Source organism: Malania oleifera, chromosome 9 (genome assembly GCF_029873635.1).
Source record: "Malania oleifera isolate guangnan ecotype guangnan chromosome 9, ASM2987363v1, whole genome shotgun sequence".
NCBI lineage: Eukaryota > Viridiplantae > Streptophyta > Magnoliopsida > Santalales > Ximeniaceae > Malania > Malania oleifera.
Window position 1 is genome coordinate 7,183,550 of NC_080425.1, and position 144,179 is coordinate 7,327,728.

General features: G+C 36.0%; 3 protein-coding genes across 4 annotated transcripts; 1 reads left to right on the plus strand and 2 right to left on the minus strand.

Moving 5' to 3' along the window:
• Positions 1-7,919: 7,919 nt before the first annotated feature.
• Positions 7,920-9,095, minus strand: LOC131164471 (uncharacterized). The gene has a single exon (XM_058121681.1). It carries the CDS (start codon positions 9,093-9,095, stop codon positions 7,920-7,922), a length of 1,176 nt encoding a protein of 391 aa, XP_057977664.1.
• Positions 9,096-37,920: 28,825 nt separating this feature from the next.
• On the plus strand, positions 37,921-80,949 carry LOC131163890 (pyruvate kinase isozyme G, chloroplastic). 2 transcript variants are annotated; one of them, XM_058120703.1, is made up of 12 exons: positions 37,921-38,376; positions 41,499-41,750; positions 61,655-61,820; positions 62,474-62,608; positions 62,736-62,846; positions 63,000-63,088; positions 63,969-64,031; positions 71,842-72,017; positions 73,066-73,168; positions 73,390-73,538; positions 80,370-80,478; positions 80,600-80,949. In XM_058120703.1, exons 1-12 carry the CDS (start codon positions 38,152-38,154, stop codon positions 80,711-80,713), a joined length of 1,692 nt encoding a protein of 563 aa, XP_057976686.1. In that variant the 5' UTR covers positions 37,921-38,151; the 3' UTR covers positions 80,714-80,949. The 2 variants fall into 2 exon arrangements, with proteins under 2 accessions (XP_057976686.1, XP_057976685.1); XM_058120702.1 differs by having other exon boundaries at positions 80,370-80,949.
• A 1,657-nt stretch (positions 80,950-82,606) lies between these two features.
• LOC131163891 (protein NRT1/ PTR FAMILY 7.3) lies at positions 82,607-88,738 on the minus strand. The gene is made up of 5 exons (XM_058120705.1): positions 88,450-88,738; positions 88,028-88,142; positions 84,750-84,967; positions 84,071-84,633; positions 82,607-83,902 (listed from the first exon to the last, which is right to left on the minus strand). Exons 1-5 carry the CDS (start codon positions 88,645-88,647, stop codon positions 83,023-83,025), a joined length of 1,974 nt encoding a protein of 657 aa, XP_057976688.1. The 5' UTR covers positions 88,648-88,738; the 3' UTR covers positions 82,607-83,022.
• Between the last annotated feature and the right edge of the window lie 55,441 nt (positions 88,739-144,179).

The following is a 144,179-nucleotide window of genomic DNA, read 5'->3' on the forward strand; positions in this document are numbered from 1 at the left end:
TTGGATCGTTATAACTAGTAAGAAAAGCATAAGACACTAACTCTTCAAATTCATACCTTGGCGGAGGCCTGATAGTGTGTTTGGATCTCCGTATAGGAAGATTGACGACTTACTGGCTTCTCGAGCTAGAACTCCCTGCAACCAAAGGACCATGATCATTGTCGTTGCCCTGAGTTTCCAACTCTACTTGTGCAACATGTTCATCACTGCCTCAACTTCCTAGCTCCTGTTTCTGTTCATCACAATCTTGAGTACGTTTCACCATAGCCTTCTCATCAAAGACTACATCCCTACTAATCACCACCAAGTTTGCCGCTGGATCTCACAGCTTGTATCCCTTCACACCCTTTTGATATACCAAAAAAATGCAACATCGAGATTTTAGGTCAAGCTTTGATCTCTCCTCACTAGATGCGTGAACATAGGCTGGTCACCCGAATACCTTCAATTCGGAGTAGTCTACTGCATTTCCCGTTCATACCTTTTCTACCACTTTACCCTCTAGTGATGCCCTTGGTGATCGGTTTATCAGAAAACAAGTCAAACTAACTGCCTCAGCCCAAAAGTTCTTCAGTAGCCCTGCATTAAGCCTGAGACACCGAACACTTTCAGCCAAAGTTCGGTTCATCCTTTCAGTCGCACTGTTTTGCTAAGGTGTCCGGCAAACAGTAAAATGTCTCTTAATGCCCTGCTGCTCACAAAACTTCATAAACAGAGAATCAGCGTTCTCGGTCCCATTGTCCAACCTTAGATATTTGATTCTCCTCTCCGTCTATCCACTTCAAACTTCCACAACTTGAACCTGACAAACGTATCAAACTTGTGCCGTATGAAGCATACCCAGACTTTCCGTGAGTAATCGTCAACAAAACTCACATAATACACAAGTCGACCTCTTGATGTTACTCTAACTGAGCCCCAAACATCGGAATGCACATAATCAAGAATACCTTTCATCTTGTGAATGACTGACTTGAATTTTGCCCTTTTTTGGTTTCCAAGAACACAAATCTTGCAAAAGTCCAGCTAACATGATTTTATACCTTTCAAGAGTTTCTTCTTGTGTAGTTCTTTCATACCATGTAACCCCATATGCCCAAGGCGCATATGCCACAAGATGGTTTCATCAAATTCAGCATCTATGGTTGCAGCTCCACCTACAACGGTAGTTCCTTACAATGTATAAATATTCTCATCTAGCTTTTGCCCTTTCATCACCGTCAGATTACCTTTCCATACTTTCATAACCTTACCTTTGAACCTGTAATTGAAACCATTACAATCCCAGGAGCCAAGTGAAATCAAACTCTTTCTAACTTCTATATGTGTCTCACATTACTTAAGGTTCTCACAGCACCGTCAAACATTTTTATCTTAACGTTTCCTATGCCAATGATCTTACAAGAAACATCATTACCCATTAGAACTGAACCTGAGTTTACCACCTTGTAGGTGTTGAACCACTCCTTGTTTGGAGTCATATGGTAAGAACATGCAGAGTCAAGTATCCATGAATCCGTAAGGTTATCCGACCACGACAAAACTAAAAGAACATCACCATCACTGCAAACTGAATCTCCTTCTTGAACCACATTCGCGGATTTTGAAGTAAACCTCATGCTTTTCAGCATTTCCTTTCTTCTAATCTGAACACACCAATTTCACATGCCCCTTTTTACCGCATTTATGACACCAGATATACTTTTTTTTCTTGGATTGAGTACGGGATTTTTGACTTGACCCACTTTTGAACTTTCCTTTGTCACACTCATTGTTACCTTTCACCACAAGGTCTTCTCTTTCATCACATATTTTCAGCCTTTGATGAAAATTCAGTAAGGCACTTGTCACCTCTTCTAAATTAAGAGACTATTTTCCCCAAGTAAGAATGGTAACTAAATTTTCATAAGTGTGAGTCGTTGGCAAAGAATTTAGTAATATCAAAGCCTTATCATCTTCATCAAACCTAACATCAACACGCATCAAATCACTTATGATTTGATTAAATGTATTAATATGTTGATTTAATTTTGATCCTTCAACCATCTTAAGTCAGTAAAGGCGCTGCTTAAGAAATAGTTTATTTGAGAGTAATTTGGACATGTACAGACTTTCTAAATTTCGCCATACAGCCACTGGAGAATCCTCTTCCATCACATAATAGAACACTTCGTCGGCTAAACACAAGCGTATTGTTGAAACGGCCTTTGCCTCCAATTCTGCCCAAGTTGACCCATCCATATTATCCGGTTGTACACTATGTAGAGCCTTCACCATCCCTTGTTGCACAAGTATATCCTTAAGACTTTGGGAATTTCAACTTTTTTCATGACTCTAAAACCCTCCCACCCCTCCACTCAAGTTCACCCACAAACCTTTGACACATTCTCAATAGCAAGGATGCATTAACCACGTATTCTTGATTTGAAAAGGGGTAGACCCCTGCTGCATAGGATTAAACTCTAAAAGGAGAGGGCAGAGTCCAAGGAGGATTTGCTTAACAAAATGTGGAAACTCCCATGCACTAGTAAACAAAAATCTACCAATGCAGGAGCAAGCCCGTCTATCACTAGAAGCCCCACCCCCCACCCCCCAAAAGTGAAATGACCATTAGCAATGGAGATCCCTCCGTCCACAATCCTGGATGAAGAAATCGAACTTCCCAAGAATCTCTTTTTCTGTATCCGATGATGCTAGCACAGTCAAAAGAAAGAATGGGTCAAGTGAACAGTGTTCCCTAGAATGTCTCTAGAGTTGCAAGTCATGTTGAACACCGCCCCCCCCCCCCCCCTCTCTTCCGGGCCCAAAAAAAAAAAATAAGCAACCCTTCCACAACCCAAAAACATCTACAAACTCCTCAAAGAAGTAGCTCCTCAAAGGGAAAGCATTTGCACCATACACAAAAGTGAACCACCACTCCTTTACACCTCTAATATCTAAGAGGACTAATAAAATAAAAAGACCCCACAAGGACTTAAAGGATGCCACTCTCATCTCCCAAACAATAATTTGACCCCTTGATGTCCCAAACGAAGGAAAACATACCCAGTTTTGTTTCTATTGTCCTAGATACTTTTGATTAGGAATGAAACAACTTTCTTCAACATAGTCTCTTGGAGAAACAAAATTTCATGCACCACTTTGAATATTAGCTCCTTAACCACACTCCTTTGCCCCGACTACCTAAACCTCTCACGTTTCAAAATAGGAGATTCATTTTACACAATTAAGAGCCCTCAAGGACTTGCCTCCCTTATCATATTTAAGCCAATATCTCCAACTCCCTCCTTAGTTTCTTGGCCTTTTTTCTATCCCCTAAATCCCCTTTCCTAAGCCTAATCATCTCCCCCTCAAATTAACCAGAGCTAGATCTAGCTCATCTAGGAGATCCTAGATTCCAAGACATCCCTCTCAACTTCTAATAGGTCCAAGAATAAGGAAGAGCCCTCCAATTTTGTGCACACATCAATCTCCAAGAGCTCACTCTACTTGCGAAGGATGTCAATAAGGAGCCCTTCATTCTCTGAAAAAATAGGACTAAGAGCATCAACTTTATTCTCCCAAGAGCTTGCGTTTACATCAAAGTCTTCTCCCTTCAAAAGGTTCGTTTTCCCTTGTTCTTGTGAAAACACTACTCAAGTGGGATCTAGTCTTCCTACAACAACCTAAAAGCTTCTTCAAATCTCCTCTCTCAATTTGGTATTAGCTAATTACGAAGAAGCTTCATTCCCCTCCCTATATTTTCAAAGGTCGGCCATCGGAGGCGTCCCTATTGTTTTCTAGCATGGAAACTCTGGATCCGCTTCACAAGAGAGCATCTTTCTAGGAATGAAAACCCTCTTTGCCTAAACCATCCTTGGGCCTTTGAGTAAACAATTGTGACCTTATCTTGAGATGCACAAAATAAGGATGTTTGTTAGCAAAGCCCAAGGTTAAGCCCGACCATGAGTTCTTCACTCCAACTTGACTGGGCTAATTAGTAATTACGCAGCCCAAAGTAAGGCCCAACCATTGACTAAGGGTAACTCCCCACCTAGTTCTGCCACTTCCAACTCAATGGTAGCTCAATCCTATAGACATAGGTTTTCTAGTGGTGTGGTTGAAATTGTTGTAAATCTTAACACTAACATTTGTAGACCCACAATCTATGCATCTCAATGACTAGTTCCTCGTTGGCTCCCCTTTTTATTTGATCCTATCTTTCAAAAGTTCCCAGAAAGCTATCCAAAGGCCTCCACGCCATTTGCAATGCAACCTAAGCTTAAAGGCCCCCTATAAGATATCTTCTCCAATGATATAAACCCCCCAAAGTCATTCACCCTCAAACAAAGCATGACAATGTGATATGAAGCCCTAAGAATTCTCGACCAAGGATTATGCATCTTTGTGAAGAGAAAAAGACGCATTTCCTTCTCCAATCATCTTCGTCCCTCCCCTGAAGGGATGCTGAGAAAAAACGACATCTGATTCTCTTGACAATGCACCATATTTGCCTCCCTTTGAAGAAAAAGCAATTGTTATCCATTAAATGAACAAGGTTAAGTGATGAGAAATCTAAGTGGGAAAGACATAATATGAGCGTCAAAACAGTGATATCAGATGAATGGATTAGAAGGAGATGTAAAAGCAACAAACTAGGGGGCTAGGGTTCAAAAGATGGGTTTTTGGGTTTACTCATGGAGAAGTATGGATCAAGGCCTCACATCCGAAAACAAAAGATAAGCGACGGAAGAAAGGAGTTGGTGTGTGTTCTAGTGAAACAATTCATCATGCATGGGAGAGAGAGAAAGAGCGATTTTGCTACTCAAATCTTTATAATATAAGGTGCTAAATTTTTTTGTGAGAAGCATGCACATGCTTCTTCTTTTTTTCCCTTTTTGACTGGAATTTACTTTATCTGTGAGGGCAAGCCTTGACTCAATGAAAAGGGTGTTTCATCTAAGCTACAAGGTTAGAGGTTCAAATTAACGCATGGAAGCAAGAATGTGTATGTTATGCCCTCTCTAGACCCTCAATGGTGCAAAAGCCATATGGACAAAGTGTAGCATTTTTCATTTATTTTATTTGTCCTATAAATGTCGATGCTCGCCTGTTAATGAACTTCATTCAATTCCTATTTTATGTTTGGTTTGCAAAAAAAGAATAGAGTGGGAATGAATAGCTATTACACAAGGATATAATGCTTACCAAAAAATATGGCATTGTCATACAAAGGTAAATTACTATGCAAAAGTTGTTAGCCCAAACAACATGGAATAGCATAATAAATACGCATTCCCCTAAAGGGGATTGGGACTAGCCATTCATTGCATATTCTAGGTTAGTTGAAGTAAGACTTTTCGATGATCATTTACCTTGAAATGGCGCCATATGTTTAATGAGCTATCATATCCCTATATAAACCAAACGCAACCTTAGTCTTTTGTGTTATTAGCTGTACCATACATATGTAGAGAGTTAACATGGGATGACCAAAGTGGAATGAGCCCCCATCACTAGTTACCTATTAAAAAGGGAAAATGATATTTGGAAACCTCAAGCGGACATTTAGCTATGCAACATTGTACCTTGTGGATTGTACAAACCCTTGACAAGTAAATGTCTACTTGAGGTGCCCAAGTATCATTGTCCACTAAGATATAAATGGGTGAAAAGTAAATGAACCAAGCCCCTATACAATCCTATTGCTTCTTTTTATTCTTGAAGAGTGATTCTCATTAACCAAATTTCCATCTTCTTTGCAATCTTAATAAGAGGAAAGTACATGAACGAGTATGGAAATTCTTGATGCTTTTGCCCCTAATCCTAGGGGTGATACTTATACTTTGTATAGGATTAGCTCCGGTTGAGTATAGGATTGGCTCCGGTTGTTCTCTTCTAATTTTTTTTTTTTTGTTTTATGCATTTGTTGAAATCCTTAGCTACTTTGCCTTCCCCTCTAGAGAAAGAAATCAGGAAAGCTAAGGTATCCTACAAGATTAAGGCATTCACTAGGAATCTGGTTCTCAAAAGAAGTCATCCTAATGACTTGTGCTTCTTTTTATTCTTGGACAAGTGATTCTCTTTCACTGGAGTTCTATTTCTTTTTTGGAATCTTGAGAGAGAAGCATGGAAATTTTCAATGCTTTTGTCCCTCCTCCTAGGAACCACACTCATACTTGGCATAGAGATAGGTCGAATACCTTCTCTTCTAAATCTTTCTTGATGCATTTGTTGCAATCTTCAGCCCCTTCTTCTCTCCCTCCACAGAATTAAATGTTGAAGGCCAAGGTCCCCTACAATAGTAAGGCATTCAACTGGATTTTGGTTCTTAACAGAAATTATACCAATGACTTGTTGCAGGGGAGGAGACTTAATAAAATATTTGTGTGATGTGCTTACTTTCTAATAGACAAATGAGCCCTTGTTCCTTCACCGTTTGGAAGCTACGCAGTTGTAGTGCCAGCTCCTTTCTTTTGCCAATAAGATGTCAGCGACTCAAGCAGTGTATTATCTTTTTCTTGGCTAAGTTTTAGGAGTTCCATAAAAGCAACCCTATGTTTGGAGAGGCCTTGTATTTGGATAAAATTTAATATAAAATTATATTAAATTTGTGCAAATCCACCCAAATCCAAATCCAAGGTCCAAATTCATGCTCTCAAACACAACATAAGGGAAACTGCCATGGCATTGTGCTTGGTATGCTATTCTTTGGACGTTGTGGATAAAGAAGGAATACTAGAATCTTCAAAGATCAAGTCACGCCTATTTATTCGTTACAGTATACAGTGGTTTTTCTTACTTCCTTTTGGTCTTTAGCTTGTAGGATGTTTCAGCAGCGTTTCTTGAACTGATTTGCAAAGAAATTGGTGGCAGCTCTCCCGTAATTTTTACTTCCTCTAACTTTTGTAATTTCTCCTTTCTTAGTAAATTTTTTGTTCTATTGAGAGAGAGAAAGAGAATCTGACAGTGCAACCCATTCTCTTACTTGTCATGATTCCATAGCAAACAGAAATATAATGCATGCTACCATGATTCTAAAAGATAATATCCCTAAATTAGACGTGCTAATGAAACACAAACCCCATAATTTAATGTCTGCGTTGTGCCTCATGCATTAATGAAACATAATGCATTCTGGTGAACTATGAATTGAAGCAATTTTTCATTCCTTTCCCTTTCAAATCTTAATTTTCCTTTTTTTTTTTTTAACTAAAACATGTAAGACAGATTCTCTTAGTAAAGTTAAGCATTCTCAAACTACTAATAGGCTCTATTATATCATCTTGGTCATCTTTTAACAATATAAGTTGGTCAAATAGTTTTAGGCGGCATTAATGACAAATATCTACATGTCATCACTTTTGTTGTTTGTTTCGAGCAATTTTTTTGCACTTGATATATTTTCCAAAAAAGGGACAGAGCTCGACTCTTTTTCATAACAACAAACTTCTCTTCATGCGACAGGGGGTACTAGGGTCTTTAACTTTTTCAATGGGCCTGCTACAAGGATATCAAGTTTCATCTGTCTAGAGATATATAGAAGATACACCCATTGAACACCTAGCAAAAAGTCAGTCCAATGAACCACAGTTTGCCAATAAAAATTATATATAATTCACCATCAAAGTTGAAAGGAAAAGGTCAAAAAACCACTCAACCACATAACCTGAAATTTTCATTAATATTTCCAAACACTGGGGCACTGGAAGTAAAGATAACAGTCTACTGCCGTAGATTTCATAATAAATCTAAGAAGTTCCATAACAAAGGTTACAACTAGACACCAAGTCCCCTACCTAAAGGAACCAATGGATTTCCAGTCCCAACCCAACACCCATACTAATTCTGTCACTGCAATAGTAGGTACTTAAACAAGATTAATTCATATATACAAGCATCCAAAAAATGCAATATAAAGCATAGTTTTCCCAACCTTGTCAAGAGGAAGCGACCTTAATAGCTTTCTGCAGTTCAGATTCCACATCGCTTGCTCTATTCACAGCCTTGTCAGTTTCTCTTCGACCATTGTCTTCTCTACCATTCTTCCTGCCCCTCCATTGCTCAAACTGGCTGGGATTCTCAAATGATGATGGCATTAACTTCTTTCCTATGCCATCCAGTTCCCTGCTATGATTCCTCACAAGAAACCCCGATCTCAACTCCTCTAGCTTTTGCTTCATCTCCCCATTTTCCTTCTGTAAAGCCTCCAAATCTCTGCTCATCCAAAAACACATACCCTTCAACAACTCAACATCACCCCTGTCGCCGTCACTTCTCTTCACCTTCACCTCCTTCGCATCCTCAAGCCTCTCTATCCCAAACTTATCAACCGTCAAAAAAGGCATACTTTTGCCAAACTCAGCCGGAAAATTCACACCCCACCTGAAATTCATCACTACCCCCTTCATCACCGGCAACACCGTCCTCGCCCTGAGAGCAAATCCAGACAAAATCCCATCTTTCCCACAGCAAGAATCCATTCTCAAATCCCTCCACGCCAGCGGCCTCTCTGGAAAAAACCCAATTCCACTTCCACCATTTGAGAAAACTCCGGCATTCTCCTTCGGCTTCAGGTCAGGACCCAGACGAAATGGCACAAACCCATCTCCACAACCCGAGTGCATCCCAGAATTCTCACTAGAATTAGGATTTGGGACAACTACTGGCCTCTCCAGCGGCACGAACCCAACTCCTGCACCATTAGCGCTAGGGTTGGCATTTGGGAAAGGAGGCGAGAAAGTAGATTTCTTGAGGGAGAAATCGCCGAATTGGGGTTTGATTTGGAGAGAGAAGGTAGGACGGTGAGCATTTGGGAAAAGAGAGAAATGGGCGGCGATGCGGAGAGGTGAGTTGTTGGGGGAGCCGAAGAGACCGACGCCGGAGTTGAGGGAGAGAGTGAAGGGAGCGGTGGAGGTGGATGGACAAGGAGTGTAGGAGAGCTTAAGGGAGGGGCCGGAGGGAAAGTTGGATCGGAGGGAAAAGGAGAGATCGGAGGGGTCACCGGCGACAATGCCGGAGACGAAGGGTAAACCCAGCACGCTTATTGGTATCTTTGCTCGGACAAGTGGGTTATTGTGCTGCTGCTGATCTCTGGTCTTCAGTGATAGCTTCATCTCTCCGTCTCCTCCACCGAACAGGCCACAGGACAGGAGTATACTATTTCATTCTACTTATAAAAAGAAAATAAAAGATTTTTTTTTTCTTTTTTGTTTATTGGAAATCTATCATCTAGTCTATATTATTTTTTGAAACTTTATACGAGAACAAAAATCATTAATGTTACGTTTTATATTCATTTTTACTCTCAATAATTTGAGCCTAAAACCCTAATCATTAAGTTTTAAAAATTTAATTACGACAATATTCCTTATGAGACACAAAGAGAAAATAATTAACTTATCGGGAATGTTTCTTTGTCAAAGAAAATTCTTTGAATTTGCATAAAATGCCACACAAAATTATATTAAGTTTCTCTCGAATTCATATAAATCTCAATTCAAAACTTGAAATTTATGTTATTAATCACTACATTAGCTAAGTCTCGTGACTCTTAATGGTGGCTTACTTTTTTATTTTTGATGCATTATATGTTTATGAAATCATATCATCTACCATGTTTACTTGATTTTTTTCTATTTTTAAAATTCAACATAATCATATTAAGGATCGCTCTATTCTTCGTTTGCATTTATATGGTTGCTAAATTTGGTTTGCTTTTTTTCTTTTATTGTTATGTTTTTTTTTTATTATTTAAGAATATTAAGGATATGATAGATGCTCGTTCTGCTCTTTCCTTGACCTTTTTAAATTCATAATTCACAATTAATTACATGTATAATGCTATAAAAAATGCCATGTTAATTATATGTTTGATAAATTTGATATGGTTTGTTCACTTCTTGTTTTTATTTTATTCTTTTAATTGCAATGTAACTGATTTGATTACATGTAACTTGATTTGATTACGTAGTACAAATTGTGCAATTCATGTATTAAACTCATACAAATATGATACATCGGGAAAATAATAAAACATTTTTGTGTGTAAAACAATAATAGAAGGAATATCAATTTTTGGATGAATTTTTATGATTATAAAGAGTACATATGTTTCTTTTAAAACAATATTATGCCAATGTTGAAAAAATATTTGATCTGAAAGTTTAAATATGTACTCGAGAATTCAATTGTCGGTTTTTATTATCTAATATGTTCTCTTTATACATGAGTTAATTAGGTTTGAATGTAAGTTTAAATATAATAAACATTATTCATACATTATAATTTTAAGATCTTCGAAACTCATAATTTTACAATCATTAATGTTAAAATAAAGCACACCTTCATCAATAGCTTACAAATATATACATATTTCATACTATGTTTTTATCTCACAACCCTTACTCTTCCTTATGCTTCAACTTAATTTGATGGATATATTTAGCATAAACATCATAGGTTGGGATAGGACCAGCCCCTAACCTCTCTTTTATAAACACTTTCATCAAGTGATTAACAATGTATCATAATTATATCATAATTATAGACTTCTCATATTTCGATTCTGAGATCATTAATGAGAAAACATAATTACAATTATGATAACAATATTTTATTTAAAAACCTTTTATATTATCTCAACAAATATGATTATAATTTCATTTGAGGCAATTATTGTCTTACATTCTCCCACTTGGCTCAAGTGAAATTACTTAATGTAGTTGATCATAATGCGCATACATTAGTTATCATTAATATGTAGAAAACTTGTAGGAGTCATGACAGTTCCATATCATCTTTATTAATATAGTTCCTTCCATGCACTACAATACAAGTTCCACTACACATAATGATCTTTTAGTTAAGAGGCATTATAAGAACCCGAATCTAGAAAATAAATAAAGAAAAGATAAGGGAAATTAAAAAAGATGAAATAGTAGAGCTCATCAACGAGGATCCATTTCTCGTCAACTAAGTCTCTTTTGTTGCTCGGCAACGAGATGCAAAGGCAAAGGCCCGTCGACGAGGAGATACCGAGGGATTTTTAAAGATTCTGTAATCTCAGGCTCGTCGACGAGGTCACCCTCTCGGCCACGAGCGACCTTCTTCGGCTCGTCGACGAGAACTCCAACTCGTCGACGAGCCTTGCCGGGTCAACCTTGTTTATAAATATCATTTAGTTACTTAATGAGGAAGAAACTCAATTTCTCTCTCTCTCTCTCTCTCTAAAACACGAATCAACCCTCTCTCTCTGTAGGATTTTGTGTGATAATGTGCAACTATTTTTTTTTTTAAATTGGACTAAACTCATGTAGTCACGTGCTGATGTAATATCTTTCACCTTACTAAGAAGTGTCTCACCTCAATCTTACAACCTTTATTTCAGGTCCTACAAGACGTCGATCCTAGTCTCCTAGAGGGACTTTGGCGCGTAGAGTCTTGTTAGTAGATGTAAGTTTCTATATCGGTACTAGGTGGTTAGCCTGGTTGAACGTAAAGAGGATGTAATATAGTTTAAGTTTTAAGCATGAATCTTATATACTGAAAAATACAGATAGAATTATGGTAGATGTTTAATAGAACCACGTAGAATGTTTATGTTTTCCGCTATGCATGAATATAAATATGTATGAGATACACTTGTTTGTCCCTGTTTAGGGCGAGTTGTTTATGTATGCTTATCAGATACAGGTATAACGTATGTGTAGTAGCACTCTGGGTTTTTATAAAAGATCGGGGCATTACAGGCATACATTAGGTCCAAATTTAATCATGTTATCATTATTCCATAACAATTATGTATACAAAATGGAAAACAAAAATAACAGAAACATTTTGATTATCAAGCTCAAATCTTAATTGAACAACACACATTAAGATTCAATAATGCCCATCTTTTCAACACGACCAATAAATGTTTTGGGTGACAATCCTTTCATCAAAGGATTAACTACCATACAATCAATGCTAATGTGTTCAATTGACACTTTTTGTTTCTATACGTCTTCTTTAACAACAAAGTATTTCAATTCCTTATGCTTAGCACCCTTGGAATACTTATCATTCTTAAAGAAGAGGATAGCTGCGAAATTATCACAATAAATTTTCAGTGGCTTGGCGATACTGTCGACTATTCCAAGTCCTGAAATAAAGTTCCACAACCAATTAACCTGAAATGTAGCCTGAAAGCAAGTTACAAATTCAGCTTCCATAGTGGATGCAGCAATTATTGATTGCTTCGCACTCTTCCATGAAATTGCTCCTCTAGCTAGCAAGTATACATAGCCAAATGTGGACTTTCTTGTATCCACACATCCAGCAAAATCAGAATCCGAATATCCAACCACCTCAAGATGATTAGACCTTCGATACATAAGCTTGTAACCTTTCGTTCCTTGCAAGTATCTTAGAACTTTCTTTTAAGCCTTCCAGTGAATCATTCCTCGATTTCTTTGATATCTACCAAGCATTCCAACTGCACATCTAATGTCAGACCTTGTGCACATTTGAGCATACATCAAGCTCCCAACAACAGATGCATAAGGAACATCCTTCATTTGCCTCCGTTATAGATCATTTTTAGGACATTGCATGAGACTGAATTTGTCTCCTTTTTGAATTGGAACGGGTGAAGCTAAGCATTTGTCCATGTTAAATTTCTCTAAAACTTTATTTATATAACCTTTTAAGACAAACCAACCAGTCCTTGGGACCAATCTCGAAATATTTCTATTCCGACCACATACTTTGCCTGTAAAGATCCGAAAAATTAAAATGATTAAAATAATTAGGAATAATAATAATAATAAGAATAATAAAATAATTAATTAATTTTTAAATTAAAGATTATTAAATTGGATTTATTAAATAAAAATATAATGGATATACAAATATATATATTAATACATATATATATATTTATAATATTAATATATTAGTATATGAAAGCTTATGCATTAAGCTTTCCTGAAGAAACAGAAGGCCGCCCCCCCTGAATCTCTCTCTTTGGCCCACCTTCGTCTCTCTCCCACTTCCTTTAATTTCTCGACGGATATTCGGCTGATCAAGAAATGGAATGTGTCGTTCGATTCCTAAGTTCGCCACCGACATTTCTACAAACGGATTTGTCGCGGGAGCAGCGTAGGTATCTTTCCTGGGTTAAGGTTATATTTCCCTATTTTTTCGATTTCTCCTTAGATTTTCAGCCAAATCGATGATCAAGAACCACCACGAGGTCCTAGTCGCGATTGTCGTCATTTTGACTGGAGTAAATTTTCAATTTGGGTTTTTTAGGCACCATTCCAAAGCGAGAGTGGATTTAAGGAATTAAGTAAATTGGTTATATTTGAGGGTATAATTATTTATTTAAAATTTATGGGTAAAGGAAATATTAAAATAATATTTTATTTAGGATTGATTTAATGGAGTTAGGACTTTTGATTCAGGGTCCGAGAGAGCACCGCAGGCATCAGTTTGGGATTCCTATTGGCGTAGTTCAAGAAACCAGGTAAGGGGATAAACTAAGTTAGTCTTTTATGAAAATATATTTATTATTTTATAGCATTTAATTTCAGGTAAATATGTATATCGTAGAATTATGTTTAGGAAATTTACTCTTATTAACAGGAGATTGTTTTAATACATTTAATTAGGAAAAATAATTTCAATGCAGATTTTATGAGTTAAACATGATTTACTTTTGTAAGACATGGGTATAGAATTTTATAAATTTATGTAATAGCAAAATGCTATGTTTTCAGAATAAGCATGCTATCACTGTTTCAGGAAATTGTTAAAAACAGTATAGAAATATGTTTAAAATATATTATAATGCAACGGCTCAAGGGTCGTAATTTATATGAAATGTAGCAAGGGCAATAATTTATATGATATGATATGCCGGCGCAAGGGTCGTGATGTACGATATGCTATTTTCATGAAATTATTATTATGTCAGATATATTATGATGAAATAGTTATGTTCAACATACGAAATATAGTATATGATATTAGAACCCGGATGACTTAATTTAGTTCCGTTTTCAAGTAACCAGTACCGTAGCTATATATATTCAGATTATGATAGTGCAACCACACGATTAGAGTGTGGTAAGATGGAAGTCGATGTGACTTCAGTGTAATTTGGAGATGTTCCCCTGACAGTCCGCACCAAGTGGGGCAGGCCCATCATACTTACAGATAAGAGTTTTTGATAGCATAATCGGCCAGCCATTGCTAGGTCCCGCCTTCGGGTTGCACAACCCAGTCGTGTGAGGGTAATACAAAACACCAGCTAGATATCCATCCTGAGATTTATTTCACGTATTATACAGTTGTATAATATGATTTATACGTATAGAGATATAGCATGACATGTATGTTACTTTTAAATATATTTATTCAATAAATTATCAGATAGTTTTCACAGATATGATTTATATACAGTATATGCTTATGGTGCATGAAAATACCCATTTTGCCACACACTACTATTAGTTTATTTCTCTTACGGAGAGGTGTCTCACCTCAGTTCTAAAACATTTCAGGGAATCCAGGTAGAGGAGCGGATTGAGCTCCGCGGTGTTAGTGGTCACCCGATCTACCATGCCTAAAGGGTAAGTTGCTATGCTAGGGTTATATAGGTTTTTGGGTAGTGACCCTAAGGAACTTTATGATCATTTTGGGATGTGTGTATATTTATATGACTAGTTGTAAAACTCTGGTATTGTATTTGGACGGTTGGTTTGTTATGTATATGATGTATGTTTTCCACTGCTAGGGTGTCAGTGATATATGACAAGTTTTTTTTCCCCCAGTACCCACGGGTGTGGATGGATTATGTTTATGGGTATTATGATTATTGGCATGCTATTATGTGAAAAAAAAAATTGGTAAATTAGGCAGGTCATTAAAGTTTGGTATCAGAGCCTAGGTTGATAGGTTCTGTAGACTTTAGGGCATAGCGGAAACAATACCAAAGTTTTGAAAGGAATTTGAGGTTTTGTTCTACAGGCTGGAGGCAGGACTTCCGTGGTGGTTTCTATGTCTTTCCTAGGGTGACGATTTCATGAAAGTTATAGTCAACTATTGACGGGTTTTGTTTCTAAAATGTAGGACTTAACCTTGAATAAAGATAAGAATGGCAATATAGTGGGGTTTTGGTTAGATATGTAGATTACAAGGACAAGGTCCCTGAGTCATATTCATGTTTTTTTTTTTTCATGATGGACCCAGGAAACAGTGGTATGAATGTTGGGGATGATGGAGCTGGACCCTCAGGTGCAGGCGGAGGTGATTCAAATGTTGTACTACGCAGTGTGGCTCAACAAGTTATAGTTGAGATCGCCAAGAGCTCTAGGGAGCAGGGAGGCCCGTCTACAATCCCTAGGTGTACAATTGAGAAATTCACTAAGATGAATCCTCCAGCATTCTCAAGAGGGATTGATCCTGCAGTTGCCGAGAACTGGATGTAAGAAATAAAGAAGGTTTTGGCGATGTTACAGTGTAACGACCTGCTCAACCTACTACATAATTAATCACATATCACAAAGTCAACCTGAACCCAAGGGTAACGGGGACACACACCTGTCATACACAGTGAAAACTTAAGCAGTAGTAAATATACATTACATCCACCAAACCATAAAATGCATAATACCAGAGTTATCTACAATCCACCATAACACTGTATTTATATACAATTCCCAAAACATCAAAAATATACCTAGGATCTCACAAAAAAAACCTCCTGAACCTAGTCCAAAAACTTACCCTCCTAGCAGGGTAACAATATTGCTTCAACGGTGACCTCGGTCCACCGGTCTATCTGGGTTTCCTGAAATTTATTTAAGTTGGGAGTGAGATACCTCTCAGTAAGGTAAAATAAACTAAATATAGTTGTGTGCCAACATGAATATTTAATGCTATAGTAGATATACAGTACATTTTACATACTAGAGAACACTGATCATAACATAGCTAAATAAACATATAGTTTCATAATTCTAATAAATCATACTATTCATGAATTGTTTGATATAATTAGTAATACTGTAATTTACCCAGGATTTATAGCTAACTGATGTCATGTATTACCCCCCATGACAGGTTGTGTGGCCCGAAGGCAGGACGCGACAATGGCTGGCCTACCACTATCAAGTCAAAAATGTCTGTAAGTATGATGGGTTTGCCACACTCTGGTCCGGACTATCAGGTAGACGTCTACAGCTCTACACTGAAAGCCACATCGACTATCCATCTCTCATTCCCTCTACTTGCAGGGGCGATTAGCACAAGTCTGAACTGTAATAATTTGATCTGTATAGCTACGGTACCGTGCTCCTGAAACTAAATTGAACTATCATTTGGGTTATGATAACATATAATACATGATAATATACTGTTTAACATAAATAGATTAATAGCATTTTCAATAATAACATAAATACATGCGGCCTTGCACCAATTACTTTCATATCTGCGGCCTTGCGCCGAAATCATTCATAAATACGGCCTTGCGTCGAAATCATACATAAATACCGTCATGCTCCGAACCCAGTAATGGGACCCGAGGGTGAATAAGTAACCTAATCCTATCCCTGTACCATACAAATCACCAATGACACAGTACAACGAATGAGGATCCATCCCCGTGGGGTTCCCATGCACCCTATACACATTCACATATACCACGGAAAAACAGTGAAAGATAAGTCTTTCTATACATGTACAGTACCATACCAGAGTCTATACAAAGGAGTCTAACTCCACAAAAAAAACAACACAAATTTAGGTGGCAATCAAAACCCCCAAAAGATCACCCAGCATAAGCTTAAGACTTACCCAGGTACTTCTCGCAGTACACCAACACTACGCTCCTACACCAGGTAGCTAGCTCCAGTTACCCGAAGGACCTGAAAAATATGTACGTATAGCAGGGGTAAGACACCTCTCAATAAGGCAGATATAGGTTATATCGGTGTGTGGCATTTGAGTGTTATCATGACAGAAAAACATACATAGTTAAATGCAATTCCAATACTTTCACAAAACAATTTCAAAACAGTGCATACACGCACACACACATGATCAAGTAACCCGATATTGTCACACCCTTCGGCCTGAAGCCGGCCAGCGATACCCAGTGTCGGCCCGTAGTCAGCCCGCGATACACGGCGTCCCCGGCACATGGCGAATCCCAAGCTCCCATAGCATCGTATCGGTACAAACTGGTGGATCCACGCCCTTCGGTGATCAGCCGATAAGGCTCGCACCTTCGGACATAAAGCTGGACACTCTTGCCAAACATGGCAGGCGATAAACACACCCTCTCGGATATAGAGTCGGACACTCTTCAATACCTGGAATAACTTAGAACCCAGTTCCTATTGCATTTCATAAAAAAACACAATCATGTATGCTCATATAACCAAATAAACCACACCCATTTAGTAATCTATAAATCATGATTTTCCAAACGTACATAGTTTAATAAAGTCAAGGCACGACCATCCCTATCACAATACATAACACAGTATACCAAAAGGTTTTCCAACAAAAACTAGGGAATGCAGCCCAGTACCCCCTTTTTCCTAAAAACTGTTACATGAAAAACCCATAATTTTTCCCGTTAGATTTCCCCAAATGAGTAACCAAAACACACACAAGACTGTGAACCACAGTTCTATCAAGTTCGATTTCAAAAATAACCGACATAAACTGAATCCTCTTACCTTTTCCTAAATGACAAATCCCGAACTCCAAGGCCCCTAAACCGCGAACTGAGTTCCAAAACCTACAACCCACAGTATAAAACTCGCTCACAACCCTGTTACCGACAAGTCTACCGAATCAAAACTGAAAACCGAGCCTTACCTCTATTTTGGGCCAAAACCTAAGAATGCCCGAAATGAAAACCCAAACCGTAGAACTTGTAGAGAATCCTTCCTTGATCCTCATGGTAAAATTGGATCTACGATTCCCGCTACATACGGCGAAGAAATCTAGAGAGATAGAGAGTAGGTTGAGTTTCTAAAGAGATAAAGAGAGAATTTGAGTTTTCTTAGTTGAGAAGTAATGAAAATATCTATTTATAACCCTTTGACCTGGCCACTCCTCGTCGACGAGACTCTGCACTTCGTCGCTAAGAACTATAAAGACTTTGTTAACAAACTTTGACTTCATCGACGAAGCTTGCTTAATTACCAATTTTCCCCCTTTCTTAATTAATTAATTCCCTATATCACAGTTCAGATTCTTACAAATATGGCCTTGCTCCAAAATCATACATAATACACTACCATGCACCGGCTATCAATCACGACCTTGCGTTGAACATTTCATACATATTGATCTTAATAAATAATTTATTTATCATATATTCTAAAATCAAAATGTACTGCATTATTCCATAATTTTTGAAAATCACTAAAATATACTTTATTTGCAAAATTGTTTTAACATAATATAATTTGCGTAAAAATAATATTCATGCCACACAATGCTGAATAAAACCATACATTCTATTCTGAAATCATATTTTCTAGCATTTTATACTAAAAACATACATTCTAGTGTAATAGTAGTATTATTTTCCCAAATATGCATTTTCTCAGTAATACTCAGATATAATAAATGCTTTCTAAACATAAATCTACTACTAATTTCATAATAATTTTCATGGAAAAATTACTACTTTAGTTTATTCCCTTACCTGACTTCTAAAAAACCCCCCTAAAATATACTTGTCCTGCACCCGCAGGGTTCCCCGTTCAATACCCTGAAATCAACATCTTTCAGAACAAAACTTCAGTATTTCTCCATGTACAACATTTCTTATAACTATGGAAAAGTCAAATTTCGAATAAAAAGTCTTACCTTGAATTTGGGATGAATTTCAAGATAGCTCCATCGATGATCCACTCCAACAGATTTGTAGATAATCTTCCCAGGAGTGTCGTGGTGGCTTCAGATCGTCAAACCGGCGAGAATCCGGCCCGAAATCTTAGAGAGAAAGAGGAGGGACGAATTGAAGAGAGAGAGAGAGGGATTTGCGCATGATTTTTGGCCAAAAAATGAGGTTTAGGTCTATTTATAGACTGACCTTCGTCAATGAGTCACGTCACTTTGTCGATGAAGTCAAGAAGGAAATTCGTCGATGAATGCTTACTCCTCGTCAACGAAATTCAGAATTGCAACATACCCTCTCGGTATCTTCTCGTCGACGAGACACGTCTTCGTCGATGAGTCTCTCATGTGTTCTCATCGACAAATTCCCTATGTTCGTCAATGAGACCTTGTATAATTTCCTTTCCTCCTTCTGTTATTAATTTATGATAATTATTCGGGTCTCTACATACAGTGTACTGAGGAGCAGTGGGTTCTATTCGCTACTTATAAATTAACAGGAGAGGCAGAGCGCTAGTGGACTGCTGTGAAACTCCTAAAACAGCAGAGGATGACACCGATAGCTATGACGTGGGATCGATTTAGAGAATTGTTCTTTGATAGATGTTAGATAAGCCAAAGTGGAGGAGTTCCTAAATCTGAAGTAAGGACAGCAGTCATTCCAGCAATATGCGACGAGGTTTATAAAATTGTCTCATTTCACCCCATTTATTATACCTGATGAAGCAAGGAAGGCAAGACAGTTTGAAAGGGGGTTGAGGCATGAGATCTACAGACAGGTTATGGTATTGAAAATACAGGATTTTGCTGAACTAGTAGATAAAGCTGCTTTGGCTGAGGCTAGTGAGCAGTTGGGTGCTGAGGAGCAAGGACAAAAGAAGAGATCTGCACCTTCAAGTTTCCAACAGGGGTGCAGGCAGGGTCATTGAAGGAAAGGAAACTATGGTAGAGGATAGAGACATGAGGCTGGGGATCGTGGGGTTCACACAGTGCAGACTTACCCTGTTTGTTAGACTTGTGGAAAGAGACACTTGGGAGAGTGTCGAGTGGGGAGTGTTGTTTGCTATCACTGCGGTGGTTCAGGGCATGTGGCACGAGATTGTCCTACACCACCTGGTACTGCTCCTGCTCCCAGGCAATTCAAGGGAGGTTACCAGGCGCCCTGTAGAGGCTAGTAGAGGAACGTAGCCTTGGTGAAGGTTTATACTCTCACACGAGGATACACTGAGGCTGTAGTAGACGTAGTGGCAGGTACCCTTCCTGTATTATCATGCCATATTATTGTTTTATTTGATTCAAGTGCTACCTATTCTTTTGTGTCTGCAAATTATATTAAATTGTCTAGTGGTGAGACCCAGTCATTGGAGGTAGAATTGTTTGTAGCTACATCGTCAGGGTCAGTGGTGATGTGTCGTAGAGTGCTCAGGGGTTATCCGGTATAAATTTAGGGAAGAGTGTTACCAACTGACCTGATTATGTTAGATATGCATGAGTTCGATATAATACTCGGTATAGATTGGTTGGTAGCTAACTATGCTAATATTAACTGTCATTTGAAAGAGGTGATCTTCAAACCACCAGGCAAGCAAGAATTTAGATTTGTGAGGTCACAGGTGCATTCCCCACCTTAGTTAGTATCAGCTATGCAGGCGAGGAGATTACTCCTGGTGGGATGTTAGGGGTTTATAGCCTATGTAAAGGAGGTGTCAAAAAATGAAATGAAGCTTGACAATACACCAGTGGTTAAGGAGTTTCCAGATGTTTTCCCTAAAGAATTATTAGGATTGCCTCCCAATCGCGAGGTAGATTTTGCTATCGATCTACTTCACGGGACAACACCGATCTCTAAAGCTCCTTACCGTATGGCTCCAGCAGAGTTGGAAAAATTAGAGGACCAGCTACAAGACCTATTGAATAAAGGATTTATGAGACCTAGTGTTTCACCTTAGGGAGCTCCAGTGTTATTTGTAAAGAAGAAAGACAGGTGTATGAGAACGTGTATAGACTATAGGGAAATAAACAAGGTAACCATTAAGAACAGATATCATCTACCCTGTATAGATGACTTATTTGATCAGCTCTAGGGTGCACAGGTTTATTATAAGATTGACCTCAAATCAGGTTATCATCAGGTGAAGGTAAAAGCAAAAGACGTCTCAAAGACAACTTTTAGGATCAGGTGTGGGCATTATGAATTTCTTGTTGTGCCTTTTGATCTGACGAATGCTCCTGCAATATTCATGGATTTGATAAATAGAATCTTTCATCAGTATTTAGATCAGTTTTTCGTGGTTTTCATTGATGATATATTGGTCTACTCGAGGATTTTTCAAGAGCATGAGACACACTTACGTCTAGTACTCCAAATGCTTAGGGAAAAGAGTTTGTATGCTAAATTCAGTAAATGCGACTTCTGGTTAGAGAAGGTGGCGTTTCTGGGGCATGTTATCTCAGGTGATGGAATTTCAGTGGATCCCAGTAAGATTGATGCAATTGTGAAGTGGGTCAGGCTAAAGAACGTTCAGGAGATCAAGAGTTTCTTAGGCTTGACAGGTTATTACCGTCGATTTGTTGAGGGGTTCTCAGCATTATCAGGGCCTCTGACGCATCTGACTAGAAAGAATGTCAAGTTTGAATGGGATGACAACTGTGAGCAGAGTTTCTAGGAATTGAAGCAGAGGCTCGTCACTCGTCACTGCACCAATGTTGATCATCCCATCAGGCGGTGATGGTTATGTTATCTATAGTGATGTGTCATTGAAAGGATTTGGTTGTGATGCAGCGAGGCAGGGTAGTAGCGTATGCTTCCAGGCAGTTGAAAGAGTATGAAAAGAACTACCCTACCCACAATATTGAATTAGATGGAGTGGTACACGCGGTAAAGATTTGGAGGCATTACTTGTATGGTGAAAATGCGAGATATTCTCAGACCACAAAAGTCTAAAGTACTTCTTTACATAGAAAGAATTGAATATGCGGCAAAGAAGATGGTTGGAACTTATCAAGGACTATGATTGCACCATCAACTACCATCCAGGTAAAGCAAATGTGGTAGCTGATGCACTGAGTCATAAATCAGGGGGTGCAACACAGTTAGCAGCAGTAATTCAGCATCCGATCCTGATGGATCTGGAGAGATTTGACATGGAGTTGGTTGAATGCGATCACCAGGCTTTTGTTGCCAACCTGGTGGTGCAGCCTACGTTATATGAAAGGATTAAGGCAGCCTAAAAGAATGACACAGAGTTGGTGGAATTTATCAAGAAAGTGTAAGGCGGACAAGGAGAGGAGTTCAGTATTTTAGATGGCGGAGCTTTGTGATTCCGTTCTAGAATATGCGTGCCTACAGACGTTGATATTAGGAGGACGATCCTTTAGGAGGCTTCTGGTCCCTGTATACAGTTCATCCCGGTAGCACTAAAATGTATCAGGATCTACGAGAGTCCTTCTGGTAGAGCGGTATGAAGAGAGAAACTGCCAAGTTTGTGCAGTAGTGCCTAACGTGCCAGCAGATTAAGGCTGAGTACCAGAGGCTGGATGGCCAGTTACAGCCACTTTTCATCTCAGAGTGGAAATTGGACCATATTTCTATAGACTTGGTGATGGGTTTACCGCCGACACGATAGGGGCAAAATGCTATTTGGGTGGTCGTTGATGGATTGACAAAGACCACTCATTTCATTCCCATTAAAGTCAACTACTCCATGGACAGACTGGAAAAGTTATATATTTAGGAGATCATGCGATCACATGGAGTGCCAATATCTATTGTATCAGACCGAGACCCATGTTTCGCGTCACTTTTTTGGAGGAGCTTGCAGGCGGCTCTGGGGTCTCGGTTATCTTTTAGCACGACGTTTCATCCTCATATGGACAGCAATACTGAGAGGGTGATTCAAATATTAGAAGGCATGTTGCAGGCGTGCGTGCTGGATTTTAGGGGTAGTTAGACCCAGTATATGCCGTTGGTAGAGTTTGCATACAATAACAGCTATCAGACCAACATTTGTATGACACCATATAAGGCGCTCTATGGTAGGAGGTGTCGTTCTCCTCTATACTGGGATGAAATAGGTGAGAGGCGAGTTTTGGGACCGGAAATAGTGCAATAGGCGTACGATAAAGTCTGGCTCATTGAAGAAACAATCAGTGCAACTTAGAGTCAACAGAAGAGCTACGCCGATACTTGCCACCGAAAGTTAGAATTTGAAGTTGGAGATCATGTGTTTTTGAAGATAGCGCCACTGAAGGGGATTTTGAGGTTTGGGAGGAAGGGTAAGTTGAGCCTTAGGTTTATTGGCCCTTTCGAGATTCTTGAAAGAGTAGGGTCAGTTGCCTACCGACTAGCTTTACCACCAGTTTTGTTTAGAATTCACGACGTATTTCATGTTTCCATGTTAAGGAAATACGTCCCAGATCCTTCTCATGTCATCAATTATGTAAAGTTAAGACTTAGTAATGCTTTGGCTTATGAGGAAGCCCTAGTGTAGATTCTGTATAGGAAGGAACATAAATTACACAATAAGAGAATTCAATTAGTAAAGATCCTGTGGAGGAATCACGCAGTTGAAGAAGCTTCTTTGGAGTTTGAGGAAGAGATACGACATAAATACCCATATCTCTTCAGTGGAGATCAACAGTAATCAAAGAAAAATGCAGGTAATTATGTAAATTTTTTTTGTATAGGTTAGTTAGTAAATGTAATAATTTTCTATCTTGTAGGTAGTGTTTTGGTTGTGGGAAAATTTTATTTTATATGTATTTGTAATCTCTCAGAACCCTAAATGTAATCACGGTATTCCTTCGCCACAAGTAAGGGTAAGTAATAAAATAAGTAGCCTATTTTTTTTTTCCTTAAGGGATAGTGTATAGTACAAATAACAAATTTCGATGACGAAATTTCTTAAGGAGGGGAGAATATAAGGATCTGAAAATTTAAAATGATTAAAATAATTAGGAATAATAATAATAATAATAATAATTTAATTAATTAAATTAATTAGTTTTAAATTAAATATTATTAAATTGGATTTATTAAATAAAAATATAATGGATATATATATATATATTAATATATTAGTATATGAAAGCTTATGCATTAAGCTTTCTTGAAGGAAAAGAATTTCCTGAAGAAACATAAGGCCGCCCCCCCTGAATCTCTCTCTATCTGGCTCACCTCATCTCTCTCCCACTTCTTTCAATTTTTCGACGGATATTCGGCTGATCAGGAAATGGAAGGTGTCGTTGGATTCCTAACTCCGCCACCGACATTTCTATTAGAACGGATTTGTCGTGGAAGTGGCATATGCACCATTCCTGGAGTAAGGTTATCTTTCCATATTTTCTCAATTTCTCTTTAAATTTTCAGCCAAATCAACGATCGGGCACCACCACGGGGTCCTAGTCGCGATTGTCGTCATATTGGTTAGAGTAAATTTTCAATTTTGGTTTCCGAGGCACAATTCCAAAGCGAGAGTGAGATTTGGGGAATTAAGTAAATTGGTTATATTTGAGAGTATAATTATTTATTTAGAATTTATAGGTTTAGGAAATATTAAAATAGTATTTTATTTAGGAATGATTTAATGAAATTAGGATTTTTGATTCAGGGTCCGGGTGAGCGCTGCATGCATCAGTTTGGGATTCCTGTCGGCGTAGTTCAAGAAACCAGGTAAGGGGATAAACTAAGTCAGTCTTTTTATGAAAATATATTTATTATTTTACAGCATTTAATTTCAGGTAAATATGTAAATCGTAAAATTATGTTTGAAAAATTTATTGCTATTAACAGGAGATTGTTTTAATACATTTAATCGGGGAAAAGGATTTCAGTGTAGATTTTATGAGTAGAACATGATTTACTTTTGTGTGGCATGGGTATAGAATTTTATGATTTTATGTAATAGCAAGATGTTATGTTTTCAGAATAAGCATGCTATCACTATTTCAGGACATTGTTAAAAACAATACAGAAATATGTTTAAAAAATATTATAATGCAACGGCGCAAGGGTCGTAATTTATGATATGACGGTGCAAGGGCCGTAATTTATATGAAATGGCGCAAGGGCCATAATTTATATGATATGATATGCCGGCGCAAGGGTCGTGATATATGATATGTTATTTTCATGAAATTATTATTATGTCAGATATTATGATGAAATGATATCAAAACCCGGATGACTTAGTTTAGTTCAGTTTTCAAGAGCACGGTACCATAGCTATATATATTCAGATTATGATAGTGCAACCACACGATCAGAGTGTGGTAAGGTGGCAGTCGATGTGGCTTCAGTGTAGTTTGGAGATGTTCCCCTGGCAGTCCGCACCAGGTGGGGTAGGCCCATCATACTTACAGATCAGAGTTTTTGATCTAGAATTGTCGGCCAACTATTGCTAGGTTTCGCCTTAGGGCTGCACAACCTAGTCATATGGGGGTAATACATGATATCAGCTAGCTATCCATCCTGAGATTTATTTCACGTATTATATAGTTGTATAATATGATTTACACTTACAGAGATATAGCATGACTTGTATGTTACTTTTAAATATGTTTATTCTATAAATTATTAGAAAATTTTCACAGATACGATTTATATACAGTATATGCTTATGACGCATGAAAATACCCATGTTGTCATACACTGATATTAATTTATTTTCTTTACTGAGAGGTGTCTCACCCCAGCTCTAAAAAATTTTAGGGAATCCAGGTAGAGGAGCGGATAGAGCTCCGTGGCGTTAGTGGTCGCCCGATCTACCTTGCCAGAAGGGTAAGTCGCTATGTTAGGGTCATATGAGTTTTTGGGTAGTGACCTTAGGGAACTTTATGATCATTTTGGGATGTGTATATATTTATATGACTGGTTGTAAAACTCTGGTATTGTATTTGGACAATTGGTTTGTTATGTATATGATGTATGTTTTCCTCTACTAGGGTGTTAGTGATATATGACAGGTTTTTTTTCTCCCAGTACCCACAGGTTTGGGTGGATTATGTTTATGGTTATCATGATTATTGGCATGCTATGTGAAAAATAAATATATATGGTAAATTAGGCAGGTCGTTACATTGCCTCTCCTATATCTTTCATTTCAAAGTTTTTAAAGAGAATTTCTTTAGTCTCATGTAACAGACCAAGATCATTAGTTGCAAGCAAAATATTATCAACATATAGAATCAGGAATATAAAGTTACTCCCACTAATCTTTAGATATATACACCAATCAACAGTGTTTTCTTTAAATCCAAAGGAACTAATGATATTATTAAACTTAAGATACCATTGTTGTGAAGTTTGTTTAAGTTCGTATATTGACTTCTTAAGTTTACACACCAAATTTTCTTTCCCTTCAATTGTAAAACCCAATGGTTGATCCATATAAACATCTTCATCTAAATTTCCATTTAGAAAGACAGGTTTCACATCCATTTGATGTAACTCTAAATCATAATGAGTTACTAAAGCCATAATAATTCTAAAAGAATCTTTCTTAGAGATCGGTGAAAAAGTCTCTTTATAATCAATACCATTTTTATGAGTAAAGTCTTTAGCAACAAGTCTGGCCTTGTAACATTCAAGGTTACCACGAGAGTCTCATTTAGCTTTAAAAACCCATTTACATCCAACTCTCTTGAAACCTTATGACAATTCTACAAGATCCCAGACTTCATTTTGTTCCATAGACTTTAACTCTTATTTCATGGCATCCATCCATTTATTAGAATTATCACAGCTAATGGCTTATGAAAACAAAAAGTCAAAATCTGATTTTTAAGATAAACCACATAATCATCCGAGATAGCAGATCTCTTTTCTCTTTGAGATTGTCTTAACGCAACCTCTTGTGGTTTTTCTATAATAGGTTTACTTTGAATAGCGGGAGTTGTAAGTTCCTTAATTTCCACATTTAATGAAACCATACTCCCACTAGTTTCATCATTCTCAATGAACCTAGCATTTCCAGTTTCAACTATTCTTGTGACATGATTAGGACAATAAAATATATACCCTTTCGATTATTCTAGATAACCAATGAAATTACCACTGATTGTTCTTGCATCCAACTGCTTTTCTTGTGGATTATAAACTTTAATTTCTCTCTGACAACCCCAAACATGCAAGTGTCGTAAACTTGGTCTCCTGCCAGTCCAAAGCTCAAATGGTGTCTTTGGAACTGCCTTACTAGGAACACAATTTAATATGTACATGACAATTTTTAAAACATACATCCACAATGAATTGGATAAAGACTTTCTACTTATCATGCTCCTAACCATATCCATTAAAGTCCTATTACACCTTTCTGATACACCATTCTGTTCTGGTGTACCCGGCATTGTGTATTGAGCACAAATACCGCGTTTGTCAAGGAATTTAGAAAATGGACCAGGTAGTTGTCTAGTTTCGTTATACCTTCCATAATATTCACCTCCTTTATCAGATCTAACAATTTTCCCCTTTCTGTCTAATTGTCTTTCAACTTCATTTACATAAATCTCCAAAGCATTTACCACTTGAGATTTATCATGTAGCAAGTAGACATATCCGTAACGTGAAAAATAATCGATAAAGGTGGTGAAATATCTATCATTACTGAAGGTATTTACGTCAAAGGGTCCACATATATCAGTGTGTATAATTTCTAGAAGCTGAGTGCTCCTTGTGGCTCCTTTCTTTGTGTGTCTTGTTTGCTTTCCTTTAATACAATCAACAAAAATGTCAAGGTCAGTGAAATCCAAATCTGAAAGTATTTCACTCTTTACTAATCTTTCCAGTCTTTCTTTGGAAATATGACCTAACCGTTTATGCCACAAGTAAGCAGATCGTTCATTCACTAAACTTCGATTAGTGCCAATACTAAGATGTGAGGTTAAAAGTGTTTCAGCATAATGATTATCAAGTTTTAACTTATATAATCCATCACAAAGCATACCACAACCAACCATACAGGTATCCTTAAATAAACTGAAACATCATTTATTAAAATTACAAGTGTATCCAAAAACATCCAATTTAGATAATGAAACTAAATTTCTATAAATACTAGGAACATAAAAAGTCTCATATAAATCCAAACAATGACCAGTGTCTAGGATTAAACGATAAGTCCCGACAGCTTTAACTGGCACTTTTATTCTGTTCCCCGTGAAGATAAACTTCTCATTTGGGTTTATGTTCCAGATTGTGAGAAATCCCTACATCATATTAGAAACATGAGTTGTACATCCAGAATCAATCTACCAAGTATTATAAGGAACTTCAGTTAAATTTGATTTGAAACATATATAAGCACTAGAATTACCCTTCCTTTCGAATCAAACTTTTCGTTTCAAAGAGTACTTCTGGTAATGTCCAAGTTTTCCACAGAAATGACACTTGTCCTTACTTGATACCTTCTTCTGGATATGAGAAGAAGATTCATTATCCTTTAAAGATCCTTTTCCCTTTCCATGCTTCTTTACTTTCTTTTTAGCTCCTTGATTGTTCACATAATGAATAGAGCGAATTCCTTTATTGTTAAGTCGTGTTTCCTCTTGAACTAGCATACTGTTCAACTCATGCATATTATGTTGACCTTATAGGTCATATCCGGTCTTGATAATGACAAATACTCTTGGTATTTGATGACTTTCAAGTTTGTATGCATGATAATACTAGCAAGATCATATTGATGGCAAGTGGCAACTTGAAGAAGAATGAAGACCTCGATGTGTTTATTTGTTGCAATTTATATTTATATTCTTTTGGGTCTATAATAGTAATTGTAGACACCCATTTTTTTCCCAGACCCAATATAACAAAAGTTGTTATTATTATTATTATTATTATTATTATTATTATTATTATTATTATTTCTATTATTTTTACTATTATTATAATTATTTTTATTATCTTACTTTATTATTATTATTATTATTATTATTATTATTTTTATTATTATTATTATTATTATTTTATTATCATTGACCTTATTATCATGGTTTTTATTTTACATTATTATCCTTATTATTATTTTTATTTTTAAATATTACTTTATTATTATTATTATGGTACTATTATTATATTATTATAATTTTCAAATCTTGTCATTATTACATTACTTATATTATTATGATTATTATTATTAGGAATTACTATTAGTTGCCATATTCATTATTACTATAAAAGTATAAAAAGAAAAAAGAAGAAGAAAAAGAAAATAAAAGAGGGAGCTTTAGGGTTTTGATTTTTTATAAATAGGAAGGAAAAGAACCCTCTGAGGGGAAGGGGGCGCACACACAACCAAAGGGGGCACAGAGACATGCAAGTAACCCTAAAAATAAAAAACCCCATCTTTCACTTCTCTCCCTCGGGATATCTGTTCCTCCCTCACGCTTCTCTCCCTGATCCTCATGCTGTTCTCTTTTCTTCATACTAGCAACCACCGCTGACAGACAGCAGCTCCATATTCACCCATACCAACAGCCCTTACGTCCTGCCGCTGCTCTCTCAGTCCCCACGGCCTGCTGCTACTCTTTCTCCCTTGACCAACTTCCGACCAGCAGACTTGAAGGCCCCTAGTACGCACAGCACCACGGCAACGTGTTCCCACGACCCCTGCTGCAACCAACTCCAAGTCCATACGCAGACCAGCCGTGGCGTTGCTGTTCTTCGACAGATCTCCCGGATCCTCCTTCCCCACCAACATCTAGCAACCAGTCCCGCCGCCACTTCCAGTCACCGTTGCACTAGCAGCTCCACCTTCCGGCGGCCATCTCCATCTGCATCCATCCCCACTCTACAATCGCCGGAGTTCCCCTGCTACCGAGGGCCACACACCAGCCACAGGCAGCCACAATAACAGATTCCCGAGGCCTCCTTCTTCGCTGGCTGCTCCAGCTGAACACTGCAACCCAACTCCGGTGAGCTTCTCTCCATGCCGGCCACATGCACACACACACACATGCACTTGGAGTTTTTTTTTTTATTCCTTTCTTTCTGTTTCCTATTTTGATTATTTTCCTATTTTGATTTAATGTTGAGTCTTCATTGTATATGTAGGTAAGATATCCAGGTTGTATTTATTATACATACATAGTATGTGTGTGTGCGTATTAATTAATTACCTTTCGTCTTACAGTTTTCTTTGTATTTATTTTAATATTTAATATTCATGCAAGTTTTTTTATCGTATTTGTTATATAGCTTAATTGTTTTATTACCATTTTTGAGTGTGTTTAGGGTTTTTGGTTATTATTGCACTCATTTTATGTTTAATATTTGTATAGTTATGGTTGTGTATTAATTTTGGTGGTCATATTGAATAGGTACATATTAATTTTAGAAATTAACTTGTTTCCATAAGTTCATTACCTTCTTGCCATTTTTATTGGTTTCCATATTTTAATTATTTTTGTTTATGCATATTAAATACTAATTAATTTATTCTTCTTGGTTGCAGGATTTTTGTTCATATTTAAAGTTTAATTATTTTTTTTTATGTATATTAACTACTAATTAATTTATTCTTCTTGGGTGTAGGATTTTTGTTCATATTTAAATCTTTGTTGTTTTTGTTTATGCATATCAAATACTAATTGATTTATTTTTCTTGGGTGCAGGATTTTTGTTCATATTAAATATTTGCTTTATGTTTAAATATTATTATTGAATTTGTGTTATTTAAGTCATAGCTCTTTAGGGTATGTTGTAATATTGTGGTTTATTATTATTTTTATCATGTATGTATTTAGGTAATATGGTAATATATTATTTCATATTATTTTTATTATTATGGTTTATTAGGTTATAAGGTTGTTATGCATATATAATTTCGGTATATTAGGGTTTATTATATTGTTTCCATTATCATGTATATGATATAATTCATTATTTGGTATTGTACGTAATATAATGATTGACCATGTAATATTGTATTATTATCCTGTTAACTGTTTATGATTGTATATCTAATTTGATTTGATTTATTACTATAAGTCTAGAAGTTACCATACTGATTGTTTACATATTAGTAATAGCTTGAATAGGTTTCCATAAGTTCATTATTTGTTTGCCTTTAATTTGATTTATTTCATTAATTAATTGCTTATGTATGTGTGTATTGAATCTTTAATTGGGTGTCAATATTAAGGTAAATAAAATATGTATATTATTATTACCATAATTATTGTTATTATTCCTATCATTATTTATTATTATCCTTATCATTTATTACTTACTATTATTATTTATTCGTTGTTATTACTATTATATTTACTACGTATATTAGTATGGTATTATTATGATATTATATACTACTATTATGGTGTAGCGTTGCAATATTAATATGATATTATAAGTATAGAACTATCGTTATAGTAATATGTTTTTATTATTGTTAATATTGTCATCACTTTTAATTATTACTAATGTTAAATATTTTTAGTACTTTTGTTCCTTGGGTATATTTATATTTTGTATCATGTATTATGATATTTATTATTTTATAGTATTATTTTATTTTCGTATATGTTTATCCCTCTGATTTTAATGCTGGGGTATGAGCCTTCGGGTTTTACATACCTTTAGTTCTGAGGGAATATGTAAATATTTAGATTTTACATATGTTTTCGTATTATTTATTTACTTATTTATTTATTTATTCCCTTTGCACGTGTATTAATAAATTTACTAGAGGAGTAATTTTAAAGACTTTTTAGATTAACTTAGGGATAATTCTAAATTAATTAGGTACCGTTTGTAAGAACGTGCGCGTAGGGGGTGCTCGTACCTTCCTCTCGCGTAACCAAACTCCCGACCCCAGTTCTGGTAACGTAGACCCATTCTACCCCTAACGGGGTCGTAATCATGTGTTCTAACCACACTTAAGGTTAGTGGCGACTCCGACACTCCTTGTTTTCCCTGAACATTTAAAATTGATTTTTATTTCGCCTCCCAGGGCACACGCTCTCCAGGGATGTCGCGACAATAATATAGGAAATGGTCTGTAATAATTGATATGCATCATGCATGTGGGAACTATAAAGCTCAAATAACCATAGACAGACTTCGGTCGACTGACGCTTGGTTTTTGGGACTAACTCAGAGACCTTAGAAAGACCATAGGTCCATGCACAAGCATATAAGTTGTCCCCAAAATCACTTATAATATCAAGGGAATAAATTAAAGTGAAAATGAACTTATAGGTAAAAATTGTGAGGGTTCGGGCTACCGAACCCCTAGTGTTCAAAACACTTCGGGCGACCCAACCCTTGACGAGTCAACTTGTTGACTTTGGTTTCGGGCGACCGAATCATTTTGAACGTCGCGTCCACGGGCAACCGAACCTTGTTTTTAACTTTTCCCACCAACTCGGTAGCCCTAACTTCACAATCAAAATTGCTTCGGGCTACTGAACACATGGTTTCAAAAAACCGAACTTAGGACCGGGCACCCGAATTGCAGACAGTGTGGAAATCGCCTTGGTTCAGCAAACAGAACCCATACTTAGGCGAACGAACTTTAAAAATGAACTATTTTTATTGTCTTTGTTCGGGTGACCGACCCGTGGTTCAGCCACCCGAAACTCTCGGGTTGGTAAATTTTTAACTGAGGTAATTTGGAGTAAAAGGGGGGTTAATTTCATAAACATAATTAAAATTTTTTTTTAAAATTACCCTTGAGTCCCCAACGGTAATAATTTGCCCCTTCTCTGTATATATGCTTTCATTTGCACAAATTATGGGTGATTAGCAAATAGGATTAAGCCAAAACTCTCTCAAATTTTCAAATGCTATTTTGCTCATACTACTTCTATACACTCTAAAATTTCGATTTTATTGATTAACCAAGTGTAGTGAGAGTGCTTAGAGTGTTTATGCATCATTCCATATTGCTTATAACTCTCATAGTGATTGTTTATTGATTTTGTTATTGAGAGTTAAACATAAAGTTCTCCACTAATTTAACTTGATAAATCCGGTGTGTGGAGAACTTTGAGGTTTGTGGGTCTTTGCATTGATATTGCAAGATTCCTTAGCCAATATTTTTTTTGTGTGCAAAATATTTTTATAAGCTTGCATTCAAACATCTCTTGTGCTAAGTACACAGAGAAAATATTTTTGAGTTTGTTTGAATCATCTTGCTAGCATCTTTGAAACCCTAAATTGATATTGAGATTATTTCATACATTATTTCAAAGAAAAGGTTACTAATACACTCTTATGCTTGACTGAGTATATTCTTTATCTTAAGTGTTGATTGTACACAGTTACATCACTGAGCTTATTGATCCTATATTATTGATGTGCATTGATTATATTGTGCACAGTGGTACATAGTCTGCTTAATTGAGAAGCACTTTATTTGTACGCCAAATTTTATATTCGTTATATTCCAAGCGTGGGTTTGAAGAGGGAGACTAGCTTTGTGGAATTCACGAATTGACTTAGACCTAGTTAGGAAAATTAGATGCACCATCCTAGTAAAGTGCGATTGTAGGTTGAGGTTAGTCCCGTGAATTGACTTAGTTGTATTAGGTGCCACTCCACCTATGAAGTGAGTCTTATAGTGGAATTCTCGGATTGACTTAGACACGGTTAGGAAAATTATGTGCACCATTCTGGTAAGGTGCGGTTGTAGGTTGACGTCAGCCTCGTTAATTAACTTGGTTGTAACCGGTGCCGCTCCACCCATTAAGTGAGCATTAGTGGAATCCTCGGGTTTGCGAGTTAGAGGCGGGGACGTAGGCAGTATTGGTCGAACCTCGATAACATATTATGTGTGCATTCTATTTTTTTATAATTTATTTACCGCACGTGTAGGATATATTATGAATGTCGTGCATGATTTAATTTCCACACATTTTATTTATCTGCGCATTTGGAACTATATAGACAAACCCTAAATTGCGAATATATTGCTGCTATTTAGTTTAACCTAGGAAGAAAGTTTAAAATTCCAATTCACCCCCCCTCTTGGGAATACACCAAATTTAACACATTCCATTTATCTTTCATGGCGTTATAGTTCATTTGAAACGGTCCATACTTAGTTAGTAATAAGTTTAAAATGAACTGAACAAGGAAATTTTCATTCACATCCATTCCCAAAGTTTTAATTTTGTTGCAATATTTGTCATTTCAACAACATGCTCATGCATAATACATGAACCATCAAACTTCACGGTGGTTGACATACCTATTAATGTCCCAGCAAGAGACTTATTTGTTGTTTGGAAACGCTCCCCCCACAAACTTTAAATACTTTTTAGCACTTTCAGTTTTGGGAATAGCTGTCTTGATGTTATTTGCAACACTCATTCGCATAAACATCAAACTTAACCTATTTGATCTTTCCCAATTATTATAATAGGCTATTTCTTCAGCACTACTGTAATAAGTAATAGCAGCAGACTGATCACTTAAGAGTGCCAAATCAAGATTCAATACATCGAGGTGAAATTGATCTTGTTTACTCCAATCTGCGAAATTCAACCTATTAAACATTGGAACAGATGAAACAGGCAAGTGTAACGATCCAAGAACAGATACTGCAAGAATTAACCATATTTAATGTTTTGAATGAAACATTTATAAGATCACAAACATAAATATATTAATGTTTTCCTTTGGGAAAAATACTAATGTAAAGAGCTTTAAAATGATGCTAATTAAATTTTAAATTTTAACATTATATGTACTCATTATAAGCATCTATTATCTTTGAATAAATAGATAAAATAATACTACATAATAATATTACCAAAATATTATCCTTATATTATAAGAACAATTAATCGACCTTTGGGTGATTCTTGATGTCTTATAATAATTTTATATCATTCTAACATCAAATATATGAGTACTTTACTTAATGATTTAGTCACTTTGGTGATTAAAATCAAAATGCTTTATAGCATCACAATGTTAAAATATTGTAAGTAACGTAAACTTGTTGGCAAAATACTTGTAGATTCATATTAGTATACATTAACATTATATATATTTACTATCACATCAGACATTTTGTACCATCATTATTATTACATAGATTTTAAGAAGTATCATGACATAACGGAATTAAACACAGTGCACGTAAAATAAGTTTGGAGACGTGTTGCATTGTCATATTTTATTAACTAATACGTACCATACTTATACCATTATGTCTTAGAAAAATAGAAGGTTACTATGCCTTGATTCATAAACTAAAATTTAACGAAACATGAACCTTTAATCATAATCGAAAATCATGAGTTTCTACAACTTCGCTTTGATACCACATATGATAAACCTTATTTATATATCATAATTTTAAGACCTTTGAAACTCATAATTTTACAATCATTAACGGTAAAATAAAACATACCTTGATCCATAGCCTCCAAATATATATATATATATATATATTTTAGACTATGTTTCTATTTTACAGCCTTTACTCTTCCTTATGTTTCAACTTAATTTGATGGATATATTTAACATAAATATCATAGGTTGAGATAGGACCAACCCCTAACCTTTCTTTTATAAACACTTCCATCAAGTAATTAATAATGTATCATAATTATAAACTTCTCATATTCCGAGATGTCATTATAGTTTTACAAAATTCTAAGATCATTAATCAGAAAACATAATTACAATTATGATAACAATATTTTATTTAAAGACCTTTCATATTACCTTAACAAATATGATTGTAATTTCATTTGAGACAATTAATGTCTTATAGTGAAATCGTGAATAGAGTATAGAATTATCATTTTACCATGGATTTGACTTAAATTTAATACATGACCTAATAGAGACATCTTAATTATAAAAGAAATTGTGTAGTTTTCTAGCAAATTGTTGACGGTTTCTATATACCATTCGATGGTTGTTTCGACAGTTTCAGATAAAAAGTTTTCCAGGAGAAAACCGTCAGATAAAAAGTTTTCCAGGAAAAAACCGTCGACGGTTTGCTAGAAAACTACACAATTTCATTTATATTAATCATACAAGATTGGGAATGCCTAGAGTTTGATCTTCTAATCATTACATGAAAGAAGACTCCAAAACTATATTGAAAAAATAGTTTATACTATTTCTAGTAATAGCACAACACGTAGATCGAAACAATGATCGAGTTCATTTGATAAATTTGTGTTAGTTACTTGTTGTCCTCTTGATCATATGTTAAATTATCTTATTTTGTTTAAATTGATAATATAAATATCTATTGAAATTTCACTAATCTATATTTAAGTTTATTTAAATTTTAATAACATATATAGCATGCATTTAGAAAACAAAAGGTTTTTGATAAAGTAAATAACTATGTACAATTTTTATTAATACATTACATATAGTAGACATTGCATAATAAATCCCATATTTTTTCTATGATAGTGCCTATCATTATCATAATTTGTGTTGGATGAAATAATTTTTACATAAATGACTTCCTTGTAAATTAGTAAAAGTAACTTTAAGTCAACTTTATGGACCATCATATTATTGTGATTCACCAATTTTCTATGGGCCAACATTAGTTTTTTTTTTTATTATTATCAAAAACTATTTAATGACAAACGAACATTTGTTTGTTCGGGTAAATTCATATTATCTATTGTAATTTATTAATTCACCAGTGATGCATTCATTTGTCAAGATGATGCCAACCTAATACTTTTAATTACAAGTTAGTTTAAGCCTATACCTCAGAATTCCATTGCTGGTTTTTATTTATCTAATATATTTTCCTTTTTTTTTTTTTTTTATTACATAAGAATTTCAGCTACCAACGAACCCTTTGGACCCCCTGATACGATACCAAACCTACGGATCAGCGTCCTCCGCCCCTAGGTCTCGCTGATAAGGACAAAGTCAGGAATGCGGACACGACTTCTGTGCATCAGTTGGACGTTCGTTCAACCCGACTTCCGAGACACATTTCCATTACTATTCACGGTCCCTGCTGGCTCACAGAGCGAACTCTCACTATCTACGGTTCCCGCTGGTTCAAAGAGTAAACTCTCACTATCCATAGGTACCGCTGGTTTCGTGAGTGTATCTACTTGAAATTGAACCCCTGATACTCCTTCTTACTTACCGATGCCTTTCCACTGCACCATACCCATGGGGGCCTAATATGTTTTCTTTATACATAAGTTGATTAGGTTTGAAATCATGAATAGAGTATAGAATTATTATTTTACCATGAATCTAACTTAAATTTAATACAAGAACTAAGAGAGACACCTTAATCATACAACATTGGGAATGCCTCGAGTTTTATACTATTTCTAGCGATAGCACAACACTTAGATTGAAAAAATGATCGAGATTCATTTGATGAATTAGTTACTTGTTGTACTCTTAATCATATGTTGAATTACCTTATTTTATTTAATTTGATGATATAAATATCTATTGAAATTTCACTAATCTATGACATATATTTAAGTTTATTAGAATTTTAATTACATATATAGCATGCATTTAGAAAAATGGTCGTTGCAATTTTAGAGGTGGTTGCTGATTAATTAGTGGAATGTAACATTAAAATTATATTAATTTCAAATAACATTTATTGAATTTATAAATAAACTGAATTAAATAAAAAGAAATTGTATTTAAAAAGATCCAAGGACAAATTTTATTGATTGATTGGAGGTCAAGGCTTAACCTAGACAACAAAGATATTGTATCTTTCATTTTATATTCCTCCGTATTCCTACTAAGATTTAAACCTAAAACTTTTAATATAGAGATGTATAAATAATAATTGTGTACATAGAATATATGTTTTAATACGAGCTCGAATAATATAATGTTTAGGTTTATGTCATGAGTCTAAATTTAAAATTTAAAATTTAAAATTAATTATATAAAACGTGACTTAACCGGACAATCTATTCAAAAAAGTACACTTATATATATATATATATATATATATTTAAATATTAATATAAAATATTATTAACAAAATATTGTGATTGATGAATTCTAATGCAGTAGTATATTTGTTCCTAAATAAATTAAATTAAATTATGGGAGCCACACTTGTGCATGAGCGTAGGAAAATACGGAAGAAGGGGCGGAGGGAAGAAGTCCAACTGTCTGGAGGCGGACACTACCTCCCTCTCTCTCTCGACACGCACTCTCCTCCTTTTGTTCCCTATTTGAATGCGCCACACAGGTTTCACACGCTGCCCGCCCTTTCTCTGTCTCTCGCTCGCTCGCTCTGTGTTTGCTTTTCTCGCTCTGTGATTGCTTTCGCTTTCTCAATGGCAACTGTTAATCTTTCGACGAAGATGTCTTTGACGAAATCCGATACGGCCAGAGGCTTCGATCGCCTCTCGTCGGCGAAAAGTTTGAATGGCGTCCTGTTCCATCCGCGAATCGCGAGAAGATGTGGTTTTCAGAAGCGGAGTTTCGGTGTTAGAGCGATGAGGATCACCGAGTCTGGCCAAAGGCTTGGACTTTCCTCGCAAAACGGCGCCTTCAGTGCTGTAAGTGTTTGCTTTTGTGTTCTTCGGTGGTTCAAGAGATTACCTGATTGGCTTGCCTTTTGTATTGCGAGAATGTTTAGTCGTTGTTTTTGAATTTGTTTATTTTCATTTGCACTTTTAGTTTGGTTCCTGGGAGAAACTGGGGAACGAAAAAAGAAATAAAAATCGTTGAATTCCCCACCCCCCTCACTTTGTAGAACAGGGCAACCTTGACATTTAAAGCCTATCTTAAAAGCTGGACTGACGGGGGAAAAATATTATTTTCTTGTCGTTCCCTCTGTTTTTGGCAACATAAGAGAGGATTAATGCGCGTTAGTGAGCTTCAGGGTCTAAACTTTAAAGCTTTAGTATATGGTGAGAACCTGTTGTTTTAGATGCATATTGTGTTTGAGAAGCTCCTTGGGTTATCTGGCTATTGCGGGAGATATGGCATGGTAGCCATGCCACGCATCAAATTATCATATGTTCTCCATCTGTTGTTTTGTGTGACTTGTGTTTGGACGGTGCGAATCACGCTGAACAAATTTTATGGGTTATCACTGCTATCAGCATTGAAATTGAAAACAAAATTGACATTACCTCTACCATATTCCTTTCATGGTTCAGGAGGTCAGCACCATAAATTATACCACCACAATCAACTCTATTATCTTCAACATACTAATGCTAGGCACGCAGCACCTCTGGTGGAGACACCTGTGTAGTTTGGACGAAGTTGCCTGCATGTTCTTTCATTCTTGCTCTTACAATGGCTAAGAGTTCAGATCTGAGCTCATGCTGGTGCATCCACTCAACTTGAATGCTGTTCTTATCAAGGCGTGCCTGAGATTAATATGACTTCTAATGCTATTAGCTCACGAGATGTGTTTTTTCAGTAATAAGTGCACAATATATTGTATTGCTGAAATACTAGTATATTGTACAACTTTCAATTTTATGTTATATACATTTGATGAATCCAATTTATTTTTTCTTTTATCTTTTTGTTTTGTTCTATTTGTTTCTTCAGTGGGTGGGTAGCCTGAGTATCTAGACACAGCAATCTGGATTATATGCATTAAAGTTTTTTGATTCACAATTGATCAGTGGGTGCTGCTGAAATTGTTTTACTATAAAACTTGACTTGAATGGAAAAATAACACTTACCTTTTGTGTCTCAATGGAAAAGGATTTGCTCTCTCTCTCTCTCTCTCCCACACACACACACACACACACACACACACACACACACACACACACACACATAATGTAGTTGTTGTCTCTTGGTGATGGAGGCTTGGGTATGGGGTGTCCAAGTATACTCAGCCTAACAAATCCTTTGTTGCAACTTCCTAGCCCTATTAGGAATTTGGATGATATTAGGGAAAGGAAAGGAAAATATGAAGGATTTCACTCTTTTATGTTTGGTTATCAAGGAAAGTGAAAAAGAAAATATAAAATATAAAAAATCAATGAACAAAAGTTTGATTTTACACATCGTCAACATTTAATTTTTCTTAATTTTTAATCATATTAAATAATTCTTAATTTTTGACAATATTTGATATAGAGAGGAAATACTATGGAAAGTGAATGTCCTCCTTATTTTGCTTTCTTTTCCTTTCCCCAAACAAAATTCCTTGATTTAAACAGATGCTGTGGGTTGCAGTTATGCTCTTATCAGCCCTGCTTGATAAATTGTGTGTAGTATGCTCTTTCTCAGAATCTCAAACCACACCTGTTTTAGTTTTTTCCCTCATCTCTATGGTGTTTCTAATCTTAACCAATGTCACTTATTTTCTCTGTTTTAGTTATTAGTCTTTGTTGCACATAACTACCATAATCAATTTTCTTTTCTGCTAACTCCAATTGGTGCTGCATCTCACTTTCCACAAATGTACTGGTTTTGTTTTCCCTGGTCATTAATCAGTATATGTCCAGGTGTATCTGTGTTGACACGACACTAAATGGGGGTTAGACATGGCACTTGATTCCTTGGTCATACCACATGCTGAAGAGTCCCTCCTCATCCTGGATAGTGTGACTGGCATGGCATCATAGTTGGCATCTGTCCTGTCTCTCTTTCCCCTCTCCTCGTGCTATCTTCTATTTCGATCCATGGTTGTTTTGGAAAAGAATTTGTTTAACGGTAAAATATATTGGGTGGTCTTGGGCCTTTTCAACCCTAAAAGTTAGCTCATGGGGTGAGACTTTCCTTTACACTTAATAATTGACCACTTGCCCATTCCACAAAGGATGTGGGATAACCCAACAATCTCCCCCTCACACATCGGGCTCTAATTCATCTGCCATCGATTTTCTTTTCCCTGCACTCTAGGGAGAATGTTGTAAACAGGGCTCTGATACCAGTGGTTGGTGGTCTTGGCCTTTTCAACTCCAAAAGTTAGCTCATGGGGTGAGACTTTCCCTCATACTTAATAACTGACCACTTGTCCCTTCCACAACCAATGTGGGATAACCCAACAAAATAGACCCATGATTTGCTATAATTAAAATATATAGAGCATATATTTGCATTTTATATGCCCTAAATCAATACATTTCTTTTTAGATACCTCTTCTGATTTTATTTTATTTTATTTTTCCAAGTAAACCCTAAAATTGGACCCAAAATGTTTCCTAATATGGAGTATCCTCATACCTTTCTCATCCTTCCATAAATTGTGCAGTCTGTACTCTCTGTTTGGTCCAGCTGTCCTGATATTTGCATGTTTAAATAATTCATATCCTAGGCATACACCTGCACTTACATTCAAGACTTGTACTCAAATCCTTGTAAAACATGTCACTATTAACACATCCATGGTAGATTCAAGCTTCTAGTGATTTTTTGAAGGCTTGAGAATTTTGTATATAGAGAACAACTAATCTTGATATTCATAAATCCCATCTCAAAATTTTTTGAAAAGCACACTTACCTCCAGCAACATAATTTCTCATTTTTGAAGGAAGATATGCTTGCCGCTGCTGTTATAAGTTATATTCTTCTTTTTATATGTTTAGAATATTTTCTTTTCTTTTTTTAATAGGTTATAGTCAGAATATTTTTTCTCTTGGTACAATATGATATCCCACAATATTTATTTGATTGGGATCAATTGAATTCTCCTTTTGAGCTTCAGACAGGTGAGTACACTCTTGGTCAGGAAAGGGTGAATTCAAATGCTAGAAGAAAAACGAAGATAGTGTGTACAATTGGGCCCTCCACAAGCTCACGTGAAATGATATGGAAGCTGGCAAATGTTGGAATGAATGTGGCACGGTTAAATATGTCACATGGGGACCATGCATCGCATCAGAAAACCATAGATTTGGTCAGAGAATACAATGCACAATTTGAAGACAATGTCGTAGCCATAATGCTGGACACTAAGGTATGCTGGATGTTGATAAATATACACAATCACCAATTCTTTACTATGTTATGATGGGTGATTAAATTTGACGTTTAACATGATTTGGCATTGTAAATTCCGTGGGGGTTGAGTTATTACAATATTGTTTTGTTCATTATTTTCTGATTGGGAGTACTTAAAGGGAATTTCTTATGAATGCTCTTCTAATAGCTAGTAAATTTGTCACATTATTGTGTGTGATTGCAAGTAAGTAATTAAGTAATGTGCATTGAACGTGGTTTCAAGTAAATAATATTAAATAAATTTATTTAGATTGTCTTCAGGAACATCAATTTGTGTTTAAAATCTGGATTTCAAATTCTTGTATTTGAAATACATGCATTTAAAAATTCATAGTTTGGATAATATTTAAAAGTTATGAATTTGCTATACATTTATTTAAAATTCATTGTTTGGAAACCCATAAAGACTATGGATTTTAATTTGAATTTAAAATTAAAATCATAAAAAATGGCCTCAAATTTTAAAGAATAAAGATATCGAGAATCAATATATCAAATTAAATTGTGTGTGAGAGAGAGAGATTAAAACTGTACTTTTCCCAGGTCAATTATGCTATTAAATTGTTGGAACTGTAGGACTCTTCTGCAAACGCAAACTCATGTGATGGTTGTAGATTCTTTATTTTTATTTTTAATTTTATTGGGGAGGGGGGATGGGTTGAGAAAATAACAAATGCAAGGATGAAGGTTTACTAAAAATCATTTTCTTAAGTACAAATTGTTAATTTATTGTGACAACAGTCTTGGTAAAAATAAAATATACTACAATCAATATACAAATAAATAAAATTCGTCCCTAGGAGAGAACTTTAGCACTCCCAGCCAGCCTTTTCATCGGGATTTTGCAATCAGTAGATCCAAACATTGATTTACAGATGTTAATAGACCGACACTCTTTGCCAATGCGTGCCTATGGCCATTAACTTTAGCAATTAATAATTTATAAATACCCTATGTAATGAACAACCCAAACATAATCAATAGAGGAAGCAGAAAAAGAGGCCATCAAACAAGTTGGTATTTCAACCAAGTGACCATCATTCATCAAAGATGTTTTGGTTTTGAACAATGATGACGAGATAAACTTGTTGAAAGCCAACCTAGAAGGGAAAGAAAAGAAAATGGATTTGCTGCATTGAGAGAATTGAAAGATGAAAAAGCAGTTAACTTAGAAGAGTGAGGTTGGGTTGAATGGAGGAAGAGATGGAAGCAAGTGAAGCAAATGACGGTCAGTTGAAAGAGAAGTGGGAAGCTGTGGAAGGAGTGGAGGAAGTGTTGGAATCAAAATGAAGAAGCAGAGGTTACAGACACAATGGAAGAAAGCAGCTGATGCTGCAGCAACGGTGCTTGCTAGGGAGTGGAGATGAATGGGAGGATTGCAGAGAGATTTGGTCCCATGGATACTTTGGTGGTGCATTTGAGGTGTGCACTGGTGGTGGCTTGCGGGTATGCTGGTTTTGTGTGACCACCTGGTAATTCGGTTGATGATTTTGATGATGTATTTGGAAGTGGAAAGAGGAAGATTCTGGGATTAGAATTTTTCCTCTGGGATTTGAATGTTTCTATTCATTTATAAATATGCATGTGGAGTCTTAGCCTTCATTTCTCTAACAACACCAAATTCAATTGTTAGTTACAAAGTAATAGAAAAGTGATTAAACTGAATAATTTCTGGCACTTACTCAAATTAGGGGCATTCATCTGCCCAATGTGTGCGCATCAAATTGAATCAGATTCAACATCTTGTAAATAATGCCTGGTTCTCTCCTCGGACAATCCAAACAGACAGTTTGTTAGAAAATTAAGGCATAAAGAGAACCCTGAACCCAATAATATATGATTATTAGGTGGACAACATTATCAAATGAATGGCCAATTGTGCATATTTATAGAAGGCATTTTGGGTTTATAAAATCAATATATTTCAAATTGCGTCTTTACCTGTCTTTTGATCAGTAGGTCTACCTGTTTGAATGGTCACTGTCTTGTGCCCAGTCTGATCTGTTATGGCCCTGGAAGCCCCTTATATATGCTGTCACTTGATGTTCTGCTCCCAAGTATCCTAATTGGGGGTCTTGTTCTTGAAGGCATTAATGTACAATATATAACTTCAAAGATTTCACTTTTAACAAAAATTTCAATTTCAAATCATATAAACTCACCTAATTGCACTTAAAAAATAAAGGTAATTTAGTCCAGTTAACAAGCTTGATGTGACTTCTGAGCCAAATAATTGTGAAAGTAATATGTTTTCCAATTTGTTGGTGGATGTTCATAAATTATAGACCATATGCCCTTCCAGACTGTCTAGTTATTATATTAAATGCCACAATCCCTTGTGTATGTAGACACATAGTGTGAGCTTTAAGATGTTTCCTAATGCTTGTTTCTTCAATGGTTCTGATTATCTCTTTCAAGGGGATCTAGTTGCATGAAAGTTATGAAAGATTTAAAACACGGTGCTTGGCAAAGCTGAAGAAAAGAAGCAAGCCCATCCATGAAAAAAAAGTTCCGCATGAACAGTTCCTAAATGGTTTCTGTGTACTGGACATGCAATATACTTGCATTTATTTCAGAAAGTGTGTTAATAATTCTTTTGCAATACTTAATTTGATGCTGTATAATGTTATTAATCACTAGCTTTCTTCAATCCATGGTTGCTGTCCTAGACGAAGGGTGAATATCCCTGCTTTCTCGGAGGGATAAATGAGCTATAGCCACTAAGAATATTATAGGTTAGGCTATCCAGGGGTATCTTTATCACTGATTAGTGACGAGTAATAGTGCAAGAAAAAGTTGTAACTATATATGGGGACATTTTCTTCTTTAATTTACTCTATAGTAGTCCTGAAAACTGGTCAGAATATGTGCACTATATTTGGACAATAAAAAAAATTTTACCTCAAAAAAATTCAAAACTAACTCAAGTGATTAGAAGTTGGAATTCACTAATTGGAATTAAATAAGAATATAGAAAACTGCATGCTGAGATTAATAAAGGGCATTTTTGCAGTTACTAGTGGTGAATGGAAAAATAATTTAGGTCAGAATGTATACACTGCCAGACCACTTTTTCCCTCCTTTTTGGGTGAAAGCCTTTAGCCTCAATCAAATCATTAAGAAATCATGTCGTATTTGGGTCCAAAGATCAAACACCTTGCAGGCATTTTTACAAGTAAGTGAGTCTAAATGCATATTTAGCATTCACTATCGCAGCTGGAATTTCAAAACCACATTAATTCGATGATAATTTTTTATTATTATTATTATTATTATTATTATGATGATGATGATGATGATGATGATGATGATGATGATTTTGATTATCGCTGCTAAAATCTCAACTGACTCCTTGGTTGGATCACAACCTAGATTCCTTGAAAAAGAGAACAGAAAGGACTTGGAAGACCCAGGGTGTATTTCGGAGGATCACTTTGATACTTAAATTAGGAACTAGAAGGGTAAGGATTGAATGTCAACAGTATATGAATTAGATATTTGTAGGATGCCTTACTTTTTGCCCAAGATCCCCTTTTATATTGCAAGAGCCCTCCCCCTAATTAGTATTCAATACCATAGTATAGGAGGGGTTACATGAGAATTGTGGGCTTTTACTCTTGCTTTTATTGGGGTGGCTATTAATATTTCATTAACCCTATTCAAATGCCTTAAATTTCATGCCCTTGATTTTGCCAAGCCTCATTAGTGCCCATTGACCTTACAAAGGGGCCTCATTAGTGTCCCCTGATTTGGGCTGATATTTTGTACCTCATCAGTTGCCCCCCAATTCAGAGCCTAGGAATTTTTTTCTTGGCTTATGAGTAGTTTAGAAATTCCTCTTCAAACCAGCATGCATAACTATCCTGACTAACAATTGGCCAAGTCGAATAAACAATTGACTGAGCTGATCATTGATATATACCACAAGGTATTATAAGAATTAAATGTTATACAGGGCTGTAATTACGTTATGGAATTTTTATTACCAAATATTCTACCATAAATGTGGTAACACTAGCAATCTCAATATGGGATCATCCTCACTGTTGAATCAAGCAGACCATATTTTATTATCATAAATTTTTTTATCAGAGGAAACCATGGCCGAGCGGGCCTGAACGGAACCAATCTTTTGCCTGTTATTGCCAAGCCGACCAGAGGTTCATATAAACAAAGTCCTTCAATTATGAATATGAATAGGACACATCTGAAAACAGTATGACCTAGTCTCATTTGCCAAATAATTTTAGCGGAGCTCATCTTTTAAGATTATGAGTCAAGTTACATAGGCACTGCCCATCTGTCAAGTGTTATGAGCATTGTTCATCTGTCAATATTATATGGGCAATGCCTATGCACTGCCCATCAGTCAAGTGTTATGAGCATTGCTCATCTATCAAGATTATATGGGCATTTGCCCATCTGCCCATCTTTGATGGTTATATGGGCAAGAGTACTTAAATTTGAATATAGAACATTAAGAAGCAGAAGGATATAAGATCATTCCTTCTTTAGTGATTGGATTGTTACCAATTTGCTATTGAAGACATCTTCATTATGGGGGACCTTCTCAAGCATGGAGAAGTAGGCTTAACTATGGAGCGAGGATTTGATAAATTTGGGTTAAAATTATATAGGTTGATTTGGTGTTCTAAAATTCAGGGTGTATTTTACCCAAATTCTAATTCACATTTCTAAATATATGTACAAATAATGTATTCATATTTGTCAAAATTTAAATACACATCCAAATTTGCATTTGCAGGCAGACAGTTAGATTATTTAATTTTTGAAAAATATGAATTTCATATGCACATGTATACATTTTGTATATTTTTTCCCAAAAAATTCATAATATATTATCATCTTTAAGTTTATAAATTAATGTACCAATACTAGAGTCTATTCATAGGAATGTTATATCATGTATGTATGTATTTGATTTTGCTTGCAAAAACTATAATAAAATACATATAAGATATGGTATAATGAAGTCTAAGATGTTCTTGTATTGTTCTAGAAGAAAAAAAAAAATTTCATAATATAATTAAATTATCTAATTTTATCTAAATTCATAAAATAATTATCTAGTGCAGTGTAGTGATATATTTTCTTACAAATTTGAGCACCTTTTTTATAATTAGAATCATATATTGATTTTTGTATCGATTATATTATTAATATATTTATATTTTTTTAAAATTGTTAAGGATGTTAGGGGCGGGTTGTCTTAATCCCCTTCTCTGTTTTGTTCTCTGGTTTTTTCTGGCCTTTGTATTCCCTTTGTGCTTAATATACTCTTCTTAACCTTATCTTTTTACCTTTTTAAAGCTCTTCTTACCTTTCTTCCAAAAAAAAAAAAAAAAAAACTATTAAAATTTAAATGGAAATTTTTTTATATATGGGCTCCAAGAAGTCATACGAGACAATCCTTATTGATCTGAAAGAAAAGAAGTGTAGTTAAGATTCAGCTCTATTGTAATTGATGCATCAATACAACAGACTGCAATGATAGGTGTGCAGATCCAGTATTTTGGAAAATCTTGTATAGATATGATATTTATGAGATCGGCTTGTTTGGTATTTTAAAATAGTCAAATTTATTATTGTTAAGATTGTTTTAAACTGATAAAACTTTAATGCGCCCATACTTTAGAGATTTTTTGTAGCTATTCAATTTTATACGATGCACTTATGTTATTTGCGAGATTTTCAATCATTGGAAAATTAAATAGCAAATGAGGCAGGCTGAGTTGAAATACAGGTTTTGTGTTGGAGAACACCAAAACCAGGGAAAAAATGCCTATAAGATTTGGTACCAGATAATAAGAGCCTGTTTAGAATTATATGTTTTTGTTACTTTATTAATTTGTAGGTTGAATGTGGATTAGATCGAGTCTACTAATTATTATTTTTTAGAGAAGAAAGCTAAGAGATAATATATTAAGAGCATGAGGAAATACAAAAAAACAAAAATAAAGAAAGCCAAACAGTTTAAGACAAGTGTCACTGTCTTATAGCCTTGATTGAGGCAGGCTGAGTTGAAATACAGGTTTTGTGTTGGAGAACACCAAAACCAGGAAAAAAATGCCTATAAGATTTGGTACCAGATAATAAGAGCCTGTTTAGAATTAAATTTTTTTGTTACTTTATTAATTTGTAGGTTCGATGTGGATTAGACCAAGTCTACTAGAGAAGAAAGGTAAGAGATAATATATTAAGAGCATGAGGAAATAAGAAAAAAGAAAACAGAGAAAGCCAAACAGTTTAAGACAAGTGTCACTATCTTATAGTCTTGTAACCATGACACATGGTTTTGGCTTGGCGTTCCGACTTGGAGTGAACTTGGCTAACATGGATTCAATTATGGAAATGTCATGGGGATGGATTTGGTATGTATTTGTGACGTTGCGGTTGATCCGGACAGCAGCTTTTGTGGCATTGTCAAGCTAGGATGTATTATCATTAGATCCCTGATTGGTTATCGTGTCTGAAAGAGACTGCTTTGGAGACTATACTCTTGAGGGAACACCAGGTGAGTGGCTTACCTCCCCCGGTATCCTATTGGGTGTCAACGGAACAGCAAACAGAAAAAGCCTTGCAGTCCACACTTCTTTCCTTATTTCAGCCCACAATTATTTCCTTATTTCTCCATTCATTATTCTGTACAGTTAGCATATATTTTTGACAGATTATAGTTTACATGTATAGGGCTAGAATCATGCTGGAACTTATTTGCTTTCCATGTATAGCATTCTTGTAAAGTTTATGTAATATACAGAACTGAAGGCCAAACCATTCGGCCATTCACACAAAACTTTGACATGGTATCAGAGCCAGCCAACTGCTAATTTTTTTTTCCCTCGAATCTTTTGTTTTTTTGTCTTCTTGGTTTTGGAGGTGTCTCTCGTTTCTGTGGCTGTCGTGGGTCTATTCTCTTATGGAATTTTTTGGTTCTCAGTTTTTCGGTATTTCTATGACTGCGTGGCTGTTGGAACAGCTTTCTGTTGCTGTTCCGGTGCTTCTCTGTCCTTGTGATTCTCGGCACAGTAGGTTTCTGGTTTGTGATTTATTTTTAGTGCAGGCAGGTCGATTGGAACAGCTTTCTGTTACCGTTTTCGGTGCTTCTCTGTCCTTGTGATTCTCGGCACAGCAGGTTTCTTGCTTCACGATTTATGTTTTAGTGCAGGCAGGTTGATCTTGGTTTTCTTTGTACCTCCGTTGATTTATTTTTGGGCCTCTTGATTTTCTGGTAGTATTTTTCTTTTGGCACAGTCTGTTTTTTTTTTTTCGGGCTTCTCGATTTTCTTCTTTATTTAGCATGGACTCCACACCCATGTGTGCCAAGTTTACGGGCAACAATTATTCTATGTGGGCTTTTCAATTTGAACTTTTCCTTAAGGGAAAAGATCTTTGGGGTCATATTGATGGCACGGATTGTGCACCCAATTCTGATAAATTCAAGGATTTAACGGCTTGTCCTTCATGGGCTGTGCTTGATGCTCGGATTATGTCTTGGCTTCTTGGCTCGGTTGAGCCACATATTGTCCCCAACTTGCGGCCTTATCGTATTGCTCAATCCATGTGGACTTACTTAAAAACAATATGTCATCAAGATAACGGTGCTCGTCATTTTCAGTTAGAGCATGCAATGGCCATGTTTCAACATGACAATCATTCCATCCAAGACTATTATTCAACATTTCTGACTCTTTGGAACGAATATTCTGATCTGGTTACCGCGGATATTCTTGTTGCCTCTCTTTCCATTATTCAACGTCGTCACGAGACTAGTCATCGTGATTAGTTTCTTATGAAACTCCGCTCCGAGTATGAATTTGTTTGTTCTTCTTTGCTGAATCACTCTCCTGTTCCTTCTCTTGATGTTTGTTTTGGTGAGTTACTTCGTGAAGAACAATGGCTTAGTACTCAAGTTACTCTGGCACAATCTCATGGTAGTTCGGGGTCCGCCCTTGTGGCTTATGCTGCTCAACGACAAGGACTGCCTGCGCATTATAGCACCTTGCAGTGTTTTTGCTGCAAAGAAATTAGACATGTCGCTACTAATTGTTCCAAGAAATACTGCTCTTATTACAATAAGAAGGGTCACATTATCAAAGAATGTCATATCCGCCCTCAGAATTGTTAGGCCTAGGCAATTCTGACTTCTGTTATTGTACCCCAGTGACTTTTGCAGCCCCTGGCTTTCTTCAGGTGACTCCTCTGTTCCTGCACCTCCTGCAGCAATTACTGCACACCCGAAATGGTGCAACATATGCTAATTTCGGCATTATCAGCAATGGGGCTCCAAGGTAACTATTCTACTAAACTCTTGTACGTGGACTCGGGTGCCTCTAATCACATGACGAATAATACCATTACTCAGTGTCATGTTCGGCCCTATGCTGGTCAATTTGCTATTCAAACTGCCAATGGCAGTTCTTTGCCAATAGCTGCTATTGGAGATGCCTCTTTTAAGTTCACTGATGTGTTTCTTGCTCCTCAGCTTTCTACGAATCTTATTTTTGTTGGTCAATTTGTTGATAACAATTGTGCTATTAATTTTTCTGGGGATGGTTGTGTTGTGCAGGACCAAGTAACGGGGAAGCTGATCGCGAAGGGACCTAAACTAGGGTGTTTGTTTCCACTACTTTTGCCTGTTCCAACACTTTTTCCATTTTCTTCTATTAAGTCTTTTGCTTGTAATAATGTTTCAGATCTTAGTATGGTGTGGCATCGTCGTTTAGGCCATCCGAATACTAAGATCTTATCTCATGTATTGAACTCTGGTTTACTTGGTGAGAAAGAACGTTTTTGTTTATCTCTTGAGTGTGCTTCTTGCAAACTTGGTAAAAGCAAAACTCTTCCCTTCCCTTTGCATGCTAGTAGAGCTTCTCAGTGCTTTGATCTTATTTTCTTGGTTAGTTCACATGAAAAATTTAAATACTATGTGACTTTCATTGATGATCATGGCAGATTTACTTGGGTATACTTTCTTCGCTCTAAATTTGAGGTTTTTCGTACTTTCACTGAGTTTTTAGCATATGTTGACAATCTATTTTCTACTTCTATTAAGACAATACACCCGGATTTCGGTGGTGAATATTTGTGTACTGTGTTTCAGGCATTTTTGGCTTCTAAAGGTATTATTCATCAACGTTCAAGTCCCACTACGCCTGAACGCAAAAATCGTCATCTCCTAGATGTGGTACGTACTCTCTTGTTGGAATCCTCTGTTCCATCCATGTTTTGGGATGAGGCTCTGAAAACTGCTGCTACTTGATTAATTGTTTACCTTCTCAATACCTACTCATGGAGTCTCCCTATTTTCGCTTATTTGCTAAGCAACCTAGCTACGATAACCTCCGTACCTTTGGTTGTGTATGTTTTGTTCATTTTCCTCCTTATGAGCGACATAAATCATCTACTCAATTTGTTCAATGTGCATTCTTGGGATATAATGTGTGTCAAAAGGGATTTGTTTGCTATGATCCTACATTACATCGTACACGCATTTCTAGGAATGTTATTTTCTTTGAAAATCAACATTTTTTTTCCTGTGTCCTTTTTGCCTTCCTCTTCTATTGTGATTCTCCCCTCCTTTGAGGAGCAGTTCTCAGATCCTCATCAAGTCAGTTCTCATTTTAAAATAGGTATTGTGTATACATGATGCTCCCGCCCACAGTCTCTTCCAGTGGCTCATTCGATATCTGATCCTACCACGCTTCAGATTCAGTGAGTTGTAGCACCTCTAGAGCCTTTGGTACATCGCTCTCCTCGAGTGTCTGTACCCTCGGATAGGTATGGGTTTCCCTCTTCCAATTCTGGAAATTCTGTTTTAGCTCTTACTGCTGCATTGTCCAATTTAGATATTCCTACATCCTACTCACACGCTACCAAGCATGATTGTTGGTGACAAGCTATCTAGGAAGAAATTGTCGCTCTAGAGGCCAATCACACTTGGGACATTAAACCTTGTCCTCCCACCATTGTTCCTCTGGGTTGCAAATGGGTTTACTCACTCAAGGTCCGATTTGATGGAAGTTTGGATTGTTACAAAGCTCGCCTTGTTGCACTTGTGAATAATCAGGAATATGGTGTCAATTATGAAGAGGCCTTTGCTCTTGTGGCTAAGATGACTGCTGTTCATACAATTCTGGCTATTGCTGCTTCCAGTGATTGATCACTACATCGGATGGATGTCAAGAATGCTTTTCTTCACGGGGATCTTAAAGAGTGTATTTATATGAAGCCACCTCGGGCTTGTTTCCCTCTCCGACTTCACATGTGTGTAAGGTTTGTCGCTCTCTTTATGGTCTCAAAAAAGCTCTGAGGGCTTAGTTTGATAAATTCTGCTCCACTTTATTACAATTTTCATTCAAGCAGAGCAAGTATGACACTTCATTGTTTCTTCGGAAATCAGACATGGGTATTATTGTTCTTTTGGTTTATGTTGATGATATTGTGATAACTGGTTCCGATTCTGCTTTACTTGCTCAACTCAAGACTCATCTCTCAGAGTCCTTTCATATGAAAGATCTTGGGTCTCTCACATATTTTCTTGGTCTTGAGGTGCATTGTAGTTCCTATGGTATTTCACTCAATTAACATAAGTATGCTAGTGACTTGGTGGCTACAACTGTCCTTTAGGAGGCAACTTTTGTTGATACTCCTATGGAATTAAATGTCAAGCTTCGCAAAGAGGAGGGTGACTTACTTTTTGATCCCAGTTTGTACCGGAAGTTGGCGGGTAGCCTTGTTTACTCACCATTACTAGATTGAAAATTTCTTTTGCTGTACAGCAAGTCAGCCAGTTTCTTCAGACTCCTCGTCCTCGTCATTTGGCTGCTGTCCGTAGGATCATGCGCTATGTTCAAGGCACTTCCGCTTGTGGTTTATTCTTCCTTGCAGGCAATTCTACTTGCCTTGCTGCTTACAACGATACTGATTGGGCTGGTTGTGCGGATACCCGTCACTCCATCACTGGTTGGTGTATGTTCTTAGGTGATGCATTGATCTCTTGGAAGAGTAAGAAGCAAGACAGGGTTTCTAAGTCATCGACAGAATCTGAATACTGGGTGATGTCTCTTGCTTGTTCTGAAATTATTTGGCTTTGAGGTTTGCTTGCTGAGCTAGATTTTTTTGAGACCGATCCTACACCTCTACATGCCAATAATATGAGTGCTATCTAGATCATGTCCAATCTTATCTATCATGAGCGCACGAAGCATATTGAAGTTGATTGTCACTCTATACGTAAAACATTTGAAGCTCATGTTATCACTCTTCCACATATTTCCACTGAATTACAAATTGCTGATATCTTCACCAAGGCTCTCACTTGTCATCGACATTGCTCCCTAAGTAGCAAATTGATGCTTGTTGATCAACCCGCATCAATTTGAGGGGGGCTGTCAACGGAACAACAAACAACAAAAGCCATTGCGGTCCACACTTCTTTCCTTATTTCAGCCCACAATTATTTCCTTATTTCTTTGAAAACTAAGGTGTAGTCTGAAGAGAGGGGGGGGGGGGGTGAATTGGGTTTTAAAAGTTTCTTTTAACTCCTTTTATAGATTCTCAACTTATTGTAAGTTAAGTACTCAAACAAGGGTAATTTGAATTACAATACCAGCTAGAAATCAATATTCACTTTTAAAACTTTAAGAATGAGTAAATCAACTTGATCTTGCAATAATATCAATTAACACCCAACTAATAAATTGATTCAATCAACATAAACAAATGATTCACAATGTAATGCTTTCAGCTTTTGAATAATTCAATCCTCTCAAGAAGATAACTGAAACAAGATTCACACTAAAGAATGAATTCAGCAAAGCTTCCGAGATTCAGCGATTGAATAATTCAAAGTAGTGTTTGATAAAAGCCCTGTTTTAATAAAGCACAATTTAAAATTCCATCACTCTTCCAAAACTCAGATTTTAAATAAACTTTCAATTAATGAGTCTTGGGTGTTAATCAATCAACGTACTCCCTGATGGTTTTCACAAAAAGTATTGATCAACCAACGTACTCTCGTTTGGTTTCCACAATCCCAAAGTCAAATTAATTTTTGGTTTATTTAATATCCAATCCACACAATTTATAGATTTGAAATTAACAACCACGCAGTTATGTATGTGTAGAAAGGTAAAGAGAGTTTATGAAAAGAGAGTGAGACTGAGTTTTTTACGAGGTTTGGCTTATACCCAGCCTATGTCCTCGCCTTAGGCAAGACCACCTAAGGATTCGATTATAGCGTTCCTTTACGGGCGGAACAAACCGCTACAATCCCTCCTTTAGGGTGGAGCCCCCTCTCCAAGCGATACCCCACACTCGGTACAACAATTCAATCAACCTTGAACTGTCAAAAACTACAAGAGAAATAAGAAACAATTTGGTGTACAATGGCACTCTCAAAAGAGTAGATTAATACAATTGAAATCTATATACTTCAATCAAAATCACAATATAGAAAGATGAAACTCAAGTATATATATCACCGGGGTTCTTTCTTAGGTTGAATAACTCAGTAAATATGCAAAGATCCGTGAGCTTTTCTTAGCAAAATCGAAGCAAGTAATTCAACAAGAGTATAGGTAAGGTAGCTTTGAAGAGTAGAAAGAATTTGATTGATTTGCTGCTTGTAGGTTGTTGGTATATTTGATCCTTGGGTTTAATCATGTATTTATAGAGTTTAAAGAGTATTTTTCGTGTTGCCCAAGTTGCTTGGAGTATTCCCCAAGTTTTCACAAAGTTTGGTGGCCGAGAAATCACTTTTGGAAAGTTTTCTAACTATTAAAATTTGAGTTTCGAAGGGTTAGGCGCCTAAACTCAAGGGGTCAGTTGCCTAGACTTTAAATTTCAGCATATTTTTGAAGTCAGTGCAGGGTCAGGCACCTGAACTCACAGGGTCAGTTGCCTGAAGTGGTTCTGTCTGCTGTTTAGTCGCCTGAACAGATAAGGTCAGCCGCCTGACAGCTTCGACCACCCTTCAGTATTTTGATCATAGCTTTTTCTGTACAACTCCAAATTAGACATTCTTGGCATCAACATAAAGTTAAGAGAAAATCCCACAACTTTCATGTTGAACACTTTTAAGATAAGGAGTGTTTGATAGAGAAAAATGCTCATCAATGCGGATATAGAAAAAATAATAGAATTTGGAAAATCCTGTTTTGATGCTTTTTATTTCCAAAAATAATTTTAACCATTTTGAAATAACTTTTGACCTTATAAAAATATTTTCCAAGTATTTTAAAATGTATCTAGGTCCAAATAATTAACTTAAGAGCTTTATGCATCCATGTTGAAATTTTTTGAAGTACTTACATAAACACTTCTTAAAACATTGACATTCTAAGCACTTAAGTCTTCATGGTTGTCTTTCTTTGACTCCATCTTGTCTTCAAGCTTTAATATACTTTAAGCTTCATCAAATTTTTCTATCTTTGAATCCAAGCTTTTCTTTCTTCAATTTTCTTTTGTTTCATCATGGGCCAAGCATAATCTTCATTTGAGATTCTTTACAAACACTTGAGCTTGATCTCTTTATGAAAGATTTTGAGCCCTGAAACGTATCTTAGCAAAACATGATAAGATCCTTTGCTTTGTTATCATCAAAACAAGATTCGTTAGCCTTGTTCAGCCAACGTTCTCCATTCATTATTCTATACAGTTGGCATATATTTTTGATAGATTATAGTTGACATGTATAGGGCTTGATGGATTATAGTTTACATGTATGGGGCAAGAATCATGCTGGAACTTATTTGCTTTCCATGTATAGCATTCTTGTAAAGTCTATATAATATATAGAACTGAAGGCCAAACTATTCAGCCATTCACACAATACTTTGACATCAGGTACCTTGAGGAAAGCTCATAGAGGTGGGCTCTCAATATCCTCAAGGGTTGTCTTGGGCTTCTGTGTCGTTTGAGAGCCCCACGGCGATCCATTTGAGAATGAGGTCATGTGGTACTCTCATCCTAGAAGTTGCAATGTTTGCCTTTTTTGGCCATCGACTACATTGTTGGGCGGTGTCATCTTTTAGACCTGATTAGACTATCGTGGGATGTTAATCCTTCATATATATTGCTCGAGGAGTGTATGGTGTCACTCCCCTTAGCTTCGGCTAATGGGTGGTAATTGATAGGTACTCTGACCCAAGGATTGTTCTGTGAGGATGAGAGTTATCCTCAGTGCTGGTGTAGTGTTGAGTTTAACTCCCTTACAATTCAAATCATGGTTCCTTTGTGACGACCTTAGTTGGGGCATGGGCTTTCTAGCCATGGGACTTAACCACTGGGTTGGACATTAGTGTTTCTATGGATGAGGATGAATAGCTGGGCAGGACTTTGTGTAGTCTTGTGGCTTCATGGGTGTGACTTCATCACACTTTAAGGAGATAAAGGTAAGGATGGTTCCTTCTGGCATTGGAGATCTGTAGCCCCATGACACTGAGCTTCTGCCAAGGTGGTAATAGGAAGAAAATAAGGTTGTCACAGATCTTAAAGCTAGAACACCTAAACTTGACATAAAATTGTATTTTTGGGCTATATTATCATAAAAGAGTGCCTGGGAATATGATGCTTAAACCAAAGGGCAATATGCCATCTAACTTTTGATTTCTTTTCCCTTATGTGATCCCAATAGTGAAAAAGCCATTGTTAGTTAGAGCGAACAGACTTTATCTTGTATATTAGAGTCAGGAAGAGTGCAAGTTTTTCATTGACAGAAGTAGCATTGCAGGAATCTTCTTGGCCAAAACCATACACTGCGAGAAATGATCCTTGAGACCTTTGCAGATTCATTCAGACCTAACTCCAAAGGAAGATGGCAACCATAGTAGTTAATGGATTATTAGGATGCCAATTATCATAAAACAGTGAATTCTCTTTGCCATTGCCAATATGAATTTTAATGCATTGATAAGCAAGCAGTCTAGCTTTTAAAATCATTCCCCAAGTCCAAGTGCAATTGAGAGGTGGTTTAATAGCGCAGTTGCTTCTGGTTTGGTCTGATTTTGAAATATAAACATTCCAGAGCATTTTAAAGGCTAAATCCTGGTTCAATCTTTAATAAGCTTTAAACTCAGTCCACCCTATGGATAAGGCTTACAAAAATTCTTCCAGCTCCCTGTGTTCCATTTATTGCCTTTTCCTAAGAAAAGCTTTTAAAAGGTGTTCTAGACCTTTGATGACTGCTTTAGGAAGAAAAATAGCTGAGCACTGGAATCCCTGAATATTGAAAACATACTCAATAAGTTGCCAACAACCAGCAAATGAGAGCCAAGAGTGAGACCAAGGATCTGTGAAGCAATTCTTTCAGCTAGCCTAGCAAAAAAATAAAAAAATAAAATCATTCTTTCAGCTCAGAGAGCATAATCAAGTTTACTAACCCTATTAGAGACTAGAGGATGGCCAAGGTGTCCAACAGGAATTCCTAGAATGTGATTAGCAGAATCAGAAACACTAGAGTGAAATATCCTGATTAAGCAGGACTAGAGTTCAAGCCAGAGAGAGTGCAAAAGAGGAATAAAGTATGCTTGATACTGCAAGGAGAGCTTGGATTCCCAAGATGAGTAAGTCATCTGCAAAACATAGATTAGTTTTACCAAATTTATTGCAGTTGCTATGAAAGGTTAAGCAGCCAACAGTTGCAGCCCTCCTTAAGATTTTAATGGAAAACTCTGGCACCATTTCAAATAGCTCAGGAGAAGTTGGGTCACCTTGCCTCATACTGTTTCCCCCTTTAAGAAACCTTCTAAGCATCCATTGAGACTTGAGAGCAAGAGAGACGTGAGGAGTTGTAATACACTCTTGAATCCAGTTTATGAAACTACATATGAGCGGCTGAACAATAAAACCCCAATCTGTAGCATCAAAAGCTTTCCTCAGATCCACTTGCAAAGCAAATTTAAGGGAACCTGTGTTCACATGATAGATGTGCTTGAGCTCTTGGACTAAAAGAATATTGTCCTGAATACACCTCCCTTCAATGAAGGCAGTCTGATTAGAATTTATAAAGGAGGTAGCAATAATTTTTATAAATTTCTTTTAGATGAGGTTACAACAGGCAATTAGCCAAACATCAGGGGGATTGGCTGGATTTTTCACATGGGGAACTAGCATAGGTATTGTTGTATTGACTTTCTTTAAGATTTTGGAGTCTTAAGGACTGAAGAGCAGCAATGATGTCAGTCCCAACAATAGGCCTGCAAAACTAGAAATTTTGGCATTAAAGCTACTGGGGCCAGGAGCCGCATCATCACAAGGAAAATATAGCTTTCCTTATTTCATCTTTATCAACAGGCTTAGCAAGGATAGACATGTCTGAATCACAGGAGAAATCTGAGATGGGTCTTAAACTGGATTATAGGGAATGGCATCCTTGTTGGTGGTTCCCGCGAGCGAAGTGTGAATCAAACATATGTTTGAATTGACGTTGAGATATTGATGCAAGTTATTTGATTTTGAATTAGATAGATTCATATCTGAAAGACATTGACGATATGTTCTTTCAAAATTGACTATTTGTCCCTCTGCTATAGGGGTTTCATAAATGTCCGCAGTTGAGTAAATAGCTTTACGAGCGAAATGAGCCTTTTCCCATCTTTGTTTTCAAGGTACCTCATCTTCTGGTTTTTCTTCAATTGACAGCAGCTGAAAATAAAATATTATTATGATCATCCAACTGGATCCAAGAAAGTCTACATTATTACCTTAAGAAACTCTTCTCAGCTTTCAAAAGCTGATAGTTGGCTTCCTGCTTTTTAGAAGCTTCAGCTATGGCAGTTGAATTGTGCATGGGGTTGAAAAGATTAAGTTGAGCTTGATCAATTTCCTCTTTGGCAGCTTTAACTCTTCACTTAGCCATATCAACTTTGATCTGGTTTACTATGTAATCTTGATAATATGAAAATTTATCCTTTTTCTTAGAATTTAAATTTTTTGCAGGAGAATACTAATTATTTTATTATTTTATTTTTGGGTAGAAAATAAATTCATTAGATAGGAAAGAACGTACAATCAGGATAGAAGACATCTCCTCAATGAAATCCTAGAATCCTCAGAAAAAAAAGGAGAAAAACACAAAATGTAAATGACAGCAAAAGAAAATCAGCACGCCCCAAGTGAAAAGTTTTATAGGACAGCTATAAGACCAGCTATGCTATATAGATCAAAATGTTGGGCAACTAAGAAAAAACAAATCCAAAAAGTGTTAAGTTTCCGAGATGAGAATGCTTAGATGGATGAATGACATGATTGAAAGATAAATTAAGAAATAAACATATTTGCGGCAAGTTAGGCGTAGCTGTTGTAGAAGATAAGGTAAGGGAGGGATGACTTAGATGACTTGGGCACTTGCAATGTAAGCCACATAGTGCGCCAGTGAGGAAGAGTGAGTTAGTTATTGTGAGGGACGGTAGAAGGGGTAGGGGTAGACCTAAAATAACTTGGAATGAGATAGTGAGTAAGGATTTAATAGCCCTGAATTTTTCGAAAGAAATTGTCCATGGGGAAAATGGATTCATGTAGCTGACCCCACCTAGTAGGACTTAAGGCTTGGTTTTGTTGTTGATGTTGTCTTTGGATGGTGTGCTAAATTCTTTGGAGGTGATTGTGTTCATATTTTTTGCTCCCAATTTATTTGATCAAAATTTATGAAAGAAAAAAATAATTTTTACTCAGTTTGAATTTGTGATTTTGAATTATGATTTGAATAGATAATAAAATTCCATTAAATAAAATGAAACAATGTACATTGTGTGGAGGAGAAGACATCTTCCAGGAATCAACTAAAAGCAATTATGGTAGTGCTGCTTTCCAATCCCTTTTAAGATCAGACAGTGAAATCTCCCCCAAAAATCCAAAAGAATATGCCCCAAAAAAAAGTGAGAAAGATAACTCTGCCCACAGCAAATGGAATGGAGTTGTTTGAGCCTTGAAAATTCTCGCATTCCACTTGAGCCAGAGTCCCAAAGATTGCATACACCTTAAGGAGACGTTTTTAATATGCTTTATTGTAATGTGATCTCATCAAAACTTCACGTGCAAATGAAATTTGGTTTGGTAGCTTTTGATTTTAGGAAGATATTTTTATGCAGGATGCAAATTTATTTTTATATAACATATGGAAATATATAAAAATAATAACATCATTGCCTAAGGTCGGCTCATATAAGTGTTTTTCATATAAAAAAATTTAGAAAGTGAGGATACTTTTGTCAAATATAATAATTATGGTAGGCACATATGAAGCTATTTTTGAATAGACAAGTTTGATGGCTAAGGATGTTTTTGTTGAATAAAGTATTGAGGATATTTTTGTAGAATAAAGTATTTCTTTAAGGTAGGACCATATAAGGGCAAGTAAGCATTTTGGTATGACCAAACTTAGGAAGTACGGATATAATTTTAACACAATGCTTTACACCCCCTTAACTTGATCTATGTTTTGGACCAATCAAGTGAATTTGCTACCATTATATGTGTGTGAGCTGAAGTAGTGTAACAAAGGAAAAAGAAAAATGATTCCCTAGTAGACTTTAGGACCCAAAATTCAAATTTTTAACAAATTTAGATAAAAACACTTGTATTTTATTGTCTATCATTCAAGTATTCACTTTTTAATCTAGTCTTAAATAATCAGTTGAACTGTGGAATGAAAATCAAAGCCATTAAAAACTAGACATCTATAGATTTCCAAATCACTTATTTTCTATTAAACTCAAAAAAGTTATTGTTGATTGAAGACATGCCTCCAAAGATCAGTTGTTGGATGCAACCTTTGGGCTGGACCTGTGTGTTTTTTTTTTATTTTTTTATATAAATCTAGTACCTTATGATAATAATAATTGTTTGTATTATCATTAATACATGTTGTAGAATTCCCAGGCTTGGTATACATAACTTTGCGTACGTGTATTTTCTCCCCTGTTAAGGTTGATTAGTTGAATGTACTCACTGTAGTTCATGTGCTATGTGAAAGGTGGGCACCTTATGATATTTGTATGTATGTAGATATAAATGGTCCCAGTGGAGTGGCACTAGAAATGATACATTTTAGGGAAACGAGATATAATTGTTCCTAGTGAAGTTGCAGGAGTAAGAAACTTGAAAGAAAATTTTCATTATCATAAGAATAATATATCTGGTATTAAGCGATCCCAATCCTGTACTTGTTTTGGGAAATGACAGTTTTCTTTTCTGCCAAAATCATATTATAAATGTAAGCAGCTCTTAAAAATTATATATTTTAATTTGATATTCGACTGCTCTGGGAAACAATTATATACATTTAATATGAATTTTTGATAGTCAGTGTGCTTATTTGTTGGCACAATGATGCTTAAATACTTGAAGAAACTTTTAGGCACACAACAGGAGAATAAATCATTGATAATTACAATGATAAAGAATCTTGTTTGGTTTTATTTATATACATTCAATATGAAAATTTGATAGTCAGTGCACTTATTTTTTGGCACAATGATGCTTAAATAGTCTAAGCTTTTAAGCACGCAACAGGAGAATAAATCATTGATAATTATAATGACAAAGGATCTTGTTTGGTTCTATTTCAGAAGTTCATGGAGTAATGGCATGTAACTTCTCGGTAATTTTGTTGCCAATAGTAAATGGATAGTATGAATAAATTTGTGGAGGAAGAGTAAGAATTCAAAGAAAGTGCAGCAGGCAGAAGGCAGGAGGGCCATGGATATTTTCAATTGAAATTTGACACCTTTTGTCATTTATTTGAAATTGCATGCGCAATATGTTGTTCAATCCTCTCTTCAGTCACAGCCTCTCTGAAGTGATTTATGATATTATACTTCCAAATTCTTAACACAGGGTCCTGAGGTTAGAAGCGGAGATGTACCACAACCAATCTTGCTTAAGGAAGGACAAGAGTTCAATTTCACTATTAAAAGAGGAGTCAGCTCAGAGGACACTGTTAGTGTAAATTATGATGACTTTGTGAATGATGTGGAGGTTGGGGACATCCTACTGGTTGATGGTAGGTGTAGATGATTATGAAATTGATTGGTGCTTGAATACATTTGTGTCTAGATTTTTATCCGTTTGAATATAAAGTTTTTTCCGCTCACAGAATGAGACTTATGATAGGTGATAGCATTCTTAAGTTCTCCCGAATCTCCTGCATAAGATGGTGGGGATCAAAGATGTTAGAGATTCTTTCAATTGCTATTAATTGTTTTTCATGAATGGAGTCAGAAATAATTATGGGATGGCTGTTATTTATTATGTTTTTAACTCAAGCATTCAATTCTTGGACAAACTTAATGCCACGTAGTAGAACTAATGCGTAGCAGTACCAGAAAATTCAATTATGTTTCTATCCCGTGACAAGTGGTTGATGGGATTGTGGGCTTAAATCAGTTTTAGCTAGACGAGTCCTCAATATGATGTTTTGGATTTTGTAGCTTACCATAGTGTGATATAAACAAACATATTTTATCTATAATTTCAAATCCTTGATTCATAAATTACTTTACTATTATGGATTTTCAAGGATCATGATTTATATTGTTTCCTTGGGAGCATTTCCTCCGATAAATTACTTTTCATCAAGACAGTTGAATTCCCAAAGACCCCAAGTTGCTTACTCTTAAGCTTGTCCAAAACAAATTATTTTTGTATCTTTGTCAGGTGGAATGATGTCCCTAGCTGTAAAGGCAAAAACAAATGATACGGTTAAATGCAATGTAATTGATGGTGGAGAGTTGAAGTCAAGGCGCCATTTAAATGTGCGTGGGAAAAGTGCAACTCTTCCATCAATAACAGGTTACTTTTTGTTTCTGTGGGCAAAAATGTTGATATAATTTTGAATTATCTTCTTTGTTCATTTTTGTGTTATTTAAGGCATTTATAACATCCAGTAATTCATTTATTACTTGCTTCATTTTTACAGACAAAGACTGGGAAGATATCAAGTTTGGGGTGGAAAACAAAGTTGATTTTTATGCTGTCTCTTTTGTGAAAGATGCTGAAGTGGTTGATGAGTTGAAAGATTATCTCAAAAGTAACTCTCCGCCCGTTTTTTTTTTTTTTGTTTTTTTTGTTTTTTTTTCTCTTCTTCTTTATTTTAGATTCAATGTTCATCTGTTTATTTATTTATAGTTTTATAGGTTATACTCATTTAGTAATTCTAAAATTTTACACACTTTGTCCATAGGCTGCAATGCAGATATCCATGTAATTGTGAAAATTGAAAGTGCAGACTCCATACAAAATCTTCATTCAATAATTTCTGCATCTGATGGGGTTAGTTTTCAATATTCTTAGAGCGTTTCCATATTGCTTATTATTTACTCGATTAATATTTGAAAAAAGTAATGCACATATGTGTTAACAATCTGTTCTCTGTTTTATTTCTTTTGCTTTGTTTTCTTAACAAGAGTTTTTACTATGTTCATATTAAACTTGTTTAGTAAAGGAGGGGCAAAAATTAGCTTGATGCAATTCTCTTTTCCTAGTATAGCTGCGCATCAAATTGGTGTATCCTCCCAACTTACGAGTTCCTTAAATAGCCATTTTTGTTGCCATTTTCTTCAATGAGTGGGGTGCTCATTAAGATTTTCATGACTGCATTTTTTTAATGTTTTCATTCAAACTATTGGGAAGCAGCTCGAGCACACAACAAGAGCTTACTGTTCATTCTTTTGCATTCAAAATGTCCTTGTATATCCTTTTTATTAGTAAATAACATTTTGTATCCTTCATTCACCTATAAGTTACTTGCAGACTGCATAATGTATAGTTATTTAGACAGTGTAGTTTGTATATCCGTTGGGCTTGGGCCATTGGGCTGGATTATTGACTTGGAGGATAAAACAATTTGAAGTGATAATTATGAGTATAAAGGCCTCAAGGTTATGAGGGTGCTGGGTTCACTGGGAACCTGGTAACATTTTAAGGGGATTTTATTGTACAAAGATAGCTACTCTTCATATCCAATCCGGCCAATATGAAGAGAGTAAAAGTAACTCATTTTATTTTACACAAAGAGACAATTGTAATTTTAAAATAGGTGTGGGCACTTACTGTTCATTTTAGCTTTGGTGGTTAAATTTCATCCCATGCTGTGTATGAACACTGCATTTCATCTCATCTCAACAAGCTTTATTTATGTTATTACTGCTAGGCTATGGTGGCTCGTGGAGACCTTGGTGCTGAGCTTCCAATTGAGGAAGTCCCTCTATTGCAGGTAGTTAATGCTAATATGTTACTCATGTTTCTGCCATTTGTTACTCTTTTCCTTTTTTGTGTATATATTCCTCAAGTCCTATATGTTGAGTGTGTTAAAACCAATTTTGATGCAAAATAGCCTCTAATGGTTGCCTGGATGTTTTTCAATCACCCATTTATCGCACACATCTCTTGGAATGCTTGTCAGTTCTTTCTCTTCTTCTTTTCCTTTTCGTTGTTTTTATTTCATTATTATTTGAAAAAAAAAAACTTGGTGTTGTGGGTGGGGATGGTTAGGGCTGATTTGCACCTGTAGTAGTCAATTCCACTATGGCACATTAATTTTGGACTGTTTATTTTTTCTCCTAAGATGAGGTAATTTTCAGCCCAAGTGACTGTTGTACTTCATAATGATAATTACCCTGTATTTAGAAATTTTTTTCTTTTGTTTTTTGGTGAGAAGTAACACTGCAAGGGCCAACGTAAATTGCCTGCTCATGCAACAGGTTTTCACTAGTATTTTCATTAAATGCTGCATATTTTCTGAAATTAATAACTGTTAGATTACCACTTTACCTAAAAGCTTAAGCTATTAGGTTGTGGGCTCAACAGTTTATATCAAAATTTAACACTCCCTTGCACATGCATCCTGACAGCACGTGAAGAGATAAACAGTCGGTAAATACAAGGAATACAAATTTTTTTTTAAACACCACACAATAAATGTGGGCAACAAGACTAGGACCTAGGACCTCTTGTTAACCAGCTCTAATGTTGTGTTAGATTACCACTTTACCTAAAAGCTTAAGCTATTTGATTGTGGGTCAACAATGTATATCAACCTTTAATAATAACAAATTATGGGACGGATTTACTCATGTTGTTGTGCATGCTTGAACTTCTATGTATATGAGATGTCTTTGTCATTAAAAGAATTTTAGAAGCACTTCCATATTACGAGGAACTTTTAGAGGACTAGTATTTTGGTAAGCATGTTGAGTGTTGTTTATAACTTGGAATGAGATAGTGAGGAAGGATTTAACAGCTCTTAAGCTAAAGGAGGACAATGTGCTCGATCGGGTGAATTGGAGAAAAAATATTCATGTAGCCAACCCCACCAAGTGGGACTTAAGGCTGCTTGTTGCTGTTGTTGTTGTTGTTGTTGTATGTTGTTTGCAAGTGACATTGTTTTGTTTGATGAAAGTTGGAGTGGAGTAGATGCATGGTTAGAACTATGGAGAACAACTTTAGAGTCTAAGCTGAAATGAGACATAATATATGAAATGCAATTTCAGCCATGTGTGGAGGAATATTGGAGAGAAGACTAAACTTGATAATCAATTAATAGAACTAGTAGATTTCGATACCTTGGATCTATTATGCGAGTAGAAGGAGAAATTGAAGAGGATGTAATACACAAAGTAGAAGCAGGTTGGGTAAAATGAAGGAGTGCTTTGGTCGTGTTGATCTAGATTAGTCTTAGAATTAGAATGAAAGGTTTATAGGATGACAATAAGACCAGCCATGCTCTATGGATCAAAATGTTGGGCAACTAAGAAACAACATATCAAAAAGAGTAAAAGTTGTTGAAATGTGAATTCTAAGGTGGATGGGTGGTATAACCTAAAAGGATAAATTAAGGAACAAACATATTCGTTTTAAGTTAGACATAGCATTGGTAGAAGATAAGATAAGGGAGGGACCAGTTACATGGTTTGAGCATTTGAAATGCAGGCCAAGTAATGCACAAAGGAGGAACAGTAAGCTAGTTATTATTACTAGCATAAGAATGGATGAGGATAGACTTAAAATAACATAAAATGAGATAGTGAGGAAGGATTCTGATGTAGGATGGTAAAGGGCGACCTAGTCCTACTAATTCAACCCTCACAAGCAAGCATACACACTCAAACACTTTAAATTAAGAATTCAATTATCCGAACATAAACATCATAAATCATGCTATAGCTCACATGTTGTTGAATTTGTTAACGGTGTATGATGCTGTCCAGAAAATAAGTCCCATGAGTTCTTTCGCAAAAGAATCAAGTTATATGCAACAAATATGTTAGTCAAAATTTCAAGAATTTAAGTTCTATTGTTAGCAAGCAATATTCCCACAATAGCAAGTATCAATATTGCAATCTATGGATTCAAACGTGTATTCAAGTATGGAATTTCAGGCTTTCAAGCAATGGCTTCAATATAAGCAAGGGTTTACAATATATAGCAAAGATTCAAACACAAGTACTAAAATTACCAAGAGAATTGTTTGGATGACTTGACGTTGTTCAACACAAGTCTTAGACCACGCCAGGAAATTCCTTGGAACAAGCTTTGTATGTAATGATGAAAGTGGAACTGCTGTAAGTATGTAATGATCCAAATGAATGTTGAATTTACCAATCAAAATGATGGTTGACTTGAGGATATTGTACACAAGATAGAACTCTCCTGAAGTCCTTCGTGCAAACTTTGAAATGTAATATGTATGCTGCAATGGAATGGTGGATTGTTGGCCTTGGGTGTAACTTGGTGGTGGCCGTGTGGGTGATGGAGGGAAGTCATGAAAGTGGGATAGGGATGGAGTCGTTGGATAGAATAGTGGTCTCTCACCACTTGATCTTTGGGGAGAACGATGTAGCCTCTCACTACACAATCACAAGGATTGGACAAAACTTAACAAGCTTCAACAAAGGTAAACCCTTTTCAATTCAATATCAATATTCAAAACTTTTTTCTATCTACACATAGTTCTTAGAATGAAAGGGTATATATAAGCTAGCATGGGGGGACAAAGCATTAATAAACTTAGCTAGCATGGGGGGACAAAGGCATTAAACAACTAAAAATTCCCACACAAGCATGGGAAACACAAATAATAAAGACACCAACTTACTAGACACATTAATTACTCTTACAAGTTACTAACCAAATAAATGCTCTAACTTTCTAGACACAATAAATACTAAGCACAACTTACTAACACTCCAACTCACTAGACATACTCACACAATTTCCTAACATACACATGCAAGCAAGTTGTCTTGCATGTTTACAAATTAAATACAAACAAAATTCGAATGGAGACCCAATTTGTGTGGGCCCAATGGATCCATGTGGGGCCCGCATGGGTCTTGAACTTGGACTTACTTCGCATCTCTACGTAGGTCTTTCCCACACTGAAAAGTCTTCAAAACAAGTCTTCAAATAATCCATTCAAAATCTACAAACAATTATGAACTGATGTTGACATCGAGAGGTCGTCCACATGTCATCATGTTGGGAAAGGAAATGTGGACATCAGGGGGTCGTCCACGTGTCACAACATCTGAAAATGACATAGGTAGGGCATGCTGATCCCCACCAGATTCAATAGCTTTTAAGCTAACCGAGGAAAATGCCCTTGATTGTGTGAATTGGCAGAAAAGGATTTATGTAGCTGATCTCACCTAATGGGACTTAAGGCTTCTTCTTCTTGTTGTTGTATTAATTATCATCAATGTGAATATGATCAATGTTTGAGACCTATCGATATATATAGTGCTCCAATTATAGTCTATTCATATTTTTTTTCAACATAAATGTATTAGGGATTGGGTGCCACCGTGCCAATATGTGATCAACTTGATGTGAGATAGGGGGATATAATTTTGTGGTTGGCTTGACGAAAAATGGATCTTATGAATTGAGGTTGCATGTCTAGTTTTAGATAGGCATGCACACACATACGCACTATGCTATTAAAAAACTGGTAAAGATACAAGGCACATACATGAGAAAAATTGAAGAAATGTGTGTGCAGTATCCACCTTGATGATGGTAGTAACAAGCTGAGTCAAAAGCCCTAACACTTAGATACCTAATTCTATTTTTTATAGTAGTGTACCTGATTGTTTATAATTTTTTTTTGTCGAAATAGATTCTCTTGTCAATACTTAACATGGAAATATATATATTTTTTGATTTTTAAACCAATATTAATATTTCTAGATTCCTAAATTAGGGGGTTTTGACAAGTATCATAACAGGTCTCTAGTGTACATGCCCAGCCATTTTAGTAAGTTTTTGCCCATCTTATATTCAATTGGCACTATGCTTAACCTTTCATATATGCACTGATTATTTGTTTAATCTTCTTTTTTTCTAGTTCTCCTTCAATCTTAATGTTTCACAGATGCGGTTATTTATTGTTTTTTCTTTTCTTGTACTAGCACCTCTTCAATCTTAACATGTTCCAATTTGTTTGCACTCATTTTATGAACATTTTTTTTTATGCAGCATATCATTCACACAGCATTGTAATTCTCATACTATCTTGTGCATTGAGTTTAAATATTCTATGATCACATAGTATTTCAAAAGCCTTCTCCTTTTTATGTGTGGTGTTGTTATTAAACTCTCTCCATGTTGATAACAGATTTTAACTGACAAAATTATCACTTTTAGCTCCCTTTTGGTCATTATTGTGTAATTTTCTTCATTTCCTTTTCCCCACTTGCTGTTGCCATTTTTTAAATACCTTGTATTAATTCTGTTTCTCCTAAATCATTTGGATTCTTGATTTTCCCCCCAAAGTTTTGGTGTTTAAAGTTAATTCGTCTTTTAGTCTTTCCAGCTAGTACCTTGTCATCAGCAATTGAGATGTGCCATATGATTTATCTAGAACACATCTTGGTTGTTCATATATTATTTATGAAAAAAAAAGCATGTTCATGGCATTTGGTTTGTTGAATCTAGACTCTAATGGGATCAGAATTGTCACCTAATTCCTATTTTGTTGTTTGATTATCATAAATGAGGATGGAATGCTGATTTGATCATTTAACTGAATGGTGGTTCTGCCTCTTAATGATTTAATCCATGAATCACAATTTCGTTCTTACCTATTTTTTCACAAAGGCCAATATGACCTCCAAAGTCTTACATTATCACAAATATGTCCTTATGCCTTGAGTACCCTATTTCTCTTAAGAATCATCATTTCAGCACCTGGAACATCAGCCTTGTGGCTGCGAGCCAGATGACATTGATATTCAAGGTAGCTTGCCATTGATTGAAAGGGAGAAAATGCCAGTGATGGGTATTCTCTACAAATATCCTCTTGTAGTCTCTCTGCAGAGCTGTCAAGGGTTATAAGGGAAGCAGAATAAAAAACTGGTGTTGCTCATGGTTGCTGGCAATTTTTATTTATTTATTTTCTCAAAATATGCTTTCTGCATTATCTCTGGAGTATGCTTTTTGTTCTTTGGAATAAAAATAAAAAATAAAATGGAAGGAAGGAGAAGGAAGAGGAAGAGGAAGAGGAAGAGGAAGAGAAAGAGGAAGAAAAGAAGATGCCACAAATGGAGTTCATGTTTGGCAGTTCTAAGAAATGCATCCCTCTCTCTATCCTGTGCAGACACTGTTGCTTTCAAAATCAATGCCCTCAATTCTCTAAAATTGTTCCATCTCTCAAAAATAGGAACACCAAATCAATTCTTTTTCTCTAGTTTTTGAAAATATTGAAAAATTTTGCAAACAAAACATGCTGATCAACACTCTTTCCTTTGAAGAAGAAGAAGCAGCAGCAGCTTAGATGATTTAAATTTAAAGGTAAACATTTTTTTTAAAGGTTTTTTAGCAAAAATAAAATGTGGTTTAAATGAATTTTTTTTTTTTGAAAATGGATAAAATATGTTAGCAATGACAAAATTTGGTTTTAGATAAATTGTGGTTTAGTGTTTCATTGAGTTTTAGAAAAAAAGGGAGTTTGTAGTAGGTGTATTGATGTCATTAAGGATATGTATGAAGGGTAACAACTAGCATTAGGACTGCAGATGGAGAATCTATAGAATTTCCAATCGCAATTGGTGTAGATCAAGGTTCTACTTTGAGCCTTTATCTATTTGCTTTAGTGATTGATAAACTCACTAGGAATATTAAAAATGAGACCCCATGGTGTATGTTGTTCATAGATGATATTGTTTTGATTGATAATAGCTGGAGTGGGTAGAATCTCAGTTAGAACTTTGGAGAACAACTTTAGAGTCTAGAGGTTTTAAGATAAGTAGAAGAAAATTTGAATATGTGAAATATAATTTTAGCCATGTTAGGAGGAATATTGAAGATAAGATTAAACTTGGTAATCAATAAATTAGCAACACTAGTAGATTTTTATATTTTGGATCTATTATGCAAGCATAAGGAGAAATTGAAGAGGATGTTGTACATAGTGTCAAAGTAGGTTGGGTAAAATGGAGGAATGCTTTGAGCATGCTGTGTGATTGTAGGATACAGTTAAAATTAATAGGAAAGTTCTATAGGATGGCTATAAGACTAGTCATGCTAAATGGATCAGAATGTTGGGTAACTGAGAAACAACATATTCAAAAGGCAAAAGTTGTCAAAATGCAATGCTAAGGGAGATGAGTGGTATAACATTAAGTAATAAATTAAGGAATGAACATATACACAATGGGCTAGGGGTAGCACCGGTAGAAGATAAGATGCCGCGGGGGGGGGGGGGGGGGGAGGGGGGCTTTGGTGGTTTGGGCATTTGAAATGAAGGCCAAGTAGTGCACCAGTGAGGTAGTTATTGTTAATAGGGCTGGAATTATAATAAATTGGAATGAGGTTGTGAGGAAGGATTTAATAGCTCTTAAATTAGTTGAGGAAAGTGCCCTTGATTGCATGAATTGGCAGAAAAGGATTCATATAGCCAACTTCACCTAGTGGGACTTCATGCTTGTTATTGTTATTTGTTGTATGAATGACATCCCATTCCATTGCAGTCATTGTTCAAGAAGTCTTAACATTGGATAGGAAATAGAATTGCGATTTTGGCAGTTATTCTTCATGTACTTTAAAATGCTGGAGTTGCCACTTGATATTGATTACATCCTTGCTTCAATTCCATTTTTGTCTCAATTCCATTCCCACATCGATTTTGTTCTAACTTCTAACAACCAAATGAATTGTTAAGGCTACCCCTAAGAAGAAGCCCTTGGTCATACTAAATGCTTTGTATATAAACTATAGTAAAAACCCTTTTTTTTTTTTTATAATTTTTTTTTGATGTATTTTAAAATTTTAAGTTATGATTTAACAAAGCTTCAATCCCAATTATGTGGGGTTCAAAGCATGAAACCTTTTTCTTTCTTAAACTTTTGATTTAAGGCTATCCCCTCTACTTAAGGATTCAACTTGGATTGGTCAACTTGAATTTAGGCAGGCTTGAGCTAGGGGTGTGTTTGTGTGCATGTACAGGGGCACATTAGATATGTTACTTTGGAAAAGATTTCATTTGGTTATTTTAGAATTATGCAGTAGAAAAATGAGGGGCATGCCAACTAAAAGAGTAGTTAAACTATGTACTCGAACCAAAACAGATGAGTTCCCCCCCCCCCCCCCTCTTGAAATGAGCTTGTTTTATAGAGTGCTGGTTGAAGTTTTGGTTTTGTGGCAGTTCTATACCTTTTAATTTAAAAAAGAAAAAGAAAAAGCTAGGTGACCTCTAGCCCAACCTGCATGAGTTGCAGATTTGCAGCTGTACTTCTTGCAAATTCAATTTTATTAACTTTTTGTGTACCAAGTAAAAAATTTGTGCTATATTTGCATACTTTTTGTTGATTTTTAAAGAGTCTGCCATGTCACTTTTTCTACGTTGTGTTGGGTTCTGTTAAAATCTTATTTTTTTGGGGCTTAAGAATAAGCAGTTGCATTGGTTTCTTTATATGGCCTCCTTATGCCTTAATGCCTTAGTTATCTTTGGATTAATAGAGCTCAGAGAGCAGTATAATAATTGTTCTGTTGTTTCATGTGTAACTAAATGTGTTTTTTTCAATCAGGAAGAGATCATTAGAAAATGTCACAAGATGCAGAAACCGGTGATTGTAGCAACAAACATGTTGGAAAGCATGATAGATCATCCAACACCAACAAGAGCAGAAGTATCGGACATTGCAATTGCAGTGCGGGAAGGTGCTGATGCAGTCATGCTTTCTGGAGAAACTGCTCATGGGAAGTAAGTCACCCAGCCTCACATTTCTCGGCTTCTTTATGCACAGTTTATTTTGTGACAGCTATTGAAACTTTTCTTTTTGTTAGTTTTAACTGCTGCTATTCTATGAAAAGCTGATGTTCTTTAAAACAAAGTCATGCTGCTTCAAAATACGAGAAATCGAGCATGAATTAAACTTTCTTTCCTTCTCTCTTTCTTCTTCTTCTTCTTCTTCTTCTTTGAGATTGTTTCTTCAATTATAGAGGCACTAATTATTTCGCTGGTTTTTTTACATGTTATTTAATAAAAACAAGGTGCAAGTAGGCAAATTGGGGTTTGCTGTACCCAAAGCCAGAAGAAGTTTAGATGTTGATATCTTCTGGGTTTTTGTCATAGCTGCTCATCTTGATTAAAAAAATATATTGAGGTGGTCTTGGAAGAAAAATAAAAATTTATGTATTCAATGTGAAGTTTATTGGGAGAATTCAGCGTCCTGTTCTTTGGATTGAAGTGTTAGGTGTTGCTTTATTTGTTTACCACGTCTTAAATTAACTGTTGCAATTTTGATTAGTGGAGCCTTTCAATTAGGTAAATTGCATGTCCTTTCCCCTGCACAATGAAATAGGATTGTTTAATATGTTTTGATGTAATTGTTTTCTTTAAAGTTGGATGTGAAACTGGTAGAAAGAAAATAATTATCTGAGATCCTCGACTGATGTTACCTTTATTCTTCTTGAATTGGTTATGCCGTGGTTATTTTATTTTTTATTTATTCCTCCTTATTAATAAAGATAGCTTAGGGTTTGGGTTGTCCATTCTGTCCATTTTTGTAAATATTTTTTTCTTCTTTTGTTCAACAAATCCAAATTATCTTGTTTAAATTTTACACTTAGCAGAGGGCCTAACTAGTTCATTGTCTTGTTGGATTTTATCAACATACATGTCGCTTGCGTTGCACACAGTTTAGAAATTATAATTTGAGGAGTATTTTATTTTTTCCGGTGACTAAATTGTGATATTTATTCTTTTATGATAATTTTATTAATCTCTTTAATTACAACAATGACTGCAGGTATCCATTGAAAGCTGTTAGAGTAATGCATACTGTTGCATTAAGGACAGAGTCAAGTTTGCCTGTCAGCACGATTCCTCCGATACAATCTACTGTCTATAAGGTATGAGATGTTCTTTATTGAGATTTCATGGCCTGTTCCTTCATTTTGCGCACCTTGTTCTGTATATATAATTTCAGAAGTTAATTCTTCAGTAGTGTGGATTTTTAATACTGGACTCTTAAGGATACAATTAAAAGCTGCAGCTGATTTTAACTCTGTCAAATTATATATATGTTTTTCCCTTTTCAAAATCTGACTAGTTTGTGGACATTCTTTTACAGAATCATATGGGTGCAATGTTTGCTTTCCATGCTGCTACCATGGCTAACACCCTTATTACTCCCATCATTGTCTTCACTAGGACAGGGTCAATGGCTGTACTTCTAAGTCATTATCAGCCATCCTCAACCATCTTTGCCTTCACAAATGAGTGAGTACGATAGCAGCAGAATAGGTGTACTAAATTAAGTTATCATGTTGATTTTTAACGTCTTGTTTTACTGGATGATGAGAACTTTGTTGGTATCAAATGCATGTAGATTGCCAAATGTTGTTCAAGCGCAGAATGGCTATTGTGCTGAAATATATATGCATTTATCATGTTAACAGCACATTGTGAATATCTATTATCTTTTATTTAAGGGGAAGGCTTTTGGTCTCTTTGTCATGTCCTTCACTTTTCCTCTCAAAATTTCCTAAATTAGCCTTACATAATGCACACAACTTAGTGAAGGCAAAATAGTAAATTTATCTGTTATTAAACGACCGCTTTCACTACCAAATGTTTACTTTTTTTGACTGCCCATTTCACTTTACTTTAATTAACTGTACATGACGGTTTCTTTTTATCTTCTCCTGAAAATGCATTGTTACCACTCAATTTTTTTACCAAAAATGACCCCGAGGCATGCACAAACCACATGTACAGGAGCTAGTAGTTTGATTAAAGCAAAAAAGGGAAATTTGTAAGTCCTATATTTCTCAAATTGTAGAGTGGAGAAAACTTTTGCCCAAGTATTTGATTTTTTTTCTGTGATGTTATTTACATTACCCCATCAACTATACAACTTTAGAAGGATGGTTTGTCCAATTCATTCTTTTAATCAATACTTCAAAGAAGCCAGTGGGGTTTAATCTTCAAAGTTGAAATTGGTAATTGGCGTGCTAGAGTGCATTTAGACTCTGGAAGAATCATTTGGTAATTAAAATGCTTATCATATGTTAAAGCTATATTTTCTTAGCCTAATGCTTATGTTCATTAAAATGCTTTTTCCACTATTGCAGTTTCTTAGCCTAATTCATATGTTCATTAAAATGCTTTTTTCCACCATTGCTGTTGCCTAATACTTTTACTGTTGTTAGTGCTGTCAGAATATTGATGTAAAATGTTTGATGAGTGTGTTTGTGCCTGCAATTGTACTGCATGTGAAGAATTAGGTAAAAAATTCTTAGGAACCTTAGCATAGATGCAATAAATTTGTTAAAATGTCAACCCAGAATATCTTTGTAAATAAAATAGAAATTAGAAAAGTGAGTAATTATGGGGGATTTGATATCATCTAATAGGAAATTGTTTCCTTGATTAGAATAGGTTATTGTATTATATATTGGATTGTACGTAAGAACAAAAGTATGAAAGAAATATTTTTTTCCAATCTTTTCTTCTTTCATGGTATCAGAGCTAGGGTTTCTTAAACCCAGCTAAACAATGGCTGACAGCAGAGACTCTACCTCCTCTGCAAACATCACCGGCGATTCAGAGGTTACGTCCGGTGGGAGTACGAATGATAACACAGTTTTTCCACTCTCATTGGAAAAACTAAACGGAAAAAATTTCCATGAATGGGCTCAGTCCATGAAACTGGTGATTGAGGGAAAAGGAAAGCTTGGATACCTTACCAGTGAGTGAAGGAAACCAGATCCTTCTGACGCCATAGCCTTGCAAAGATGGAGGTCCGAAAATTCCATGGTCATGGCTTGGCTTGTCAATTCAATGTAACCATCAATCGGAAAAATTTATTTGTTTTTGCCAACGGCGAAGGAGGTCTGGGAAGCCGTACGTGAGACGTACTCCGATGGCGAAAGTTATTCTCAAATCTTCGACCTCAAGACTCGATTGTGGCAGATGAGGCAAGGCGAGTGAGGGGTTACCGAGTATTTCATGGAGATGAGTCATCTCTAGCAGGAGCTTGATCTGAGCATTGATGAAGAGTGGGAGTGCTCCGGCGATAGCACGCGACACCGAAGGAGGCTCGAAAACGAGAGGGTCTTCGAGTTTCTTGCCGGCCCGAATCGAGAGCTTGACGATGCGAGGGGACGGATCCTTGGCCGGCGACCTCTCCCTTTAACTCGAGAAGTCTTCGCAAAGGTCAGGCGGGAGGAGAACAGGAGACGGGTAATGTTGCGATCCCAAAATGAATCTGCTGGGCTGGACCAGCTGTACATGAATCTGCCCAAAAATTAGATGGGCAGCACGCTGGGCCGGACGCCTTAGCTCTTGCATTAAAAGGCCCAGGAGGACCTAGTCAACGGCCACAAAGAGGAAAAATATGGTGTGAACATTGTCGAAAAACAGTTCATTCAAAAAATACCTACTGGGAGATTCATGGAAAACCGGCAGACTGGAAACTGAGACAATACCACAAAAATCGTGGGTACCAGGCCAACACTAGCAGATCAACTGAAAAATCACAAGGAGAGAACAATGATACCCCATCCGGCAGTGTCTTCAGTCCTGAACAGTTGGATCAGTTATATAAGATGTTTTCATCAATGCAACCATCGGGTCAGTCCTCCTTTGATTCTCGGGCTCATCGAGGTAATCATTTGTCAGCTTTAAAAACCACATCTTGTTACAAATGCCCTTGGATAATTAATTCGGGTGCATCCGATCATATGACTGGGTCGTATCAATATTTTTCATCCTACTCCCTATATGCCGGGAATTTGAAGGTAAAAATTACAGATGGATCTCTCTCACCAGTTGCTGGAAAAGGAAGTATTCGCATAACTGATTCCTTAACTTTACAATTAGTCTTACATGTCCCCAAGTTATCCTACAATCTGCTATCTATCAGTCAGTTAACAAAAGACTCGAATTGTTCCGCTAAATTTGTTTCCTCCCATTGTGTTTTTCAGGACCTATCATCGGGGAAGACAATTGACACTGCTAAAGCGTATGAGGGACTCTACTACTTTGAGGAGGCAAGTTTGAGTGAATTGTGTAATACTGCAATTTGTGATTTTGCATCTACTTCTAAAATTAGTGAACTTTTGTTATGGCATTCACGGATGGGTCATCCCAATTTTCAATATTTAAAACGTTTGTTTCCTTCCCTTTGTTCAAATAAAATGGCCTCTGAGTTTCAATGTGAAGTGTGTGAGCTTGCTAAACATCGTCGTACTTCTTTTCCATCATCCATATACAAACCATCTTGCCCATTTGCTATGTTTCAAAGTGATGTATGGGGTCCCTCACGTTCGCTAAATCGTACCAATACAAAATGGTTTGTGACCTTTATCGATGACCATACTCGTCTTTATTGGGTCTACTTACTAAAAGACAAAACTGAAGTCCGCTCCATTTTTATCAATTTTCATACCATGATTCATACACAGTTCCAAACTCATATTCAGATCCTACGTACTGATAATGGTACGGAATATTTCAATACCATCCTGGGAACTTATCTTCAAGATCATGGGATTGTTCATCAAAGTTCTTGTGTGGATACCCCTTAACAAAATGGGGTTGCTGAACGGAAAAATAGACATATACTTGAAGTCGCCCGGGCTTTAATGTTTACTACCCATATGAAACATTATTTTTGGGGCGATGCCATCTTAACAGCCACACATCTCATTAATCGAATGCCAAGTCGAGCACTCTCATTTGTCACTCCTTTGCAGAAATTTCAGGAAAACTTTCCTACCTTTCGACTCCCTTCCAATCTCCCACATTTTGGCTGTACTGCGTTTGTTCATGTCCATGCACACCATCACGATAAATTGGATCCTCGTGCCATTAAATGTGTTTTCATTGGTTATTCACCTACCCAAAAAGGTTACAAATGCTATGACCCGATCTCAAAACGACTGTTCCTTAGTCTTGATGTCACTTTTTTTGAAACCACTCCTTATTTCTCAAAGCCCTTGCTTCAGGGGGAGAAATGGAGGAGTGAAGATCGGTTCTTTGATCCTTTTACTATTTGCGGATACTCCAGTTACTTCATTCCCTGACCCATCTATTGAGTCTTCCATTACAGTACTTCCCGATCTGCCAAACACAACTGAACACTTACCCTCAGGGGGAGATGCAGGAGAACAAAACAATGCAGACATACTGGTTTACTTAAGAAAGCCGAAAACAAAGGAGAAGGAGAATCTCATACCTGAGGCACCAAGAGCGTTGGACCCGGTGATGGCTCCGAATAATCATGATCTGGTAATTGAGTCTTCCTCTGACAATTCTGCATCTGATGATATCAATCTACCTATTGCAATCTGAAAACAAACCAGGTCATGTACTCAACATCCTTGGTCGAAATACATGTCTTATAAAAGCTTGTCTACAGGATATCGTGCATTTGTCTCTAGTCTGGACAGGATGAAAGTACCAAAAAACATTCAGGAAGCTCTAGAAATACCAGAATGGAGAGAGGCAGTCTTGGAGGAAATGCGAGCCCTAGAAAAAAATGGAACTTGGAAGTTGACAGATCTACCGAAAGGGAAGAAGCCAGTAGGTTGTAAATGGGTTTTCATAGTGAAATGTGAATCTGATGGAACAGTTGAAAGATATAAAGCCAGACTTGTTGCAAAAGGCTTTAAATAGACCTATGGCATTGACTATACTGAGACATTTGCACCAGTGGCAAACTTAAATACAGTTCGGGTTCTCTTGTCCCTGGCAGCCAGTTTAGATTGACCATTATAACAACTTGATACTAAAAATGCTTTCTTAAATTGAGAATTAGAAGAGGAAGTTTACATGACTATACCACCAGGATTCAGTAGCACAGGTGAAGAAAACAGAGTGTGTAAACTAAAGAAATCGTTATATGGCCTCAAACAATCTCCGAGAGCGTGGTTCGAAAAATTCGCAAAGGTACTAAAGAATCAAAGGTATCGACAAGGGCAATCAGACCATACACTATTCTTCCAACAGTCTGAAGGTGGTAAGAAAACAGTTCTAATAGTGTATGTTGATGATATAATTCTTACTGGTGATGATACTGTAGAAATGGAGAGATTGAAGAAGGTTCTGGCTATTGAATTTGAAGTTAAAGATTTGGGACAGATGCGGTATTTCTTGGGCATGAAAGTGGCAAGAACAAAAAAGGGGATTAGTGTTTTATAGCGAAAGTATGTTACTGACCTCCTAGTTGAAACTGACATGCTAGGGTGCAAACCCAGCGAAACCCTGATAGAAACAGTAAAGAGGGTTGAAGATTGTGAAAAAACAGTAGAAAAGGAGAGGTATCAGAGATTGGTTGGCAAACTGATCTACCTATCACATACTAGACCAGATATTACATTTGCAGTTAGTGTAGTAAGTCAACATATGCATTCACCAAAGGAAGTTCACTTCGATGCCGTATACAAGATCCTTAGATACCTCAAGGGATCCCTAGGAAGAGGACTCTTCTTTAAGAAATGTGAAAGCAAGGGAATTGAGATCTTTACAGATGTAGATTGGGCAGGATCAGTGGAAGATAGAACGTCCACCACAGGATATTGTACATTCGTCTGGGGAAATCTCGTGACTTGGAGAAGCAAAAAACAGAATGTGGTGGCTCGTAGTAGTGTTGAAGCTGAATTCAGGGCAATCGTTTAAGGAATTTGTGAAGGATTGTGGTTACGAAAACTATTGGAGGAATTACGGGTACTGGTGAACCTTCCTATCAAACTCTACAGTGACAATAAGGCAGCTATTAGCATCTCTCTTAATCCAGTCCAACATGACAGGACTGAACATGTGGAGGTAGACAGGCACTTCATCAAAGAAAAAATTGAAGAAATTATATGTATGACTTATGTACCAACCAAGGAACAAACTGCAGATATCCTTACTAAAGGCTTGGGACGACAGAGTTTTGATGATCTTATTAACAAGTTGGAGATGATTATATTTATGATCCAACTTGAGGGGGAGTGTTAAAATGTCAACCCAGAATATCTTTGTAAATAAAATAGAAATTAAGAAAGTGAGTAATTATGGGGGATTTGATATCATTTAATAGGAAACTGTTTCCTTGATTAGAATAGGTTATTGTATTATATATTGGATTGTACGTAAGAACGAAAGTATGAAAGAAATATTTTTTTCCAATCTTTTCTTCTTTCAAAATTTAATTTAATATCATAAATACTAGCATTTGCAGCCAGCTAGCTGTCCCTTTATTCATAGAAGGGTGATACCTCGCTTCCGCATAGTTTTGTAATTACTCTCAAACATTTTGCTACTAGCTTCTGCAAATTTTAAAGTTTTTATTTTTATGGTTTTACCTATATCTTGGTGAGAAAACTATTGGGAAAGCTAACTAGCTTGTGTTACTGTTTCCTAAAATCTTTTTTATCCAAGGGGAAAATTGTTCAGGGTTGGGCATTTAGTCCTTCTATAGTGAGATCATTCTGGCAGATAGAATAAGAAGCTTTATAACTTGTGTTTAGAAAGTGTTTTTTTTTTGGAAATAAATTTGATGGGAATAGTTTATTTTCAGGAAAAAAATAGTTGGATATTTTTAAGAAAAAAGGGGTCAATGAAAATTTTAATTAGAACAATCTTTCAATGCTTTTTAAGGACTTCTTCAAGATATAGAGTAAGGTGTGATATATGATATTTTTGAAAATAGAATGTGGAGGCAAGTGGCTTTTATGGAAAAGGAGATTGGAGACCAAGCGGCCAGGTTACTTTGCTTCACAATAGTATAGATTACAGGAGGGAAAGAAGGGAGAAATAATTTTGTGCTGTATGCCTGGTTGATGTGTATAATTAATATATGAAAACTTTAGGCCAATAATTACTATATGTTTCTAATGCTCCACTAAAAGAGTCAATCTGCATTTGGCACTTGAATGTTTGAGTTTTACTAGGTTTCATATGCTCATCTGGCGCAACAGGGTAATTGCATGATATGGGGAAACTTCCCTTCCCCCGGTTGTCTCTGGTTGAATATGCACCTTCAGTTGTTGAAGACTACTTGAGCTTAAGGGTTGTTTTGTTTCTATGCAAACTAATGTGGCACATTTTCATGTTTGGCAGAGAACGAGTCAAGCAGAGGCTAGCTCTTTATCATTGTGTGATGCCAATATATATGCAGTTTACAGATGATGCAGAAGAGACTTTCTCTCGAGCTCTAAATATATTGCTGGTTAGTAACTTCTGGCTGAGTTGTTTTCTTCTGCAGCATGGATTATCATTCCACGCAACTGAATTTCTCTTTATGATATCGTTGCAACTGAATTTCTCTTTATGTTATTTACATTCTTTAGACCAAGGGTCTCCTGAGGGCAGGAGAGCATGTTACTCTTGTCCAAAGTGGAGCACAACCAATTTGGCGTCGAGAATCTACTCATCACATCCAAGTTCGTAAGGTCCAAGGCTGATTTTTCAGATGCAAAGATTCCTTTATAGATTATTTTGGAGCAGCTAATATTTAGTATAGATATGTTTTAGTTTTAATTATTGATGATCATGTGATCTGCTGTTATTCCTTCTGTAAAATCAGGGGAAATTTTGGTACCATATTGGAAATTTATTTTCAAAACAAATAATTAGATTGGTGACACTGTAACAGTTGCCAACACGTTGAGTTTTAATCATCATTGTGATTCTTTTCAAATGTTTTGCAGTCTCACTACTTTTCGTATCTGAATAGTCTTCATTTGATGATATTTTTCCCCCAATTTTCACATATTTTCTATGGCTAGTCTTTTTTCTCGCGTGTATTACATGAGCAGTTGCCAGTGAATGATTTTAAATTATTATCCATGATTGAGGTCATTGTATTTTGCTTTTCAACTAAATGGATCTGTTTTTGCGTGGCTGGTATTTTGGTTGATATTTGTTAAAGTCCAAAAATAAATAACAATAAATCACTCAAATATTCTAATTTTAACTGTGAAAAATAATCAATTAATAGAAATATAGTCCCTTTTCAACTGGTATAGGAAGCAAATCAATCTCATCCACGAGAAGTTGCTGTACAGGTTATACTTTGTTTGGGCCGTTTGGTTAGGTGTGTTTAGTTTTGGTTTTTTTTTTTTCTCTTTTTGGGTTTTTGTTTGTGGTTTGTTTTGGGAGGGTTTTTTTTTTTCGCTTATTTGTGTTCTACCAAAAGCTTTGATTGTAATCACGGTTTTCCTCCGCCACAAGTGAGAGTTTATTAATAAATTTGGGACAGGACCGCTATGTGAGTGGCTATCAGCTCTTTCTTAAAAAAGAAAAAGACAATTAAATTGAAATGCATGGTTTGAGAATACAGTTGCATCAGCTACTTTTGTTCTATAATGCAATATAAATTAGTTACATGGGATACTAATCTTGGCTATCGTGCAATTATATGTGGTTATGTCTAACTTTTTATTGTAACTTGACCTCAAAAGCTGGACTAATGGATCAATAGCACTTAAAGTCGTGATGAGGGTTGTTATATTTATTCTTCTTCTTAAATAATGCTAGCAAATGTATTGAAATGTTGATTTGCAAAATCCGCGGCCTCCATCTGTAAATAAGTGAAGTCATGTGAAGCCATTATACAATGATTGTGAGCAACACATTCTGAGGTAGTGTAAACTGTATAGTTTTATTTATTTATTTATTTTTTCAAGCACGATTGACAAACATGAATTTAAATTAACTTTTCGGCACCTATTTGTAAACAAGACCACCTAGCTATTGTAACCTTTGGTCTAACTTCCAAAAGTTGGTGTGCAATTTCATTGCTGGAGTTTTATTTGAATGATTGGGTATGTATTTGTCCAGTTTCTGTTACTTTTGTTGGTGAGAGAATGCAATCATAGTTATGCCTTCACGAGTTGTATGAAAGAAAATAAAAATATATATAAAAGACAGTGGAGGGGGGAAAAACAGGAGGTTATCAAACTCAAACTATGCTGTAGAGTTCAGGAACTGCAATTGCTCCTATCAGCTAGCTAATGCATTTGTCTTTCATTAGGCGTTGGTGATCTGTGAGTGCCTGAATCTTACCCCTCTCCCTTGTTCTGCCCTAGATTTATTCAGATGCAGCTAAGAGCTTGAGACTTGAGCAAATCTGAGTATCCTCTTCAGCCAAGTCTTCTTTCATTTTCGTCCACATGCAGTTTCATTTGGAGAAATATATTTCTTCAAACAGGGTTATAGTTTCTCTTTTTTTATTTGTATTTAGTATCATAAAATTGCGCATGAACCTTATTCCTTTCACAATGGGGGATGGCTGCTGATAAGGATGCTATATAATGGAAGCTAGAATGTGGGAAGAGGGATGCTATTATAGGATGTGTTGAAAGAGCAATTCTCATAACTAGAAATTTATTACAAGACTAGAAACAGAGCCAGCTAAATTAAAATTAACTTTAGATTTGATTTTATGGCTAGCACCATGTAAATTTTATGGCTAGAGACAACCAAGAAGGATGAAGTGGGAAGATCCAGAAGATCTTAGAGCAAAAGTAACCCACTCCCTCACATATCTACTCTTCAGCTCGAACAACAAATTGGACAAGAGCTACACTGATGAATACATACATTAAGAAATCTAGAGATGGGCAGCAGAGAGTTGAGTGCTGAAGGTTCTCTCTCTCTCTCCCCACCTATCTTATCTTTCTTCAGAGTCTCTACAAAGTGTTTGTGGCTTCCCAATCTTCCCCCCTTTATTTATGTCTTGCTACTGTAAGCCTAAATGTAATCAATATTGTCATATCATGTACTTCAGATCATCATCTTTTTCATCATTCCTCCCGCATTTTCCCTCCAATTTGATATTCTTGTACCACTTGGCACATGCCATGTAGACAAGTAGATTGATGGATGTCAATGCAGCTAGGAGGAAGTAGAACCTATCCAAATGACCCTTGTTAAGGTTTCCTGGGATCCACCCTGGCATGTGATCCACAGTCGAGATCTTCATAACCATAGTCACAAGCAAGCTGCTCACATAGTTCCCTAGCGAGATCGATGTCATACAGAGCGCACTTCCAAAGCTCTTTAGCCCATCAGGTGCTTGGGCATTGAAGAACTCCAATTGACCAACGTACATGAAAACTTCAGAAGCTCCTATAAATGCATACTGAGGGACTTGCCAGAAGATGCTCAATGAGCTGGAGCCTTCACAGTGTGTGCAATCCTTATTAGCATATTTTAGTCTGTAACACTCAACAATCCCTGCAGAGATCATTGCAATTACTGCTATAACAAGACCAATCCCCATTCTTTGAAGTTCTGTCAGTCCTTTTGAATCTGTCTTCTTTATTCTGCCCACAAGCGGGTCAAGAACTCGCCGATAGATGAAAATGAAAGCTGCTACACTGAGAATGTCAAAGCTCGACATGCTTGCAGGAGGGATTCGGAAGTTTGCAACAGTGGTCTTCATGGCGGCCCCTTGCTCTACAAAGAGGGAGGCCATTTGTGTGAAGACCACAGAGTAGATTATCGTGCACAGCCAAATGGGCAGTAGTCTCAATATGCATTTCACCTCTTCAACTTGTGAAATTGGGCAGAGTTGCCACGGGTTGCGAAGACCCTTCTTCTGGTCCTCTAAATCTCTTGAGGAAATGTATGCTGCTCTGTCCAAGAATCTGCAAAACACCAATGAAACATATATTTATAACTTCTATTAGCTGCTATCTGAAAGTTATTACCCTAGCAGTAGATTAGCCAGGGTTGTTCATCATTGGTTTTGAGGAAAATTTATGAAATAAAATAAGTTGAATTTGATCCTGATCTTAATTAGTTAATATGCTTACTTAAATCCATCGGTGTGGAGTATCTTTCTACAACCATTCATGGAAGACTCCTTTCCATCTACTTCATAGAAGTCATCTCCATCCAGTGTCATCTCAGCCCTCCATTTCTTCGTTGCAGAGACTATCACTTGGCAAAATCGGGAGAGCGGGTTACCACTGGGCTTGAAGTGCCTGTACCTCGGCGTTCCAATGAGAAACATAGCTAGCGCTGAAAAGGCAGAGCCTGCAGACACCCAAAACCCCAAAGCCCACAGCCCTTCATCCTCAAAGTAACCCAATATGGTGTTTGAGAAGAGGGAACCTAGGTTCAGAGCTAGGTAGAAATAGCTGAAGAAGGCAACTTTGGAATGGCTCTCTTTAGGGTCCTCTTCATCAAACTGATCAGCTCCCAAGGTAGCAATATTAGGCTGATAACCCCCATTTCCCAGGGCAACAAGATAAATGGAGAGATAAAACAATGCAATCTCTGAGCTTGAGTGTGATCTACAGGAGGTCTGTTCATCCCCGCAACCATTAGGTCTGATTAAGAAAAGTTGCGACGACAGGGATAGCGATACCAAACCCTGTTGTAAAAAGTATTTGCACAGAACTATTTAGTTTCTGCCCAATTCAACATCTTAGTATGTAACGCAAAAGCAAAGAAAAAGAGGGTAGTAATACATAATGAAGCGATACTTACTATGACAAAGATGACTTGAAAGATGGCACAAGTTTTGTATCTTCCCCAGTAGGAATCACTGAGGAATGCCCCAACTAGAGAGAATATGTAGACAGTTCCTGTCCATTTGCTTACATTATTGGCAGCATCAGCATTGTTCTGTTGTAACACCCTAGTCAGAAACAGCACCAAGTTCACCCCAACTCCAAAGAATGCAAGAGTAGCTAATCCTTGATTCACTGTTTGTAATCCAAGTTCAGAGTTAGGATTGAGTTAAACGTCATTAATTAGGGATTTTAACCTTTTCTAATTAAATGACAAGAAGTGACATCCAGTTTGGAAATGTAAATACCAAGTTCTCGCACCATATCGGGTTTGGAGAACGGATGATGTAGACATGGGGAGAGGTGGTTTTCCATAACTTGAACTCATGACCTTAAGTTCGGATGTGAAATAGGCTACACATGTGGTGTGCAAGGCTCTGATGCACTGGGCAGGTTTAGTGAAACTCGGATGTATGCAAATTACTTTGGTTACTCTTAGAGATGTGGATGTTATTTTCATTTGCCTAGGTCCAAAGAAGCAACTCCACTGATGTGCCAAGGTTCGCAAGCATCTCGGCTGAGGGAATAATATGTGTATAGCTGTTATTGTTGCTTAGCTGCCATTGAAATTAACATGCAATTTGTATGTGGGCTGTCTCTGTTGCAATGATTCCTATTGTTATCCACTTTTGGACCTGAAAGTGTTATTTTGAAGAGGAGGGGAGAAAGGGAACAATCTTTTAGATGTTCCTTTGCAATTTGTTCATAGAATAGTGAATCTTATGATCTAAAGTTGCTTCCACGCATTATGCATGCGTGGACACGCTGTTCAAGTGCTGCTCAATTGCTATATCTACAAGGATAAATTACAGAGCAAGTGCTTGAAATTTAAACTGAATTATACTCAACTCCCCAACTTAGAACGTTCCAAGTCTTAAAATAATTTTGAACGAATCTAAATATGAAATATCAATAATCAAACTATCATTATTTAAAATTCAAATAGTAAACCATAGTTTAGTTAATTATGGACTTGTGTTATAATTTGTCTTAACCCTGCAATTGGGAGCACAAAATTAAAACTTTAAATAGACTATCTATATGAATTTGTCTTACTAAAGTGAGAGGGGAAAAACAAATGTATATATATATATATATATATATATATATATATATATATTTATGTATATGAATATAAAATCAGTGTCAGTATGCATGTATTGGCATGTGTGGCATCTGAAAATACCACGAGGGGTGGACCCAACATTAATGAGCATCACTAATCACCGTACACGTGGCAGATAAACCTAAGATTGACCTACTTGACAAACACTACAATTTTTTTTTTCTTTTTCCTTTTTTGCCCCTTTTTAACAATTTATTTGAATGGCTGAGATTGATTAGTATTTGAGGCCCTAGCTGTGGAGCTCCCTCCTGGCTGGTTCCGCTGTCTAGGAAGGAGGACCAGAAAAGAACACAACAATATGCTGGTTGCCCTAAAGCTACTATTATTGAACCACTTAATTGGTTCCGCCAACACACATACAGCTAATTTCTATACCCACCACTTAATCTTCACAATTTTAACTATTAACTAATTAGGATATTTCACTCAATTAACTACTATCAATTAATTAACTAGTTAGCACTAATAATACTTCATGTTTTAGTCGCTAACAAAATCGTTAAGCATTCTTAAGTCTACTTTTGTAACTCAAAAAATATTAAAAAAAATAAAAAAAAAATAAAAAAGATAAGGAAAAATAAGTTTCCTCCTCCTTTTTTTTATTTGTAAATAGACTCTAAATCTGAAGGTAAGACTCTGTCTATGATCCGAACATATATGTATATATATATATAGACTTAGCTACTGTGGGGATGAAAATACAGGAGAACCCATTCAATTCGTTGGTGGAAAAGAGCATAAGCACATAACACATGGCACACTAATCACACTAATTAATGTAATATGCATAAAAATTGCGTGTCAGCACGACTTACTTGTAATGCATATATGCTTCATTGCTTCCCTCAGCATCCCCTGTTTTTCTCATTGTTCTACTTTATTTATTGTATGGGGCCAAAGCAGGCTCCCAGTTAAATTTCTCTCCCCCTCCCTCACGCACACAAATTAGAAATGCAACACTTGGTTTTGTATTAACCGCAAGATGTTAAATATGTTAGTTCACATAAGTTGTCCCTTTTCCAACCCTTTATGTGAGAATTAACATATTTGGAAGCCTTTTATTAACGAGAGACACAGAGATTTAAGACCCCCAATCCCAAGAAATTTTAGTTCACAGAATCCTCCCGCCCCACCTCTCTCTCTCTCTCTCTCTCCATCTATATTTTTAAATTTTATGTATGTTTAACTGTTTATTTGTTTATTGTTTTTTACTTTGTGGTGGAAGCTAGCTAGCTTCATTTATTTCTGCGTATTCTGAAGCTTATTACTGTATATTTTTCTTATTATAGATATAAATGTTTTCACGGCGATATGAGTGGTAGAAGGGTGAGGCATGCATATGCATATGCACGTGTACCTATACATACATAGTCTGGAGTGCATTGAAGATAAGCAGGATGGGGAGATAAAGATGAGCACATGCATCTTGCATGCTTATACATTTATGCTATTCGGTGTCAGTACCCATTATTATTATTTGCTGTATACTGAGACTTTCAATCCAGCACAGTTTAGGACACCCAGAAATTGATGTAACCCTGTAATAACAACTTATAGCCTTCCAAACAGTGTTTATTGTCAGTCAGAATCAAAACCCAACATTTTATAAATTAATCCAATTCCAAAGAGACTCAAAACACTATCTTCATATATATAAAAAGTTGTAAATAAACACACCTAAAACTGAAAGAAGAATGAAGGACCATACAAGAGCTTGATACCCATAAATACTTTATATATATATATATATATATATATATATATATAAATCTGTATAGGTTATGATGCTTTATTTTCTATATTTTTTAAAAAATTAATTTTATTCAAAAAATTGAGGGTACCTTCCCCAGATGGGACCTTTAATTGGAAAGGAGTGTGTGATGTGATATCAACTAGTTAAAAAGCAAAGAAAATTTGTTGAGAAAATAAAGAGAACACTTGGAACAAAACAAAAAAAATTAAGGAAAAAGGTGGACTCAAAACTCAAAAGCATTTTTTTTTTTTGGTCCCCTTTTATTCTGCTTGCTTTCTATTTTGTGGTCATGATTTGATAGGGGCATGGAACTTACAGAGAATGATGATTCCGGCAACCCATTTTCCAGTTTTCCCTCTGATTGCTGGTCGACCATGCCCATCAACAGTTCCATCAAGAGTGCACCTCTCTTCATCATCTTTCAGCTTACCCTGAAAAATTATACACACACACACAGAAAAAACAGAAATGCAGAATCCATTAAATATTACTTATTAATTAATTATCACAATCACCATACTTTGAGATTGTAATGTTTGCATGAATGCATCAGGTTCTTTGCATGGCGCGCGCGCACACACACACACACACATATATATATATATATATATATATCAAATGCTTTTTTTTTTGTCTTTTTTTTTTGAGAGAGAGAGAGAGAGAGAGAGAAAGAGAGTTCATGTTGGCAACTGTGGGAGTTGAGGAGGAGAAAAAGATGGAGAGCTTAATTCTACTGACCTCCTTGTCCTTGGAAACATGGAAGCATGCCATTGATGGTGTTAAGGGAGGGGCAATGCGTGTGAGAGTTACAAAGAAAGTAGAGAGGAGGAAGAAGCAGAAGGTGATGATGATGGTGATGAAGGAGCTATAGCTGGCTAGGAGGAATTGAAGGATGGAAGGGATTGGGACAAAAAAGAGAAGAGCGGTTGGAGTCATATATAGAGAGGGGGTGGGTGGTATGGACGGCTGAGATTGATTCAAGAAGAAAGAGGGAAGACCCACATGTCCAAATCTTCCATAATACTGTGAAATGCTATTTGCTTGCACAAAGAAAGAGATTTTAGGGGTTGGAGAGGAAAGGGGCGTTCTTTTGTTGTGTGCTTTTTTTTTCTGGTTAAATTTTTTGTTTTTAAAATTTCAGTTTTGTTTTGGTGATGTGACTATTTTTAAGTGTTTGTAGTGGATGGTAATTTATGTACAATTATAATTTTCAGCGTGTATTTCTTTTTAACTTTTTCCTGAAGATTCAAATATTTCTCATCATCTATATGAGAGTCAAAAGAGATGAATTATGCAGTCAAAGTCTAATTTCTTTTATTATCTACATTGTTTTTTTGTTTATTTTTTTAAAAGAGGGCGGCACCTCCATTTATTTATTAATATACCCTTACTTTTGACCGAAGAATACCGTGGTTACAAGATAAAACAAAAGGGAGAGTACAGAAAAATCGTAAAAAAAAAAACCAACACCAGCAATCAACCAAATTAGAACAACAAAACTAAACATAACTAACAAAAAAGATAAAAACATAAATACAACCAAAATCAAATCAAAATATACCAAACAAAACTTTAGAGTTAAACTAACAACGAACGGAAACGAGACCCCACCTATCCATCCGAAGAATACCTTTTAGATAAAAGTTTTTTATCTGCATTATTGAAAGCTTATAAAAGAAGTCCCAATGTCTTTTAATGGACACATGCATGCATTAGATATACTGATAGATCAATTGCAAAGAAGTCCTTTATTACATAAATTGTCTATTGAAGTGAATCTACTCTTTGATTTGCTATTTAATCCTTTTCATATTTTCAGGTAGAATACTTGTCAATTAACAAGTATTTCCTAATTAACTTAAGTCGCTTGTTATGCATAATAATTAAGAGTAATACTATATTACTAAATCAGGTATATAATCATGACTTTTATAGCGATCCGGATCATTCAACTAACACATACAATAACATGAGTTATTTGTCGACTTCTTGAATAGCTTTATTAGAGCATTGATTCAAATTAAAGCATATTAAAAGGAACAATTAAAATATTTTATCCACTAATTATTTTGTGCACCTAAATATTGTCTTTTGAGGCCCGGTTATTATGTTAAAAAATTTAATTTGTGCAAAACAAAGTGTATATGATAGTTATTCTTCTAATTAATATATATATGGCACACAACATTATCCTTAATTAGTTAATAATTACATCATTATTTATATTTTAATTATCAAGGGTCAATTAGCTATAGATTTATTGTCAAACTTTCTAATTAATTTGCTCATCACAAAATTATTAGGTGTTTGTCTTAAGAATCCATATTACACACACACACACACACACACCCACACACATTATGTTTGTATGTATATATTTAAAGTTTATTTCAAAAATATTGATATTATTTAATGATTTGATATAATTCCGAGTTAAGGATGTATTTATATCGAAAAATTATGGGATAAACCTTTATTAGCGGTTGAGTTACGACCTTTCCTTTAGTGGGAAGAGTCATCTGTACTTTAAATTTTACTATATTATTAAAAATTTAAAAAATATTCATTTTTTGTACACTATGATCATAATAACATCAATTTGTTATAATACTTGCAAAACAAAAATAAATTGTCACAAAATATTTTTATGACAAAAATAGTAAAAATAAGTACACATTTTAAAATTTCAATTACTAGAATTTTCAAATTAGGGATTTAGGACAACATAATAAGTAAAAGTTGAAAAACCAAAGGATGTAAAACAAAAAGACAACACATTTATTGTTTCTTGTATTGTATCGGATGCATTTGTCTCTCTTATATGTCTTCTGTCTCTATACACACCACCAAACACCATTGGTTAGATTAAATGAACTTGTAATATTTTTAAATTTAATTTTTTTGTAAAATCTATTTAGTTATTTTTAACTTTTTCTATTTGTTCTATAATTTCATTAATTTTTCTATATCTCTATTATTCACTCTCTAATTCACTATAAATAATTTTAGGTGTTTGAGCAAATGTGATCAAATAATTTCAAAATTTTTTACTAAAATTTAAATTTTTTTGTAAAATACTTTAAAATGTAAGCAAATCAACAAACACCAAAAAAAGAGTTCTGGTTATAGTTACGAGTTAATTATAATATATTTATGTTAGTTATATGTAATTATAAAGCACCTAATATTTTTCTATATCATCTTTTCGCATTTTAGGAATTCAAAAGTGGTAGCGAAAGTGAAAAATTCTTTTATACATATGTAAAACTAAAAATAGTGGTACTCGAGCAAAAGTAACAAAACCCCAATACGAAAACGAGCAAAAGTAATAAAATCCCAATACGAAAACGAGCAAAAGTAAGAAAATCCCAATACGAAAACAAGGATACTCTAGTCCATGTGAGATATTGAAAGGGGCTGAGGACAGGCAGAAGGGGGACTCATGGCACCGATGCCCATTTTTTACTTGCAGAAACTTTCAAATTCTTAAGCTATCAAAAAAATTTCTAATATTGGAGTTTGACCCATACTATGTTTTACTTTGAGAAGGGACAAATTTGAAAATGCTTAAACCTTATTCACTTGTGGAAAATAGTTTTGTTTTCTATTTTTGATTCTTTAAGTAACTATAAAAATATAACTTGTTCTCTAATCTTTCGATTTTGTATAAGAAAGTTCAAATGCTTTTGTTTTTTTTTCTTCTAGATTTCTTATGTAAATTTAAGAAATTGGAAAGGAAGATTATATTTGTAGTTATTTGAAAGCTTGAAAATAAAAAAAAAATGTAAATCGTTTCCACGGCTAAATAGGTCCTTAACTTTTTATAGTTTGTGCATAACAATGTATGTAAGTATTGAATTTTTCAAAAGCTAGTGGAGACAAATTGCCCACATTGGCTACAATTTGAATCCACCTATCCTTTATTATTGTCACATTGTATATTTTGGAGTCTTATCCCACATGCATCTAGAGACTATTTAGACATTTTTTTTCGTCTCTCTTCGTTTACGATATTGAATAAATAGCTATGACAATGCATTTTTCTATGTTACTCGTTTTTATTTTTTGTTGTCATTTTTTGTAAAAATTAGAAAGAAAAATTATGATTTTCAATAGTTGTGTCTATATGCTGTTAAAGTAATTTAATATCCAACATTGATTTTTATAGATTATATCTTTGGTTCTATATATATATATATATAACTAAGATAAAATAAAATAAAACGATCATGTGAATTTAAGATATAATTAAATTGAAAATATCTATAAATTTTATAAAAAAATTTAAAATAAGTCATTCAAAAATCATTTCTACCATTTTTTTCAATTGTCATGCATAACACAAGATTGTTCATGCAACGCTAAAAGGTGAGATAAAAACACAATAATTAACTAAAATAACTAGAGTCAATTTCTACTTTTATTAGAGTATTTTTAATTTTTGGTTATTTTTTCTATAAATATAATGTGTATATATGACTCTCTCTCTCTCTCTCTCTCTCTCTCTCTCTCTCTTACACATATTTTTGATTGATTCTCCTATTTCATACCTTTTTTTTTGACTCTTCCTACTCTCCTTAAGATTTGAATTCAAGACTTTTAAAATAAAAATTTTAAATTTTAACCACTTGAACATCCCTTAAAAGCCTCTCTCTCTACCTCTCAGTGCTCTCACACTCATCCACAAATATTTATGCCTCTAATTACAGTCAATCCATCTTATACACGCATGCATGAATATAGAAAAGTTTACGAGTATCAACCAAGGTATAATCCCGCAGGGGAATAAGAAGATGGTTCTACCTCTAATAATTACTTATCTTATGGAATATATGGTGAATTAATTAACAATAATGCACCTACCTGCTCCTCTTGCATGCACTTTGACAATCTTTACGTACCTTTTTCTGATCTCTGCTCATCAATTATTACGTATACATTATGTGTGTGGGTGCATGGAGGATAAGATTCCACAGTCTCCATCTCGTCTGGTGGCACAATTGAGTTGTAAAATCTATATATCTTCCTCCATAGTGGAAACATGCATCTGCATGCTCATATATATATACATCATTATATTACATAAAAACCCTAACCCTATACATCTACCCTTTTGGATTTTAAGCCTAATAATACACTTCTTTTTCGGACTTGATACCTCAAGTTGCTAAGACATCTTTTTTCTCACACATAATATTCCCAATATGCTGATTTCCCTTCTCTTTAATTTTCTTTTTCATTTTCATTTTCATTTTCACTGCAACAACAAAAATGTTTACAGATGTGTATGCTTCCATGAATCATTGATAATGTACGTTACTCTATGTTTTGGAAGGTTGAAGTTATGATATTCGATATATTATTATGTTTGGGAGTTTGGAATTTTAGTTTTGAATTTGGGTTTCATATAATTTTGTATTATATTTTATCGGAGTCTTTGGCATTTCAACTCCAAACTTACAAGCACTGAGATAATCCTATATTAATTTAGGATTTTGGCGTTCAAAAATTATATTTACATTGCATAGATTTGAATAAATTTATGCAAATTCAGAATCAAAACTTGAAATTTGTATATTTCTAAAAATATTTTATTGGGTACGAGCTATATAGCCAGCTTGGTAATTAAATCCGGTGGTATATGTTTGCTAGCATTTATTTTGATTTTGTTAATGCAAAATCTTCCAAAAGAGTGATGGGTGGAGGGGACTCATTCAATCACTGGTTGTAATTGGATTGCATACAATTGCAAAATAATTAAATTCAATAATAAATTGGAAATAAATTATAGAGGAAAATCTCAATACAAATCTCTCACTGGTTGTTCACCCTCTCTACACCACATGTTGCATTACACACACACACACACACACACACACACACACACACACACACACACACACATCTATATATAGCAAAGGATGGATGATAGGTGAAGATTATAATCAACAATGGTGGGCTGGTTGGTGAGGTTGCTTCCGACTCCATTGTAAATTCAACAACAGTGGGCTGGGATTGGTGGAGCTGCTGCTGACCAAGTTTTGCTGCCACCGTCCCACCATTCAAGTTTAATCTTCAAAAAAAAGTGGGAGAGATTGGTCTTAATTAGCTATGAGTACATATGATGCAAATCAATTCTGTTCCTCCTTGGTTAGTAATCTTAGCTGATGTTTTCTGCGTGAACATATATATTAACATAAAGGACAATCCATATAAAAGACATATATATTGACAACAATAAGATATTGCAGACTAGCTTCAATATATACTGAGGCTTCCCACATGCAAATATGTAACTGCAAATTCTCTTTATATATATGACTGCAAAATTATTGAATTTCAAAAGTTTGATAGAAAATTTAAGGTTGTTTGGTTTATAGAATGTATTTATTCTTAGGAATAAAATAGATTAAGATAAAAATATAATAAAACTTGTATAGGGATCAATAATTTAGTGGAGGAAAAAAAAAAGGAGTGTAGATTCATATTCTTTTCCAATTTTAGGTCCAAAGAGAAAAGGTAGCTAGAGGCTGTAATAGAAGAAGTGGAGTCTTTGCACAAAATCAAACTTGGGAGTTGGTGGAACTTTTTAAGGGAGTAAAGTAGTGGGGTGCAATGAAGTTTAAGAAAGAGAAGATAGATGATTTAAGGCATGATTATTGGAAAACTGGTACTCTTAAAGGGAAGGGATATACTATCATTAGGTATTCTTTCCAGTTGTTTAACATACCTCCTTTTGGTTCTTATTGTCCATACCATGGGTGTAACGCCTCGACTCGCCACGTGGCCTCGGGGTGCTACTTTAGTGATGTCTGAGTACCTGATACCATAGTCATAATATAAATGTAGTGGAAATAAATGATACATCCTCCAAATACATTACCAGAGTTCTAAACTACATCATACACAAAAGTCTCCAAATATTCATATTAGAATCCATAATATCATACAAAACCAACTAAGTCCAGACAACCATTATACACATCTAGGGACTTCAAATATAACTTAAAACATTAGAGTTCTTACAGACACTCACAAAAATTGAAACTAGCTATCACCCTGTCCCAGAGCTTGCTAAGCTCAATTTAGAGATGGTCATGAAAAATGATTTGTATATTGGGGTGAGACACTTCTCAGTTAGGTAGATTAAGTTAATATCAGTGCGTGGCCAACGTGAGTTTTAGTGTATACCAAATATCATCATTTGTTAAATAACCGCAATTATAAAATCATTCTCAAACCTTACCCCCCCCCCCCCACACACACACACAATTATTATAAGCGAAAGTTCCCAAAGATAAGGGAGATTATACGCCCATACATGTAACTCCTCTTTGCTTTAATACGTTATGCAACCTGGTATGACTACAACTGATACTTATCAGGGTACTCGCCTTTCTCAGCAAGCCCTCAGGTGGAGAGTTTACTTCGCCATAAGCATTCATGCATTTTAAATATTAAACAAATACTCACACCTTTACAGTTGAAAAATATGCATTTACTTTTTTCGTATAAACCAGTTCAATAAATAATAATACTGTTGGCTTTAGTGTATTCCCAAGAGGAGGGGGAGGGGGGGTGAATTGTGTATTTAAAAATTCTTCATAAGTCAAACCAAATTCTACAATCAGTAATTCCTGACCTAGGGTCTGTCTAATCACATACCAATACCCCAACAAAATAATACTAAGCAAATATACAAAATAGATACAGCAGACTCAGTATTTCCTAATCATTCACAGTATTTAAAGCGGACACAACATTCATATAACAATTCAAATATAAACATACATGTGCATAAATTAAATTGCGGAAATATAGAGTATAAGGAAAGAAAGAGCTAACACATGATATATTATCGAGGTTCGGCCAATACTGCCTACGTCCCCGCCTCTAACTCGCAAGCCTGAGGATTCCACTAATGCTCACTAGCGGGTGGAGTGGCACCATTTACAATCAAGTCAATTAATGAGGCTGATCTCAACCTACACCATACTAGGATGGTGCACCTAGCTTTCCTAATCAGGTCTAAGTCAATCCGGGACTATTCAACAGGGTTAGTTTCCCTCTTCAGGCCCACGCTTGGAATACAACGAATATAAAATTTACGTACAAATAAATATGCTTCTTACACTAAGCAGATATGTACCCATGTGCTCAACCAAATAATGCACTCACATATGATAGGATTTATGCTCAAGTGAGATCTTGAAAATTTAATTCAAGATAATATATTCAGCGAGTGAATATTCAAGGCTAACTCAAAAACCCTAATCAAGTATATCACAAATATTTTATCAAATATAATCACAACAGATACATAGGGTTTAAGCTTGCAAAATATTTATCAAATAAAAATATGCAAGCTCTTAAGTCTTGCAATTTGAATGCAAAGACTAGGAAGCTAAAAAAAAGTTATTCCCAATCAAATATTTATATACGAAATATTGTGAGAATAAACAATCAAGCAAAACTCTCAAAAAGGGTTTTTCAAATATATATGAATGTGTGAGAGTAATGCCCAAAAAATGATTTGAAATGATGTAATACCACAAACAAATCTTCCTACACCTTGCAATTAATTTGCAAGTTAGGAGAACTTAGAAAAACAAACTCTATTTTTCAAGATGATATTTGCTAATAAATATGTAAGAGAGTGTATAAAACTATGTTTGAAATATTGAGTATATAGCAAAAGAAGTATAAAATATTTGAGAGGATTTTTGCTAATGACTTTTGCTAATCTCTTGCTAATCAAGGCAAATGAGGGGGTATTTATAGATATCCTTCAAATTTTGACTGTTGGGGACCTATTGGGTATTTTGAAAATTTTTTAATGATGTTTAAAGAAAATTAACCTTGATCTATTGTGGTTAAAATTTTGCAAACCCGAGAGGTCCGATCGACCAAATTCAAGGTTCGATCGACCGAGTGTTTGGGTTCGATCGACCAAGAGAAATTTGATCTAGAAGGACGGTTGACCGTTCTTAAGGTTTCAAAGGCGATTTTTTGAATTCGTACGGTTCGGTTGACCGGATCTATTTGAGCTAACAAGTTCAATTGACTGGGCGGTTGACATTTCCCATGTGGGGGTTCGGTTGACTAGGGTGTTGCCCATATGATTCTGGTCGGTCGATCGAGGGGTCAACTTGTTGACCTAGGGATGTTTGGTCGATCGGGTCTTGCCTATATACTTCTGGTTGGTCGACTGAGCGGTCAATATGTTGAGCCGGGGAGGTTCAGTTGACTCGGACTTGCCTATATACTTCTGGTTGGTCGACCGAGAGGTCAACATGTTGACCTGGTTGGGGTTCGGTCGATCGAGAATCTTAGTGTAACTAAGTTTGATTGACCTAATATGCCAATTTCGACATTTTCAGTCCTTTTCTTTTTGAAATGCTTCCCCGATTCATATGATGATTAACTTAAATTTGATAGGGCATTAATTTATGCATGCATGGGGAACCTAAGGTCAGTCTAGGTCTTTTTGAGAGTTAATCCCCAAAAATCTAGCACCGGTCGACCGAAGGGTGATCCCTAAGGTCTTGTGGCTCCCTATGGTCAGTCTATGGTCATGTTTAGCATAAATACCTATTATGCATGTGATACAGTTATTATAGACCATAAATTATTATAGACCAAATAATGAAACAAAAATACATATACAATTAAAACAAAATATATTCTTCTTTTGCTCTTCTGTCTTTCATTGAAAACACCAGTTGATGTAAACTTTAAGGTCTTCTGGCTTCCACCATCCTTTCCCTTATGTGTGCACTAACATATCAAGCCTGCTTAAGCACTGGATACACAAATAAGAAACTTGCAGTTTATCATTATGAAAACCAGGGATCGGACTCAAAAAGTCAACAATTTGCCCATTTTTTATAATGACAAATGCACTAAAGAAAAATGGGGTTTAGCCTAAATAGGCTCCCCCTAAGAATATACATAAATTAAATTTAAACAATATAGCACATGCATATTCAATAAAGAAGACATTTGAAATTAATTATGCATTTTGTTTCAATCATTAAAGCACACTTAAGCTCGGACCATTCAAATTATGAGTATAAAGGATATGCAGCATTTTACTCAAACAATTCTCCCCCTTTTGGTATCAGCAAAAAGGTATGTAAAAAATATAATTGTTTTGGAAAAATTATTGCAATTAAGCACACAAATAGTATAACTGGTCATTAAAAGATTTAAATGACATGAAAATAGAATTAGACTAGAGATATACACAAACCATTGCAATTGAAACATATCATAAGACTCGTGAAAGATTTGAGTTTATAGCATACGACATATGATAACAAAAATTTGGTTTGAGCACAAACACAGTCTAACTAGTTCGCATGCATTTATATGTGTAGTTACCAAACCAATTATACAATTAAAAAATAAATAGTATATAATAATAATAAGGCAAGAGATAAAGAGTTTTTGATTTGAAAGAATATCTTGCCAAATGTACATGTAAATATATATATATATATATATATATATGAGTATATATATATAATTATATATCCCCCTTTGATGTTTGCAAAAAGATACTGGAGGTGTGCTTGCAAAAAAAATTTAATTTAAAGCAAGCAAGCACAGATTTTCTGGTTTGTATTCAATAAACAATGATCCTAAAGATTTCTTAATCACATGTAAGATCATATGGAAAAATTAAAAACTATGTGACAAGTATTATATTTTTCACTTAAGGTATTCAACAAACATAACAGTCAAGCATATGCCACAATAATTTCAAAACACACCTAAGCCTAAAATACTGGTGAGCATAGCAAGATAAGAGTTTAGTTTAAGATGCTCCCCCTTTCAAATTGAATCCAAGTTTAGATGAAATAAACTGCTTATACTTAATACGGATTAATTTCATTAAGTATGCCAAATAGTATAAGCAATCATTTTTTAAGTCTTTTAAAAAACGAATACACTAGATTAAGATTTATTCATTCTACCATTCGACCAGTATAATCATCCCTATAGGTCACACATGCATCAGAGAATATATATTAAGGCATGAGATAAAGCACCTAACCAAGAACAATCAATATCAAAACATAAAGCTTTAGAAGCGGGATATGATGTTCAGGGTTCTTAGAAGAACCTCAATATTCAATAAGTAAGGCATGATGCATATGAATTCTTTATGCTCTTTCTCTAGGGATGGAGTTGAGCTCCTCTAACTATTCGATGATTATGCTAGGATGCAATTTTGATATTTCTATTTAAGTTTTCACTCATCCTTTCAAAATATATTTTAACATTTTTATCATCATAATCATCTTTGTAGATGGATTTGTTTTGGGAAAATTCCACCGAAATTTCGGCAACATGCCGACTGTACATTGAATATTTCCTAAATTTTTATGTACCAAGACTTGATAGATTCATGCAATCAATTCAAAACAATTCAGTTTGAGCATGCGAGAACCTATTTTTACTACCAACATGCAATACATAACATACTGCATCAACCTTACAGTTGGCGTTCCATACAAGCATGCAAGTAAATAAGTTTCTGTAATAGCCTTACAGATGGCGTTCCATGCAATCTAGTATTATCAATCAGTATATTCAATAATAGTTCACAATACTAGATAATCAAAAATCACTATCCATCAAGATATAATATGAACAATAAACAATAGTGGATAGGTATGAGTTTTGTGCTGTGTTGTTTTTCATAAAGGCATATGGAAATATAATAATGAGAGCATTCAAAAGAGTCATGAAATTTTGAAAGGAAATGCTCCCCCTGAGTTATGTACTTATTCATTTTATGCTCCTTTCATCTCCAAATATTTTAGCCAAGGTTCCTAAGATTTTCAATGGATTTTAGACTTGGCATGAATGCTTTAGGCTTATTGGACCAAAAAGTCACAGTGAATGTTCATTAAAGTGATAAGCCAATGTTTACCTTTTTCTTATGAATCTCAATATGTGTGAGAGGCCCAAGCTGAAATGAATTTCAATTTAAATATGCACATGCATAGGTCTACTTGAATTTTATGCAGTCATCTAGATTGAGACTTAGGTGATCATATTAGCCATTTAACTCATCTCTAAGCAAATAAAGCTCTAATGGGTTTGACTTAAAGTTTTGAGAGCTTGAGAAGGGAGTTTGAATAAATACTCTTTGAAAATTAAATCACTAATGGGTACAGAAGAGTATCTAAGGAAGTAGGACGATATGCATGATGAGCATGCCAAACAATATGTCCTAACTAGTTTTAGCAGAGAGCAGTATGGAGTGTATAAATATTTAAAGAATGATGCTCTTCGATAATTTCAAATCAACCATGGCTGAAGGGTATCCGTTGAAGCATAATTGACTAGTTAAGTTAAGGATATGAGCCCATGGATGGATAATACTTTACCAGATATGATCATGAAGTGGTAAAGATTTCTTGTGAATGGGATAAACCAAAATTAGAGGATTTATGATTTAAACTCAAAGGGAAAAATTTTATGATATCTAGATGAAGACTGATTCCCTTAGTGGATGCCCCTAATTTGGTTATGAGAGGGATGACTTTTAATTAGCACTAGTCGATATGAAATTTATGATTATTGGTGCTTATACCTAGAGTGATGACTCAATTTTGATTAATGAGATTGGGGATAAAGATATATAGAATATGATGGACCCCTAAAGCTCATCTCTGTGCAATGGACAACAGTTGCTTAACTTAAGATGTTTTATCTTTAAACATGAGTTAAGCATTTAGAATTATTTACCAAGCAAGAAAGCCTTGTCCATTTGGAAGTGGATTTCATCAAGTATGTTATAGTCAATGTTTTTCATATTTTTCCTTAATTATTTAAGATTCTTAGTATTCAATATAGTGTATAGTGAATGCATATACTAAGATTTGAAATTTTAAGTACGCACCACTTCCTGATCCTATAGTCATCACGACCCTTAAACCTAATCCTAAGATCTAACGAAGCATAAAATAATTAGGTTATATCTATTTGACTCTGGTCTTCCTCAGGTCCTAAAGGGTTTGCCTTCATAATCACCCACATCATTTCTTTGTTTAGGCCTCGGGCACTTCTAAATAGACAATTAAATTGATTGTGCTCTTTTCTTTTACAATGTAAGCAAGTTTTGTAAATACATGAAAAATTATGCTTATAACTCTTATGATTACTTGTTGAGGCATGAGAGTAGGAATCATATGATAATCCTAAATCCTTTTTGAAAAGGTTTTTATTTTTAATTTTTAAAGATTTATTATGATTATCCTTTGCATTTAATACTTGGAGTGAAGCTCTAGAATATTCATCCATTTCTTCTTCTAGGAAGATCATTTTCAATATCTTCTTAATTTTTCTCTTTTCTAAGATGACATAATAACTTTTCAAATCTCTTAATTGTTTTGCCAATCTTTTATTTTTGTTTCTCACCACAATTTCCTACTTAGATAATCTAACTAGAAACTTATGAAATTTAAATGAAGCCTTTTATAGTTCTCCATATGAGGGCATGCTTTTAACATTTAGCACATCACATGATTCATCATAAGATATATCACACAAATTATATGAATCATTGCATGCTTGTTCAACAGGACTATCATAAAGATTATTAGATGATTCATCATATGATATGCTGCAATACTTTTCATAAGAATCATCGCATACATCATTAACAATATTATCGACATATGATTCAGCATGTGACACAACATAACATTCAGCATAAGAATCATCAATCGAGCCAGAGTGAGAATCATATACTTCATTGCTGATTACTAGCTCATGATTTGCCTCCTTTTCTTGGGTCTCTCCATATCTCTTATCCAGCTCAACCTAGATCTCCTGTGCACTACTACATACCATAATTTCATGAAAAATATTAGTATCTAAAGCACAGTACAATAAATCCATGGCATATGAATTTACATGCATCAAATTAATATAATTTTTTACTGGCATACAAATTCCTTTATCAATCACCTACCAGGCCCTCCAATTTATAGAGTTTACAAAAAATGCTCATTCTAATTTTTTAGGCGGTGTAATCAACACCACAAAATAATGGAGGACTAGAAGGTAATCCCCGAATGGGGATACACCAATGTGAGCCATCTCGATCTTTTAGCAAAAACGTTTAAGTCAATGCCACGAGGCTCTGATACCAATTGTTGGCTTTGGTGTATTCCCAAGAGGAGGGGGGGTGAATTGGGAATTTAAAAATTCTTCCTAGGTTAAACAAGATTCCACAATCATTAATTCCCAACCTAGGGTCTATCTAATCACATACCAATACCACAACAAAATAATACTGAGCAGATATATAAAACAGATGCAGCAGACTCAGTATTTCTTAATCATTCACAATATTTAAAGCATATACAACATTTATATAACAATTCAAATATAAACATACATGTGCATAAATTAAATTTTGGAAATATAAAGACTATAGGGAAAGAAAGAGCTGACACATGATATATTATCGGGGTTCGACCAATACTTCCTACATCCATGCCTCTAGCTCGCAAGCTCAAGGATTCCACTAATGCTCACTTAACGGGTGGAGTGACACCGTTTACAATCAGGTCAATTAATGGGATTGACCTCAACCTACACCTTACTAGGATGGTGCACCTAGCTTTCCTAACTAGGTCTAAGCCAATTCGAGACTATTCAACAAGGCTAGTCTCCCTCTTCAGGCCCACGCCTGAAATACAATGAATATAAAATTTACGTACAAACAAATGTGCTTCTTACACTAAGCAAATATGTACCAATATGCTCAACCAAACAATGCACTCACATATAATAGGATTCATGCTCAATTGAGATCTTGAAAAATTTAATTCAAGATAATATATTCAGCAAGTGAATATTCAAGGTTACCTCAAAAACCCTAATCAAGTATCTCACAAATATTTTATCAAATATAATCACAACAGATACATAGGGTTTAAGCTTGCAAAAGATTTATCAAATAAAAATATGCAAGCTCTCAAGTTTTGCAATTTGAATGCAAAGATTAGGAAGTTAAAAAAAAGTTATTCCCAATCAAATATTTATATATGAAATATTGTGAGAATAAACAATCAAGCAAAACTCTCAAAAAGGGTTTTTCAAATATATATGAATGTGTGAGAGTAATGTCCAAAAAATGATTTGAAATGATGCACAATACCACAAACAAATCTTCCTACACCTTGCAATTGATTTGCAAGTTAGGAGAACTTAGAAAAACAAACTCTCTTTTTCAAAATGATATTTGCTAATAAATATGTAAGAGAGTGCATAAAAATATGTTTAAAATATTGAGTATATAGAAAAAGGAGTATAAAATATTTGGGAGGATTTTTGCTAATGACTTTTGCTAATCTCTTGCTAATCAAGGCAAATGAGGCAGTATTTATAGATATCCCTCAAATTTTGACCGTTGGAGACATATTGGGTATTTTAAAATTTTTTTAATGATGTTTAAAGAAAATTAACCCTGATTTATTGCGGTTAAAAATTTCGCCAACCTAAGAGGTCCGGTCGACCAGATTCAAGGTTCGGTCGACCGGGAGAAAGTTGAACTAGAAGGATGGTCGACCATACTTAAGGTTTCAAAGGCGATTTTCTAAATCCGCACGGTTCGGTTAACCGGATTAATTTGAACTAGGAATTTTGGTTGATCGGGCGATTGACATTTCCCACAAAGGGGTTCGGTCGACCAGGGCGTTGCCCATATAATTCTGGTCGGTTGAACGAGAGGTCAACTTGTTGACCTAGGGATGTTCGGTCGACTAGGTCTTGCTTATATACTTCTGGTCAGTCGACTGAGCGGTCAATATGTTGAACCGGGGAGGTTCGATCGACTAGGGTTTGCCTATATACTTCTGGTCGGTCAAACGAGAGGTCAACATGTTGACTTGGTTGGGGTTTGGGCAACCAAGGATCTCAGTGTAGCTGAGTTCGATCTACCGAACATGCCAATTTCGACATTTTCGGTCCTTTTCTCTTTGAAATGTTTCCCCTATTCATATAATGATTAACTTAAATTTGATAGGGCATTCATTTATGCATGCATGGGGAACCTAAGGTCAGTCTAGGTATTTTTGAGAGTTAATCCCCAAAATTCGATGTCGGTCGATCATCCCTAAGGTCCAGTGGCTCCCTATGGTCAGTCTATGGTCATGGTCAGCATAAATACCTATTATGCATGTGATGCAGTTATTACAGACCAAATAATGAAACAAAAATACATATACAATTAAAACAAAATATCTTCTTCTTTTGCTCTTCTGTCTTCCGTGGAAAACGCCAGTTGATGTGAACTTTAAGGTCTTCTGACTTCCATCATCCTTTCCCTTATGTGTGTACTAACATATCAAGCCTGCTCAAACACTGGATACACACATAAGAAACTTGCAGTTTTTCATTATCAAAACCAGGGATCGAACTCAAAAAGTCAACAAAAACCATTTACATAAATTAACAGATATGCATAAAAGACATTCCCTGGACCTAAACACCGTTTACTTCCCCCATGGTACAGGTTGTGCGGCCTGGAGGCTAGACTTATGCCCTGGGGGATCAACGCAGACCAATCAAAGTAATCATTTGCAAGTACGTTTGTAGGCATCCACAACCAACTTGCAGGTCTGCTAGCCTTACCACTTCCTGGTATTGCCCCTAGGAAAGGTACTTCATCCTTTCGTAGGCTAAACGACGGAGACCACCCTACACCTCTCAGTATAGTGTGGGTGCACACGGTCTCAAAATAATTCCCTAGCAACGGTACCGTGCTCACAATACAATTGGTCCCTAGGGTTCTTAAATCGTGTCATGCAATTTAAGTAATAAAAACTGTAGTATAAACTCATTTCGTATAAAACCTGCCATTTCATAAAACCCAGCCCTTGGCCATCGATAAAACCCGGCCCCCAATCGTTAAAAAAAATCCGGCTTATAGCCGTTAAATAAACCTGTGATTCTTGTTTTGAATTCCTCCTGCATGGCTAATGCAGTGATGTGTATTGTATACTAGTTGTGGATATAGGTTCTCACATGCTCAAACTGAATTATTATGATTTGTCTGCTTGAATTTATCAGGTTTTAATGCATAAGTTTTTGGAAAATGTCCTATTTACAAATGACATGCTGCCGAAATTTCGATAGACTTTCCCAACATAGTTAAAGAATATAAATTATGCACCAAGAAGATAATGAGTTAATGCATGCTATGATATATTTTGAAAGGATTAGTGAATTAATATCAGTACAAGTAATTAATTGAATCTAAGCACGTATTCAAAATTGATAGGGGGAGCATCTAAGCACAAATTTCCATATCTTGTTGTACTCACCCCTACGTATTTAAGCTTAGATTAGAAGTTTTGTGTGACATCTGCTTAAATGAGATAATTTTATTGAAAAAATTAATTTAAAATATGTTGCTTGGCCAAAAAAGTTTTCAAAATTTGCCATATGATCTTTCATTTAAATTGGTTATCTTCAAGATCCATATGGTTGTTTTTTTGGGTACTTGTTAAAATGCTTTTCCCTTGAATGCTAAACCAGAAAACTTTGCTTGCTTGAACTTTTTTAAAGTTTCTTTTTTTTTTTGCAAGCATTTGTATCATCCCTAACATATATTGAAAATTATAAGGGGATATATATATTTATTTACTTTTTGAAAAAACAAGAAATGAACTTTTATGAAATATATTTTATGTCTTGCTTGTTTGCTGTAATGCCTTCATGATTTGTACTTCTTTTTATTAAATCTGTATGTCATGAAATTTTTTTTAAGAGTGTTTCATAACTGGTTCATGGATTATATATGAAATGCATTTAAACTAGTTAGATCATTTTTATGCTAAAACCACTTTTTATGTGCGTTGCGACGTCTCAAACCCGCCAAAAACCACTTTGGCGATGGGTGTGGCTGCGAACTGGGAAAAATGGATGTGTGTTTTGAAAAAGTATTTTTTTGGAAAACATGGTGTATGAAGTCGCCACTAACCTTTTAGAGTGCGGTTAGAACACTTGATTGCTACCCCGTTAGAGGTAGAATCGGTCTGCGTCACCAGAGTTGAGCTCGAGAGTACGGTTACGCAAGGGGAAGGTATTAGAAACCCCTACGTCCCCGTTCCTACGAACAATACCAAATTAATCGAAAATTATCCCAAAATAAATATAATAAGCCTTTCAAAATTACTCCTTTCCAAAAATGAAAGAAAATGCACAAAATAGAGACTATATAGGTATTCCCTCATAACCGAGGCAATCTAATACTCCGAAGAGTCCATGTCCTTTGTTGCAATCATCGGGATGGAAAATCGAGAAAATAGTTTACAAAAATACACTCCTGGGGTTTTTGAAATCTTTATAGAATTTTCTAAGTATGAAAAATAATATTTTGGGAGATTTTTGGAATTTTGTTTGGGATGGAAATGATTTTCTTAGCTTAAAAATATTTTTGTAATTTTTCTAAGAATATTTTTGTAATTTTTCTAAGTGTGAAAACGTTTTTGATATTTTTCTTGAAACTTAAAATAGCACAAATAAAATTAAGACGAAAACCTAGGAAGTCAAAGTATGAAAATATTTTTTTGGAGTTTTCTAAGTTTTTTGAATTTTTATGGATTTTCTGTGAATTTTTGGATGTCTAAATAATAATAGGCTAGTGAAATGGAGAAAACCAGCATGAACCGGTTTGAGGGGAGGAGCCGGTTGAGCATTGACTGATCCAGGGGAAGAAACTAGTTTAAGATCTTGGTCGAGACCAAGTCAACATGTGGTGTCTATGGGGCGCATGTGCTATCGTGTTTTTTAGTGTGTGCATGAAATGTGTGTAAATGTGTGTGCATGGATTGTGTGTGAGTGTGGACATGCATGAATGAAAGTGTACTTGTGTGAATGTGTCCATGCATGTGCATGCATGTGGGTGTTAGAATACATGCATGAATGGAAGTGTACTTGTATGTGTGTTCATGCATGTGTATGCATGTGTGTGCATAAGTGTTAGAATACATGCATGAATGGAAGTGTACTTGTATGTGTGTTCATGCATGTGTATGCATGTGTGTGCATAAGTGTTAGAATACATGCATGAATGGAAGTGTACTTGTGTGAGTGTGTTCATGCATGTGTATGCATGTGTGTGTACATAAGGGTATGAGAGTGCTTATGAATGAACATGTATGTGTGATAGAATTATTTTCAAACTGACTTAAAATGTTTTTGGGATTTTTCTCTTATTTTTCTATATTTTTGGGTAATTTTTAAAAATTTTTATGAATATTATTTGAAATATATATATTTACAATTAAAAGAAAATGGGAAGAACCGGTGTGACTCGGTTCAGGGAGACGGACCGGTCAAACTTTGACCAGTCCAGAGAGAGTCGGTTTAAGGCCTGGTCGGGGCCAAGGCGCCATATGGCTTCTTCTGGGTGGCTGGGAACATTTGGATGTGGATTAGTGAGCTGGCACGATCATGGACGTTGATGGGAGATGCAAGTCCAGTGGCCATGAGAGATCACGAGTGCGCCTGGATGCATTAATGGTGAAGGAAATAGAGCTGCCATGCGGCGGCGTGTGGGCAAGGGAGCAGGTGCAATGATTGACCTTTGACGTGGATGATCTCCACCGTTGGTGAGGATGAGAGATCCTACGGTGTGTGATGAAGCGGATGCGGGTTAGTGTCGTGGCTTAATCTGGTGTATCTATCGGGGCCGTAATCCAACGGCTTACCAGGAGCTGCTTCAAGCATTAACGACCAGGGTGATAGGCCGACCACTTGTCCTGTGAAGAGGCGGGTCAGGTTTAATGCTTTTGATGCGATCAATTAGGATAGTTGAGGCTCGGGTGATCAGACGGTGGAAACCGAGCGAGTTAGAGAGGTGACTGCTTGATGAGATCATGGCCGTCTAGAGGGTTTTGTGAAGTATACCAATCCAACGGTTCCTCGTGAGCCGCTGATAGCATTGGCACTGAGGGGACAGACTCCGCCATGCATCCTCAGACGAGCGACGGGGTAGGACTACATGCATTAAATGCACTGACCCCTGCTATATCAACCGTTAATGATGGCCAGAAATCCGACGGTTAAGGGGCGCCTTGTGTACTACTTTGATTGAACGAATCGAAGCTTGCCACTTGTTCCAATCCTGTGCTCCCAAGGTTTTTAATATCTAAACCAAAATTTTTTCTCTTTCTCATTTTTCACTCTCCCTCGTTCGAATTCTCTCTCTTTCTGAACTCTTATTTTCCTCCTTCTCTATTCTTCCTCTCATTCTCTACGAATCTGAAACCCTAGCCCACTTGTTCGTTTCCTTTACTAAAGCTGAAACCTCTGAGCCTTAATCTCGCCACCTTCTTTTGATCCAAATCTCTCTCTCTCTCTCTCACTCTCAATCCTCCCTTTCTCTGTCTCCCTCTACGCTTTTCCTCCCTGGCTTCCCCCGAAACCTAATCCAGACTCCCTGTCTGTAACTATTTTTTTTCTTTTCTTCTTTCCCTAAAGTTAAGCCTACAAACCTGAAGTCTCTAACTTTCTCTGCTTTTCTCCCTACTTTCCGCTTCTCTCACTTTCTCCGTTTTCTCCTCAGGTGGCTCGAAAGAGGAACGTGGCTTGATCGTGACTACTGACAGTTCCTAGCCTACCAAAATCTGAAGGATCCGAGCCCATATTCGTTGGTTCGCCTTTTCAAGGATGGCCAGCTTGAACAACTGATGTTGTTCAAATCGCAAGATGAGTATTTTCTTTCCTTCCTTATTTTTCTTGTTTTGTTAGCGAGATTGAGTTTTTCTTGAGATCAATGTTGTTGGCTATTGTTCAATTTTGTGTGTGGGTCTGCTCGAGTTAGGGTTTCAGGACTAGTGTTTGGTGAGTTCAAAGATGAGTTACTCTCATCTCGGCCTAGGTGAGTTAGTGGGTGAGTGAAATCGGGGTTGACTCGTGCGAGTCAACCGGGTGAGTGTGCATGTGTTGTCTCGTGTGAACTCGGGTGAGCTCAGTGAGCTACTCCAGGCGAGGGATTGGCACATGTTCAGGTCATGTGTGGACCTTGGTAATTATGATAATGGGCTCGAGGGACTTGGGCCCGAGTTTGATTTAGAAGAATGGGCTTGAGTCATAAAATGGGCCGGCTTATTTTAGTTTTTCAAAAATAGGGCCCGGGTTTCTTTAAAATGGGGGGCTGGCCCAGTTTGAATTTCAAAACAGGGCTTGGTTTTTTTTTAAGAGGAAGTGGGTCTGGTTAAAAAATTAAAGATGGGCCGGTCCAATTCTAATTTTAAAAATGAGCCTTGAGTCTTTCAAAAACAGGGTTGACCCAACTCAGCTTTTTGAAATAGGGCTTGTTGAATTTTAAAAGCAGAGCCCACGTGAATTTTTAAAATGGGTCAAGACCACTGACTTTAAAAATAGAGCCCATCTAGGATTTTTGAAATGGGTCAAGCCCACTGAGGTTTTAAAATGGAGCCCAACCTGGATTTTAAAAATGGGCTGGGTTGAGACTTTATAGTCTGGGTTATCCGAAGCCGAGTTTGGGTATGAATTTTAAACGGACTTGGGTTGGGTTTAGATGCAATGACCCGGGCCCGAGTTTGGTTTCGGGTCTGAGTTCGGGTTCTATAACTTGAGAAAAAAGGGGTACCTGCACTCATAAATGCGCACACAACATAATAACTTGAATTTGAAAATGGTCAAGGAGTAATTTTTATTTTACCTTCTCTCTCTTTCTCCTCCAGCCTTTACCCTGCTCTGGATCCGTCCGAGTGCTCTACAACACCCTGAATTCGACTCCCTTTGCCTTCTATGCTCCGAACCCTTCAGAATTATCTCCTTTGCCCCCTACACTTGGTAGTGCAAAGCCTTTTCCTGCTGTCACCTCAACAGGACCTCCCCTCTTTGAATTCCCTCACTCTCACTTCCTCTCATTTTGACAGAGTGTCTCTGCTTCTTCCCCCCACCCACAGACTTTTTCTCACTTCTCGAAATTTTGTAAGGGTTTATTTACTATCTAAGAGGGGGCCTTCTACAGTGCCGGGACTCCCTATTTATGGGGAGTCTGATGGAGCATTTTGGCGCAAATCCCCTTAACAATTTTCCCCTCTAACGAATTGTGTCAAGGAATAATTCCCTCTAACAACTCACGTGTGATTTTTCAACTTGTTTTTTGATTTTATGAATTTCTGGTAGGTTGACTGATTTCCTGCTCTCTTGTGCGTAGGTGATTGGGGTACACAGGAGGCTGTGCAGAACTCACGAGCTTTCTTGGGGGCTTCCATGTGGCAGTCTCGGACTGGAGGGCTTGGTATCTCAATTTTTATTTTGAAATTTTCTTATGGTTTGCTAACCAACTCTTATTCCCCTTTCCGTGCGCAGTATGCTTAGGGGAGATCCAGGTGTCAAACACGGACTTGCGGACTTTTGGGGCTCCTAGGTGGCCTTTCAGAAGTTACGGGCTTTTGGGGTACCTCTAGGTGGCAGCCCGGGAGTGGAGGATCAAGAATTTGCTTTTTGCTTTTTTTTTTTTTTTTGTATTTTGTATCTTTATTTGTTCATTTTTATGTATTTTTATGCTGATGTATGTACTCCCGTGGGAACCTTCCTGTACATTCTTTGTATTTGTATCATTTTATTATCTTACATGCTCCCTTCAACCTCCTTTTGGGAAATTTATATTCCTGCATGCTCATGTGCACACACGTACACTCTGTGCTGATGTACACATTCCCAAGTCACAAATCCCATTGACCAATTTTGACTTCCTTGCTTGAGAGGCACTAAATGTGATTTTGACCGATGTTGACCCATTTTGACCGAAAGAATATGACTTCAACTTCCAAATAAAACTAGTTTTTAAAATTAAGGCCTATTTTCAAAAATAAGTTAAGATTCTGCAAGTCTAACCCCAAATTTGAACCTTATCGGACTTATGGAAACTCAGAAAGACTCTATTAACTAAACCAAGTTTCGGATTTAAAGCTTAGAGGATGAGATCTAGACTTGTTAATAAGAATAATGACTAAAATTAAAAGATCGTATCCTATCACCATGGAGACTCTAAACTAACTTTGGGTTTTCGAAATTAGAATTAAGACTAGAAAAAAAAGAACTTATTTCCCAGAACAATCAACATCAGGGGATCCTAGAGCCTAGCCTTCAGTGAATTTGGAGGCTATGGGGCTCGGCTAAGGGAGAATGGGTTTTGACATCAACTGCATTATTAGTACTTGACTCGGGAGGGATCAACCCTCAGATTCCTAAGACTCAAACCCCAAAACTTTTTTAAAAAAGGTTAATTTTGGAACTTCAGGGTACCGTACAACAACTTAGAGGATTTAATTAAAATTACCATAAACAAATCCTAACAACTGGCTTAAAAACCCAAGGCTTGGATTGGACATTTACAAGGCTCAACTCTAAACCATGTTTTGACTCTAAAGAGACTTGACTGAAATTAGAAGGACTCGATTGAAGGATTTGGGTCTTAATTCCAAAACTCGGAGTTATTTGGGGCTCAAAGTCAGCTCCTGTTTTGTTGGGCTTCCTCGGGGTGGCCTGGTTAAAATTGGGGTGTCGACAACAGCCCCTCTTTGTAGGCTTTGTTGCTTCAATGTAGCAGTAGGATCTCTCCTACGTTATTTAAAGCAATAATTCTACAAAGATAAAGGAAACTTATTTTAACCAGGCCACACAACTGCTTAGTGCCTTAAGTACGTTTACTTATCAGGGAGGAACAAGGGTCTTTTTTAAAAATGATTTGGGTTATCAATTAGGAGTTACTAGGAGTTAGGGTAATGGGTAGTACAGATTCACAAAAAGGTGAGGAAGATGTGCATCAGATGTGACGATTCGAGTTCTAGAGAGAGAGAGAGAGAGAGAGAGAGAGATTTGAGTTTTCTTAGCAATGAAGAAATGAAAAATGATATTTATAGCCCCTTTGACCTGATCCAATTTGTTGACGAGATGACGCCTTCTTTGATGAATCATCTACGCATTTTGTCGACGAACCGGTTCCTTCGGCGATGAACCCTATTCCGATATTTTACAACTCGTTCGGTATCTCTTCGTCGACAAGACTCTGAAATTCGGTGACAAAGAGTAGAAGGGCCTTCGTCGAGGAGAACAATGGCCTCGTCGACGAAGCCTGCTAAATTTACCTTTTTACCCTTTTTTTATTTATTAAATTTAAGATTCTTGGGTCGGGTTCTTACATATTGTTAGGGGAAGCCTTTTCAAGCTGTACCCATTTTGCTCTGGTGCTATTGTCATCATATAAAAGGGGGAGATCGTTGACTTTTTGAGTCCGATCCCTGCTTTGATGTTGACAAAGCACATGTTTCTTATGTGTGTATTTAGTGATTGAACATGTTATAATTCAACACATACATAAGGAGACTGACAATGGTAGCCTTGAAGAACGTAAAGACTATACACTCGGGCACATTCTAGGATGTCAGAAAAGCGAAGAAGAAGACATATTTTTTTTAATTTGTATATGCATTTAATTTTTATATTTTGGTCTATAACAATTGCATACATCTTGCATAATATGACTTTATACTTAAACATGACCATAGATTGAACGTAGGGAATCAAAGGCATAGTTTGACCTTAGGGCAGACTTCAGTTGATCGAATGTTAGATTTTTTAGGCTATATTAACAAGCCTAGGTTGTAGACTAACTATAGGGACCCGAAGAATTATTATAATTAAATAATAAAAGAAAGGAGAGGAAAGGAATTTTAAAGGATTTCAGCAGGGTCTCGTCGACGAGCAGGGCTTTTGGGCTCGTCGATGGGGACGCGTGTCTCGTCGACGAGAAATTACCGAGAGGCATGTTTTCAGGGCTTGAAACTCATTGAAGAGGAGTAAGCGTTCATCGACGAACTCCTTTCATGGACTCGTCGACGAGGTGACATTTCTCGTCGACGAATCTATGTTGTATAAGTATGCAAACCTCAGGATTTCAGCGTGAAAATTCTTCAGAAAACCTTCCCCCCCTCTCTCTCTCTCCTACGTTTCTACCTCATTCTCTCTTCAATTCCAGCTCCATTCTTCGCTTGTTCAACGATCGGAAGCCGCCACGCTACTCCTGGGAAGATTCTCTTTAAGTCTGTTGGAGTAGTTCGTTGGTTAGGCCAACTTTGGCACCATACCAAAATTTGGGTAAGTTAGTTATTTTAGGTTTTATAAGTTATTTGGTGTTGTTGGACTAGGGAAAATGCTTTATATAGTATTATATTGAAGTTTGGTTGGGGAAAATGCAATTTCAGGGTGTTGAGTTGGGGAACACACGAGTGTATATTTGGAATATTTTGTGGGCTTCTCAGCAAGTTAGGTAAGGAGATAAATTAAGTCAATATTTTTCATGAAATTACTATGAATTAAACAACATTTATTTTTAGGAAAATATGTATGATATAGAATTATGTTTGGGAATATTGCTATTGAACAAGGAAATTATTTCAATATGCTTATATGGAAATATGATTTCAGAATTAATTATGAGTTTATTAGGTTTTGTATATTTGTGTGGCATGAGTACAATATTTTCATGAAATTATGCTATGTTGAAATATTATGAGTTTTTCCAGATAAGTATGTTATAGTAGTTTTCAAGAAAATCCTAAAACAATACAGGGAATATGTTTTAAAGATTATGTAAAATAATGCAAGAATATATGTTTATGATGTTATGAACTATGCCGGCGTAGATGTCGTGATTCATATGTTATGAAATATGCCGACATTGATGCCGTGAATATTATGTTATGAATTATGCCGGCGTTGATGTCGTGATTACGTATGATATATAAGAAATCATGAAATATGTTTACGTCATATATTACTCTAAATTACGAAACAGTTATGTTTAAATATGAAATGTATTATATGTTATTAGAACCCAGATAGCTTAGTTCAATTTTATGAAGTACGGTACCGTAGCTATATGATTATGATTATGAATATGTTAGTGCTACCACATATCTTATGTAGAGTGTGAGAGATGGCAGTCGATGTGGTTTTATGGGAGTGTCGTAGTTCCCCTAGTAGACCAGCACAGGTGGAATAGGTCCATTGTACTTACAGACTTATGTTTGACTTAGCATGGTCAGCCAACCATTGCTAGGTCCTGCATTTAGACAGCATAACCCTGTTATGTTGGGGGGGGGGGGGTAAGACAAGACATGACGATAACTAACTATCTATCTTGGGTAATAAGTTACGTATGATATGGTTATATATGATGATTTCTCAGTACAAAAATTTAGTATGATACACTATGTTATGATAAACCATGTTTTTATGCAATATGATACAACTGTTATACCAGTTATGAATTATGTACTGTTTATATGTATACTATGAAAAATACTCATGTTGCCACACACTGATATTAATTTGTCTCCCTTACTAAGAGGTGTCTCACCCTAATATTACAAACCTTTTAGGAAATCCAGGTAGGAGGGCAAATATGGCCCCACAGCAGTAGAAGTGGATTGAGCTATCCTGTCTGTAGGGTAAGTGGATGAGTTAGGGTCAGATGGATTTTTTGGTGGACACCCTAGGAGTACTTTTTGGTCTTTTTGGTGGATGACTGTATGTATATGTATATGATAGATTTAGTAGAACTCTGGTATGGTTTCTGGTGTTTATGGCATGTATATGATTTTATGTTTTCTGCTGCTTAGGTATCAGAGTTTTATGACAAATATATCCCTCGTGCCCATGGGTCCAGGTTGACTATGACTATGACAGTTTAGCTGGATATTATGTATGTTATTATGTGGAAAAAAAATATAGTAAATTTGGCAGGTCGTTACATTGACCATAGGTCCCCATGCACATAATGAATCCCTAAAAGACTAAATATCACATTTAAAATTATAGGGACAAAACATATGAGGCCAATCAGAACATAACTTGAATTTTGAAAGGGCTTCGGGCGACCGAACTTAGAAGGTTAAAATGGTTCGGGTGACCAAATGTGTAAAAGTTGATTATGGCCAGGGCGACGAAACCTAATTTGAACTGATTGTCCACGACTGACCGAACGCTCAATGTAACTTTTTCCACTGTCCTCGGGTGCCCGAATACTTAGTTCAAAAATACCTTGGGCGATCGAATTGTCATGTTCGGCAGATTGAATCGTGAACCGGGCGACTGAACCTTGAGCGTTTGGAAAATCGCCTTGATTTAGCCACTCGAACCTTTCCTCGGGCACCCGAACTTGAAAAAAAACTTTTCCATCTGTGTTTGCTTGGGCGATCGACCCTAAGGACCGGGCGACCGAATCTCTTAGGTTGCCAAAAATTAACTGCGGTTATTGGGGTTAAATTTTAACTAAATTTTAAAATAATCCCCAATAGGTCCCCAACGGTCATATTTTTTTGGAAAAACTATAAATACCTCTTTCATTTGTTTAATTAGAAACTTTGATTAGCAAATATTTTCTCTCAAATATTTTTAACCTCTTGTTAATTAAAGTTCCCCCAACTTATTTTTTATTACAAAAACTATTTCTTGGGGCAAATCTTTTACTCTCCAAAACTCTCTTTCATTTATTATTGTAAATCATTTTTACAAGAGAGTATTTTCATTGTAGGCATTTATTTCATTCAAGGGTTTTACTCTCTCTTTGCTTGCATGTTTGAAAAACACTTTTTGAGAGTAACACTTTGAATTTATCCTGTTTATTTTGTTGATAGATATTTTTGGAGAAATATTTGATTAGGATTCAAATCTTTGAAGTGCTTTATATATATATATATATATATATATATATATATATATATATATATATATCATATTCAAAGATTAAATTTTATTCTAAGAAAAAAATCCTTTCTCTACTGAGCACATTTTCATATCATAAGAGAGTGCATGTTTTAGAGCTTAAATGTTGTACATTTATACTTGTATTTAGAAAAATATTTATCATGTACAAAAATATTTTAATTGTATTGATTGGGTTCAGCCCGAAATTGAACTGAGGAGTCTCAATCTCGTAAGTGAGACCAGTTGAGTTTAGCCCGTTAATTGAACTGGGGAGTCTCAGCCCCATAAGTGAGACCTGTTCGGTTCAACCCAAAAATTGAACTGGGGTTTTCCTCGCCCCGTAAGGAGAGGATGTAAACAACTTTCACTCCGCCCGTTTAAGTGAGCAGGGTTAGTGTAATCCTTGGAGGTATGCCCAAGATGAGGACGTACGCTGGTTTGGTCGAACCTCGATAAAAAATATCGTGTGTCACTCTCTCTCTATCTCATTTAATTACTATACTTTAAATTTCCATATTTGTATGCTTGTTTAATCATAGTTATAACAAGTAGCATGCACACATTTATTTTAAATGAGATACACGTGTATGTATGCATATATTGCTTATTCAGTTTTTACATACACGATCAGAATTAAAATGGGATATGATATGTGGTGAATCGGCATAAATGTTTAATTTAGTCAAAATATTTTTAAAACCCAATTCACCCCATTCTTGGGATCACACCAATTCCAATAGAACAAGAGGTAGATTGAGGGGTTAAGTTTCAGGGATTGTAGGACATAAAGTAAGAAAATAGAGAGTGTAGAGAACAAAAAAATAGAAACTAGGGTTTCAGATTTTTACTTGCAGGGTGTTAGAGAGAAAGAGAGTTTGAGAGGATAGAGTGAGGGTGATAGAAAAAGATTAGGGTTTTTGGGTTAGAGTTGCAGAGATATGGGGTTGCAGGTTGGGAAATCAAGGATTTGACAAAAAAAAGAAGAAGATAGGGAGGAGAAGAAGAACCAGAAACCCTCAGGTTTCTGGTTTGTAGGAAAACCAGAGAAGATTGAGAGAGGTGGAGAGGGAAGAAGGTTTAGTGTGTCCTTTTGCAGAGATGAGAGGGAGAGAGAGAAGCAGAGAGAGGAAGCAGGGAATGAAAGTGAGGGAGAGTGCAAAATTTTTGGTTTAAATTCTTTAGGCTTGAGGGCCGCAAGATTCAAACACGTAGCGTGTTTTGGTGTGTCCGATTAAGGCGCGTGCAAAACTTCCTCATGGTTGTTGAATATGTGTTTCCTATCTATGCCTCGGATGCGGCCATGTTAGCAATCTTGGCGTGTTTCCTTCTTCGCCATTAGATCTCCAATCTGCATCAATGGTTGCGATTGCCTTATGACAGAGGTCATCATGAAGGTCTGCACACACGCCATTAGGTGTCAACACGTGGCGCTCTTGTCCCCCGCACCATCAATGTTGGGAGGTGCCCCTCTCCTAGAAGTTGGATCGCTTCCCCCGTCAACGATCGCGATTCACCATGTCAGAGGCCTCATGAATGCTCGCACGCATCCCTATCCAGCAGCCAACACGTGGCTTCCCTGTGTTTCTGGCAATTAATGCCTGAAATGGCCTCATTTATGTAGTTGGATCATCACCTCTTAACGGATGCTCGAGATCAAACCGCAACTCCTGTCCCCACTCCACATGCACATTCACACGGAGGCTGACACGTGTCAGCAATGATCCTGACCTGGACCTTAAACCAGTCTTCCTTCCATACTGGTCAAATTTTGACTGATCCACCCCCTGAACCGGTTTGCACCGATTTTTTTTTTTTTTCATTTTAAATACATAAATAATTCATTTAAAATTCACCCAAAAATCCATAAAAATCATAAAAATTACAAAAAAATTCAAAAAAAAAGGAAAAATTGGGGAAAATTCTAAAAATATTTCAAAGTCAGTTTGCATTGCTTTTCATCTTGAAAATAATTCTTATGACAAAAATCACAAAAAAATCAACAAAAATATTTTTGCAAATCCAAAATTGTTTTTACACTATGAAAAATCACATAAAAATCAGGAAAACGTTTTCAAGCTCCAATTTTCATTGCTTTTGCCTTAATTACCTTTTTTTTCTAATTATTTAATTAGCGTTCGGGAAAAATATTGAAAAATCACAAAAGTTGCAGAATTCATAAAAAAATTTTCATACTTAGGAAAATCATAAAAAATCGTAACAAAAAAAAAAAAAAACTTTTGAGGATCCATGAACGGTTTTTATCCCGAATTAAGTCCCAAAACCTCTCGAAATCTTATTTTCATATTTAGAAAAACCCTTTAATTTTTGAAAATCCTAAGAGCGTATTTTCCTAACTATTTTTTTGATTTTCCATCCTGATGATTTAAAAGGGAGGCATGAGCTCTTCGGAGTATGATATGCCCCGATTTTGAGGGAATACTTATATAGTATTTTATTTTAGGCATTTCTTTACACTTTTTGAAAGGGAGTAATTTCAAAGGCTTATTAAATTTATTTTGGGATAATTTTCGATTAATTAGGTACCGTTCGTGAGAACAGACGCGAAGGGGGGGGGGTGCTAATACCTTCTCCTCGCGTAACCAAACTCCCGAACCCGACTCTGGTAATGCAGACCAATTCTACGCTTAATTGGACAGTAATCAAGTGTTCACACCATACTAAAAGGTTAGTGGCGACTCCATCGCACCATTGTTTTTCACGAAAATATTATTTCAAAAATCATAGCTTTTTGAGTTCACGAACCCGGGGGCAACACACACCTGGTGTTTTCGCCCGCGCAAGAGAACGTCGCGACACTAGGGTTAATAATAGCTATTACCATAGCTAAATTCCTAAACTAAGTCAAATTTTAAGAACCGTAAAAAAGGCCACAACTTCTAACTTATTTAATTTTAGTGGTAAATGGTTAAACATTTTTTAAAATATTTTTTTTCGCACTATGACTTCTATGACCCAAAATTAAACACCTTACATCAAAGGGGGAAAAAACTTAAAATTTATGGGATAAATAATACCCAAATAAAGAAATTTGAAGGAAAACCTAAGCAAAAATAGAATCATAAAATAACTAACTCAAGATACATACATACAAGAACAACAACAACAGAAAGCCTTAAGTCTCACTCGTTAGGTGGGGTCGGCTACCTTGTTCCAAGTATTTTTAAGCCTACCCCAACCCCTTTTATGGTAGAAACCATAACTAACTCACTCCTCTTCAGAGACACTTTATTAGGTTTGCGTTTTAAATGCTCAAACCAACTTAAGATACCCATTTAAGTAAAAATAATATGCATAATTAATATAGCTATAACTTTATTTCTATGCCTTGTTTATTATTCTTTTCTTCATGTTATTTTATGAGAGAGAGAGAGAGAGAGAGAGAGAGAGAGAGAGAGAGAGAGAGAGAGAGAGAGAGAGAGAGAGAGAGAGAGATATATTAGGACATGGTGTGAAAGATGTCTTTGCCACTTGGGGTATAAATCCTTAAAAAGGGTAATACTATTTGCTCAAATTTCAGTTTTTGAAATATCTCTACAACTTCCTATCTCTTTTAAAGATATAAAATTGATAAATTAACTATAGTTTTATATTCTTAAAATTTTTTTTATAGTTTTTCCAAATGTGTTGTGGAGAACACACATCTACTCACTCAAATATTCAAATAAAGGACAATATATGTAATACAATTAGTTTTTAATTTTTTAAAAAATAAATAAATACAAATTAAAATAAAATGATTGAACTTGAGGTCATTCTTATGCATAACCACTCACTTCTCCACTTTCATTTGCAACTGCTTTCACTTTTTTCTTCATCAACATTCTCGTGGGTTTATGTCATATGGGATATCTTCACTCGGCTATTCTATTAAAATTATTCTTTTAAGAATTGTGATGGGTGGAGGGGACTCACTCAATCATTAGTTGTGATTGAAACTCAGTGAGTATTGCACTCAATTCCAAAAAATTAATTTCAATCTGAAAAAAAAAAAAAAATACAGAGGAATTCAAAACAAAATCTCTTACTGGTTATTCACCCTTACTTAATCACACATTACATTACACACACACACACACACACACACACACACATCTATTTATAGCGGAACAAGTGAAGATTAAAATCTATAATTATGGGCTGGTTGGTGAGGTTGGTGGCCGACTCTTGCTCAAATTCAACAGAGGTGGGCTGCCGGCAGTCAAATTTTTCTGCCACCGTCCCATTGTTCAAGTTTAATTTTCAACATACCCCCTTAAACTTGACTCTCCTGACTTTGTCATTTCGAGCATTGTCTTCAATCTTGCAAAAATATCATGCCTGAGTGGTTTTGTGAAAATGTCAGCAATCTAATCATACGTTTTGCAAGATATCAACTTCACTTCTTTCTTCTTGACATGCTCCCTAATAAAATGATACCGAGTATCAATATGTTTGCTTCTTTCATAGTAAACTTGATTTTTCGCAAGTGCATTCGCTGATTGGTTGTTGATGTAGACTTCTGTGGGGTTATCTTGAAGAAATCTTAGATACTTCAGTATATTCCTAATCCATGTACCATGACAAATAGCTGAACTGATAGCAATATACTCAGCTTCACATTATGACAACGTTACGATCGGTTGCTTCTTTGATGACCATGTAAACGCTGTATATCCTATGAAAAATGTGAATCCCGTCATGCTTTTTCTTTCATCAAGATCTCTTCCCCAATCTCTATCTGAATAGCCAATAAGTTTGGAATCACCCCTTGATGAATAAAACATACCATCGGTGATGGTACCCTTGACATATCAGAGTATCCTTTTCGCTGCATTTAGGTGGGATTGGTCAGGAGTCTCTATATACCTGCTGACAAGTCCAACTCCATATAGTATGTTTGGTTTGGAGCACATCAAATACCTCAAGCTTTCAACTAGACTTTTGAAATATGTGGGGTCAACATCTCCTCGCTTATTCTTTCTCAACTCTAATCCCGTTTCAACCGGAGTTGTCACAGGATTGCATTTGTCCATCCCAAACTTCTTCAGTACTTCTTTTGCATAGTGGCTTTGAGAGATGAAGATTCCTTTCTTGCTTTGCACTACTTCTATGCCAAGAAAATGAGCCATCTGGACAATATCCGTCATTTCAAATTCTTTGACCATGCTCCTCTTGAAAGTGGCAAACATCTCTGGATTATTTCCGGTGAATATCAGATCATCAACATATAGGCAGGAAATCAGCATGCTTCTTTTTGTCTCCATCTTCATGTATAGCGCATGCTCATACAGACACTTCTCAAATCCATTCTTCTAGAAGTAGTCATCAATCCTCATGTTCTGCGCACGAGGTGCCTGCTTCAAACCATAGAGTGCTTTCTTCAGCTTGTACACTCTATCTTCTTTTCCCTTCTTCACATATCCAGGTGGTTAATCGATATAGATCTCTTCTTCTAGAAAACCATTCAGAAATCCTGATTTCACGTCCAACTGGTAAATCTTCCATACATTTTGTGCTGATAATGAAATTAGTAATCTGATGGTTTTAAGCCTAGCAACCGTGGAAAAGATTTCTCTATAATCAATCCCTCATTTCTGCTTGTAGCCTTTGGAGAGAAGTCTTGCTTTGTATCTCTGAACTTCTCCTTGAGCGTTCTTCTTGGTCTTGTAGACCCATTTCACACCAATAGTTTTACGGCCCTTCAGAAGATTTGTTAACTCCCATGTCTTGTTCTTCTCGATGGATTGAATCGCTTTTCTCCATTTGTCTTCTTCGTTAGCCTCCTCAAAGCTAACCGGGTCGCTGGTCAATAATAGACAATATAGTGTAACATACTCTTCTATTGGTTCTGTAGTTTCATACAGATCAGTTAGATTACAAGCTCATCTAGGCCTCATGTATGAGATTTCACGCTCAATTGGTGATAGAGATTCATTCCTTTGTGGTGAACCATGTGGAGGTGTCTGCAGTTCGGGAACTTGTGACTCGATAGCCACTTTTCTTGTCTGTGTGGGTTCTTCTCCTTCAAGCATTAATTCCGCATCTTTGGAAGATTCAACCTCGTCCTACTTCCAGGATTCATTTTCTTCAAAAATGACATCCCGATTATGAATGACTTTCTTGTTGATGGGATTGTAGAGTCGATATCCTATGGTACTATCCCCGTATCCAACAAGGATACACTTCTCTCTTTTATCCTCCAGCTTTTTCCTTCTTGCTTCTAGGATCTTGGCATAGGCTATGGAGCCAAACACTCTAAGATGACTCACACTGGGCTTGTGAGTACTCCAGGCTTCATGTGGTGTCTTTGTATCAAGACTCTTCGTAGGACTCCGGTTGGGTAGATAAACTGCACATGATACTGCTTCTGCCCAAAAACTCTTGGGCACATTCTTATCCTTTAACATGCTTCTAGCCATGTTAAGGATCATGCGATTCTTCCTCTAAGCTACACTGTTCAACTGGGGAGTGTAGGTCGGTGTGAACTATTTTTGAATCCTTTGTTGCCTAAGGAATTTCAGGAAAGCTTCGTCCTTGTACGCTCCGCCTTGGTTTGATTGGAGTGACTTGATGCGATAGCCACTCTATTTCTCCACAAGAGCTTTGAACTCTTTGAACTTGTCGAAGACCTTTGACTTCCTTTTCAGGAAGTAGACCCAAGTCTTCTTGCTGTAGTCGTCGATGAAGGTGAGGAAGTATCGATTATGTCCATTTGAAAATGGTCTCAATGGACCACACACTTCTGTGTGTATTAGCTAGAGCGAAATGGTAGATCTCCAGTCAGCTTGCTTTCCAAAGTTGTTTCTGCATTGCTTGCTCAGAACACAACTTTCACATATCATATTTTCGTGGTGGATGTTGGGTAAGCCTTTCATCATCTTATTTCTTCCCAACTATTTCAAACTTTCAAAATTTAGATGTCTGTACCTAAGATGCCATAGCTAGTCTTTGTCTATGATGATAGTGCTCAAACACCTTGGCTTATCATGTTGAATGGCGAGCGAAAACATTCGATTCTTTGCCATTTGTACTAGAGTAACGAGCTCACCTCGAGCATCTGTTATCACCATCTGCTTATTTCTAAGGCTAATTCGGTAATCTTTCTCCACAAGCTATCCGAGAATAAGTATATTAGTCTTCATGGCTAGCACATAGTACACGTTGGAGATATAAGCATGATCTCCATCCTTCCTCTTGATTAGGACATTTCCCTTTCCTAGAACTGGGACTATAGAGAGATCACCAAATGATATTTCTCCCTAAACTTTCTCATCAAGTTTATTAAACAGGTTCTTTCTTCCAGTCATGTGATTGTTGGCTTCAGAGTCAAGGTACTGAACATTTTGGTCCTAGTAGGTTGAATTGTGTGCCATCAACATCAACGATTCTCCTTCTACTTTCTCATTTTCTGCAAGGTTAGCATTTTCATTTACTTCGTGATTTTGGGGATTACCTCTACACTCATTACTGTAGTGTCCCTACTTGTGGCAGTTGTAGCACTGAACGTTTCTCTTGTCTATGTTTGGATGTTTATTGTATCCCTCTTTTCTTCCTTGTCCTCTAACTTGTGGGACATAGTTCTATTGATTGCATCCATCTCTAGTGGTACCTCTTCCACCTCTGTCACCTTCTCTGGAGTCAAAATTTTCATAATTTCTTCCACGAGATGCTCGGCCTCATCCTCTTCCTCGCTGTGATGTCCCCCCTTTATTGTATCTATCTGTAGTGAGGGACAACTTCGTTTGGAGGGCTTACTTTAGTGCTTTATGATCACTCCTTCTGTTGACTTTCTGCTCATGAGCTTGGAGTGAACCCACAAGTTCTTCTACGGACAAGGTTTCCAAATCTTTTGTTTCTTCCATGGTCATAGTTATATAATCATATTCTGGATCCAGAGATCACAAATTTTTTTCACAAATTCTCTCGTCGTTGAGAGTCTCTCCATTTCTTCTCAGTTGATTTGATACTACCATAACTTGTGTATAGTAATCAGTAATAGATTCAGCCGATTTCATTCTTAAAGATTTGAAATCACCTTGCAATGTTTGAAGACGAATCTTCTTCACTTTGTCTGCACCTTTATGTGATCGATGGAGAGAGTCCCCAACTTTTTTGGAAGTCTTGGCGGAGGTAATGATTTCAAACGTGGCCTCATCAAGGACTTGGTAGATTATGGACTTCGCCTTGCAATCCTTCTTTCGATCGGCTCGCAAAGTCGTTATTTGAGCATCAGACATAGTTGCTTTGGCTTCTTTCGATGGGCTTTCTCTGTACCCATCTTCAACGATGCCCATGACATCCTGAGCACCTAGAAGGGCTCTCATTTGAATAGTCCAGTTATCATAATTCTCCCGTGTCAACTTTGGAATAACCGCTTGGGTAGCATCATTTGCCATTGAATTTAATATATATAAAAACAAAGTGATAGAGATTGATTTTGGCAAATCTGATGCCACCAATGTGTTAAGAAGGATGAAAAACTTTAGGAATCGATATTTGGGTGCAAAGAACAGGTTTAAAAATCACTGAATCGACCAAAACAATTCTGAACCGATTTTTTTTTAAAAACGGTTTGACTTAACGGCCAAAAGATGGCGTCAGATAATACCATTAGGACACATGGCGGATTCTGCGCGTGTCGCGTGTCGGCGATTGGACATGGGTCTGAAGCCGGGTCGGGTCGTGCTCATGGGGTTGGAGACGGGTTTCTAGTTGCTGGGCTAGGTCGCGGATCAGGTCTCGGGTCAGATCTCACCAGCTGGGCGAAGAAGACGCGTGCAGGTGCATGGAGAGCGTGACGCCGACACTCAGTGTTCTTGCTGGGGCGTGCGGCGCATGTGATAAACGTTGTTTCGTTTGTCGGCGTGTGATGGCACGTGTGGGAGCTCCCGGACTCCTTTTGAAGCATGATTTTCACTGTTGGAATCATCTTGATGCGAATTTCACTATGGTATGCTCAATTTTTTATTTTGATCAACTTCAAATCTGGCAAAAAAATCGAATTTCCCTCTGTTCACCTTATTTTGGCAAATTTTAACGCACTTGGACGCTTTGATACCACTGATGGGTGGAGGGGACTCACTCAATCACTAGTTATGATTGAAAGTCAGTGAGTATTGCACTCAATTGTAAAACAATTAATTTCAATCTGAAAAAAAAATAGAGAGGAATTCAAAACAAAATCTCTCACTGGTTATTTACCCTCACTTAACCACACATTACATCACACACACACACACACACACACACACACATATCTATTTATAGCAGAACAAGTGAAGATTAAAATCTATAATTGTGGGCTGGTTGGTAAGGTTGGTGACCGACTCTTGTCCGAATTCAATAGAGGTGGGCTGTCGGCCGTCAAATTTTTCTGCCACCGTCCCACTGTTCAAGTTTAATTTTCAACAAATTGCAAGTTACGCTTTGTTGGCTTGATGAGTTTACCTGCATTTTGGTATATAGAAGGATTATGAAATTAGTGATTTTAATTTTGTTTTATTTCTATCACCAAGCACATGTATCTATAAACTTTTAATCTTAAGTGACCAACACAGTCAAAACATTTTTTTTGTTGTTGTAATTTTCTCATTTTTTAAAAACGTCGTCTGTAATGCACTTAATGTCCTAATTTTTTTTAAACACAGTCAGTCCTAAACTCAGGTAAAGGAGGAGGGTTGCGTTAAGTAGCTGATAACTAGCGTCAAATTTGTCATATCACTATGATTTGCCGAGATGAGAATGCTTAGATGGATGAGTGGTATAATACTGAAAGATAAATTAAGGAATGAATATATTCGCGGTAAGTTAGGTATAACTCCTATAAAACAAAAGATAAGGGAGGGACAACTTAAATGGTTTGACCACTTATAACGTAAGTTACATAGTGCATCAGTACAGAATAGTGAGTTAGTTACTGTGAGAGACAGTAGAAGCGATAGGTGTAAACCTAAAATAACTTGCAATGAAATAGTGAATAAGAATTTAATAATCTTAAATTTGTCAAAAGAAATGGTCGATAATCGTATACTTTGACAAACAACCATATATATATAGGACTTAAGGTTTGGATTTAGATTTTTATTCAAAGAGAAAGAGGAGTGTACCACACCCTAAATCATAGTTGGCAACTAAGAGGAATGGAGTATATGCATTGCGCATGCTCGTGGCTATAGCATTACTAGAAAAGAAGAGAGGGATAGTATGCTAATGCTGACGGAGTACTGCATTTATATAGTTGTTTACACTATCCTTCATAGTAATAAATTAATAATTGAGTGCAAATATATATATATTTTTTTGTGTACTTTAAGAACACAATGAATTTAGACTACTCAAGTGGAACCAGTTTTTATCCTATTTCATATTCCAACACCTTCTAATATTAGAACTTAATATCTTTAATACAGAAATTTCAATCCTCAATGACTGGGATGTCAAGAAAAGAAAAAATATAGAACAACTAAATCAATGACTTTACCTATATGCCGCTAGTGAACAAAATGGATTAAATTGTCATACAAAGTCTATTCTTATTTCAGGATACCCAAATTTGTAAGCGACCATTCAAGATTGCCTTCCTCTATCAATCTCAAACCATCCACTTTGGAGATCATGCCAGCTAAAGAGGGAACCCTTGACTCTTCAACAGTGAAAAAAAGAAAAAAAGAAAACAAATATTCCATCATTTTCTCCCTGTCCAAACATTTTTTCTTGGTAATCCAAGAAAATTTTCATGAACAGAAGGAAAGAAAACAGGAGAGGACACCAGGCCCACCTTGAAAATCTCACATTCTATTTATTTTAAATGGGAATTTGGATGGCTTAGCCATGAAATGAGATGCAAGAAGTACTTTGACTATATACTTTCCCTTTCGTTTTTCATCTGCAATTAATGTCCACCATTCATACCAAATTGCCAATCACTTTCCTTGTATATATCTGTTCATTTCATGCCATCCTCAGGCTGGTATTTGTTCTTAACGTGTGCCAAACTTCTTTTCCTTCTTTTTACCATTTACCACCTTCTCCACTTTAGTTAACTTCTGCTTTTATTTGATCACAGTGAAAAGAATGAATGATCCATCTGGATTCATATTAAAACGACTGTGGCCAAAGGTATTGCAAAAAGAAATGATGGCTTTGCAATTTCACATTTGAAATGACACCACAACTATACTCAATATAATTCTAATCACCAAACAAGAAAATGGTCGTTGAAAGCAATTCACGTTTTCCATTTTTAAATTTCTAATATTTACAAAAAAAAACAAAAAATATTTTTCAAAATTCCTACGTAAAAGTTTATTTGAAGACTAGCCAATATTAGGAAGAAAAGAAAATAGATGAAAATGCAACGGTGAATTTTTTTAAATTTAATTCATTTTGAAAGGTCAGTATTGTCTGTTATATGATTTCCATATTTACTATTGTTTGTAGTAAATTTTAGGAGCCAATTTATTTATTATAGGATTCCATATATTGGTATGTATAGAAAACTATGAGTACTTAAGGAGTTTTATGTATGTGCCTCGATATTATTCTTGGCACCCCCCCCCTTTTTTTTATTACATAGGAACTTCAGCCACCAATGAATCTTTCGGACCCCTTGATGCAACACCAAACCTACGGATCAGCGTCCTCCGCCTCCAGGTCTCGTTGATCAGGGTAAAGTCCGGATATGTACACGACTTCTGTGTATTAATTGGACGTTTGGCCAACCCAACTCCCGGAATACATCTCTTTTACCATCCACGGTCCCTACTGGCTCACATCTTGGTAGTCTTTTCTTGGTCTATGTGAATACAACAAACAATAATAGTGTTACTCCAATATTTATTTTTAACAAATTATTTTTTTGAATATTACATCCAGTATCAGAGCGAGCCTCAAAATGACATCAATTGAATATTTCTATTCAAAGATAAAGTTGCAAATACTTTTACAAAATGCACTCAAGCCCTATGTTTGGAGAGACCGTACATGCATTTGGAGTTATATTAGATTACATAAAATGAAGTATAATATCATATTAAAATTTATTCAAATCCACTCAAATCCAAATTTAAGGTTTGAAATTTGTGCTCTCAAACATTACCAAAGTGAATACTTTTTTTTTGAAATAAAAAAAACTCAAAGAGTTGACAAACCTGATTTGTTTTGAAAATTTTGGATTAAAGAAGGCTACGTAGCAAATAGATTAAGCTTCCTATTGTTTATTATATGGTTTCCATATTTAATCTTTTGTGTGTTGGAAACTCCTCGAGTTATTTTATTTATTATTTGAGTTTGTATATATACACTACGTTTGGAAGCATGAATTTCGGATCTTGAATTTGGTTTTGGATGCATTTGAATAAATTCCAATATAATTTTATATTACATTTTATCCAAATCCCATACAAATTCAAGTCTAAAATCTCTCCAAATATAAGATTAGTTCATGCGCCTAAAAAAACCCTAATTATTTAAAGATTCTTATGTATACTAAGAATGTGAGAAAGGCAATCTGTACACCTTGACAAAAGCTTGAGTTACATAAGGTTTTGTCGTTGGAAGTTTGAATTTTAGGTCTTAAATTTTAGTTTTTGTAAAATTATGCATAAATATAATTTATGTTAGTAAAAAACATACAAATCCAATTTTACTGTTGGAATTCTGAGCTCTCAAATAAAACATAAGCATACTAATTTACATATCAAATTTGTTCATTATAAATTAAATTTATTTTTCAATATCTATTTACGGGTACTAGCAATTCTTCTAATATTTCTCTATTTTTTTTTTTTAGATTTTTAGAGTCCTTCCCAGTAAATCTTCAAAACTAATTCCTTCTTTCTTTTGGAATTGAATCATGTTGTTCTCTTGATAAGTTACATTCTATTTTATCTTTTAATCCTACTTCTCCCCTTTTTGCCTTTACCACTCATTACATTTTAAGATTTTTTATATTATAAATATTAATATATTATATTTAAATCTCGAAAAGAGGAGAAAAGGAATAATGCAAAATTTGAGATGGTATATTTCTTCTTGTAAAATTCAAATTCATTGCACGTATTCAACAAATAAATAGAGAAAAAAAATTAGAACGAAAAAAAGAACTCGGTTCCCTTCTCATTTAATTCATTTTCATTTTTATGGATAATTTTGCAAAAGTTAATAGCGAGTATAAATGATGACAACAGTGGATCCAACAGTTAATTTAGCTTTAGATTTATTAAAGTTAATAAACAGTATATATGTCAATATCATCATCTTCCATGGATAAAATTCGAAGTGGGGTTGATGATTGCAGAATGCAGCAGGCAGCAGTGACCTAACTGTGACTGTGAAACGCAATTGCTCCTATTATGTGTTGACGTATACATGCACTCACTTATCTATAGCAACTCCTCCCCACATTAATATTGCACACATCAAAACTCTCATCAATCAATGTCAATTTTGATTTATTTTTCTCCATTTCCCAAACAGAAATCCCCATATTCTCTCTCTCTTTCTCTCTCTCTCTCTCTCTTTATATATATATATATATATATATATATATATATATATATATAGACACACACACACACAGACACACAGTTCGATGTAAAAAGCTTAAGATGTCAATGATTTGTTTTTAGATTTCTATATTAAATGTATTGAGTTTGAATTATTATGAGATATGCGAATATACAAACCAATGACATCTTAAGCTTCTTAGATCGAACTGTATATATATTTAAAAAGATATGCTATAATACTTAAAATTTAAGACTTTTATATTTAGGTGAGTATATCTCCCTAAAATACCCTTATACCCTTGTATACCTCATCCTATAAAAGGGATGGCCTTGTACAGTTGTATTTGTATAAAAAGATTAATAAAGTTTGTATTAATTTTAACATGGTATTAGAGCTCATTTCTGAGGAGACACGCCAACAAACTCGTCGGGTTCATTCTACCGATATGGTTTTAGCTATTGCTCCGTTTTGTTCCACTTCTCTGGCTACTCCTGTTATAGCTGTTGCATCTTTTAAATCGCGTCGTTTCAATGACCAGTACCACTATTGTAAGGAAAACGGTCACCATATTTCCGATTGTCCTAAGAAGAAGGCTAAAGATGCTCGGGATAATCTTAAGGCTAAGGCCTCTTCCTTTTCCTCTTCCTCTTGGTCATATTTCTACTCCTACTTTTTCTGTACCTGACACATATGTTGTGCCTAACTTGTCTCTCAATCTCCTTTCTGTTGGTCAACTTGTTGAATGTAGTTTGATCTTAACCTTTTCTCACAAAGGTTGTGATGTGCAGGATTCGAAGACGGACCAGCTTGTTGGGACCGGGCGTAAAGTTGGTCGCCTTTTCGAGCTCACATCTCTATATTTGCCTCGTTCGTGTTCTCCTCTGTCTCTTTTTGCTGCCGTGTCTTCCAGTGTTTGGCATTCTCGTCTTGGTCATGCCTCATTGTCTCGTGTTCAGTCTTTAGTTTCTAGTGGTTGCTTAGGAAATGTCAAATTTGAACATTTTGATTGTATGCCTTGTCACCTTGGGAAATAGAAAATTTTACCTTTTAATGAAAGTAATTCTTTGTCTTCTGCACCTTTTGATTTGGTTCATTCTGATATTTGGGGACCTGCTCCTGTCCTTACTAAGGGCGAGTGTCGTTACTTTGTCATTTTTATCGATGATTACTCTCGGTATACATGGATTTATCTTTTGCATGATCCCACTGGGTTACTTAATGCTTTTCGTGACTTTAAGCAAATGATTAAAACTTAGTTTGCTCGCACCATTAAACTCTTTCGGTCCGGTAATGCCCTGCAATATACTTCTACCCCTTTCATTGAAGAACTTCGAGAGGCCGACACCTTATCCCATCGATCCTGTCCATCCACCTCCCAACATAATGGTCGTGCCGAATGTAAGCACCGTCACATTCTTAACATTATTCACTCTCAACTCTTCTCTGTATCCCTCCCAGAATCCTTTTGGGGTGAAGCTGCTCTTATTGCTGTTTACACTATTAATTGGATTCCAACCCCTACTGTAACGACCTGCTTAATTAAATGGGTTTTTTTTTTACACTAATATTTTACATGCTCTGAGATCATGCTGGGATAAATCCATTCATAAACCTAAGCAGCGAGAAGCATAAACTGAATAAACATATCCATATCATACAGTATCAATACCAGAGTGATACCATGTTTTTCCCAAAATATACACATATGTCTACATTCCCAAAATACCCTCAACAAGCTAGGGTAATACAAAAAAAATGCTCCCAAAAATGATACTCACTCTCTGTTAGGGCACTACTGAAGCCCTTCTATTTGCGAGCCTGGTCTGCTCGCCTACCTGGATCACCTGAAAAATATATCAACACTAGGATGAGCCAATGCTCAGTAAGAAGAAGTATGCTATTACTAGTGTGTGGCAAATGAGCTACTATATATATCATGAAATCTATTTCCATATAAACATGAATAGCTGAATACAAAGTACAGTACCAATAATAAAATACACCACCCCTTTTCCCGTTGATTAACATATCAGTATTATGGTTATTATTCAAAATACTTTTAGTGTACATAAATAGGGTCCCCGTTTCTGTAAATCCGTATGTATGTAATAATAACTGAAACTGTTCCCTATGGCTATCTGCGTCATGACATGCCCCTCATGACGAGGTTGTGCGGCCCGTACGCTGGATTTACCTTGACTGACCAACCAGGAATAAATCACTGAACTCCGTCAGTCGACCTGCCCACCTCAACCCATATCTGGATGGGGAGCCTAACGTCTTCAAAGGCCTAGGTGGTCGACCGTACCACGTATTATCTGAATAGGTGGTTGCACTCATAAAGTAACATAGTATCTGTAGCAATAGTACCGTGCTCTGCTGCTGCAAGTCCAACAGGGCGTGATATTGTATAATATATTTCTATATACATGTCTATCTGATTTACCATCATTTTGAAGTACTGAAATAACCATGATGCTGCATAACGTACTGAAATCTGAATAATCATAACATGGAACTGCATATTCGTAATACTGGAATTCGTATAATCATGGTACTGAGATTCGTATAATCATGATACTGAAGTTCACATAATCATAGTACGTAAATCCGTAAAAGCATGGTACTGAAAATTCATAAAAATCATGAAGCTAGAATTCGTAAAACATATACTCATACCGTATTCATATTCACATGCCACACCATACTTAAATACGTAATTTTTGTAATTAAATACACTGTATAACATTTAGAAATTTCCTAGCATAGCATACTTCCCTTACCTAACTACTGGAAAGCCCCTACTGTACTCTAACCCGATACCCGCAGGACCTCCTACAAAACACCCTGAAACTAATATTTTTCAGAACTAAACATCAGTATTTTACTGTCTGTATCATTTCCTATAACTACCACAAGGCCAAAAGGAGGCTAAAAGGCCTTACCCTGAATTTGGGATGATTTCCAACTCTGATTTCCCAATGATCCACTCCAGTAGATGTGTGGAGAACTCTGCCAGGAGCGTCGTGGTAGCTTCAGATCATTGATCCGGTGACTGGTGGGGCCGAAAATAAAGAGAGAAGGGAGAGAGAGAAGTAGGAGAGAGAGAGCGGCGAGAGAAATGATAAAATTTCCGTCTTTCCACTATTTATATAGCCTAACTCGTCGACGAGACACGTCACCTCGTCGACGAGTTCTTTATTAAATTCGTCGATGAAGCCTTGTGTTCGTCGACACAATTCAGGTTGCCCAAAAATTCCTCTTGGTACTTTCTCGTCGACGAAACCCTGTGTTCGTCGACGAAATTATGAAGACCTTCGTCGACGACATTCAGACTGTCCCAGAACCTCTCTCGGTATTTTCTCGTCGACGAAGCTCTGTGTTCGTCGATGAAAATTTTGAGGATCTTCGTCAAAGAAACCCTGTGTTTCGGTATCTATTTTCTCTCCCTTTTATTATTAAAACACTATTATTCTTCAGGTCACTACACCTACTATTTCCAATAAATCTCCATATGAGGCTCTTTTTGGCAAGGTACCTGATTACTTTCTTCTCAAAGTCTTTGGTTGTGCTTGCTTTGTCTTGCTTCCACCTCATGAACATACAAAACTTGAACCTTTCTCTCGTCTCTATTGCTTTCTTGGTTGTGGCATTGAACACAAGGGTTATCGGTGCTATGACCTCATAGCCAAGCATCTTCAAGTCTTTCAACATGTTCAGTTTTGGGAACACAAAATGTTCTCTAGTATCTCTCCATTTTCTTCCAATTTTCTCTCATACTCCCCCATTTTCACTGATCCTGCCATCGATCCCTCTCCCGCTTTCTCTTCTAATGCAGGTTATGCCAGCTCATTAGGTGATCCCTCTGCGTCTACCGCTCCCGAACCTGGACCGTCTGATGATCTTGCCGTCGCTTCCACTCTGCCTGAGTCCACTGATTTGGATGTCCGTCGTTCTAGTCGGGTAAGGGCACCTCCTACCTATCTTAGTGCCTTTCATTGTTTTTCTATTCTTGACACCCTGCACGAGCCTCGCAGTTATTGCGAAGTTTGTTTTGTTCCTGTTTGGCAGCAAACTATGTCTGAAGAACTTGACGCACTTCACAAAAATCATACTTAGGACCTAGTTGACTTGCCTCCCGGTAAGACTGTAGTTGAGAATAAATGGGTGTATAAACGAAAAACAAACTCCAACGATTCTAAAGTACAACATAAAGCTCATTTAGTGTTAGAATTGGTGTGTTCCCAAGAGGGGGGGGGTGAATTGGAATTTAAAACTTTTTCTCTTAGGTTAAGCTATCCTACAACAGTATATACACAACCTAGGGTCAGTCTATTCAATTTCCAAATGCGTAGATAAATATAATGTGGAATTTTAAGTCATACGCATCATTCACCCATAACATACATGTTCGGTAAATATAAAGTGCGAAAATGTAAATGAACACACGATATGTTATCGGGGTTCGGCCAACTGTGCCTACGTCCCCGCCTCAAGCTCGCAAGCTTGAGGATTCCATTAATAGCTCACATAAGGGTGGAGCGGCACCGTTTACAACCAGGTCAAATTAACACAGGGCTGACCTCAACCTTAACCAGGTCAATTAGCGGGGCTGACCTCAACCTACACGCCTTAACAGGATAACGCACCTAGCTTTCCTAACCGGGTCTAAGCCAATCCGGGACTATTCCAGGGCTAGTCTCCCTCTTCAGGCCCGTGCCTGGAAATACAACCAAAGTGTATTACAATCAAATGGTACAGTGATTGTGCTTTCAAGTAAAGTAGATTTGTACCCAAATTCGCGCAATAATATACACCACAAATATGAAATAATTTGTAAGCTCAATGTGGTCTAAGATGTCAACTCTCAAATAGATTTACTATCGTTGTAATGAGTGCGTGAGAGTGCAAACCTAAATGATCTTTTTTTCATAGGATATTCAATCTAAGTGCTCAAACAAAGATATTATCCAAACTTCATATATTTCAATCAACAAGTTTTCTCAATATATATATGTATATGAAGCTCTAGCAATGTATAAGTTTGGTTTGCAAAAAGATATTCAATCTTTGTATTCAGCAAAGGATATATGAGTTAACGAGTATTGTAACAAAGACTTTATCACATAAGCAAATATCTCATCAAATATTTTCAAGATAAAAACACAGTAGATATTTGAGAATGTTTTTGCAACCAAAATACAAATACAAACTTCTTAAGACATTGCAATGAATATGCTATACTCAGAAGTTCTATATAAGTCTTCTTAGGAGAGACTTATTAATAAAGTCCTCTAAGAATACTTAAGGTTTAGCTCTAAAAAATAAGTCAAACAATCCAAAGATAGGAGAGCAAACCAATCAATATAAACACTCAAAAATCAACTTACAAATGATGTAGGCAATACGGGAAGGTAAGATTGAGTGTGTGGAGCTTGGAAATTAGTATTATAGGGTTTTGATATTTCAGAGAATTTTCCCTAATCAAAGTGGCTAATCCCTCTCTAATTTTCTCAAATGAATTCATATATATAGGCAAGGGAGAAAATATGACTGTTGGGGACCTATTGGGTATTATTAGAAAAGTTTAATGATGTTTAAGGCATTTTAACCCTGTTTAAAAATATTAACTGCGGTAAAAAATCAGGGCAACCCGAGAGGTCCGGTCGACTAGGACTCAAATGGCTCGGTCGACCAGGGGTATTTTGAACTGAGTGGTCGGTCGACCGAGGCAAGGCGATTTTCCAAATTCTCGAGGTTCGGTCGACCGGGACTTTTTGAACTGAAGGGCTCAATCGACCAGACCGCTGGGAATTCTCCCAAGACCCTTCGGTCGACCGGGTAGTTGAAGTACAAAAAGTGGTCGGTCGATCGGGAGGTCAAAATGTTGACTCCCAGGTGGTTCGGTCGACCGGCAAGAAATGAGCTGTGAAATTCGGTCGACCGGGACTTGGTCAAACTGTTGACCCAGGGCCGTTTCGGTCGACCAGGCCAAAATGAACTGTGTTGGCCGGTCGATCGAAAGTGTACCAATTGTGCATTTCGATCCCGTATTGAACCAAACAAGTCCTATTCAAGTGCCTACCACATATATGTGAAAGTGTGAGTGTCTTAGAGGCACTTGGGGTCCAATTTGAAGACACCAAAAAAGTCCGATGTCGGTTGACCTTTGGTCGACCGAAGGTGCACCCTAAGGTCTTTCTACAGTCCTTTCTCATTTATGGTTCGGTTTGAGCTTACAAAATAAATCATGTATGTGATGTGTGTGCTTATTACAAACCGAATACCCTAATTACTATTACAGACCAGTATAATTATATTACAATAAATAGAATTTGGTTTTCAAGCTTTTCTTGCTTTGTGCACATCTTGATCTTTTCATCCTTAGTTCCTGCACAAAACCTCAAACGCTCATTAGATACAATGAATATTTGTCATAATCAAAACCGGGCGTGACCAATAAGGTCAACACGTCGCTTCCACTCTGCCTGAGTCCATTGATTTGGATGTTCGTCGTTCTAGTCGGGTAAGGGCACCTCCTACCTATCTTAGTGCCTTTCATTGTTTTTCTACTCTTGACACCCTGCACGAGCCTCGTAGTTATTGCGAAGTTTGTTCTGTTCCTGTTTGGCAGCAAGCTATGTCTGAAGAACTTGACGCACTTCACAAAACTCATACTTAGGACCTGGTTGACCTGCCTTCCGGTAAGACTGTAGTTGAGATCAAATGGGTGTATAAATGAAAAACAAACTCTGATGATTCTAAAGTACAAAGCTCATTTAGTGGAAAAGGGCTTTACTCAGGAATATGACATTGATTATGAGGAGACATTTGCCCCTGTGGCTTGTATTACCTCTATTCGCTCCCTTTTGGCTGTTGTCTCTGCTCGGCGGTGGCCTTTATTTTAGATGGATGTCAATAATGCCTTCTTACACGATGATTTGACTGAGGAGGTATATATGCAGCCCCCTCCTAGGTATCCTCATTCTCCTGGTTAGGTTTTTCGTCTCCGCTATGCTTTATATGAGCCTAAGCAAGCTCCCCGTGCTTGGTTTTCCAAGTTCAGCTCCACTATTGCCCAGCTTGGGTTTGCCTCTAGCCCCTATGATTCAGTTCTTTTTCCCTGTCACACTGCCATTGACATCACTCTTCTACTACTTTATGTTGACGATATGATCATTACTAGTGATGATACTTCTGGTATTTATGAGCTTAAGTAATTTCTGTGTCGGCAGTTTGAGATGAAAGACCTCGGTTCTCTTCACTACTTCCTTGGCTTAGAAGTGTCCCTTACCTCTGATGGCTACTCCTTGACCCAAACCAAATATGCCTCTGATCTTCTCACACGTGCTGGCCTCACCGATTGTAAGATAACTGATCGTCCGCTGGAGCCCAACATCAAACTCCGTCCTACTGATGGGGAGCTCCTTCCCGATGCCACTCGTTACCAACAGTTTTTTGGGAGCTTGATTTATCTCACTGTCACTAGACCAGACATTGCCTATGCAGTGCACCTTGTTAGCTAGTTTATGTTGGCTCCTCGTTCCGTTCACTATGTAGCTGTTCTTCGCATCTTACGATATGTGAAGGGCACCTTATTTCAAGGCCTTTTTTTTTTCCTCTCCCTCATCCTTGACGTTAAAAGTTTATTCAGATGCTGATTGGGCAAGGGACCCTACTGATCGTCGGTCTACCATTGATTTTCTTTTTTTACTTGGTAACTCTCTTATCTCTTGGCGGAGCAAAAATCAGACTATTGTTGCTCGCTCTAGCACTGAGGTTGAGTATCGGGCTCTCGCTGATACTACTTCTGAGCTTCTTTGGCTTTGTTGGCTTCTTTAAGATATGAGAGTTCCTCAGCCCTCAAGCACTCCGTTTTATTGTGACAATCATAGTACTGTCTAGATTGTTCACAACGATGTCTTTCATGAACGCACTAAACATATCAAGATCGACTGTCATTTTGTGCGTCATCATCTTCAGGACGGGACACTTCGGCTCTTGTCAGTTCCTTTAGTTGATCAGTTGGTTGATATCTTCATGAAAGCTCATCCACCTGGTCATCATTGTGCTATAGTCTGCAAACTCCAGATGTCATCTTTGATACCACCTTGAGTTTGAGGGGGAGTGTTAGTATATCTCCCTAAAATACCCATGTACCCTTGTATGCCTCCTTCTCCTATAAAAGGGATGGTCTTGTACAGTTGTATTTGTACAAAAAGATTAATAAAGTTTGTATTAATCTTAACAGGTGTAATTTAAAGATTTAAAAAAAAAATATTATGAGTTCATTTAGAAGGTAAAAAATATGAAGCAAAGAAAAAAAGAAAAATAGAAGGATAAATATTTTCAAGTTTGGCTTTCGATAAAAGTGAATATATATATATATATATATATATATATATAACATCAATGAACAAAACTTTGATTTTACAGATCATTAATACTTGATTTTTCTTAATTTTTAATGATGTTATGATGAATTTTTTTAATAGTATTTCAGTAGAGAGAAAATAAAATAAAAAATAAAACTTCTTTCTTTATTTTTCTTTCTTTTCCTTTCCTCAAATAAAATTCTTAATCCAAATAAAGGTTAAAAAAAGAAAGTGAGGAACAAAATAAAATAAGTAGTTAATAGATGGACAAAAATTTAATTCCACGCATGATTAAGAATTGATTTTTCTTAACTTTAGTTATATATATTAGAACAAATTTTTATTTTCAAAGTCTTAGAAGAGCTATAAGTATCCCATAAATCAATCAATAAGGAGCTAGATCTATGAAATTTTTGTAATGTTAGCAAAGATCCATGTCTTTTTGCCAAATCTCAAATAAGGTTAGTGTCTTTTCTTCTTAAATTATTATTATTACTATTATTATTATTATTATTATTATTATTATTATTATTTCTCCTAAGAAATATCTTGATGGTTAAAGCTTTATGTAGTAACCAGGGAAAAAAAAGATTAATTATTAATTAATTAAATATTATTAAATAACATGAATTAAATTAAGACATAAGATAGTTATATATATGCATAAATATATATAAGGTTAAGTGATATATATATATATGAATATAATATTAATATGATAATATCAAATGATTATATGCCATTTGTGTATATACAAAAGTAATAAAAAAAGAAGATTCTGAAGCAATGCTTCACGATCAATTTAATTTGACCATTCCAAGAGTTCTTTCCTCTCTCACGCTAAATCTCTCCCCTCATCTCACCGTCTCTCCTTCTCTCTCCTCTCTCTCTCTCTCTCTCTCTCTCTCTCCTTGATTTCTTCGGTGAATCAAGCGTCGATAAGAGAACAGATAACACCATTAGATTCCATTCTTCGCCACCGTCAATTTGACCGGAGTGGATCTTTCGTAGGAGCGTCGTAGACACCACTCCTGGGGTAAGATAAATCCACTCTTTTTCTTCAATTTCTCTCAAATCTTCAGCCTAACTAATAATAAAAAATCACCACGATGATCTAGGAGTGTTTCTCTACAAGTCTAGAGGAGCAGATTTTTGAACTGGGTTTTCTAGGTATCACTCCAAGGTTAGGATAAGATTTAGGAAATTAAGAAAATTTGATGATTTCGGTAGTTTAATTATTTTTTTGGAGTTTACGGGCCTAGGAATTGTTAAAATAGTAATTTATTTGGGACTGATTTGATTGAACTAGGGTTATTGAATCAGGGTTCGGGTGAGCACCGCAGGCATTGTTTTGGGGTCCTTATTAGCGTAGTTTTTGGAAACCAGTTAGTGGAATAGATTAAACCAGTAATTTTGTAATTTAACCGGTTAAATGGAAATTATATGTGTGTCTATATATATATATATATATATATATATATGATTATCATGTGGGTTTGGAAAAACCAATCGTTTGAATTATGATTTTGAGTTTAGGGTTGTGTTATTAATTATTATTTGGGAAAATGAAATGATTAAAGTCATGGATTTTCCGGATAAATTGTGAAGATAATTTAACGTGTATTTTCATTAAAACAAATGATGAACATGGGTTGACTTATTATTTTAGATGATATAATTATGTGTATTATTCAAATCGTGTGACATGAGTAAAGTAAATATACTGTGTTGAATTATGATATATTTATGAGATGTTGGAAATACTGAAATGTGTTGAGAATATATAGTGTGTGATAGTTTAAAACAGAGCTAAATGTGAATGTTAAATTGCATGTTATGATTTGAGAACTCATGTGGACCATAATAGGCACAGTACTGTTGCGCATGATTTATGAAGAGTTAGTGCACCCACACGTCTTAGAGAGAGTGTGAAGATTATATGGTCAATTGGGCTGAGAAGAGTAGAGTCCCTCTGGAGTCTAGACCAGTATGAGAATAACCAATCTGACTTACAAATTGAAGGGGTTGTTATCGATTTAACTCTGGTGGGCCGACCAGGGTTAAGTACAGCCTACGGGCCACACAACCTATCACGGGGGGAAGCATAACAGTGTTTATCCATCTAACAGTGAGTTCTAAATGTATAATTGTAAATTTAACTAATGTATAACATGAGAACAATATATGTGAATACAAATTATGTGATGTGAAATGTGGGAACAGATTATGCGATGCAAGATATTATGTGATGCGACATATTATGTGATGAGAAATATGAAATGAGATTATGTAATGTAAAATACTAAGAAATGTGAAAACTGAGATCATGAAGAGATGAGTATTACAGAGATAACAAATTTAGATTAAAGAATAAATGCATTATATATTGTAGTATTATATGTATTTGGAGTGAGGTAAACTCTCCGCTCGAGGGCTTGCTGAGAAAGACGAGTGCCCTGATAGGTATTATATGTGGCCATACCGAGCTCGATAATGTATTAAGGCAGAGGGAAACTACTTGTATGAGCGGGTAATATTCCCTATTCTCGGGATCCTTTACTAATAAATAATTGTGTGAATTTGTGTGAATACGAGACAAACTATCCACCTGAGGGCTTATTGAGTAAAGTAAGTGCCTTGATAAGTATCAGTTGTAGTCATACCCGGTTGCATAAGGTATCAGAACAGAGGGGTGTTATTTGTATGGGCGGGTAATCACCCCAATCGTTGGGAAACTCTCGTTAATAAAATATGTCGCATGTGTGTGAGTAGGGACAGAGAATGATTTCATAATTGTGAATTAATTTGTAAATGATGATTATATTTTGTACACAAATCTCATGATAGCCACACACTGGTATTAATGTATTCCATCTTATTGAAATGTGTCTCACCTATTGTACAATTCATCTTTTTCAGGACCTCCGCGTGATCGAGCTTAGCAAGCTCGGAGTTGGGTTTGTTGGCATAACATTTTTGTGAGAGGGTACAGATTTTGGAAGTATTTTGTTTTTATGTTTTTAGTTTTCTGAGATGAATATATATGGATACTGGATGTTGGGAAATTTTTGGGATATTTATATAGAACTCTACTATATTATTAAGGATGTTTATTTATTTTTTCGCTGCGTGATTGAGGTTATGGTATCAGACACAGGTGATTGGATCACATCATACCCCGGGCCCCACTTGGCGGGTTCCGGGCGTGACACTTTAGTCCTCCATATTAGTGTCTTGGGTTTGAATCTTAGGAAAGAAGAAAAAGGATATGCGATAGGGGATGGACTAACTACCTCCCATTGTATAGCATATATTTAGTATGGACCTCTAATCTACTATTTTTTTTTTTTTTTTGAATTTGGTATTTAAAATACCATGTATTTATTTGGATGCAAAATTAATCTAGCTTGCATGAAAGAAGTTAAGTGTACAAATCATTTGGTCAACTCGACTATCACAAGTACTTGTCTACTGTTTGATATGACATTTTCTCCTAATAACTTGAATTCTCCTCTTATATTTAATAAGTTTGAAGTTGTTTTTATTCAATAATTTTCTATTATAATTCCACAATATTAAAAAAAAAGAGTCAATTTTCTAGTGGATGAGTTAGTAAAAATAGAAGGGTTTATGATTAGAGGATATCATTATCATTATAATTTTCTTGTGTAACGGCTCGCTTAACTTACCATATAATTAAACACATATAACAAAGTCAACCCGAACCCGTGGGTAACGGAGACACATATCTGTTATACACAGTGGAAACCTAAGCAGCAGTAACCATGAAGTGCATAATACCAGAGTTAATTATAATCCACAATAATACCGTATTTATATACAATTTCCAAAATATCAAAAATACACCTAGGATCTCATAACACAAATCCACTGATCCTAGTCCAAAACTTACCCTCCTAGCGGGGTATCAACTACAACTTCAGCGGCGACCTCAATCCGCCAGTCTATCTGGGTTTCCTGAAAATTATTTAAGCTGGGGGTAAGACACCTCTTAGTAAAGGAAAATAAACTAAATACAGCTGTGTGACAACATAAATATTTAATGCTATAATAGATATACAATATATTTTGCATACTAGAAAACATTAATCATATCATAACTGCATAAACATATACTTTCATATTTCTAATAAATCATACTGTTCATGAATTGTTTGATATAGCTAGTAATACTGAAATTTACCCAGGATGTATAGTTAGTTAATGTCATATATTACGCCCTATGACGGGTTGTGTAGCCCAAAGGCGGGACCCGACAATGGTTGGCCAACCATTGCCGAGTCAAAAATGTCTATAAGTACGATGAGCCCGCCGCACCCTGGTTTGGATTTCCAGGTGGACGTCTACAACTCTACACTAAAAGCCACATCGACTATCCATCTCCCACCCCTTCTACTTGCAGGGGCGGTTAGCACAAGTCTGAAAGATAATAATCTGATCTGTATAGTTATGGTACCGTGCTCCTGAAACTAAACTGAACTATCATCCGGGTTCTGATAATATATAATACGTGATAATATACAATTTAACGTAAATAGATTGATAACATTTTTTGTAATATCATAAATACATACGACATTGCGTCGATTTCTTTCACATATGCGGCCTTGCGCCAAACATTTCATAAGTATAGCCTTGCGCCAAAATCATACATAATACATGGCCTTGCGCCGGCTAGCAATCACGACCTTGCGCCGAACATTTCATACATACTGATTTGAATAAACATGTTATTTATCATGTATTATAAAATCGTAATGTATTGCATTATTCTATAATTTCTGAAAACATACTTTATCTGTAAAATTGCCTTAATATAATACTTTATACGTAAAATAATATTCATGCCACACAATGCCGAATAAGACCATAAATTCTATACTAAAATCATATTTTCTGGCATTTTATACTAATACATACATTTCAATATAACAACAGTATTTTCCCAAATAAGCATTTTCTCAATAATATTCGAATGTAATACATGCTTTCTGAACATAAATCTACTAGTAATTTAATAATATTTTCATGGAAAAGTGACTGCTTTAGTTTATTCCCTAACCTGATTCCTGAAAAGAAACCCCCTAAATTATACTTGTCCTGCACTCGCAGGGTTCCTCATTCAATACCCTCAAACCAACATCTCTTAAAACTAAACTTCAGTATTTCTTTGAGTACAACATTTTTTATAACTATGGAAAGACCAAATTTCGAATAAAAAGCCTTATCTTGAATTTGTGATGAATTTCAAAATAACCCTATCGACGATCCACTCCAGTAGATTTGCAGAGAATTTTCCCAGAAGTGTCGTGGTGGCTTCAGATCATCGAATCGGCGAGAATCCGACCTGAAATCTTTGAGAGAAGGAAGGAGGGATGAATGGAGGAGAGAGAGGGAAGTTGGTGCGTCGAAATTCAGCCAACAAATGAAGTTTGAGCTATTTATACACTGACATTCGTAGATGAGCCACGTCACTTTGTTGACGAGGTCAAGAAGGCGATTCGTCAATGAACTCTCACCCCTCGTCAACAAAATTCAGAATTTCCAAAACCCTCCCGATATTTTCTCGTCGACAAGACACATCTCCATTGACGAGCCCCTCATGTGCTCTCGTCGACGAATCTCCTGTGTTTGTCGATGAGACTCTGTTTAATTACCTTCTTTAATTCCTTTCACCTTCTTCTTCCATTATTTAAATACCATAATTCTTTGGGTCACTACATCTTAAGTAAATGCGCCATAAATATTTTCTCTCTTATTATGAGTGATCGATGTTAAGAATTCCAATTTATCCTAAGAGTATTATTCAATAGCTTGCGGGGTTTATTACTTTGTATGTTGCATAAGATGATTAGATTACAAGAAGATTTTGATTGGCAAGGGCGTTGAAATCTTAAAAGATTTGAAATGTATGAATAAAAAAATAGAGCTAGCTAATTAAATAATTATGAGGAAGGGTTGAAGAATTATTATAATGGGTAATTAGTCATGATGTTGACCAAGTCTTAGCTCCTTAATGGTCTAATAGAGCCCCTGTACATGAATGACTTTTAGACTATGGCCACCAAGGAAATATTGGATAAGTTGGAGACAAAATTGAATAAGAAGTTTGAATCTCATGTCAATAACTTGTGGAATATATTTTATGTATAGAACTAAAGATTTAAGAGGAGATGATGTGAGGAAAACAAGTTATTGCTAAGCAGATGAATTGGCATATCAATATGGCAGGATAGTTAGGAGAGAGAAAAAAAAAACTAGTGGCTTGCTTGGTTATGGAGAATAAGTAGTGGTTTAATGGGTTTTTTTTTTCCCAAAGAAATTATAAAAAAATTATCTTATTTTTTTATATTTCAAATTTTTTTATAAGAAATGATAAATAAAATGATATTTTTGTAACTCATAAACAAAAAATAAGAATAATTAATATAAAATCGATTCTAGTTACTTATGATATTCTAGTTATTGACAGTTGTATTAGTTGTATTAGACCAAATGGTCGTTAATTACTCTTTTTGGAAAACGTAAAAATTGAAGTACTTTATGTGATTTAATCCATTTAAAGTTGTACAAACAAGTTTCAAGTTAAAAATCGATAAGAAAAAAATTAATAATATTTTGGTCTACTAAAATTGAGAGTAAATACAACCTCCAAAATAATATTACAAAAAAAAAAAAAAAAACTCTCCAATTATGCTTTTTAAATTTGAATAATTCACTTTGAGGATTTTGTTAATTTAATCTCAAAAAAGAAAGAAAATATGTTCTTCTTTGCTTAGA

What these genes read in the sequence shown, in the direction of transcription:
- LOC131163891 (XM_058120705.1), bottom strand. Translation starts at nt 88,647, where the DNA reads ATGACTCCAACCGCTCTTCTCTTTTTTGTCCCAATCCCTTCCATCCTT. An exon ending in ATGTTTCCAAGGACAAGGAG is followed by an intron (nt 88,143 to 88,449) that starts GTCAGTAGAATT and finishes ATAATTTTTCAG; the next exon opens with GGTAAGCTGAAAGATGATGA. An exon ending in CTCCACACCGATGGATTTAA is followed by an intron (nt 83,903 to 84,070) that starts GTAAGCATATTA and finishes GGTGTTTTGCAG; the next exon opens with ATTCTTGGACAGAGCAGCAT.
- LOC131164471 (XM_058121681.1), bottom strand. Translation starts at nt 9,095, where the DNA reads ATGAAGCTATCACTGAAGACCAGAGATCAGCAGCAGCACAATAACCCA.
- LOC131163890 (XM_058120702.1), top strand. Translation starts at nt 38,152, where the DNA reads ATGGCAACTGTTAATCTTTCGACGAAGATGTCTTTGACGAAATCCGAT. An exon ending in AAAACGGCGCCTTCAGTGCT is followed by an intron (nt 38,377 to 41,498) that starts GTAAGTGTTTGC and finishes TTTGAGCTTCAG; the next exon opens with ACAGGTGAGTACACTCTTGG. An exon ending in ATCTTTGCCTTCACAAATGA is followed by an intron (nt 73,539 to 80,369) that starts GTGAGTACGATA and finishes CATGTTTGGCAG; the next exon opens with AGAACGAGTCAAGCAGAGGC.